Genomic DNA, 144,179 nt, shown 5'->3' with positions numbered 1-144,179 from the left:
TGATCTTATGAAGAACCCCCTGGCATCACTGGCGCTTCCAGAGCTGGAAGGAGAGTTTTGTAGGTAAGCAAGGGTTTGTCCTCACACGTACAGGCCCAGGTAATTTGGGGCAAAGACGACAGAACAGAAACTTGTGATGTAAACTGGTGTCCTTTATTCTTGGAATCAGATAAACTAGAATTTCTCCATGTACCCAATGGGTGTGATTGGGAACAAGTGATTTGCCTTTAAAAGTCTGTACAATGGAAATATAATCTTGACTTACACTGGGGTTGCATTCCAATAAACCCATTACAAGCTGAAAATAATAATAAGTCAAAAATCCATTTAATAGCTGAGCACCAGTGGCTCTTGCTTGTAAACCTAGCTACTCAGGAGGCTAAGATCGAAGGATTAAATTTCAAAGCCGCTCAAACAACAAAAAAAAGTTTATAAAACCTTTACCTCAAAAAAAACCAACCTAGCAAAAAACTGGAAGTGGAGCTGTGACTAGAGTGGTAGAGCACTAGTCTTGTACAAAAATGTTCAGGGATAGCACCCAGGACCTGCATTCAAGCCCCACAAATGGTACAAACATACACACACACACACACACACACACATACAGTGCATGGACCACCACTATTTCTAATAGTTTTTGTCCACAAGCTTTTGGGAAATATTTTAATTTGATAAAACTAGATATAAGTAAGTTATTAAGTCAAGTAGTACAGGGCAGATACCTGGCCATACAGATTCTGTTACTTTTCCTCATTAAGAGGTTTTAACCGAGGAATGTTCAACTCTCATTTGAGTTTGGAAAGATTACCCTGGCCACTCGATTGAAGATTCATTCAAGATGATAAGGAGTGGACTGTAGCCAAAAATGATGGCACACACCTGTAATCTCAGCTACTAGTGAGGCTGAGGTTGGGAGAATTATGGTAAAAACTTTCAAGAATCCATCTTGATCAATTTAAAAAAATCTAAGTACTGTGGTGCATTTGTGTCATCCTAGCTACATAATGAATAAATATAGGAGGATAGAGGCCCAAGTTGGCCCTCACAAAAAGCAAGACCTTATTCAAAATATAACATAACCAAAATAGGCTGGGGGCATTGTTTGAGTGGTAAAACACCTGCCTAGCAAGCACAAAGTCCTAAATTCACACTGAGGACTGGGGAAAAAAGAGAGACAGAGAGAGAAAGAGAAAGAACTAATTCTGCAAAGACTACTACATAGAATAGTGTACAATGCAAACTCCCCAAAATTGAGAGTATAGTAGACTTTTAACAGCCTTAGAGGACAGGGTGAAGGGACATGATATTGACATGGGCAGCTTTGGCTCCCCTGACCCCCCAGCCCAAGGACTAGAACCTCCTAGGAGATGAGGGTTTATAGAATGAATGTGTCTCGAAGACTCTTAAGACACCAAGACCATGAGGACAGTAAGTGGGTCTGAAGTACATATCCACTGTTGCCTGCCAACAACTAGAATTTAGCCCCAGGATAGCTCAAGTTCTTTGTAAAATGAAGCCAGAATTCAAGTGGAACAGAAAGATGAATGCTATGTGGTGTCACTGGTTATTTTAGAATATAAAGAAGTGAAACCCATGGGAGCCAAGAGGACAGCGCTTGGCAGAGACTGGAGAAGATGGGAGGGGAGATGCTGCTCAGTGGGTGCAAACTGTGTATAAGACAGACAAGGGCAGGGCTCTGGTATGCAGCCTGGTTTAAAATGAATGTGTTCATTCATTTGTTTACAGTAATCATCACGAGGCTTATATGTGCATGTTGTTGGGAGCGTTGGGAGAAGGTACAGCACTGTGATTTGAACAGAAGTTCTCATACTTTCACTCCACTTGCTTATAGTTGGCACTCTACCAGTTGAACCAGGCCTCCAGTCTGGCATTCTGCTAGTTAATTGTAGATGAAGTCTCCCAAACCTTTCTATCCAGGCTGGCTTTGAATCACAATCCTCAGATCTTAGCCTCCTGAGTAGCTAGAATTACCTTGAATATACTTAATCTTCAACAGTTAAATATTTTCTTGAAAGATTACAATCTGAAAAACAGTAAGGAAGGTAGCTTTTCCACTTATAAAACATCACATCCATTCAAATCAGACCTACAAACATGTTCTGACTAATCATTCTTAGTTTATTTAAGGTCTAGCTTATTTAATTACTGTGTTTACTTCTGGGTACTGTGATTTCTTCATTTAATTAATTAGACGGATTGAGGGAGGGAAGCAATTTCCTTACGCAGGCTAAAAAGGGTAAGATTCTGTTTTAAGAATCTGGCAACTAGCATCCTGCCCTCTCTTCATCTCCCTCTCCCTTCAAAACTCAGGTGCCCTTGCCACTAAGTGAATTTATGCTCAGACCAGAGACCATGTGTGAGAGTTTAAAAACAAAACAACACAAAACAGTGATTTGCAAAGAAAAGACTCAAGAGGTTCAATCCCTAGCACTGCCACAGAGAGAGGGGAGGAGGAAGAAAGGGAGAGAGAGGGGAGAGGAGGGGAAGGGAAGGAAGTGGCTTGTGAAATGAGACTTCTCCCGCAGCCTCTTCCCTTACATTCAGACTTGAACACCCTGGGTTTTAGATTTCATTTTCTCAGTAAGGCCAGGCAGCAAGTCCTCAGGACCGGAGAGGATTGTCTGTTGAATTATATTCTGTTCAATGATAGTGATTTTATTTTCATTTTGATAAGATATAAATGAAATCAAGAGATTTATCAGCTGCTTCTGAACTGAAAACATTTCAATGGATACTGAACTGAAAACATTTCAATGGATAGTCAACAAATGCTAGGTAGGCTTGATGACTAAGAAAGAAGAACCTGAAAGTATCTTTTCTCTCTTCTAAAAAAGGCTTTCCATCAAGGTCTGCTGACACTGTCATGGCTGAAGGTGTCCCTGTCCTGACAGGTAGCAGGCTGCTTTTCAGAGTGTGTGTGTGTGTGTGTGTGTGTGTGTGTGTGTGTGTGTGTGTGTGTGTGCGCGCGTGCACGCGTGCGCCAGTCCCAGTCCTGGGACTTAAACTCAGGGCCTGGGCACCGTTCCTTAGCTTTTATGCTCAAGGCCAGTGTTCTACTATTTGATCCACACCTCAGCTTTTTGGTAGTTACTTAGAGATAAGAGTCTCACCGACTTTCCTGCTTCAAACCATGATTCTCCAATGTCACTCTCTTGAGTAGCTAGGATTACAGGCATGAGCCTGTAATGACACCGGGCTTTAGAGCTTTTTTAATAGAGCTAAATATGATTTAGCATCAGAGGAGATGCTAAATTCCAGGTTTTGCAACAGGATCTCAGTTTCTGAGGATGAGGTACCAGACAATGAATGGACTGAGGCCAGGGCTGCATGAGACAAGAACTGGAAGCCTCAGCATGCCTTTCCAGGAGGGGTGCAAAATTAAGCATTGCAGAAGTAACTTGACTGAAGGACTCTCACAAGAAGGTGCTGGAACACGCTGCTCTGAGGTCATCCTCAATCCTGGAAGCAGCCTCACTTGTTATTAGCATACCAGCAGGAGAAGCATTTGGTGGGACAGAAGTGGGGGTTATTTGCCTTCATGAAGTGGGTTCAGGATAAACTTTTAGCAAGTCTTTCTGTATAGGACAATGACCTCACCTACCTCCCCCCATTGTAAGGGTTTCTTATAAGAATAAAATATGGAATATTAGATGTAAACCTCAGCCCCACCTGATAGCAAGAATAGGTTCCCCTAGAAACCAAGCAATCCATACACTCATCACTGTCCAGCTCAGCTTCAAGCAAGTGCTAAGTGAGCGTGCACTTGCCACAGTTCCCTGTTTGGCAGCCAAGGTGAATCTGTGTCTGGAATCTGTACTCACCTGAGCTGTGATATGTATGTCAAAGCCCAGGCCTGGACCTAATCAGATACAGGAACTAAATCCAATTTCTCTTCACTGGTTCATGTTCATTCCCCTTTGAAAGCAATACATGTCTTCTAAATAATTTACCCTCTGTGCAAATTTGTGCTACCTCTCCTTCTCCTTTGCTGGACAGTTCCTATATTCCTGATAGATTTTCCCAGTATCCCCAGTAGATTTTTATAAGAGTTGCCAAAATCTGGGTGTCAATAGTTTATGTCTGTCATGCTAGCTACATGGGAGGCTGAGATTGTTGGGATTGTAGTTCACAGGCAGGCAGAAAACAAGAGCAATGAGGCTGGCCTGTGAACTAGGAAGCTAACAGAGGTAGACTGTGCCTAGATGCAAACACAGGCAGGAAGCAAAACCACATGTCAAAAATAATGGAGGCCAGGTGCCAGGCAGTTCATACCTATAATTCTAGGTATTCAGTAGGCTGAGATATGAGAATCAAGATTTGAAGCCAGCTCAAGCAGGAAAGTCTGTGAGACTTTTATTTCTAGAAAGCCAGAACTGGAGCTGTGGCTCAACTGGTAGAGTGCCAGCCCTGAGCAAAAAAAACTCTAGGACAACATCCAGTTCCTAAATTCAAGCCCCAAGATCAACACACACAAAAACCGGGCAAATTTCAGTACTGGAAGGGTGGCTCAGCAGTAGAAGTGCCTGTTTACCAAACACAAGGCCCTGAGTTCAAAAGATTGCAGTACCATGAAATAAAAAAACCAAAAGAGGGGCTGGGAAGGTGGCTCAGGGGTAGAGTGCTTGCCTTGTATGCATGAGGCCCTGGGTTCAATTTCTCAACACCACATAAGGAGAAAAAGCCGGAAGTGGCACTGTGGCTCAAGTGATAGAACACTAGCCTTGAGCTGAAGAGCCCAGGGACAGTGCCCAGGCCCAGAGTTCAGGCCCCATGGCCGACAATAAATAAATAAATAACCAAAAGAACTGTTAGAGAGGCCTGCAAAGGGAAGCTGGTGCCTTGTGTCTTCTGCTCATTTCTGTGGTGGTATCTCATTGCAATTTACAGCCTGATATTATTTCTCTCCCTAATATTATTTCATCCCATGAATGTTGGTCCCCATGATTCCTCTCTAGTTTATAAGCTCACTCATGATTGCAGTTCCTTGGTTCTGATACTGCCCTTTCCCACCGTCTGCTAACCACCTTATCCATTTAGTTCACAAGCTTTAGGCTTGACAACATCTTCAGCAGAAATAATGACAATAGTTGTTAAGGATGTAACCCCTGCAAATATATGCCCTCCACAAAGCGTTTAGCACTGTTAAGATTGGTGTAAGGGTTTTTTTTGTTGGTTGGTTGAGTTTTTTGGGGGGGTTAATTGTAAAAATACTATACAGAGGGGTTACAGTCACATGAGTAAGGTAATGAGTACATTTCCTATTGAGCATTATTACCTCCTCCTTTGTTTTTCCCCTACCATCCCTTCCCTCCCCACCTCCCTCCCTCTTTCAATACTGTACATCTCATAGTCACAATGGGTCAACCTGCATCCCCATTTAAGCATTTTGTTATATTCCTTCTCCTCCTTTGGGGGGCTTTTTGGTCAGTCATAAAGCTTGAAGTCGGGGCTTGGGTGCTGTCCCTGAGCTCTTTTGCTAGCACTAGCGCTCTACCATTTTGAGCTCCACTTCCAATTTTCTGGTGGTTAATTGGAGTTAAGAGTCTCACAGGGACTTTTCTGCCCAGGCTGGCTTCAGACTGTGAACCTTAGATCTCAGCCTCCTGAGTATCTAGGATTACAGGCCTAAGCCAGTGGCATCCAGCTGTTTTTGTTTCTTTGTTTGTTTGTTTAACAGGTCCACCAGCTCCTGGCAAGCATTAATCAACTCTCTGTCCTTGTAGAGTTGCCTATTCTGCACATCATAGAAATGGAATTATCTAATATGTGACATTTTGTGGCTGGTGTCTTTCACTTAGCATCATGTTTTCAGGATTCATTGTGTTGTAGCATGTATCAATAACTCTTTTTGGTGGCCAAATAATATTCCATCTTATAACTATAGTATATTTTACTTATCCAATCATCCCTTGGTTTGTTGATGAGCATTTATTTCCACTGTGGATATCATGAATGATACTGCTGTGACCATTATGTCAAAATTTTGTGCAGACAAATAAACTGAAATTCTGGAATTTCACCTAGAATTTATGGGTCAAACAGTGACCCTTTGCTTAACTTTTTGAGAATGTTTTCATATTCCTGCCATCAATGTATAAGTGTTCTGCTTTCCCTATGTTTTCACCAATACGTATTATTGTCTCTCATTTTTTTGCTGTGCTATTCTAGAGTGAACAAACTGATACCCAATTATGGCTTTGACTTGCACTTTGCTGGTGGTAAATAGTACTTAGCATCCTTCTGAGGAGAAGACAGGCATAACTCTTTACCCATTTCTAAACTGGGTTATCTTTTTGTTGTTTAGTTCTATATATCTAATAATTCTGAGGCTTCTTTATTCCCCATAGGACCCTTTTCAGATAGACAATTTGAAAAATATTATCCTCATGTTTACTGAAATTTCTCATGTTTGGACATTGGGAAAAACAAAAATGCTAAAGATTCAGTACTGACACTTGAATTGTATATGTTCTTGGTCAGTGCCATTATTATGGTTGTTGTTGTTATTGTATTGGGAATCAAACCCAGAGTCTTATATATTTGAGACAAGTACTCTACCACTGAGCCACATCTCTAGCCCTAAAAACTTGTTTTTTATTTTTGAGACAGGGTCTTGATCATTTGCTCAGATGGCCTCAAACTTGCAATCATCTTGCCTTAGCAGCAGAGCTTATAGGCATGTACCACTATACTTGATACTCTCATAGGTTGAGCCTTCTTCATCAAGCAAAAAAATAATGAAAGAAACATTCCTGAGATACTTCAAAGGAGTACTTCACTTAGCTTATGTGTAGAAATTTTCTGGGTCTTTCTTTAATTATTTTCTTTCTTTCTTTCTTTCTTTCTTTCTTTCTTTCTTTCTTTCTTTCTTTCTTTCTTTCTTTCTTCTTCCTTCCTTCCTTTCTTTCTCTTACACAAGGCTCATCATGAAAATAGGTTTAGCTGGGATGCATAGTCCCTGTGTTCAATCTCCATCATGAAAAAAAGAGGGAGGGAGAGAGGAAGGAAGGAAGGAAGGTAGGAAGGAAGGAAAGAAGGAAGAAAGGAAGGAAGGAAGGAAGGAAGGAAGGAAGGAAGGAAGGTCTGTTTTTAAGTAACAGAATCACAAATGAATTTGGGAGATAAAATATTATTCCAATTATGTAAAAAACAAGGTGGGTAATAAAAATCAGTTGAACATTAATTGAATTTATTCACTTAATCATTAATTAAACACACATACAAAGCAACATAGTGAATATTATTATTGAAGTAGGGCTTTTTCCCTTCAAAGTGTATTTATTGAGTATTTAATATATGGTGGGTATTCATGGATAAGACTGAAAGACACACATTCTCCCTCTGCTTGTTTGTTGCCAGATACTTGAATCAAGCTAGCAAGATCTGCCACATAGGCATGAATATGAAATCTCTTAAGAGTTAAAACTTCCTCTCCAATAGTTGGAGTTGTTGGAGTTTAGAAAAATGATATTTCAAAGTATGGCAGTTTGACCTACTGAGTACTTAAAAGTAAAATAAGTAATTTCAGAGACAGGGCCTCAGTGGTAGAGTGCTTGCCTAGCTGGCATGAGGCTCCAGTCTTGGTCCCAGCAAAGAACACCTGAGAGTTCTTTTGGTCTAGGTGTGTTTATATAGAGTTACTATGACAATTCTGGGTCTGGGGGAACCATCCCTGGTCTAAAAAGCATAGTTGGTCAGGGCTTAGTGGTAAACCATGAACAAGTGCTGGCAGTGATGGCAGAATGGAAGAGGGATCTAGAAGAAATGTCAAAGAAATATAGGTCCCATGGTTTGCCTCATTTGCAATACTTAGTATATGTCTGGGATAACCTTATCAGATGAGCAGAAAAGCTCAAAAGCTATGTGCATATGACCATATAAGATGATGTTAAGTGAAGTGAACCCCAAGATATGGACACAAGAAGTCCTCTATGTTGTTGTTGCTGTTAATGTACTATGTGATTTTTTTTGGTTCCTTTGTATGTTCTTCCCCCTATGGTATATCCCCTGTTGTCCCTGTACTTGATTTTGGCACCCTGCATTTTGTATATACATTTGTCTAATTTGAGGAGGGAAAGGGGAATAACAAAATGCTGAAACAGGGACACAGGATGATGACCCATTGCAACAATGATACCCACAAGACGGTACATTGGAAATGAGCTTTGGGAGGGGTGAAGAGTAAGGGAGGTGGAGGAGGGAAGTGATATAGTGGGAAAACAACAAGGGAGGGAGTAACAATGCTTGACAAGAAATGTACTCATTGCCTTACTCATGTAACTGTAAACCCCTCTGTACAGCATCTTTACAATAAAATAAAATTTTAAAAAAGACAAAGAAATCGCAGGAGTGATCTCAGGGAAGCATCGATCAGGAGTCAGCACGGCAGCTAGACCCTCAGGTAGGTAGGACCATACATGGGAATCACAAACCTCCTGATCCTGGAGAAGAGGAGTCAATATGACCCTTGAAGTGACCCTAAAGACCCATGGCTCACCTAACTACCCTATCTGCAAAGCCTGGCCATAGGAACGGGAGTGAGGCTGTCATCCGTTAGCTGGCTGTGTTCCTTTTGCTCTGCCTGGATAGAAACCGGGAATGGATGAGGAGAAGCTCTGCCATTGCTGGCTTTCCTACTCCCTTGTGTGCCCACGACTGAGGGTTTGGATTGACAGAACCAGAGGCTTAAGCTTCAAAGCCTGGGGGCTAGGGGCCTTCTAAAGTTTCCAGGCTTTAGAAGTCAGGGATTTATTGCTCTAGGCCTTCAGGTTGGAGGGTTATTGCTCTGGGCTTTAACCACCAGTGGCTCAGCTCTAGGCAGCTATTGTAGCAGCTGCTAGCCACAGTGAGTAGCCACAGCAGACCGCAGGTACCTGCTGATGCTACAGCTCCTGAGTATGCCTCAAGTGTTAAGACCCCTCAGCTTCCACAACAGCTAGTGTTACAGCCCTTGGGACCTTAGGACCCTGTGTCCTAACAGAGGCCAGTGCCACAGCTCTCAAACCTGGGGTGTCGGGGACTCTTAGCCCTTAGGCCTTGGCAGTTCTCTGGAACTCTTCCAATTACTGAGACTGGCAGTTTCTTAGGCAATTCAAAGCCTCCATTCTGTAGTCTTTGCTTACTACTCTGTTGCCTACACCACTGCTGCCACTATGTAACCACTTCTACAAACTTCTCTTTGTGTTACTAGCTCAGCCTATTCTGCTAATCATATGATAGGAGATAAGGAGGGAAAAAAGTAGGCAAGGTAAGATCACGCAATAGTTTCCTAACTTGAAAAAGTGAGCTTAATAGCCTGTTTGTATACCATAAGGAGCTGTGGCTAGCGTCTGCACCAATCACATCAGTCCTTTCTTCATGTAAATAAATGGTTGTGTTTGCACCAATCACGGGCCTTCTGCTACACCACCAGGGGAAGTTGCTCACCCTCTCCTCATGAAAATGGCTGCCAATCATTAGAAAGACACACAGACTTGTCTCAGAGTACTGTTTTCTAAGGCTAGTGCTAGCTTTGTGCAGTAGTCATGATTAGTGCATGTCTACATCTGTGATTGTAGTGGTATTCCACAGCTGCTCGAGTATCCTTTTCAGAATTGCAAAATGTCCAAAAATAGCCACTCTTCTCAAAAGGGCAGTCTAGCTAGCTATCAGTAAAAGGTCTTCTCCCTTTACTGATAAAGCTCCCCTGCTCAAGGCTGCCATCCATGAAGAAGGGCCTGCTCTTGATAGTTTTAGTCATTCACAGAAAGTATTAAAAGGGTGCTGATAATAAAGACACAGAATAACATTTAGTAGCATTTAATCGTACTTACTAGTACTTAATGCTTAACAGTGCCTAACTCCTGCCTTACTACTCTGGGAAGATGTGTGCCTCTCTGATCTGTCTCAAGACCAGCCTGGCCCCAACAAGTGTGCTTCCGGGGGTAGCACATAAACTGAGGTATGCAACCTGAGACCAGTAGAGCTATCCGTTAAATGTTTTTTTCTGATTTCAAACGTCTCTGAAGACAGGAGGTTAGCCAGGGAACTCTTGGTGCACATTTAAATTTGAGAATGGCTACAGTAAGGTCAAAAGTCCTCTCATTGGTAGTTCATTGACCTGAATGCTCAAGCCCCCCATTAATGTGTACTTTCCTTTGAGGACTCATTTAGCTTGTGTGATTCTCAGTTTCCTTGGTCCTAACACAGGAGGAATGGTATCCATAATTTTGCTTTCGAGATGAAATAACTTGGTGTGTGCTCATTATTTAGCACGTGTGCAGTACTAACAAACGTTGGGATGAGAATGGCAGACACTGGAAAAGGAGATGAACATCAATAGTACCCGACTAACTCTGCATACCTCTTTAGTATAAGAGATGTATTTATGATGTAATATACATTATACTTCTGTGACAGCTAAGCAACTGACATAAATAACTCCTCATAGAATCCTCCTGAGAGTCTCCTGAGAACACTACCATCATTAGATCCATCTTAACAGATAAGGAAGCTGAGGCTCACAGCCTGAAGGACTTGCACAAGAACTCACAAATCAAATTCTGATGGGGCTGCGATTCCATCCCAGATGACTGCCTCCCTCTACAACCCCCTCTTATATAGCTACACACTAGAAACAGTGACAGGCCTCAGCCACAGTTCAGGAAGAGCTGGTTCTGATGCTATAGAATCTACGCAAACACAGTGGGATTTCATTGATTTGCATGCAATTTCCACAGGAACTTGCTTCAGACACCTGCATACAGATATATGCAGACAGCCGATCCCAAAAGCATTCACTTCATCAACTATCTACTGAGCATGTACTGTGTTATGAACTATGCTAAGCACTGTTGAGATAAAGATGAAGAAAGACAGTATCTTCCTTTGGGGGAAGAGAAAAGTATACAGCACACATAGAGATACTTAGCATTCATTAAACCTTCTCTAAAGACATTATTCTAGAGATGGTTAGTGGGGAGAGAGAAGTTCCCATGAACCAGCCTTGTCTCACTCTACATGTTTGTCTGTTCTCTCTGCCTACCACCAAATACACCTATAGGTGGCAGGGACTCCTGAATTAATATTCCCATGATTCTCATGAATGACCTCTCACCTAAGCTCCAGACCTCAAATCCCACTTCTTCAATCCTCTCCTTGTTCCCCAGTGGGATCTTCTGCTCGGGCTCCCCATGCACCTGGTCACTCAGAGCAGACCCTCCATTGCCCTAGCTTTGTTCTCCCTCTCATAGCCCACAATAGTCAGCAAAGTTTACTTAGTCTCCCTCTCCTCGGCTCCACACTTCTCTCCACCTCTGCCCCAAGTTTCCACTGTCACTCACTATCCTCTGTTGATGTTCCCAGTTGGATCCCAGTTCTTGGATCCTAACTGACCCCTTTCCCATCCATTCCCCATCCTAAAATCAGAGGAATAGTTACAAATCACCCATCTCATTATTCTACCATTCTGCTTTAAATCCCTCAATGCTTTCTCGCTTAGAATTTTTTCCTTAAAAGTTTCATCTTGCTGTGGGATGAAATGTCCCAGAGTGTGCTCACTTTGCACCACACGTGCAGGACTAACAAATGCTCCTGTTGTCACAGCCAGCTCCACTGGATTGGATGAAAATTGGTAGAGCCTTCAAGGCCTTGAGTGATCTACCTCTGCACAGGTTTAACCTGTCTGACATCCCTCTCCTTCCTGTCTTTGACCTAGTCTAAATGACTGTGTCTTTGGCCCATTCCAGCTGCTATAACAAAATGACAGAGTCTGAGTAGCTTATAAGCAACTGGTATTTGTTTCTCATAGTTTCATGAGAAATCAAAACACAATCAGAATCTGGTTCATAGAAGGCAACTTCTTGCTGTGTCTTCTAGTGGTAGAAGGGGTGAGGGTCTCTGCCAGGACTCTTTTAGAAGAGCAAAGATCCCATTCATGAGGATAGGAAGCACTAATGTCTGAGTGCCTTTCATGTCCCCTCATTTTTCAGAGTTAAGCCTTTTCCTGGGCCCTCAGGACATAACAGCAAGTGAATAAATAAATCAGAATCTATATAGCAAGCTCCCAGCATCTGCTGTAGTACAAACTCTGTGAGGACCAAGATTCTGTCTTTCTAGCTCTTCATAGCCCCCAGCAACTGGTGCAGAGCCTTGAGCATAGCATGGGACCGAATATTTACTGACTGAAATATGGCATATTTGAGATGGACCTTGGGGGTTGGTACATTCTTTTTCAGTTGCTGCTATAATGAACTTGCATAGCTTTTTTAGCTTAGAATAACATTGGTTATTCTTACACAGTTCTAGAGACCAGAAGTCCAAAGTGAGTTTTACAAAGCTTAAATAGATCCGTGTGACGCAGCTACCAGTGGCTTATACCTATCCTGGTTACTCTGAGGGCTGAAGATCAAGATTGGAAGTCAGCCTAGTCAGAAGAATTCATGAGACTTTTATCTTCAATTAACTAGCCAAAACCTAGATCAGAAGTATGGCCCAAGTGCTAGATCACCAGCCATGTGCAAATAAGCTTGGTGAGAATGCAAGGCCCTGAGTTCAAGCTCCAGCACTGGCACAAAACAAAACAAAAACAAAATATATGAATGTTTGTCTGACCTGCTTTTCTCTGAAAGCTCTAAAGGAGAATTCATTTCTTTGCCTCTTTCATCATCTAGAGGTCATTTTCATACCTTGGTTCAGGGTCCCATGAGGTCCAACCTCTTGTTTCTATTGCCCTAAATCCTTTAGTCTATATAAGAATGCCCTATAAGAATCCTTCCAATATCATTTTCCCTATGGAATCATCCAGAATATTCCTCCCTTCTCAAGACCCTTAACAGCAACACACCTGCCATGTAAGGTATTACATGAGACCCAATGGTTGGGACATGGGCCTCTTTGGGGAAGCTATGGTTCAACCAACCACAAATGAATGTGCCAGTTTAAATGTACTTGCAAATGAAGATCACGACATGATAATTTATACTAATGTATGCTGTGGTATTTCAGGGGAGTCACGATTGCATTTATTTATAATATAAATGTTTTAAAATACAGAAGTTAAAATGGCTCAACTACATGCAATGTGATCTTCAGCTGGTCAGGATAAATTTTTATATATTCCAAGCTTATCTGTAAGCATTATGCCCACCTTTGGTCCTCAGCTCCACCCAGAGTTCCTGCCATACAGCTGGCCACTCCCTCTTTCTACCCAGACCCAACTGAGCACCCACCTACCTCACTTCTTGCCCCCAGACCCTCCTGCTACTTGGATATGGACAGATGCTTCTTCCCTGGGAAATATGGCCCCTCTAATAAACCTTTTAATAATCTTTCTCCTCTACCTTCCTGCCTCCACATGGTCCCTGGGATGGATGTGAAGGATTCTTTTCCATATCAAAGTGAGAGAAATGATTAACTCAAGAGAAAAGGTTCATACATGGAAGCATATAGAGGTGTCATGTTGGACCTGGCATAGCTTAAGTGGTAGAGAGCCTGCCTTCCTAACAAGTAATGGTAGAGAGCCTGCCTTCCTAGCAAGTAATAGGCACCGAGGTCAACTCCAATGACACTAGGAAAAAAGAAAAAAGAAGCCTTGTTTTAGATAGTGACAACTCTCAGCAAGGACTCTTCATAGCATTTCTCCCATTCTAGAAGTGACTCTCCTTCCCCATTTTTCTGTCCTGTCCTATTGTAGGAGGCCAACTAGTGTCTGCTAAATAAGATTTGACATGGAGTAAAAGATCCTAGCTCAAGATGAGCAATGAATGTAATGTAGCAATCTATTCTTTAAATCTGTATGCCCCAGGCTTGTGAATGATGCTGATTTCATTCTGAGAAATTCTGGGAATTTATGGATAAAAAACATTGAGCTGAAACATAGAAATGGCCTCAAATGGGCCGTCAAAATATGTCATCAAAATGACAAGTGTTGTTCTGAATTGCAAAAATCAGAGGCTAGGAAGGTCTGAGGAATGACACAAATGACTTATGTAGTGATTCTGGAACAGATATTAAAAAGATGGTTTCAACGTCCCATGAGAAGAAAGTAATCGGCTATAGACAATATCATTTGCAGAGGATGGATGTCATCTTGAAAGGCCATCCATTCCTTTGATAATTTCTGTACAATTGATCAGTTAGGAAACTATTGTTGATTTCTGTGTCATCTTCCTGACCCTATAATAAAAAATACTTGAAATAACCAACTTACCAAGGAAAAATGGTTCATTTTTTGTTTATGGACTGGAGGTCTCAGTCTATGATCCTAGATTTCTCAGCCTGTGGCAAAGAATCACAAGAGATAGTGTGTCCCAGAGGAAAACCACTCACCTCCTTGCCCGGCAGCAAAACATAGAATGAGGAAGGATTGGAGTCCCCAAATTAGTCCAAGGGCATATCCTCAATAATCTGAGGATTTACTACTAGGCTCCATCTGAGGATCTACTACTAGGCTCCACCCCTCAAAGGTTCTAGCACAGCCCCATAATGAAATAGGATGAGGACCTCGCCTTTAACATGCAGGCCTTTAGGGGACATTCTGTATCCAAACAAAGTCTTCTCTCTAAGGATAGCCTCCATAACGGAAATTCGCATGAGAACATTCCTATGTACCAAATGAACTAAGATGAACTAGAAGATAATAACAGAGATAGATTTATATTTGTTTGTTTTATACCTAATTTCGCAAAGAATGTGAGCGATGGTTTTAATTGAATGGCCTAAAGAGGTCTGTTATAAGGCTGGCTTGAACCTGAATTCTAAATAGAGTGCTTGTGTTTCTTTAAGCATTTATAGGTCTCCTAAAATATGGTGGCCACATAAAACCAAAGGAAGGATTCTGGGGTTGAACTGAGTTGGGAGCTTGGTACTATGAATCGTATTTGAGAGAACGAAAATTGGTCAAGAGAAGCTGATATGGTTGGAATATTTTTGCCATCTAAAACTCATGTTAAACTTTAATTCCTACTATAAGAGATTAAGAGGTAGGGTCAAGGTAGAACCTTTAAAAGATAATTGAGGATTTCCCCCTTTTTAAAGAATAGATGAGTTAATCTGTGTGATTAATAGATTCATTGATTAATGGGTATTATTAACAGATTCATTGATTAATGGGTTATTTCAAGAGTGTGTCTGTTACAAAATCCAGTCTCTAGGGCAGGTCTCTAGGGTACTCCTTGTCTCCGGCTATGTGGTCCCTAGGGAGAAGGTCATCACCAGATGTGGCCTCTCAACCTTGGGGCCATAAGACAAAAATAACCCTTTTTCTTTATAACTCACCCAATCCATGGTATTGTGTTACTATCAACAGCCAATGGACTATGACAAATGCCAAGGTCAAAACCAAGAAAATGGCATCAAGAAGGTAACAAAACTGGACAAAAACTAATGAGTACTAGATGAGACACTACATGTACATGCTACAATTTTTTTTAATTCTATGACAAGTGAAATAGAATAAAATACATGTGTTTTGTAGCTACTTCCATAGAAGGATGGAGCAGCAGATATGGAAGTGATTCACTGTTTCTTTTTCCATGCCTTCTGCTACCATGTTGAGGTCAATTCTGGATATTATAGTTTAACAGGAACATCACAACTGAGGATATGTAAGTAGCCAGCCTTAGTAAAGACAGTCTTAGAACCATGTGTTCTTTCTATAGATATCTGCAAGGTTAGCAAAACAAAGGGAAGTCATATGTATTCAAGTTACCTTGAAGGACAGAAGCAAAACTGGAGCGTGGAAACTCGCAAGGGCCAGTTTTCTTCTCTGCTGCCACCTTATTTTTACCTTCAGCTCCATTCTATAGCCTAGTTCCCACTACCCACTCCCACAACCACTCTCTAGATTTGCTAGAAAATACACCACAGCCAGAATCTTTATCCTTAGCCTCTGTCCCATATCCGTGCTTGGAAAATCCTCTGAAGCATGCTTGGACTACAGGGTGCCCACCAATCCTTTGCTTCCATCACAGTCTCCTGCCTGGCAGCACCTGCTAACTCCCCTCCCCCTTTGCCCAGGTCACATTCTGTGGTCCATCTCAAGACCTCCTCTGGTCTGCCCTCTTCTCTCCGTAGTTGCTCCAGGGCCACACCTAATCCCCTTAAACCCTGTTCCTAGCTGTTCAGTTCTTAAGCTGAGACAGCTCAACTTTGCCCAGGGCAAAGTACATGCTGTTTCTTCTCCCCGGTTAACCCAAAAAACAAAATCCTCCCAAGTGATCTCAGTAGTACTCAGTGGGACTAGAAAAACCTCACTCCATTTCCCAAGCAGGATTCTTACCTCCCTCCCTCACTCTCACACCTTCTCCTTTTCTTGAGAACAAACCTTATTGTTCCCTTCCTTTTTCTCTTAGTAATAGATCACCAACATATTTTTTCTGTTTTTTTTTTTGTTTTGGGTTTTTTGTTTGTTTGTTTGTTTTGCTATTTCTGAAGCCATACAAGTGACAGCTCACTCCTTCCCTTCACTCAGTCTCTAACTGATCTGCATCTACACCAGGGAATTCAAACCTGAGGCTGGCACATCTCTCCCTGGGGACATTTGACAATATCTAAAAACCACTTTACTTTTGTGACTTGAGGAGGGGGATGCTACTGGCATCTCAATGGGAAGCTGCTAATTATTCTCCAATATTCAGGATAGCCCCCATCAAGCAAATTATCTGGCCCCAAATGTCAATACAGTAGTGTCAAAGTAAAGAAATTTTAATTTCCAGAAATTAAAAAAAGAATAAAAAATAACAAAAGAAACAATCTTCACTGTTCTTCATTTCTTTTGTTGTTGTTGCTGCTGCTGCTGCTGATGATGATGATGATGATAGTTATGGGGCTTGAACTCTGGGCCTGGGTGCTCTCTGAGCTTTTTTGCTCAAGGCTAGCCCTCTACTACTTGACCCACAGCTCTACTTCCATCTTTTTATTAGCTTTAATTAGAGACAAGAGTCTCCCAGACTTTCTTGTCCTGGTTAGCTTTTCATCCTGATCCTCAGATCTTAGCTTCTTGAGCAGCTAGGATTATAGGTGTGAGCCACTGGTGCCAGAATGAATGGATAGATTTATTACCTGGATGGATGCATGCAGGCATGCAGGCATCAGGTAAAGACAAAGCCTGCATGCTTGTCTCACCTATGAGATAGTTCAGGTTATCTCCTGCATTGCACATGGACCCCTCTCCCAACCCAGTCTCAGTAACAGTAAAAAAAAAAAAAAACTCTCCCTAGATTTCCAGTTGCCTTTCATGAAGAAGAAATCTCTCATGATGGAAAGCTCTTATATGATGATGATGATTTTACCAGTCACAAGATTGCACAGTTCAGTCTATGGAAATCTCTGTCTCTCAGGGATTCAATAAAGCAAATCAGTTTTTTCTCTTTCAAAGAATCTAAATAAAATTAAAGTAATTTTTTTTTTTTTTTTGGTTTGGTCGTGGGCCTGAACTCTGGGCCTGGGTGCTGTCCCTCAGCTCTTCAGCTCAAGGCTCGCGCTCTACCACTAGAGCCACAGTGCCACTTCCAGCTTTTTTCTTTTTGCTCATGTGGTGCTGAGGAATCGAACCCAGGGCCTCATGCATGCAAGGTAAGCGCTCTACCACTAAGCCACCTTCCCAGCCCCTGTAGCAGGCTTTTACCAGAAGGTATAACTAGGTTTGTCTAGGTACCCTCAATTTCAGATTAAACTTTTTTTAGTATAAGTATGTTCCAAATATTTGGATAGGGCATACTTATATTGAAAAAACAAATGTTGCTTCTCTAAAATTCAGATTTAACTAGGCATCTTGTATTTGTATTTACTGTAACACAGGGCAGATATCACACCACATCCCTTCCTGCTCCCTTTCCTGGCTGTCCCTCAGAACTGAAAGGCACATCTCTTCTTACCTTGTGTCTCCACTATGTACTAGGAGAGGGGAGGGGAGGTCTGGGGAGGGAAAGAGAAAGGGGCAGGGAAAGAGAAAGGGGAAGGGAGAGGGATTTTAATATGAGCAGGTCAATCTCCCACAGACATTGTAGCTTTAAATTAGAGTTTTTACTCAGTGTGATATAATTATCTTTACCTTCTTGGTTCCAAAGTGATTCAAGTCCAACCAAAAGCAAATAATGCAGTGTTTTACATGATATCAAGAGCTGTGAAAGATCTACAACTTTTACCCTATTTGCAAACATTGCCTGACACAGTTCATAGAGTCTCACAGAAGACATGCTTATTCCTGGGCTAAGGATAAAGGATTCTTACTCATAACATTACTAGCTGCATATCATGGCACTATTTTTCTGAGCTCTAATACCAATAGGATGATATGAAGAGGGCCAGATGACATTTGCATACATCTGTGCTTTTTAACAGAGACCATCTGTGATTTTTAACAGTTGAGGAAAAGGTATCTACTGTGTGCCTCTGCTCTCAAGACATCCAGAAACATAAGAACCATGATGAAATCTGACTCCAAACCCATGGCCTGTATAATCCTACCTCAGGGAAATGTTTGACTTTGTGAATATTATTAAATGGTGCTTGTCTTTGCTTTGCATGGTAGGCTATTGTAGAAATGCATACATAGGGATTATTTGCTTGAAACAGTTCCATGATAAATATAAAATATGATCTGGGATCGACTAGCTCATGACTGTCATTCTAGCTACATAGGAGGCTGATATCAGGCAGATTGTAGTTCCAGGCCCGCCCAGCAAAAAAAAACTCTACAAGACTCCATCTCAATGCACATCCTTCCAGCCACAGTAGGAAGCATAAAATAGCAAGTTTCTATTCTACTGAGTACCATGCCTATGTTTGTTCATCCTCCCTCCCTCCATTTTTGCACCTCCCCCTCATGCCCTCCCTAAGACAGAAAAAAAGAACAAGCAAAACTAAAATAAAAGCAAAAATCAACAACAACCACACCACCAAAAAAAAAAAACCTAAAACCCATGTTCCATTTCTTGGAATTCATTCAGATAAATTGTATTTTAAATGTTCAGAGGTTGGGGCTGGGAAGGTGGCTCAGTGGTAGAGCGCTTGCCTTGCATGCATGAGGCCCTGGGTTTGATTCCTCAGCACCACATAAGCAAAAAGAAAAAAGCCGGAGGTGGCACTGTGGCTCAAGTGGTAGAGCGCTAGTCTTGAGCTGAAGAGCTGAGGGACAGCGCCCAGGCCCAGAGTTCAGGCTCCACGACCGGACTCCCCCCCGAAAAATGGTCAGAGGTTATGCCTTTTGGAAGAAACAGGAGTATCTTCCTGTAGTTTCACTGTTTGTGCCTAGAATCCTGTATAATTGAACATGCCCTGGTGTATATTAGAGTTAGCTTCTGCATATGAGAGAAAACATGTACCTTTTGTCTGAGCTTGGCTTTTCTCACTTAACATGATTTGTTCTAGGTCCATCCATTTCCCTGCAAATGACATAATCTTATTCTTTCTAATGAATGAGTAAAATTCCATTGTGTATATAAGTACCATATATATTTTTTTTTGGGGGGGGTCCAGTCATGGGGCCTGAACTCTGGGCCTAGGCGCTGTCCCTCAGTTCTTCAGCTCAAGCTAGCATTCTACCACTTGAGCCACAGCTCCACTTCCGGCTTTTTTTTTCTGCTTATGTGGTGCTGAGGAATCGAACCCAGGGCCTCATGCATGCAAGGCAAGCGCTCTACCACTGAGCCACCTTCCCAGCCCAAGTACCATATTTTTTGATCCACCCATCTATTGTAGAGCCTCTGAAGATCCCTTTCTCTTGACTTTTCCAGCTTCTCGAGGCTACCTACATTCCTTGGTTCATGCCCCCTTCCCTACTCTCATATCACATCCCTTCCACACTGTTTTTTGCCCTCCTCTTGTGTGTGTGTGTGTGTGTGTGTGTGTGTGTGTGTGTGTGTGTGTGTGTGTGTGTGTGTGTGCTGTTCTGGGGTTTGAACTCAGGGCTTGGGTACTGTTCCTGAGCTTCTCTTGCTCAATCTAGCATTCTTATCATTTGAGCCACAGCTCCATTTCTAGCATTTTAGTGGTTTATTGGAAATAAGAACCTTACAGACTTTCCTGCCTGAGATGGCTTTGAACTGCAGTCCTCAGATCTCAGCCACCTGAGTAGCTAGGATTACAGGCATGAGCCACCAGAGCCTGGCTTTACTGTTCTACTTTTAAAGACCCGATTCCATTGGGTCTGACCAGATAATTCAGGGTAATCTCCCTATTCAAATTCAAATCGCTGCCAATCTTATTTCCCTCTTCCATATAAGATAACATATTTGCATATTCCAGAGATTCACTCATGGACATTTTTAGGGGATTATTAGCTAGCCTGTCACAGTAGTGACACCAAATTAACTGGATTTCCTACGTTGTAAATGGAAAGTACAGTATTTGCATTTTTTAAAATTTTGTTGGTCGTGGGACTTGAACTCAGGGCCTGGGCACTGTTCCCTGACTTTTTTACTCAAGGGTAATACTCTACCCTTTGAGCCACAGCACCACTTCTGATTTTCTGATGGTTAATTAGAGATAAGAGTCTCATGATCTTTCCTGCCCAGGCTGGTTTCCAGCCTCAATCCTTAGATCTCAGTCTCCTGAGTAGCTAGGATTATAGTAGTGAGCCACCAGGGCCTGGCTTGCATTTTTAAATCTATAATATCCTTTCTATTCCGAATAACCAGCAGCAGTGGGAATCAAATACACCCCCTACTGAAATGTATGGTTATTCTTTCATGACTGAGTTGAGTGCCAGTTTCATTGCAGAGTAACTTTGTTGACGTATTTACTTGCCATCATGAACCCATGATTATCTTGACCATTATTTCAGATCTCTGTAAACTTGGTTCCTGTTTGCTGATTTCACATATTTTCTCTATGTACCTGTTTCTTTTTCCCAAAGTGCAGTGGGCTTCCATGTTTCTAGGTTGTGATGACATCCCCCCATTCTTTCATCACACTCACAACTCAGCAGCTATATTCTTGCAACACAGCTTATAAAACTTTCAAAGTTAACACAGTGTTCTTACGTGGAGCCATTTACCAGAATACGTGGGCATGGCCACTCTTACCCTCTCTTGCTAGGACTCACAGGGGTGTGTAATAAAGGAAAACTTCTAGACAGGTGAAAACAAGTTCCTTAATTAAAAGGCAAACATGTGCTTCGCTTGACGATGTAACTTGCTCAAGACTTCAATGTGAAGTAATAGACATGAGGAGTTTTTGTGAGGTGTTGGAAATGTCTCGGGATGTTGGGGTGTCCCATAGGAATAAGAATACCAACTCAGGAACTCCGCAAGGCAGAAAGGTGTGCTACTGACAGAAAGCCAAGTAAGCAAGTGCACTGGGTGGACAGTATATCCTTGTTTTAATCCTAACTGCCTTTCATTCCAATTGGTCAGAACTTAGGTACACAATCTTACACAATTGGTTAGATTGAAAGGGGTTAAAAGGTTAAGCTATCAACCAAAACCAGACTACCTGGCCAAAGCAAGAACTTGTTAAAGCAAAAAAAAAAAAAAAAATTCTAACTCCTACTTAAGTCACATCTCAAGACATCTGAAGCATCTCTTTCTCCAGCAGGCTGGGACAAAGTCTTCTACAACATCTTGCAAGCATGGGCTTGCCATCTAGCACTTTGTCCATTTTGCATTGACTAGATGGGAGAACCAATTCAAAGAGGATTCCATAGGTGTACCAAGGCGAGGACGGAAGGGGCCAGCTCCAAATCATGTGACCCAGGCTGATGAAAATAATAAACCATAAAGAAATGTACATATCACCTGATGTGGAAGAAATAGTTGTATTGTCAAAGCTCATAGAATTCACAAACTTTATAGACTATGATCATGACAATTTACCTTGTGGAGGTTAAAATGTGTTTGGGACTTTAAGTATCACTATTCAACTGTGAAATTTGTGAAATGTATGTAATCACTTAATCTCAATAAGAAATCATTTAATAAAAAAGAAAATAATAAACCATCACTGAAATTAGAAAACAAGAAGCTCAAGTGAAAATGATATGAGAAATTGATAGTCCTAAATACTTATGCTTGAAACAAAATACTATAAATTAACAAGGTAAGTATCCAAATCAAAGACCCATTCACCTTGCTATCAGATCAAGAAAAAAAATAGGAAATTAGCTGGGCACCAGTAACTCATACTTGTAATCTTAGCTATTCAGGAGGCTGAGATCTAGGGATCATGGTTTGAAGCCAGCCCAGGCAGGAAAGTCCATGAGACTCTATCTCCAAGCAACCACAAAAAAGCTGGAAGTAGAGCTGTGGTTCAAATGGTAGAGGGCTAGCTTTGATCACAGAAGCTCGGGATAGTGCCCAGGCCCAGAGTCCCAGCCTTAGGGTTGGAGAGAGAGAGGAGGGGGGAGAAATAAAGAGATGGGGAGGAAGAGGGAGAGGGAGAAGGAGAGGAAGAAGGAGAGGGAAGGAGAGAGAGAGAGAGAAATACTGTAACATTTTTAAGCCTACTCTGTGTGTGTGTGTGTGTGTGTGTGTGTGTGTGTGTGTGTGTGTGCACAAGTGCAGTCACTGTAGTTAGAACTCAGGACCTCTTGCTTGATTTTTTCTCTACTCGAGGCTGGTGCTCTACCACTTGAGCTACATCTCTACTTCTGGTTTTTACTGGTTGAGATGAGTCTCTTGGATTTATCTGCCTGAGCCAGCTTAGAACCATGATCCTCAGATTCAGCCTCTTCAGTAGCTAGTAGCCATCAGTGCCCATCAGCCTTGTGTATTTTATTTGCTAAAATCTATTCCCAAAGGATGATTTTTTAAAACTTTATTTATGATATCTTTTGTTTTTAAGAAAGGAAACAATAAAATTACGGTCAATAATGGCTTTTAATCTAGAATAGAGACAAGCAGCATAGCTCACATAGCTTGAAAACTTCTGGCAAAATTGGTGAAACAAGAAAGAGAAGGAGCAAATAAGGAATAAAAAGAGGAACATCAAACCTAAGCACAGACTTAGAAGAATGTTATAAATAACTGAAGGTATGGTGGCTTGAACCCAGTGCCTCTTGCTCTTGTTTGATTCTTTTGTTGGCACTCTCCCACTCAAGCCACACCTCTACCCTGGCTTTTTGCTAGTTATTTTGGGAATGGAACCTCGGAGAGTTTTCTGCCTGGAAATCTTGATCTTCCAGATCTTAGCCTCTTGAGTAGCTAGGATTACAGGTATGAACCATGGGTAGCTGGCTGTAAGTGATTTTATATAAATAAAGTTGAGCATTCAGATGAAATAGATTTAAAAAAAAGAACTTACCAAAGGACAGAAATCTTTGAACTATACCATTTAAAATAATTGAATCATTTCCTTTATGGCCAGGGATATTGAGCATTTCTTCATGTATTTATTGGCCATTTTTACTTCTGAGAATTGTCTGTTTAGTTCTTTGTCCATTTGTTAATTGGGTTATCGACTCTTTGTGTGTGGGGGGGTAGTTTTTTAGCTCCTCATATTAGATCCTTAATTAGATCCTCTGGCAAAGAAAGATCTTCTCCTATTCTGTAGGTTGTATTTTTATTTGTTTGTTTGGTGCTAGAGATTGAACCCAGGGCTTTACATATGCTAAGCATATGCTCTACCACTGAGCTACAATCTCATCTCCTAATGCTGACTGTCTTTTTAGCTTAACACTATATCCTGCCTGGTGCTAGTGGCTCATGCCTGTAATCCTAGCTTCTCAGGAGGCTGAGAACTGAGGACTGAGGTTCAAAGCTAGCCCAAGCAGAAAAGTTCATGAAACTTTTATCTACACTTAACCACCAAAAAGCCAGAAGTGAAGCTGTGGCTGAAAGTGGTAGAGCACTTGAGCAGAAAAAAAAAACAAGAGACAGTGTGCAGGACTGTGTTCAAGCCTCAGGACTGACACACACACACACACACACACACACACACACACACACACACACACACACACACACACACACGCCCCACAACTATATCTTTCATTGTGCAGAAACTTTTCAACTTGATACAATCCCACCTGGCAATATGATAGTAACACTCACTGTACATATGTGAAAATGAAACTAGGAAACTTCAGGAAGCAGGTGGATTTGGGATAAATAGAGGAGAATAATGAAAGGATGACACTGACCAAGATTATTTTTACATGGACATGCTTTGTACAGATATTTGACGATAATGAAATAATTAAGTCACTTTTTAAAAAAGTACTCACAAAATTACTATCAGGCTCAGGTGAGCTTATATATTCATTTTCTACATGTTACATAGATAACAACTCCTAATCTTATATACAAAGTTGTAGAGGTTAGAAGTAGGAAGCGCTTCCTTCATTTTCAGGACCAGTATAAGCTTAATGCCAACTATCAAGAATAGTAAGAGAAGGGAAATTACCCATCAAAATAGTTCATAAACACAGATGCAGAAGTCCCAAATAAATTGATAGCAAGCTGAACCTATTATTATGAATGAAGAAGAAAACACATTCATACAGCTACTATATCAGTAAAAAAAATTGTAGGAAATTACAGAAATCATCTTTTTAGAGCAGTTGAAACTTGCCCATTGTGTATTTTTATTTCCCAAATCTGGTAACCTTATACCCAAAGGATATTTTTTTAATTAGAATATTTTGTTAGGGAAAAGGGTTGTACTTTACTTAGTCAAACCATCTATCTTTAGGGTTTATTCATGTTGTGTCTTGTTTAAGAAATTTCTTCTAACCCTCAAGTCATTAGCATATTTTTCTATACTTTTATCTTAAATGTGTTGGAGTTTGCTCTGTATTTATAGATTATTGATTTCATTTAAAATTAGCTTGTGATAGGATATAGTTATCTATTTTAAAGTATTTTCCATATAGCCACTTTCCAGCACTATTTATTGAGTAATAAACTTTACTTGCCAAATTCTACTTCTATCCTGATGATCTATCAAGAGTTCTTTCTGCATGGACCTTAGGTTTCTATGACTTCTCATCTACTTCTCCCTTGGCCCATTTTTGCTCAGTGCCTTATTGAATATTGAATATTTTGTTAAGGAAAGCCTTCTCACCTTGCTGCCCTTCTTTACAGTGATTTTGACTACTGAGTTTTGTTATTCCATTTAAAGTTTAAATATAGCATCCAGTGCTAACTGATACATGCCTGGTGTGTGGGGACATAAGGATTTAAAAGTAGATTGTGGTGATGGTTACATAAATCTATAGATTAAAAAATCGATGTATATGGTTCTAAAGTTTGAATTTTAGCCAGGCACCAGTGGCTCATGCTTGTAATCCTAGCTACTCAGATGGCTGGGATCTAAAGATCATGGTTCAAAGCCATCCCAAACAGGAAAGTCCATGAGACTCTTATCTCTAATTGAGCACCAAAAAAGCTGGAAGCAGAATTGTGGTTTGAGTGATAGAGTGCTAGCCTTGAGCACAAAAGCTCAAGGACAGTGCCAAAGTGCTAAGTTCAAGTCCCAGGACTGGCAAAATAAAAACAACATATGAATGTGATTATTTGAATATGAAGTGGCTTCACAGGTTCTTATGTGAAGGCCTTCCCAGTCTTCTGGGGGTGATAGACACCATCAGAGGTGAAGCCTAATTGGAAGAAGTAGATCCCTAGAGACATACCCTGGAAAGATATGCTTTGCCACTCACCTCCTTCTTGCCAGGAAATGAGTAGCTCTGTTCCACCACAATCTCCGGCTGTGATGTTCTGCCTGGCCTTGGGCCCACAGCAATAGGAATAATCAACCATGGACTGAAGCCTCCGAACCTGAAAGCCAAAATAAATCCTTTCTTCTTAAGTTTGTTTGCTCAGAACAGCAACAACCACAACAAATATACTACTTCACTAACACAGTATTTATTTGAGTGTCAGATAAACAACAAATGTTTTAATCCTATGAGGATGGCCCAGGTTATATTTTGTCCCGCAATCCTAATTAGGAATTTATTATATATTAAATAGATTTAGACTTTAGATTTAAATATTTGGGCAAGAAGTGATATGTTAAGTACAAGTGTATGATTACAGATCAACAAGAAAAAGGCAAATCATCTGGGCACTGGTGGCTCACATCTATCATCCTAGCTACTTGTGAGGCTAAAGTGTCGAAGATCTCAGTTTGAGGCCCAACTAGGCAAACACAATACTCCTCAACCAGGTATGTGAGAGGCTGAAATCAAGTGGATCATGGTTTCAGCCCAGCTCTAGCAGAAAAGTTTGAATCAGTACTTGAACAGAAAAAACTGAATGTAGTAACTTATGCCTTTCATCCAAGCTATAGATGGAAGAACAAAAAAAAAAAAAAGAGGTTCACTCTCCAGGCACATACTTGGACAAGAAGCAAAATTCTCAAAATCTAGTGAGTGCATAAACAATCTGAAGGCATGGCTCAGTTGTAGAGCACCTGCTTAACAAGCATTATGTGGTTCTGAGCTCAAACTCCAGCACTGGGAAAGAAGGAAGGAAGGGAGAGAGGGAGGGAGGGAGGGATGGAGAGAGGAAGGGAAAATAACCCAACAGAGAAATACAAAGAAAAAGAAAAGCCAACAAATAAGCATGTAAACATGTTTAACTTTGTATACCATGAGGGAATTACAAACTAAAACAATACTGAAATCTTCAATTGAAGAAATTTTAACTCTTCAACAAATGGTACTGGTAAAATTGGATATTCACTTGCAGAAAACTGAACTAGATCCCCACATATCACCTTCTACCAGCATCAATTCAAAATGGTTCAATGTAAGACCAGCAAAACTTTTAATTGGTGTAAGAGCAAATGTTAGAGAGAATGTGGAACCACAGGGTCGTGACTGCTCAGATTACAAATGACAAAACCACTCTTGCAACTTTCAGATATGTGCCTAGGGAGTTAGGTACAAGGGTGATTATTGTAGAATTGTTTGTAACCAAATTAAATTGAAAATGGAAGAACTAAAGAAGAGTGAATAAATTCAGTAAACATTTTTACCACAGCATACTGAACTGAAGACAAAAATAACTGAGTTCATGTTGACAACATCTGTAATCCTAGCTACTCAGAAAGCTGAGATCTAAGGTTTGAAAGTAGCCTGGGCAGAAAAGCCCATGAGATGCTATCTCCAAATAATGAAGAAAAATACTGAACTGGGGGTGTCTTAAGTGGTAGAGCACCAGCCATGAAAAAGTTGAGAGCAATAAAGTTCTGAATTCAAGTCCTGGTACCAGCACAATAACTAAATGAATAAATAGAAAAACATTAAATCACTGAAAGTTATGTTTGATGTGTACACATTAAATGTTAAATGTACAAAAGACAAAATGTTGCTTGTGGATGCATACAAAAACAGATATAAGCATAAAAGCATTAAAAAAAGAAACCATTAAGACTTGACATTAAGACTTGAGTTGATGGGTATTGATAAAATGAACCTTTGAGATTTGCTGACAATACTGTCAGACATAATGTTGAGAACTGAACCTGTCAGAGGGAATAATTTTCTAGACTCTAACACTGCCTTTCAAGGTTTGAGAAATACTGGATATTTTAGTGGACTTACACCACCCTGATTGATGCACATGTGCAACCACTGGGCTTGGTAGCAGCCCGAGCCTTTCTTTCTGCAGAATGCTGGTCCAGTCTTGCTAAGCTTGTGTCTCCTGATTTGTAAATCTGTTCTGCACCCAAATAAAATGATCTTTGTACCAAGCACTGGCTCATTTCTATAATTCTTCCTATTCAGGACACTGAAATGTGGAGGATCAAGGTTGGAGGCTAGCTTGCAAAAGGAAAGCACAACAAACTTATTTACTTGTAGTTTCTGTGACATGGAAGACTCAAGACCCAGGGCAAACTACCCATTGTTATATGTACGTTGGTGAAGCAGGGAAAGCCAAGTGGAATTGGGATTGGACAAAAAGGTCCAATAGAACCTTGTGGAACAGAGCCTGGCCAGGCTGGCAGCTCAGGACCCTCCAGGCCTTCTGGGCAGCACCCTTCTGAACTAGAATCTACTTGTAAAGTGGCTCCAAGGATTTCTTTAATTAAATTGATGGTGATGATGACGATGGAGTTGTACAATTCCAGAATTCATGTTGTGAATATAAAGCTTCTTGGGCAATGTCACCCCTTTCTCGATTTTTCCCTATTTTATCCCTCCCATAGTTCATCTTTCACATAGTGCATATTGAATACAATGACTTCATTTGTTCACCCTTCTTCCCTCCATTCCTGGGACCCACTTCCCACCTTCACCCTCCCCCCCAAAAAAAAACCCATGTTTCCATTTCCTGGAATTCATTCTGATAAACAATACTTTTGTTGTTCAGAGGAGTTAGGCCTTTGGATTCCTCCTCTATGTTTACCTTCATTTCTTCAATTTGTATGTAAATACATAGAGCCCTGTAATGTTATCATGTCTACTTGTTTTCTAAATTAGGCTTCCACATATGAGAGAAAATATGTACCATTTGTCTCTCTGAGACTGGTCTACATAACATTATTTGTTCTAGGTCCATCCATTTCCCTGAAAATGACATAATATTACTTTTTTCTAATAGATGAATAAAATTCTATTGTGTATATGCATCACATTTTCTTGATCCATTCATCCTTTGTAGGGCATCTGGGCTATTTTCATAACAGTTATTATTAATAGTGCATCAATGAACATGGATGTGCAAGTGTCCTTCCTATATCCTAACTTGTAATATTCTGGGTAGAAACTCAGGAGTGTCATGGCTGGATCATAGGTAGCTCTATTTTTAATTTTTTTGAGGAATCTTCAAACCATCCTCTAGAGCGGTTATACCAGTTTACATTCTCATCAACCATGCAATAATGTTCCTTTTTCCCCACATCCCCATCAGCATTTGTTATTGTTCAAATTTTCTTTTCTTTTTTTCTTTTTGTTGGTTGTGGGGCCTGAACTCTGGGCTTTGGTCCTGTCCCTCAGCTCTTCAGCTCAAGGCTAGCGCTCTACCACTTGAGCCACAGCACTACTTCTGGCTTTTTCTGCTTATGTGGTGCCGAGGAATCAAACCCAGGGCCTCATGCATGCAAGGCAAGCGCTATAGCACTGAACCACCTTCCCAGCCCCTGTTCAAATTTTCAGTCTTACTAGAATGAGATGGAATCCCGATGTTGTTTTGATTTGCATTTCTGTTATGGACAGAGATGTTGAACATTTCCTCATGTGTTTGTTGGCCATTCTTCTTCTGAGACATCTCTTTAGCTCCTTTGCCCATTTAGTGATTGGTTTGTTCATTGGGGGTGTGGGATGGTTCTTGAGCTCCTTGTGTATTTTGGATAAAAGGCCCTTGTCAGATGCATTGCTGGTAAATATCTTCTTCTCCAGTGTGTTGGCTGTCTTTCTAGTTTAGAAACTATTTTCTTTGCTGTGCAGAAATTTTATTTTTATGTAATCCCATTTGTCAAGTCTCTCTCCTGTTTACTATGACCCTGGGACTGTCTTCAAAAAGTTCCTGCCATTCCAATAAGTTCTAACATTTCTCCTACTCTATCTTGTAGTAGTTTCAAAGTTTCAGGCCTGATGTTGAGATCTTGGATCCATTTTGAATTGATATTGGTACAAGGTGACAAACAGGGATCCACTTTTAGTTTCTACATGTGGTGTCCAGTTTTCCCAACATCAATTATTGAAGAGGTTGTCATTTTTCCCAACATATATATGTATACACACACACACACACACACACACACACACACACACACACACACATGCTTGACAAATATCAGATGACTATAAGTATATGGGTTTATTTCTGGGCCTTCTAGTCTATTCCATTGGTCTTCAGGCCTACTTTTATGTCAGTACCAAGCTGTTCGTTAATATCTCTCTGTAGTAAAGTTTAAAGTCTGGAATTGTGCCTTTGCTTGGTGTCTACTCTTTTTTTGTGGGGGGAGGGAAGAGGGTCTGGTCATGGGGCCTGAACTCTGGGCCTGAGCGCTGTCCCTCAGCTCTTCAGGTCAAGGCTAGCACTCTACCACTTGAGCCACAGTGCCACTTCTGGCTTTTTTTTTTCTGCTTATGTGGTACTGAGGAATTGAACCCAGGGCCTCAAGTATGCAAGGCAAGAGCTCTACCACTGAGCCACCTTCCCAGCCCAGGTGTCTATGCTTGAGCTGGATTTCCCAACTACAGCCTTGTATTTCTGATTGAACACACAGATATTGCCCAGTCTCTAATTTGCCATCTTCTTTCTCCTCTGATGCTGAGACCTTTTAAAGTAGTTATAGACAATGTCAAAATCTGAATGACATAAGCAATAATTTGACTCCTTGGTGGTTTTTTGTTGTTGTTGTGTTTTTGTTGTTGTTTTTGTCAGTCCTGGGGCTGGAACTCAGGGCCTGGGCATTGTCCCTGAGCTTCTTTTGCTCAAGGCTAGCACTCTACCACTTGAGCCACAGCTCCACTTCCAGCTTTTTCTGTTTGTGTATACTGAGGAATAGAACCCAGAGCTTTAAGCTTGTTAGGCAAGCACTCTACCACTAAGCCATATTTCCAGCCCCATGACTCCTTTTTTCAAATTTTCACTAGATCCTTGGTGTTTTGGGCTGATGTCCTATCATTGTTTCACCACATGAAAAATGTCTTCTCATGCAGGAAAAACATCGTGGACCCAGAAGATCCCCGGTGTGCCCGCTTAACACTCACAGGACAGATGACCACTGTATCTCCAGCAGAAGTAGAATTTGCCAAGCACGCCATGTTTTCAAGGTGTGAAGATGTTTTCAAATTGAGATGCCAAAAAATATGCAATAAGAAGAACGAGTCCAGGTCAACTCTGTGCTATTTGGTGCCTGTGAAGTAATGGCCACAATGGGCCTGAGCTGCCCCGTGGTAGCAATGTGGTAAATGACGTGCTGGGGGCGTAAGGTACTATGCAGGCAGGTGGCTTCAGTGAGCTGACACCACCCTTGGGGAAGCATCCCCACCTTGAGATGCTGCAGGTGTAAATGCCTTTGGCACAGTTCCTGTGTATTCCAAGCTTAGCAAAGCCCTGCCTTGCACTGAAAATAACTGAACCTTCCTAGTCCAGTCAGTGTCACAAACATTCTCAAATGTCCTCCCTAAGGACTTATTATTGTATTTGTTACAGATATCATATTTGTGACAAATACTTTTCCATTTTGGACTTGGTGTCTGAATGTTGCTTATGCCAATTTCAAATATTAAAGCAATTTTGAAAATCTGGTATCAGGTACTGAACTTCGGGCTTCTCAATTGCTTGGCTGTTTTGCTCATGTCTGGTACTCTACCACTTGAGCCATACCTCTAGTCTACTTTTTGCCAGTTCATTGGAGATGGAATCTCTCAACAGGCTATTCTGCCTGGGCTGGCTTTAAACTGTGATCTTCTGGATTTCATTTTCTTGAGTAGCTAAGTACAGGTGTACTTGGCCACCAGTACCCAGCAGGCCATTTTGATTTTGATAAAGTTTAAAAAGATGGGTGCTGATGGCGCACGCCTCTGATCCTTCCTACGCAGACAGCTGAGATCTGAAGATCACAGTTTGAAGCCAGTCCAGGTAGAAAAAAAAACCTCTGAGATTCTTACCAGATGTAGAAGTGTGGCTCAAGTGAGACAAATAAAGAAAAAGCTGAAGGAGAACAACCAGTCCCTGAGTCTAAGCCCCAGTTCTCACACATACAAAACAACATTATTAGCCGGGCGCTGGTGGCTCACGCCTGTAATCCTAGCTACTCAGGAGGCTGAGATCTGAGGATCACGGTTCAAAGCCAGCCCGGGCAGGAGAGACCGTGAGACTCCTATCTCCAGAAAACCGGAAGTGGCGCTGTAGCTCAAGTGGTAGAGTGCTCGCCTTGAGCTGCAGAACTGAGGGACAGCGCCCAGGCCCAGAGTTCAAGCCCCACGACCGACAAAAAAAAAAAAAAAAAAAAAAAACAAAAAAAAACCATTATTAAATAAATAAAGTTTAAAAAATAGGTATACCACAGCCCTCGTCCTCAAATATACTATAATCTATGTCATGGTCATCTGTAGTGGAGGACAAATCTGTCAGTAGCAGAAGGTAGATGTGACCCTGTCCACCCTAGCTGGCTCTCGGGCTGGATCAACAGTGGAATCTTGCTGCAGGAGTGGAGTCTGTCCCTAAACAGAGGTGTCCCATGCGCTCACTATTTTGGTACCCTTTCCTGTAGCGATCATGTGTCCTTAACTGATGCCTCCAACATCCAGCACTCCACTGTGCCCTTATTGGTTGACTCCCCACACTGGCCCATAACCAAAGCAACATCAGCATGGCCAGGTGACAGGTGGGCCTGCGAGCATCAACAAGCCCAGAAGGCCTCATGGCTCATCAGCCACTGAACTGGTATTCAAACCAAGGGAGCATGGTCCACTCAGGGTAGGGACTCCAGCTTCCTGCCTCTTTAAGGCTATCCCCAGGACCTGACGCACGGCAACTTGGTTTGTGCCTTTGGCTGGGTGGAGCAGCTGTGAGCTCAAATCAAGCCAGGAGTCTAGAGCTATCATGCCCAGACAGACATGTGCCCTTGAGAAGAGCAGCTTCACTGTGGACTTCCTTTGTCCCTGCAGGCACCCAGGCATGCGCAAGTGGCCTCGCCAGTATGAATGGTTCTTCATGAAGATGAGGATAAAACATGTCTGGCTTCAGAAATGGTATGGAGGTGTATCCGACATTTCAAGGGAGGAATATTTCAAAGCCACGCCTAGAAAGGCCTGATAGTGTAAGAAGAATGTCCTCGGTGTTGGCATTAAGGAGAAGTTATTTTTAAGGGCTGCAGCCAGAGACAGCTCTCCAATGCTGTCTATTTCCTGAAGGGCTCCTAGCTGCCCTGCCATCCTCCAGCAGAATGAGCGATGCTTACAGGGTCCCTTGTGTTGGGGCAACTTCACATCAACGATCTTTGTTTATGTTGCATTCTTTTCACCTATTTGGAAGTCATTGTTGGTTGTCAAAATGGCCCTGTGAGACCACTGATTGCTCTTCCATTCTTTTAAGGAAAAAAAAAAAAAAGGCTGTATGTACAATGTGATTGCTTTGTATTGTGAGAATATTTCTGTTGCCTGCTGTGCCAAAAGCAGTATCCTGGATCTTAAGCTCACAATGGCCAAAAAGGAGCTGAATGCGCATGACACAACACACATTGTGCTCAGGATGCAGATAGGGGACTGGAGGTGGCTACTCATCCTGCCACCAGATTGCAAATGCATTGTTGAATTGCAATTGCTAGAATGTATTGACCACTCATGGAACAACTGTCTCCCGCTGGAACATGACAGCGTTAGAACCAGGCAGAGTTTTGTATGCAAGCTGAGTCTATGTGAGTAGGCTATTGGTGAAATGTTAAAGAGAATGGGGCTGGGCAGCATTATTTTTACATATAAAGTCTCACATCTGTAGTCTTAGCTACTCAAGAGGCTGAGGTCTGAGGATCATAGTTTGAAGCCAACCTGGGCAGGAAAGTTTGTGAGACTCTTATCTCCAATTAACCAGAAAAAAAAAAATCTGGAAGTGGAGCTGTAGCTCAAGGGGTAGCTATCCAGCCTTGAGTGAAAAGTGACCAGGCCCTGAGATCAAACCCTAGTCTGCCACAAAAAGAGAGAGAGAATGGTCTATCTTTGGCACCAAGCTTCCCAAATCCCAGATGCTCCCATTTTCGGATAGCCCTGTTCTTTCATGCATTACTTGTGACAGCCAAAATAAGAAACATCCCCTTCCATCATTTGTAGAGAAGAGTGGAAAGCAAAGGCAATATGCAGGACATGGAAGGGAAGCATGAGCCACTGAGGGCCTCTTCCCTGCCCAGCCCTGGGCTAGGCCCTTAATGATACAATCAGTTAAGACACATGCATTATCATCCCTTACATGCAATGAAACTGAGGCTTAGAAAGAGCAAGCCACCACCTCACTGTTAGACTCTTGACCTTGGAGCAGCATCCCCAAGCTCTCAAGTTTTCAGAACAAGAATTTCTGAAATGTGCAGGTGTCATTGAACCAGGCACTGCAGTGATGGGATGGCAAACATGGACTTGTCACTGCCTTAAAGTCAACTCTGAAACTTGGTTCTTAACTACAGAGTTCAAAATTTTCTACAAGTGATACACAGGAATTCTTAGTGTTTGCAAGATATTAGATCATACTGGTACACACCTGTAAGACCTATATGGACCTAAGTATATGACTAAGCCCTCTTCTCATTTCAGTCTATAAAGGCTATAGTAGTATCTGAGTTTGCTATCTTCCCATAGGAATTTAAAGCCTGCTGGGTTAGATATATTACACAAAAACACATCACCATTTAGAGAAAATACACATTCTTCAAATAGATATAGAGGATTATATTAATAGTTATATTTTTATTTTAAAAAGTAAGACAGAGTTTGAGGTGTCAGCACACATTTTAAGTGCCTATTAATAAAACTAGTAGGATGTGCAATCTTCTTTCATTTGTTCTTAGCCATCTCACAGAAGAGCTCCAGGCAGTGGCAATTTCTAAATGTAAGATAAGTTGGCCTAGGAATGTGGCTTAGTGATAGAATACTTGCCTAGCATGCATGAAGACCTGGGTTCAATTCCTCAATACCACATCAACAGAAAAATCTGGAAGTGGTGCTGTGGCTCTAGTGGTAGAGTACTTGCCTTGACCAAAAGCTCAGGGACAGCACCCAGGCCCAGAGTTCAAGCCCCAGGATTTGCACACACAAAAAGAATATGTAAGGTAGCTTCTGAAGATATTTCATGTTTTCTAATTTAAAACAATTGCTATGCCAACTTAGAAGAAAGAGGGGAAACTGGAAGTACAACCGCATGTCAGAAGTATCCCATAGGTCAACCTCAAACTTTATTCCTTTTCTTTTAAATAACTCCAAACAAACAGTTATCCCTACCATGTTTCAGTGGACCAGTAATACAGGTGTGGTTGAGCTGGGTCCTCTGCTTCCTGAAATTTACATTTTATAAACTTTACTTTTGAAAACATCTCTGCCTCCTGCTCCTATCATATAGATAAAATGTCCCTATGCCAAGTTGACTTATTGCCAGGTTCCATTTAGCTCATTTCAGGTCCCCGGTGCTTCAAAGGGCTTGGAAGCCTGGATTTCATTTATTATTGATGAGTGCTGTCAACTGTTAGTCAAAATTGCAAGAAATGGAATCTGAGCACGTCAGACAGTAAGAATAGTGTTTACAACTCATGAGGTTGAGTATGATGTGCCTTACTCAGGCAGGAATGGTTCAGAAAAAGCTCTAGAAACTCATACTAATTAAAAGTTTTAAGACTGTACCAGAAGTTCTAGCCATTGTAATAAGGCAAGAAAAAGAAAAGTGCGTATGAATTGGAAAGAAATAAAAGTAACCTTGTTTACATAGGACATGATTGCCCACAAAGACAATTCCAAATAATGTGCTTTTTGTTTCTTTGTCTTTCTAACTGTATTTTTCATCTTTTCTTTTTTTATACCGGGGATCTAACCTAGGACATTGCACTTGCTAGGCAAGCACTTTGCCACTGAGCTACATCCCAGCCCCCAAATAATGTGCTTTTTGAACATAAAAAGAGCCTGCAGTACTGAATGCAGCAAGGTCCTCAGGATGCAAGGTCAGCACAAAAATTTAACCATTACATTAACAAAGAACATGAGGAAGCCATGTTTATTGTGTTTTTAGTAAAAATCACAATACCACTTAAAATCATTACAAAGAAAATTACATAGTTTGGGACATAAATTTAACAAAACATATAGAGGCTTTATGTGCTGGAAAAAATATTCTGATGAAAGAAATTAAAGGCTTCAATAAATGAAAAACAGTACTGCATTCATGGATTTTCATTATGTTTAGTAAACATACACAAACTTATTCTAAGTTATATCCCAGCATAGGGGTGTGGCTCACTAGCACAGCATTTGTCTACCATACACAAAGCCTTAGGTTAGCACTGCAAAAGAAAAAATTTTATCTCAAGGTTTAAAAGGTTTAAAATAGCTAAAACAATCAAAAGAAAAATTAAATTGGGTAAATCATTTATTTTCACTTCTTGAGTTATTGGCAGAGGCACAGATATAAACCAATGGAACAGAACAGAATCTAGAAATAGATACATGCTCTGCTTTAGTGATTTCTTTTGAAGATACGACGTAATGCAACACAGAAAAGATAATGTTTTTAATAAATTTGCCAGAGCAAGTGGGTATCTATAGGGAAAGAAAATGACTCTTGGACTAAACTTAATACTTTACCCAAAAAATTAACTCAGAAGAGGTCTTCTGTAAACATATAATGTAACTATAAAAACATAGAAAATCTTTAGGACCAAGGGCTAGCAATGTGTTCTTAGACTTGATGCCAAAATCACAGTCTGTGAGAAGAAAATGTGATAACTTAAGTCTCATAAAAAAAATTTAAAAACTTGTTTTGCAAAGGACCAGGGTAAAAAGGAGGATGAAAAGACAGGCTGATAGAGACAGAAAGTATCTGCACGCCACACACCTGATAAAAGGCTACCATCTAGATACAGATAAAGAATTATCAGTGCTGAACAGTTATTGAAATTCCAACAGAAACCTAAGACACAAAAAGCCATCTCATTTCAGAAAATGTGTGAACAACAAGTACAGACACAAAGAACTATCCAACATAATTGTTTATTGGGGAACTTACCTCCCAAAACTGCTAAAGTAAAACAGTGGTGATAACGTCAAAGATTGATAAGGATGAAGAGGGCCTGGGTGGGTCATATATTGCAGCTGGGAATATAAAACAGAATAGCCACACTGGAAAACCACTCAACAGGTTTCCCCAAAATCAAAACATACAACTCCCATACTAAGCAACAATTACATACCTGGGCATTGATCTCAGAGAAATGAAAAGTTACATTTTCAAAAAAAAATTTGTACATGAATTATATATGATACTCAAAATATGTCAGGAACACAGTGACCTTCAATCTGATGGCTAGCAAAACAAATTGTAGTAAATCCACATCCTGGAATACTGTTCCCAAGAAAACAAAGAATGAATGACTCAAATAGGCACCAAGTTGAATGCCACTCAAGAGAAGTCAGATGAACAAGAAAACTTGACTCTAAAAGTTTACCCACTATGTGACCCCATTTCTATCACATTTTGAAATATGAAATTACAAAAATGAAAGATAGAATAGGGGTTACCAGAAAGGCAGGTGGAGAATAAGAGAGGTAGCTATGACTATGAAAGGTTAACACAAAAGTCCTTGTTGGTGTGGAAATATTCTGAATGAATATGAGAAACTTAGTCATTAAATTATACTAAGTTTTAGTAAGATGTTACTGGATATAAGGTATGCAGGATTCACTTATATGATTTGTTAAAACTGCATGTGAATCTATAATTACATACAACTATTCAGAATCTACAATTCTCTCTAAAGGGCAAGTTTAATATGAACAATCCTTATCTTCATTAAAATAAGGCATTTATGCTATCTTTCTTGATGACTCCTAGCAAAAGAAGAAATTGTGCCTAAACCCAGCAGAAAAAAGACAACATTCTTTTTGAACTATTAATACATGCATTTGCAAATGAAATGTAATACTTCTTTACAGAGTTTCTAAATGTATTATGTAATACTGAATACAAATTCGAAGAGTTGATCCAGAGCTGGAGGTATAGTTTCATGGAAGTCATCTGACCAGCATGCACAAGTTAGATTTGAATCCAACAGCATCAAAAAGAATTCTACATGTCTGCTGTACAGATTGATTGAAGGCCATTTTAGAGGGGAGGATGTCATCAAGTTTCTGACATAAACGTGTTGAGTCAGGTTACAGGTATATGGTTTAGGCATCCAAAGTACATACAATGCTTCTGTACTGCTATTTATGCAAAGAACTCCATTTCCAGTCATCTTCCTCTAAAGGTCCTGAGAAATCATTCTTTGGTTACTGTGACTAAGCTATCCAAGCCAAGCACTAGTGGCTCAGCCTGTCATCCAAGCTAATCAGGAAAATTAGATCTGAGAATCATGGTTAGAAGCCAGCCAAGGCAGGAAAAGTCTGTGAGATTCTCCAAAAGGCCAGAAGTAGGGGTGTTGTTCAAGTAGTAAAATACCAGCCTGGCACAAAAAAAAAAAAACAAGAATGAGAGGCCCTGAGTTCAAGCCCCAGTGCTGGTGAAAAATAAATAAATAAATAAAAGTAAGCAAAGCATATCCAGACCCCATGGTTTAATTAACAGTGACTGTACCATTCTTGGAAGCTAGTAATTGACATAATCCTGCTTGTCCCACTGTGCCTTGTATATGTTGGCTCTTTGTAACAACTGTTTTGAGATTCATATGTATTTCAGAAAGATTTCCAAAGGGCTATATCTCAATTTTAGGCATTTTACTGTCAAATACTGGTTTAAGAATCAAATTTTGCCAGGCATGATGGAGCATGTCTGTAATCCCAGCACTCAGGAGGCTGTGGCAGGAAGATCACAAGTTCAAGGACTGCCTAGAGTATACTGACAGACTCTGTCTTTATAAAAGGAAAGAAAGAAAAGAAAGGAAGGAGGAAGAGAGGGCAAGAGAAATAAAGAAGGAGAAAAGAAAGAGGGAAAAACCTTAGGATAATCTACCTGTTGATGCATGCTTGATAACAGGTAATAAGTTATGAAAATATTGAATTGTAATGAATTTATGACTTATATGTACCATGTAATGCATGTAGACTATAAAATCTGTACTCAAAAATGGATATGTCTTTCACCAGACTGTTTTATTCCTGACATGGTCTCTGTGCTTAATTAAATGAAGTTATGATATTCATACATTGTCCTTTTCCATAAGACTACAAATTAATGTTATCAGATTTTGATGCTACTTCAGTGAATCAGCTGATAAATTTTCAGTGGAGCCAAGCACCGATAGCTCATATCTGTAATCCTAGCTATTCAAGAGGCTGAGGTTTGAAGATCAAAGTTCAAAGCCAGCCCAGGTAGGGCTTATCTCGAATTAATCACCAAAAAAGCCAGAAATAGAAGTTTGAGTGGCTCAAGTGGTAGAGTGCCAGCCTTAAGTGAAAAAGCTAAGGAACAGTGCTTAGGCCCTGAGTTCAAGCCCTAGCACTGACACACACACACACACACACACACACACACACACACACACACACACATCAATAGAAAATTTTCCATGGCTCTTACACTGAAGTATCTTGGATGCATTGCTTCTCATTCTTACAAATTTGGGGAATTAGTGATTTCCCTGTATCTCATTTTCTTTTTGTATAAAATTGGATCATTATCATTTAGTGCCTGGCACACCACAAAGTTAAAAAAAAATGACTTGTTAGACAAGTGCCAGTAACTCATGCTTATAATTCTAGCTACTCAAGAATCTGAGACTGAGAGGATCCTGGTTTGAAGACAGTCCAGGTAGAAAACCTTGCAAGACCCCTTCATAAACCACAGCTGGGCCCACTGGTACATGCCTGTCATCCTAAGATACCCAGGAGGCTGAGATTCAGAGGATCACATCTCCAGGACACAAACCCACAAGACTTCATCTCCACAGAGGAGAGCTGGATGTATGGTACACGCCTCTGATCCCAGCAACTATGTACAGTTTAAAGCTGGTAGACTTGCAATGTGGGTGAGTACCTAAGCAGTAAGCTAGATCCTTGTTTTAAACACAGCCAGCAAAAACAAAAAATGTGTTGGAGACATGGCGAGGCACTAGACAGCAGCCTGGCAAGGTGAGACCAGGCCCTGAATTCAAAACCCCAGCATAAAAGAAAAGAAAAAACGAAAGAAAGAAAATAGAGAAAGGGAAAAAAGGGGGGGAAGGGAGGGAAGGAAAGGCTGTGTTCTATGGATTCTTGTTTTCTCACTATAGTAAAGTCATCTGCCCTGAAGTCATTCTCCTTGGCAAGAAAGGGAGCTATTTGAAGTGGCTGATTTCACTTCCTTCTGCTTTGACTCTACTCCCTTGTCTTTGTTTGTTTGTTTTTGGACAGGCTATCAGTGTGTAGCCCAGACCGATCTTCAATTGGAGATCCCCCACCTTGGAATTAGGGTATGCACCAACACGCCTGTTTGTTTGTTTGTTTGTTTGGGCCTGGGCACTGTCCCTCAGCTCTTCAGCTCAAGGCTAGAACTCTACCACTTGAGCCACAGCTGGCTTTTTCTGCTTATGTGGTGCTAAGGAATCAAACCCAGGGCTTCATGCATGCAAGGCAAGCGCTCTACCACTGAGCCACCTTCCCAGTCCCACCCCTATTTATTCTTGCCTTCTTGACCCTTCACCACGGTGCTCCTGATCATTTCCATACAAACTACTGAACCTCAAGAGAGATTGTGAGAAACTTCTAAGTTTCCAAACATGGAGATCTTACAGCACAGCAGAGGCAGGGAATCGCTGCGCCATCTGGTGGCTCCTCCTGGAACTTCATGTTCTCAAGAACCCAGACTCCAGCAGAGAAACCTTGAGCCCACTTTCAGTGAAATACGTTGGTAGGCACACACACAACAAGCTCTTCTCTTTGCAAATACATAGAAATAAATATCTTCCTGCTTGTTACATGAAGACTCACAAATAATGATGTTTGATCGTGGTATTTTTCAATTCTTTATAGCAGTTACTGTGAGTAAATTTCTCCTAGGAGTTTACATACACTACTTCACTCTGTTGTTTACATCATCCTGTGAGGACAGAAACACTTTGATGTGAAAACCTGAGGTTCAACAGACTCACAGACTACGCTCCTGGGGTCTCATATATGAGGCCCAGCAGATATTAAATCCATGTGTGACTAGGACACTATTTCCCCCGCCTTTAGAGTTTTGGAGGTTTCAGAAAGAGCCTATATTCCCCCGTTTGTGTTTCTTTCACTTTCTGCTGTTCTCAGCAGATTCCTCAGACCCCCCACCAGGACCGTCAGTGGCTGTCCCAGGATCTGGTCTCTGCCAAGACCCAGTTATAGCTTTGTAGACTGTACTGGGTCTCTCCAAGATGGCAGATCTCTTACTACCTCATTCTGACGGCTGCGTGGGAAGACCTACCTCAAGTCAAAACAGCCGCGAATAATGCCAGTGAATAAAGCCCAGGTGAATTCAAATTGCCACGTCTCCCCTCTGGATTCCTACCCAACATAACAGCCAGGCTTAGGGTTGAATTCTTCCATGTCCCATCGGGATTTCAATTTTACTTTTTTGTCGAAGCACGACTGTTAGAACCAAGTGTACACTTAGGTAGGCTCCAGCCTGCACAGCCCGCCCTCTTTCCTCCTTCTCTCCAGCCCTTCCAATCTCTTTATAACTAATTCCTAGCATTAAACCCTTCTTTACTTGAAATAAGTCTTATTTCATGGTTTTGCATGTATGTATATGCCACTACAGGGACTTCACTCACTCTTGCTTCGCTTTTTCACTCAAGGTTAGAGCTCTACCACTTGAGTCACAGCTCATTTCTGGCTTTTTCCTGGTTGTTGAAGACAAGTTTCTCTTAAATGTATCTGCCTGGGCTAGTTTCAAACCAGGATCCTCAGATCTCAGACTCCTGAGTAACTAGGATGAGCTGCCAACACCTGATATAACTCCATTTTTGTCAGGCACTTACATCTAACTTAACATAAATTTTCATAGCATTGGTTTCTTCTCTTGGGGGAGCACTTATTTGATAGGGTTGACCTGAAACCTCGTAAATGCTTGATTAAGGGTGTATCACTAAGCCACATCCCTAGCTTGACATTTATTTCTTAGCTCCTCATTGAATGAAGATGTTCATTCTCTTTCTGTCATTTCTGTGTCTCATTCTTTCTGTGCCATCACACAATACTTTATGTCGTTCAACAAAAATTATGGGACATCATAGCTCTTTACATATATATATATATATATACATATATATATACATTTTTATTGTGAAAATACTGTACAGAGGAGTTACAATTACATGGCCAAGGTAATGAGTACATTTCTTATCAAGCATTGCTGCCTCCTCCTTTTTTTCCCCCTTCCCATCCCTCCCTTCCCATCTCTCCCTTCCCCTCAGTGAAAACAGGGGTTATGCTGCAGGGGAGGGACACACAAAGCAACAAAGAAATCATCTTATAAATATGTTAGAAACAATTGCAAGAAAGAAAAAACATTTGAATCCTTATCTTGGGGTTCATTTCGCCTAACATCAACTTATCTGACCATTTCTCTTTTCTTGTAAAGATGCTGTGCAGAGGAGTTACAGTTACATGAGTAAGGTAATGAATACATTTCTTGTCGAGCATTATTATCCCCTCCTTTGTTTTTCTCCTACTATCCCTTCCCTCCCTTTTTGCACAATGTTACCCCCTCATTTTCTCCCACTTCCCTTCCAGCCTTCTCCCTTCCCCCCAATTGTAAAGTTCGTTTCCAACCTAGTGTCTAATGACTATCACTGTTGCATTGGTTCACCCTTTGTCCCAACAAATCGATAAACTGATATACAAAACAAAGGGTACAGAAAAAAAGGAAAAATCAGGGAGAGTGCGCAGGCCCTGATTTCAAGCCCCCAGGATGGGCATACATACACACACACACACACACACACACACACACACACACACTTCTCTTTCCAACTACTTTACTAAGAGAATAAAATCAACTCAGAATGAGGAAGGAAAAACATGCCCTGCCATGAGTCAGCTGAGCACAGAGACCACAGACAGCACAGTTACAAAAGTAACCAGAAACAGTATTGCTGCCCAGGTTGAAGCAATCTGGACACCCTCCCAGCAATCCTACATAGAGTGACTTCTGCTTTCTTGACTGTGGGAAACTTCCTTCTAAAATCTCAGAGGGTGGAAAACTTTGCTGTTGGAGGTCAAATCATTAGGAATGAAATACTGTACCCTTGCCTGGTATGTTTAAGTCTTTGACATTGGAGACACAGCCCTGATTTCCACACAGGTGTGGAAGGGCTTCAAATGAGGATTCCTCAACACTCAACTTCCTCCTTTCCAAGTCACACGGCTGGGTTTCTTGTGCAGTCCAGACTTTAGCAGACAGCCAGTGCACTTGGAGGCTAGAAAGCATAACTTTAACTTTTATCTAATGCCTCGCTTTGCCGCATCACACAGATGAACTCCAGGTTTTGGTACCAGTTTATAAAGTAAATCCTTACTATCAGTCAGAAGGGAACTTGAAGTATTTATTGATAGTCTTTTTCTCATGTGACAACTTCAGCCTGTCCAAATTATGTCACACATTTTGTTTGCATTGTTGCAATATAGCTTAACAGCCTCGTGGCAAGGGGTAGGGAAGTGCTGACATTTTCCTTCCCCCTGGTGGGTCTTCTGTTAGTGCTTTATTGGACTGATCTAACCTCATAAACACAATCACCTAAATGGAAGTTGTGAATGTGCCACTTTTTGCTTGGTTATTTCAACCATGCTGCTATATATAATCAGGGGTAGCACGGCTCAGTTTGGTTCTGAGGGTGGGCAGCTCTAGAGTCATTTTCACTGTGCTGTTAAACAGAGCCTGGTCTGCTCGCTGTTACCTACGTTTTACAGGCATCATAATAAAAGCTAGACTATTTCTCTGGGGAGGGCTGGGAAGGTGGCTCAGTGGTAGAGCGCTTGCCTTGCATGCCTGAGGCCCTGGGTTCGATTCCTCAGCACGACATAAGCAAAAAGAAAAAAGCCGGAAGTGCCGCTGTGGCTCAAGTGGTAGAGTGCTAGCCTTGAGCTGAAGAGCTGAGGGACAGCGCCCAGGCCCAGAGTTCAGGCCCCACGACTGGACACAAAAAAAAAAAAAAACAAAAAAAAACAAAGACTATTTCTCTGGGGAAAAAGAGACTTATTTAATGTAATCTAAAGACTTTTCCAATAGAAAATGAAAACTATTGAAAAGATCTATTTTTTAGCTTTCGGCAATTGTGATGGTGCTTTGTAGTGGTGTCTGCTGGAAGTCTACTGCCATTGTAGGGATTCTTATTAACCTCACCAAGAAAGAACCTTGCTTGTCAGCTGCTCTAGATCGCTAAACAATGTTAGTGGTGGTGAATTCTGTAGGAGGGTTTATTCTGAGCCATTCACTTCCTGTAAGGGGAAAATGGGTGGGTTACCAAAATACCATTGAAGTAGGTAGAGGGCTGGGAATTTGTCTTGAGAAATAAAAACTACGAAACACTTTTGTACAAACTGATTTTTAAAAAAATAAACACATTTTTAAAGATAAAAAAAAGAACGAGGCCTGAGCTCCTTGTTCCTGGAATTTCTTTACTGAGATGGCAGGTTCCTCATCTCCAACAACCAGTAATCCTGACTTGCTCTGGCTTCATATTTGTCCCCATGACCTTTGATTAGGCCAGGATCTGTTCCTAGCAAGAACTGCTCAATTTGATTGTGGCTGAAATCACATGACTTGTGAGCAAAGAAAAATTATATTCCTATTAGTGGTGGGGGAAAGAACTGTAGAAAACATCAGAATCCGGGCTGGGAATGTGGCTCAGTGGTAGAGCGCTTGCCTTGCATGCATGAGGCCCTGGGTTCGATTCCTCAGCACCACATAAGCAAAAAGAAAAAAGCTGGAAGTGGCGCTGTGGCTCAAGTGGTAGAGTGCTAGCCTTGAGCTGAAAAGCTGAGGGATAGCGCCCAGGCCCAGAGTTCAGGCCCCACGACCGGACCCAAAAAAAAAAGAAAAGAAAACATCAGAATCAAAATAGAATCACAGCTGAGTGTCAGTGACTCTTGACTGTAATCCTAGCTATTCAGGAGACAGTCCGAGGATTGTGACTGGAAACCAGCTCAGGCAGGAAAGTCTGTGAGACTCTTATCTCCAATTAACCACCAAAAAGCTAGACGTGGAGTGGTGGCTCAATGATCGAGCACCAGCCTTGGGCAAAAAAATACTCTGGGACAGCACCAGACCCTGAGTTCAAGTCCCTATGCAAGGCTCTGCTGTCCACAAATAAGAAATATTATGCTTTAGCCAATCTCTGCCTGATTGGTTTACCTAGCAACAGAATCCATTCATTCATTCATCCAGGATTCTGAAGTAACCTTTACTGGAATGCTCTGTAAATATGGACTACTCCTTTTTTACCCATGAGATTTGCTTAATTAGAACTACAAAACACAGGACTAATTAATTCCAGCTAGTCAGGAGGCAGGGATAGGATTGTGGTTCAACACCAACAGAGGGCATTTCTTTTATGGCTAGGGAGGTTGAGCATTTCTTCATGTGTCTATTGGCCATCCTTCTTTCTTCTTCAGAGAAGCTTCTCTTTAAGTCTTTAGCCCACTTATTTATTGGGCAGTTATTTCTTGGAAGATTTGTTGTTGGGGGATTTAATTTTTTGAGTTCCAAGTATATTTTAGATATGAGACCCTTGTCCGTTGTATGGCTAGTGAAGATCTTCTCCCAATCTGTGGGCTTTCTATTGATCTTGCTAGCTATGTCCTTTGCCATGCAGAAGCTCTGCAATTTTATGCAATCCCATTTGTCCAACCTTTCTTAGATTTGTTGTGTTTTTGGGTCTCTATTAAGAAAATTTCGACCTGTGCCAAGGAGACCTAGGGTTTCTCCCATTCCATCCTGTAATGTTTTCAGAGTGTCTGCTTTGACTCCGAGGTCTTTGATCCATTTGGAGTTGATTCTGGTGCAGGGTGATATATAAGGATCTAGCTTTAGTTTTCTACAAGTAGTTAACCAACTTTGCCAGCACCATTTACTGAAGAGTCAAAGAAACATAGGTCCCATGGTTTCCCTTATTTGTAATAACTAGTATATGTCTAAGTCAAGCAGAAAAGGTCAGATAAATTGATGTTAGGGAAATGAACCCAAGATATGTATTCAAATTTTTTTTCTTTCATGCGATTGTTTCTAACATATTTATAAGATTATTTCTTTGTTGCTTTGTATATCCCTCCCCGATGGTATAACCCCTGCTTTCACTGTAGTTGATGTTAGTATAATTTGTGGAGGGAAAGGGAAAAAGCAAATCATGTAAATAGGGATACAGGTGGACCCATTGCAACAATGAGATGTGCAAGTCGTTATGTCAAAAAACGAACTTTACAACTTTGGTCGGGGGGTGGGGGGAGGGTTGGGGGGCGGGAGGGGGATGGGAAAGGATGGGAAGGGGAAACAAAGGAGGAGGCTACAATGCTTCATAAGAAATGTACTCATTATCTTGCCCATGTAATTGTAACCCCTCTGTACAGTATTTTCACAATAAAAAAAAAAAAAAGAATTATCAAGAAAAAAAAAAGACCAACAGAGGGGAAAAAGTTTACAAGACCTTGTCATAACAAAAGAGCTGATCAGTGTGGTTCTTGTATAATTCCAGCTACAAGGGAGACATAGAGTAGCAGGATTATGGTCTCAGGCTGATCTGAAAAAGATCAAAGTAAAAAAGGACTGGAGGAATGTCTCAACTGGTAACGCCCCTTCATAGCAAGCATGAGGCCTGAATTCAGTCACTAGTTCTTTGCAAGAAAAAAGAAGAAATACAAAATTCAGTAGTACAGTGTTGTACTTACTATATATGAAGACAGGTTTGAAGCTCAGCACTGGAGAGAGAGAGAGAAAGAGAGAGAGAGAGAGAGAGAGAGAGAGAGAGAGAGAAGGGGTCCTGACTGAGTTCAGGGCAGTAGCCTGGACTCTGTGTACTGCCCACCATTTACTAGCATGTGACCATGAGCAACTCAGCCTCTATGACTCTTCTTTTTCCTCTTAGCAAACTGGGAATGATAGCACACATATAGCCATGGAGTGACTGCAACTATTAAATGAGGTTTATAAATTTAAATAACTAAATGCAAATATATCCGTTTAGCACAATATCTGGCAAATCAAAATCACTGTCGAGATAGCTGTTCTAATTATTGTGTTAATTGTCACATAAAATGATAATGTAGCTTCAAACATACAGTAAAGTTGTATATGTTTTCTGGCCAGTTTAGAAAATAAAACTTCTATTGTTTTGATGATTTCATTGATTAATTCTTGTTTTTCCATGCTAGGGACCAGACATAGACATTGTTCACATTAAGCAAACCCTTTGCTATTAAGCCCAAAACATCTCAAAAGAATAACTAAATGTAAGGAAAAGGATGATTTCTTGATGATTTCTATTTCTTTTCCTTTCAGCTTTCTTAGTTTGATAAGCTCTTGCCATCTTTTATTTTGTTGTCTTTCTGAATTTTGTTTTAGATATGTTTCTTATTTATACCATGTAGTTGGGTCTTGTTTTATGGCTCAAAATGAAAAGTTTATTATTTTAAATAGATGAGATAATTATGTGACTTCGTTACTTACATGACTGACATATTTGGTTGATCATAATGCTTTATACCAATATGTACTTTTCTATTCAATACACAGTATATTTTAGCTTTATTTATTTACTTTTATGATGTTAAGGTTAGAACCAAGGGCCTCACATATTCTAGGCAGGATTTGTGCCCTTTTTTACATTGTTTACTTTTTTATTTAAGTTGATAATTTTTGCCCATAAGGGGCTTTCAGATTTTATGTTTTTCTTTAAAATCCAACAGTTTTCTTAGTTTGTGTCTCAGCGCTGGTATTTCTAGGTTCATTTCCTCAATATCTGATGAATATCTTCAATAGATAGGTCTCTTTGCATTTCTTCCTATCAAGTAAATGCATAATTCCTACAAATAGCCAGACAGCTGCTTTCCTGAATCAGAAAAGACTGATCCTTTAAACTAAATTAATTTGAATGCAAAAGTATATAGTTCTAACTCTTAATCTAAATGTTGTGTGAGGCTAACTATAATAAACATCATGGAAATAAAACAAATTTTTACTCCCTTCCCAGTATGCTTTGCAATTGTTAAGGAAAACTCTTCTCAATAATTATGTCAAATGAATTTTACCTCAACATTGTTTGAGGGGTTACTGGATATTATCTTGATTTTTTAATTATTTTTTTAGGGGGGGGTCCGGTCCTGTGGCCTGAACTCTGGGCCTGGGTGCTGTCCCTCAGCTCTTCAGCTCAAGGCTAGCACTCTACCACTTGAGCCACAGTGCCACTTCTGGCTTTTTTTCTTTTTGCTTATGTGGTGCTGAGGAATCAAACCCAGGGCCTCCTGCATGCAAGGCAAGCACTCTACCACTGAGCCACCTTCCCAGCCCCTTGATTTTTTAATTATGAAGCATATCAATACATAATAGAATGGACATTCGCTCATTTAAATACCACCCAAATTGAAAAGATTGCTAACATTTTGCTTCAGATCCCTTTTTCTTCCCTTTTCTTTTCTTTCTGCTATTTGAGCTCCATCCCAGTCCTTTTAAATTTAGCTATTTTTCAGATAAGGTCTTACATTTTATCCAAAGCTATCTCTCAAACAGTGATCCTCCTATTCCTTTTTTCCATGTACATGGGATGACAGGTGTGCAATATCATGATTAGCTTATTGACTAAAATGGAGTCTAACATTTTGCCCCCACTGGCCTTGAACCATGATCCTCTCAATCTCTGCCTCCTGAGTAGCTAGGATTACAGTTGTGTGACACCATACCTAGCCAACATTATAATTTTTGTGACTTGTCCATGTTAGTATATGAGGCAGACAAAATAATGAGCTCCCAAAGATGTCCACATCCTACTCCTCAGGAGCTATGAATCAGTTACCTCTTGTATCAAAAGAGAATTTGCAAATGTGAGAAGGTTAAAAATCTTGAGATTGTAAAATTACTGTAGATTATGGGGAAGAGGTAGGACCAAAGTAATCACAAATATCCTTATCAGTGAAAGAGGGAGACATCTAAAAGACAGAATGTCAGGAGTGGATCAGCCATTAGTGTCCTTAAAGATAGGAGAGAGTCATGGGCCAAAGAACATAGAAGCTTCTAAAAGCTGGGAAAGGCAAGAAGAGGGCTTCTGCTCTTCCCAAAGGAAACTCATTGAGAACTATTGTAGAATTTGGTCTCTAAGACAGTAAGTTTATGTAGCTGCAATGATTTGTTACAGCACTAAAAGGAAATTAGTACAGTATAGACTGATGATGAAATCGTTTGCATGAGAGATAAGTAAAAGCTAAAGATCAGTGTTGGTTATTGGATCTTCAACGTCTCCCAAAAGTTCCTGTGTTGAAGGCTTGGTCCCATCTGATGGTAGTTTGGGGAGCTGGTAGCACCTTTAGGAGGTAGTGTCTAGTTGGAGGAGGTAGTTCATCGGAGGCATGCATGTGGAGGGTGTGTTAAGACCCTAGCTCTTTTTGGCCACTATGAGGAAAGCAGCTCTGCTTCACTACACACTCACCATATTCTGCCTTACCAGAGGCCCAGAAACAAAGGAACCAAGTGACAGTGGACTGAAACCTGCTAAACAAAGAGCCAGAAGAAATCTTTCCTCTTTCAAGCTGTTTGTCACAGGTATTTTGTTTATAGTGATGGAAAACTGCCTATCACTATTAGGATCCAATTTAAAATAAAACTAAGTTTTCATGAACAAAGCAGATGGTGTTTAATTCAGTGAGATGAGGTAACCCTGGAAGAGTTTTAAAAAATAATAATGATAATAGAATAATGCATGGTATTCTTTATGTCAGTGACCCAAGTAGTAAAAATGTGGGTAGGGAGGATGAGATAAAATTGAGGTAGTCCCCCTCACCCACATACGATAAAAAGAGCTTTATTAAATTGACATGACTATTCGAGAAACAAGACTTTTAGTGAAAAGAAGAAAAAGGGATTCGATACTCTGAAATGTGAAATCTAGCCTAAAGGTACAATATAATAAACCAAGGATATATTCCACCAATTCATAAATGTCACTTTAAGTTTTCAAATAAACTTAAAATGGTTGTGTTCATAATTAGACACTATAGATCTCCAATAGCATATGAAGAAGAATGACATTTTGTTTAGCATTATTTTCCTCTTACTGTATTTTAGGAAAAGAACAATGTGGTATATCTAGATGCAAGATTTATTTTTAAAAATTGAACACGTTGGGCTGGGAAGGTAGCTCAGTGGTAGAGTGCTTGCCTTGCATGCCTGAGACCCTGGGTTCGATTCCTCAGCACCACATAAGCAGAAAAAAAAAAAAGCTGGAAGTGGTGCTATGGCTCAAGTGGTAGCGTGCTAGCCTTGAGCTGAAGAGCTGAGGGACAGCGCTCAGGCCCAGAGTTCAGGCTCCACGACCAGACCCCCCCAAAAAAAAAATTTGAACATGTTTTAAAACTATTTGCATTCATGTCATAATAATTTATCATAATCACCTTAGCAAATCTCTGCAGAATTTAATTTTTTCCAAGCTCCTTTTTTTTTTCTTTTGAGACTCCTGTGCACTTTACACAGTTGATTGTTTTCATCCTTTTGAAATAGCTCAGTCACTGGTACAAGTGACCCTTCATATCTTGATTCGTCTGTTACATGATTAAAGATCAGGAACCTCACTGAACATAAAAACTTCCTGAGATCTAAGGTCTATCAAAAGGCTCTCAGCATAAAGATAAGGCAAAGCAGACAGTGAGAAATCTTTCAAATATTCTTGCATCTAGGTAAAATTACAGCCAAATAAATTTTTCAATGAGAAAAAAGACACTTTAAATAATCTGTTTTGAGCCAGGCCCTGGTGGTTCATGCCTGTAATCCTATCTACTCAAGAGGTTGAGATCTGAGAATTAGTTCAAAACCAGCCTGGGCAGGAAAAGTCTGTGAGACTCTTATCTTCAATTAACCACCAGAAAACTGTAAGTAGAGCTGTGGCTGAAAATGGTAAAGCACTAGCCTTAGGAGAAAGAGCACAGAGATAGCACCCAGGTCCTGAGTTCAAACCCCCACAACTAGCAAAAAAGAAAAAAGGAAAAAAAAAACGGTTTTTGTTGAAATAAAATTCCCATAACAGAGATTTAATCATTTTTAAACGTGCAACTCAGAAGTATGTATTACTTCAGTACACCCACAATACTTGGCAGCCAGCAAGATTATTTTTAATTTTTATTTTCACAAATCTTTTAAGTAGTCATTCACCAAATATTAATAATACATGAATCGATAAAGACTCCAATTGTTTCAACTAACAGAGCCCAAACATCAAATAGCAATCAAACAGCCACAACTCCGTCTTTTCTGATGCCAAAACGACTTCCAAATCTTTTTAGTGGAAGTCAACAGAGATAAAAGGGCCCTTCATGTTACCTCTGAGAAGAATGATGCTCTCCTGGTACATTTAAATAAAACAGGAATGCTCATTCACCTATAAGGTGAATACAGTCTTTCTGGCTTTCCAAGAAAGAAGAGTGAGAATCTCCTGGGTAAATTGGATGGAGATACCAACACCTATCCTTAGTCATGATGATGACGTGTCACTCCATGGTTTTTTTAGTACTATGTAATTTGGTTTTGTTATTCTTCAATGAGCAATTTCAAAATATAAGACTCAAACATCTGGAAATGCTAGTTAAGTGGTTTATTTTAGTTCATGTGATTATAGACACTTCTTTGACTATGAGACATAATTTCACCAATTAGAGAGGTATAGTTTCTCCCTCTTCAACCTCTGGCTCTCTCTCTCTCTCTCCTTTGTCTCCTATTGGCAGCGAAGATAACAAGAGAGTATGGGATTTCCAAATATATTCCAAGAGAATTTGCAGATTCTCAGCTTACCATTACAGAGCCAAGTAGAAAAGAATCATTGCGGCTGTAAGACCATACTACACATCTATAGCCTGCAATACACATCTGAACATCCATTCAACAACAAGTCTCATGTTTCTGCCTTAAAATGTAATACACTTTACACAGATAAAGATTCAGAGTATCAGGAAGTCCCATCAGCCACTGTCTCTGACTCTGGATGATATTAATTCTTACCTGGGTTTTCAAAGACCACATTGTAAAGGAAGTCATCACACTCTTCCTAAAAACAATAGGTAAAAGGAAGAGGGAAATTGTTAGGCAATAGAAATAAATAAATGAGCAACAACAAGAAAGAAAACACAGTAAGCAGTAGAGCCTATGTGAGCGAGCTTGCCACAAAGCCATAGTTGCTATTCCTAACTTTCTTCTATGATCCCTTTCATGTCCCTGTTCATTTTAGTTAGAAGCTCCGATGAGGATCATTATCTAGAGGAAAAGGTCTTGTTGCTCAGCAGTCTCACTTTTTATTGGTTCCTGTAGTCTTTCATTGTATTTTACAATCCTCCCCCTCTTTGGGTTGCTAGAGTCCTTTTCCCCTTCAGAGTCAGGCTAAGTCACCTCAGCCTTTCAGTTCAAGGCCATGAACAGCTTTCATGGTCAAAGGACAGAGCAAACCAGATGGTTGGTCCTTCCAGGACTAGCTCCACTTGGAGACTAAGCACTGACCTCTTATGCAAGGATGTATAGGTTAAGTACAGCATGACCACATCCTCAACTCCACTGGGAAAAGCCAGAGGACCCTGGCAAAAGAGGTTGACACCTACAGAATAGGCATTTTCTTCCTCTCTGCAGAAGTTAGTCTTTGGCAAACATTTATGGGACACAAATATTCCCACAATTTCTGCCCTTTTACAACATATACACCACATATTCCTTCCCAGACTTCCTTGTCATTAATCATTCATTGTTCACATCCCTTACTACCCTGCCAACATTTATTGCCCATGAATCAGCAGAGGCCATCTCCTTGGCCATCTCTCCACCAGGAAGTTCAACCCAGAACATTCCCTTCCTGTTATCTTTCAGTAATATTCTGAATCATTGTCCTCCAAGTGATGCCAGTGGATCACACCAAGCCCAAGTTTGCTTGTTTTCCCCAGTGAGTTGGTCAGAGAAACTCCCCATTGTGGGCTGTAATATAAGACTCTCCTAAATCCTGGTTCAAAACCAATACTCGGTTTTCATCTAAGTGCTCTTACATAGTTGTACTTGAAAGAAGAAAGAGAAAAGCAAAGAAGACTCAGAAATCGTATCTTTCTATCAGATGAAGAAGAAAAGAACTAATTCATTAAAACACATACAGACCATTTGAGAAATAATGAGAAGCCAAATGAGCTTCCAGAAGCCCAGAAGACCATTGAATTAGGCTGGGAAACTGTTGGACTCTTGTTCCCATTCCCACTCTTCTCTTAGTACTTTTTCCTTTTTTATAATTTGTCAATTATTCTAATATTTACCAATCATTTACTATGTGCCAAGCACAGAGTAGATACAACAATGAACAAATAAACAAAATCCATGTCCTCACAGGGACTTTGTCACAAAGAAAAATATGTGACAATGTATCAGCAGACCTGCCACTCATTGTCCTTGTGATCTTGAACAAACGGGTCAGATCTTATGAGCCTTCAGTTTCCTCGTCTGTAAAACAAATCAACACAGTATGTACTTTATCGGATTACTGCAAGGACCCCATGAGTTAATATACAGTGCTAAGTGTAGGGCCTGGGGCATGTTTCACAGAGGAAATGTTTATCTTATGTTCTATTTTCTATCATTTCTGATAAAAAGAGAAATTTTAAAGAGGGAAGGAATAGTTGTTAGAAAATAGGCAGTCCAGTGTCTTCATGTGACAGATATAGAATTGGAGACCCTAAAGAGTCCCTGTCCCCATGTCTCTTGAAGGCTAAGTCATAAGTTGAGATCAAGGTGAGTCTTCTGGGGAGAGTCTGAGTGATTCCCACATGGCATCGCTGAACCAGATAGACAAGATGCTATGTGTCAACCCCATCACTTCCTAATTATATAGCCTTAGGCAAACTGTTTATTGTGAGGAGGAAGCAGGTGATGCCCATGAGCTTGATAATGGTGACCACAGAAGTGGTCACTCCACACTCAGTGGAGACACTGAATGTGCTTTCAAAGAGGAAGGGGCAGTGGAGAATACACTCCAGTGACTCTTGGCTGTCCCTTTCTGGCTTGGTCTTCAGGGACTTTCTTGAAAGATGGAACATAATCCAACTAGAGAAAACACTTCGGTCATGGAACATAATCCAACTAGAGAAAACACTTCGGTCAACTGAACCTAAAGAACATGTTGAAAAGTTCCACAAAATGGCCACAGATGAAAAAAGAAATAAAGAAAGAGAAAGAGAGAGAGAGAAAGTAAGTGTGGGGGAGAGAGAGGGAGGTAGGAAGGAGGGGGAGGGAGGGAGGGAAAGAAAGATGGGGGAAGGAGGGAGGGAGGGAGAGAGCGAGAGAAAGAAAGAAAGAAAGAGAAAAAAGAAAGGAAGGAAGGAAAGAAGGAAGGAAGGAAGGAAAGAAGGAAGGAAGAAAGAAAGAAAGAAAAAAAGAAAGGAAAAGAAAGAAGGAAAGAGAAGGAGAGAAGGAGAGAGGGAGAGAGGGAGGAAGAGAGAAGCCTTTAGATCCTAAAGGGCAGACACAGAAGAGCACAGAAGTTGGAGGAGGTCCTTTCACAGTCCTGTCCCCTGGAGGGATTCTTCTTGGAGCACTCTTGAGTTTTGTGCTGCTTCCATTCTGCGATGGAAAGAACCCTGTTTTTGACTAAGCTGACCAACTCCTGACCAAAGAGAGAGAAACAGCTTGAGTGACATGAATCAAGAGCCTATCCAGTCTCCCAGGCAATTTGTACAAACCAAAATGATGTTGCTCCTACTAGAAGAACAAGAACCAGACCCTTGCCAGACACACCCAAGAGACTCTCCAACACACAGTGATCTGATGACAGGAAGTCACTTCCCAGGCAAGCCTTAATTCACAGAGACCACCCCTGTGTCTCTTCGTCTTTTACATAGTAAGGAAGAGACTGTCGTAGCCCATCGCTACACATCTGCCAGATGTCAGTTACTAAAACAGTGAGATGTAGCACTGGTTTGGTCCAGGAGTGGTTTGTGAAGGCTACTGTGTGCTGATTCAGGCTTCTGTTGGCTTTGCCCAGCCTGCCTGTTCTCTTACTTCACTCCTGGAGTGATCTTGCTGAGCTTTTACAGATGGGTTGAACCATGACTATGGGTTTGGAGGAGGTTTGGATGGTGTGTGTGTGTGTCTGTGTGTCTGTGTGTGTGTCTGTGTGTGTGTCTGTGTGTGTGCCAGCACTGGGTCTTGAACTCAGGGTGTTGAGCTCTATTTCACTCACAGCTGGGGTCCTATCACTTGAGTCATCCTTCCACTTCTGGTTTTTTGCTGGTTAATTGGATGTGAGAGTCTCACAGACTTCCTGCTCAAGATGGCTTCAGCTGTGATCCGCAGATCTCAGCATTCTGGGTGGCCAGAATTACAATCATGAGCCACTATCCCCCAGCTAGTATTTTTTTTTTTTTTTTTGGCAGTACTAAAATTTGAACTCAGGGATTCACACCTGCTACACAATCACCCTATTGTTTGATCCATGCCCCCATTTCTCTAACTTTTTATTGGTTGAGATGGGGGTGGAGTCTCAAAATTTTCCTCCAGGCTTGGCTTTGAACTGTAATCTTCATGGTCTTTGCCTATCAAGCAAGTAGGGTTGCAAGTGTGACCCACAGTATCCGTCCCAGGGTTTTTAAATTTTTTGTTTGGTTGTTTGTTTCATCAGCAACTTTGTTGGTTGGTTAATTGGTTGTTTGGTCCCAAAAAGGTCTTTCTTCACTTCGGGTCAGACTTGCATGCAGTCTAATGTTGCTCTCAACCTTTTCCAGCTTTTTCCCTTTTTATATTGCTGACATAGAAGGCACTTGAGCCACTCTTCCTGTCTTAGAGTCTGCATCTAGGAAGACCTGGTCTGACATATACAACCTTACATTAGATCCCAGAAGCTAAGTGAGAGTCTGCATCTAGGAAGACCTGGTCTGACATATACAACCTTACATTAGATCCCAGAAGCTAAGTGAGAGTCTGCATCTAGGAAGACCTGGTCTGACATATACAACCTTACATTAGATCCCAGAAGCTAAGTGAGAGTCTGCATCTAGGAAGACCTGGTCTGACATATACAACCTTACATTAGATCCCAGAAGCTAAGTGAGAGTCTGCATCTAGGAAGACCTGGTCTGACATATACAACTTTACATTAGATCCCAGAAGCTAAGTGGCTACAGACAAGTAAGAGACACCCTGGATTATTCTAGTAACTGCATAGAATATGTTTGGAAATCAGCAAAACATCATGAACAAACAAGGAAATATGTGTCTGCGTCCTTTCTCTCTTCTTTCTCTCTGAGAAATGGCTACTTCTAGAACAGTCGGCCTGAGAACAGATATAATAGATACAAGTTAACCAAAAAAGAGCTGCTCTGCCATCTCCAGAGCCTTCCTCCCAAGAACATACCCTGAGAGAGGATGACAAGGCTAGAAAGCAGTCATTGTAGCCAATGGTGGTAGTATCTGCCTATAATCCCAGCACTGAGAAAACTGAAACAGAGGAATTTTGAGTTTGAGGTCAGCCCTGGCTACAAAGCAAGATGTTGTCTTAACTACCTAACTCAAGGCCTTAACTGCCTATCTAGCCTCCACCTTAAGCAAGAAAAACATAAGCAAGAGCAGAAGGCCCTAAGTTCAAGCCCCAGGACTGGCACACACACACACACACACACACACACACACACACACACACACACACACACACACACACACACACACACACAAATTACATCTGTCAACTCTAAAAATTCATATAATACCTACATGATTATCAATTTTGTGGGGTTTGCTTAAATTCTGTATTTCTTGACTTCAGGCTTAGCAATGTTGGAAGGGAGTTTCTGGAAGATGTATAACTACAGTAAATTGCCTCTGTTCTGTATCCTGACAACCAGGTTCACAGCATCAGAGTTTGTTTTACTGACTCAACCCTGGGTTAATATGTTTCCCATGAACTGAATTTATGAGAATTTATAATACCTATTTATAAGCCATCAGGCCAAGGTATTCATGTTAAAAGAAAATAAAAATCACTTTAGTAAACCATGATGGTGCCTTGATACCGGACTTGTTGGACCTCAGAAAGCCAAATTAAGAATTCAGATTGCAAGGTAAGCATAAAGACAAAGGAAAGGAGTGTGGAGGCTTTTATGAGTCTTCTCCATGGCAGGCCAGGGGAGGGGGCAGCAGGTTCTGATGCCTTCTCTCTAGCAAGTATAGTGCTGCTCTAGCAAGTATAGTACTGACTCAGCCTTAGTAACACACTGCTTCTCTCCTATTATCTCCTGATGGCTGGCAGCAGTTAAAGAGAACTTTGACCTGCATGTACATTCCATTCGTCTGTTCATCCATTCCCTAAATGTGTGTTATGAGTATGGTAATTGTACTAGCTACTGGGATACAATAATGCATAAAATAGGAACCTGCTCTTACTTTCAGTGATTTCCTAGATTACATCTCAAGGATGTCCCATTATCTATTTGCTCAGGGTAATCTGACAACTGGTTTTACTGTATATTCTTTGATTTAGACTCAGGATCTTGGTGGCCTTCAGCAGTCTCTCTCTTTCATTTCTAGCAAGTCTTTTCATCCTTTCCCTTATTCTCTCAAATCCCAACACCCACTTCATACTAGTTATTTTTTTCTTTTTTCTTTTTGGGGTTTTTTTGTTCCTCTCCCCCCATCCCCCATTACTGGGGCTTGAACTCAGAACCTGGACAGCTTTTTCACTCAAGGCTGGTGCCCTACCACTTGAACCACATTTCCACTTCTAGATTTTTGCTGGTTAATTGAAATTGAGAACCTCCCAGACTTTCCTTCCCAGGCTGGCTTCAAACCAAGATCCTCACATCTCAGCCTCCCGAGTCACTAGGATTATGGGTATGAGCACACCTGTGCCCAGTTTTCAACCTAGTTTTTTATTATCTCATCTTCTATTCTCTCAAGAAGGGTGAGGTCAGCTGCCAAAACATTTGAGGTTCTCAGCCTCGATGTGCACAATTACCTTTTCATCCATTCCTGTGGCAAGGAAAAAAATATATCGCCTTCCTCCTAGGGTCACTTCATTTGCCCCAACCCCACCTTTCTAGCTCATTCTGCAAATTTGTTCCCTTAACTGTTCCCTTCTCGGATTTGTTGCCCCTTCTTCCTTGTCCTCCAACTACACAAGGTTCCCATTCTCAGAAGGAACATGCTGTCTCAATCCTACTTCCTGGAATTACCCATCATGCATCTTCTCAAGAAACTTAGAGGCTTACGCTCACTGTCCATTACATTATAGACTGTTCTAAATCTCTACAGTACATGACAGTGTTCATCACAATATTATGAACCAGTCCTGTTCTAATGACACCGAGCTATAGTCTTGTGCTCTTCATCCCCAGATGTTTATCTGCCTCTTCCTTTCTTTTTTCCTTTCTTTCTTCTTTGCTTTTCTTCCTTCTTTCCTTCCTCCTTTCCTTTCTTTGTTCCTTCCACGTGAGTATGTGAGTGTGAACATGAACACACACATGGGTGTGTCTGGACTTTGAACTCAGGGCCTGAGAGCTGTCCCATAGCTTGTGTGTGTGTGTGTGTGTGTGTGTGTGTGTGTGTGTGTGTGTGTGTGTGTGTGTGTGTGTGTGTGTGCGCGCATGCGCGCACGCGAGCACCAGTCCTGGAATTTGAACTCAGGTCTGGACCCTGTCCCTGACCTATTATGTTTAAGGCTAGTGTTCTACCACTTGAACCACAGCTCCACTTCCAGCTTTTTGGCATTTCATTGGAGATAAGAGTTTCACAGACTTTCCTGCTGGGTCGGCTTTGAGCCACAGTTCTCATATCTCAGCCTGCTGAGTAGCTAGGATTACAGGCATGAGCTACAAGTACCCAGCTGTCTCAGCTTTTTTGCTCTTCTCCATTTTCTGGCACTTCCAAGCCACCACTTCATCCCTCACCATCATACCACCAAGGCTCTCTAGTGGCTAAAAACCTCTGCTCTCTTCTAGAAGTTTTGCTTGCCAAGCCAAGTGTCATAGTCTTTATGACTCCCTAACCATCTTTACACTGTTACCTCTCAAATTGGAATGGTGACAGCTTCCCTCCCTCTCAAGTTACTGACCTACATTGTCTGCACATTTCTACTTGGATGTCTTGCCAAGTACCTCAAGCTGGATCCAAGCCAAAATCATCTTCTCACCAAACCAGTTCTTGCTACTGCCCACCCCCACCTTGCTTTTGCAAGATCATCCATTCAGGCACCCTTTCTTTCTCCTGCAGTTCATATTTGAGCATTCTCCAAGTCCTGTAAGTCTTACATCCATCATATATCTTCATACAACACCATGCCTTTCAGATCCTATTGGCTCCCAAAGGCATGGAGAAGAGATAGAGAGATGGTTCAATGCCAGCATAGGTTTACTGGGGGAAAAATAACAGCGGAGGGGAACTTCCAGCCAAAGCTAGAGACTCATTCCTGCTTATAGGCTGGGATATTTGTAGTGGGTCCAAGAGGATGCTAGAGTCATCTTGTGGGGGGGTTGGTATGAAAGTAACTAGTAATGGGACATAGATAATGCACATAAAAGGATGCAGCTGAAGAAAGGGCAGAATTGAAGTGGGATGTCTGTTCAGAGTCCTGGTCTGTTGCCAGCCAAATGGGATACAGTCAGTCAAGGAGAGTGGCTAAGGCAAGAGTATTCATAAATCAAGGCACTGGACAGGGACCTCAAGATAAGGTCATCTGGCTCTTCAGACCTAACAGATCCCATTGTCACTTCCTATTCCTATATCCCCTTCCCCTACCCCCACTTACCACCCCGCCTTTAACCCCTTTCTACTGAGCTATTAGCCATCACTTCATTTCCTTCAAATTCACTGCTTCCAGAAAACACTGCCTTCTAGAAAATCTTCCCAACAAAGGGAAGTTCTCCCTTGTTCGAAGCTTCTTATGGTACTTACTCCAATTTACCTAGTAACAAGACACACAAACACGAACATCATATCCCTGCTACTCTACTGTAATCAGCCCGTGTAAGATTTCTTTTTGTATCTCCTCCAATAATGTCTTAGACATTCAAAGCCCACAAGATTCACATACTGTCCTATTCAGCTGAATTTTTTTCTTTTTATAGAAAAACTTTTTGTCAGTCATGGGGCTAGAACTCAGGGCCTGGGTGTTGTCCCTGAACTCTTTTGCTCAAGGCTAGCACTCTATCATTTTGAGCTTTGGCTTCACTTCTGGCTTTCTGGTGGTTAATTGGAGTCTCATGGACTTTCCTACCCCGGCTGGCTTTGAATCACAATCCTCAGATCTCAGCCTCTTGAGTAGCTAGGATTACAGGCATGAGGCACTGACAGCCCAGCCAACTTTGCAATCAATTTTTATGACTTCATTTCTAGAGTAGTTTTAGTGTCACAGTTTTAGGTACAGAGGGTTCTCATACCCCATTACCAATGTCCCCCACTAGGCTGGCACATTGTTACAATTGCTGAACTTACATGGACATATTCTTGTTACCCTGCATCCATATATCATATTAGGGCTCATTTTTGCTGAATAAACCCTCAGATTAAAGTATATAAAGTATGTTCATTGATACAATGAATTAAATTAGAAATCCATGGGGAGAAAGTAGTTTGGAAAGCTCACAAATTAAACAAACCATTCTTAAGGAATCAATGCATCAGTTTTGTGAGTGTGCCAATCCTAGAGTTTGAACTCAGGGCCTAGGGACTGTCCTTGAGCTTTGTTGTTCAAGGCTGATGCTCTATCATTTGTGCCACAACTTACCTCTGGCTTTTTGCTGGTTAATTGGAGGTAATAATCTCATGAACTTTCTTGCCCAAGCTGAATTCAAACCGTGATCATCAGATCTCAGCCTCCTGAGTAGCTAGGATTATAGGCGTGAGCCACCAGCACCTGGTTATTACATAGTATTTTCTAATTTTTCTTTTTTTAAAATAATTTAAGCTGGCTGCCAGTGGCCCATGCCTGTAATCCTAGATCTGAGGATTGTGGTTCAAAGCCAGCCCAGGCAGGAAAGTCGGCCAGACTCTTATGACTAATAAACCACCAGAAAACCAGAAATGGCTCTGTGGCTCAAGTGGTAGAGTGCTAGCTAGCCTTGAGCTGAAGAGCTGAAGGACAGCTCTCAGGTCCAGAGTTCAAGCTCCATGACAAAAAAAAAGAAAGAAAGAAAGAGAAAGAAAGATGGACGGAGGGAGGGAGGAAGGAAGGAAGGAAGAAAGAAAGAAGGAAAGTACTTTGCAATGAATGAAAATGAAAAATATATTGAAACATGGGATAAAATTAAAGCAGTACTGAAAGAGAAGTTCCTAGCTGCTAATGCCTTTATTTAAAAGATCTCTAATCAATTACCTAAACTTTAACTTTTAAAAGCCAAGAAGAGAAAACCTTAAGGCAAAAGGAAGGACCTATCAAAGACTCAACAGAAATAATTTAGAGAACAAAGAAAAACAATTAAGAAGAATCTATTAAAATAAAAAATGATGTAACTTAACAGATCTTTAGCTAGACTAACCAAAAGAAGATTGAAATGATTAAATCAACTATGAAAAAGAGGGTACCACTACCGAGTTATATACCAACAAATTAGGTAATATAGATGAAGCATCCAAGTTCTTAGAAATACAACCAAAATATAATTATCTACACAAAGGAGCTATATTTTTGTCCACTCTGAAATACATTATTTCCAAAAACGAACTGAAAATTGAGGAAGACGATGACTGTATTTGAATACTGGCAGGTGAATCTGACAGTCCTTCTTTTGTTTCTCACTTTGATCTTGCTTAGCATCTGCTCTGAAACTGCAACTTATGATCTAAGTAGTATAAATGAAATAGTTTCCTTTTCTTTCAAACATCCTCAAGAAGGGCTCATTTAGTGAGTATAAATGAATTGTGTATAACTTGTCCCCAGAGAAGCACTGCAATTCACAAACCTGAAGATATCGAAAAACCTTTTTCTCTACAATGGGCTATTCTATTGCATGAGGTTCTGCTAAGAAAATGTATCACTGGATGACCTAGAGCGAGGGATATCCTAAAGAGCTTACAAATCATAGCCCTTGTTTATGAGCTTTTAGCAACCACTTATAACCCTGTGCATTTATGGAATGTATAGGATGCCATAACATGCTGGTTTCAAAAGGATAACACAGCTTTAATACAAGGGTTTTGGTAAACATCCAACCTCATAATTTTTCATCTGCTGTAAGTGTAAAGCATACTGACTTTCAAACACAAGAAAATTGTACATGAGCTCATTTCTAAAATACTGCCTTCATGTTGATATTTTGGGTTATTAAGTGGAATAAAATGCATTATTAAAATTAATTGCACCTATTTCTTTTTACTTTCTTCATGTAGATACTAAAAAGTTTTCAATTACAAATGTGACTCACATTGTCTTTCTTTTGGATTGCAATGCTGTAGTCTCTTAGACAGCCTGATACATCCAAGCGAAAGATGATATCATCAGCACCCTAAACATGCCTGGGCTCCCCAGAATGACTACAGAAATTTTTTCCTGAAAATTCATCATGGAGAACTTGTGGACAATAAGACTTGGGGTACTTCATTTTTTATTTTTTTTTAAATTTTCTTCCTCATTTCTTAATATGAGCAGTGTTCAGACAACTAAAAGAAAGTGTAGGTTTTACATCTTGTATACACACTCCTCTAATTCGGGGAAGAGAAGGGAAAAAACAAAATGCTTAAATAGGGATACAGGTTGACCCATTGTAACAATGAAATATACAAAACACTATGTTGAAAATGAACTTTACATCTTCGCTGGGTGGGGGGCAGGGGTAGGTGTGGAGGTGGAAGGGAAAGGATGGTAGGGTGAAAACAAAGGAGGCGAAAACAACACTCAAAAGGAAATGTACTCATTACCTTACTCATGTGACTGTAACCCCTTTGTACAGCAGTTTTACAATAAAAAACATACAAAAAAAAAAAAAAAAGAAAGTGTAGGTTTGAAAAAAAATAGGTTACTGTGAAAATGGTTGCTCAGATTTGGACCTAATTATAGTTTGATTCCACCTCTCAACAGGAAGCTTGATGATGTCCCTGTTTATGGCCTAGTGACCAGCATCGTCAAATTACCCCTTTCTGTACTCTGGTGCCATGTTTATGGGCTCTTTTAAATAGAGATTGAGAAGTTGGGGGCCTCTAGTTACCCATAACAGGAACTAGTGCACTCTGCAGGCACTGTGGGGATGGATTCTAGACTGAAGTGAGCCCAAATAGAATCCTTCTTTTAGTGAGTCATGCTACATTCTCCAATTTGTATATAAAACACAGTAAAAGTTCACCATAGGGTGTCTGTTTAGGTTGTCTCTCCCCATTGGGGGAGGCCAGATACCAGACAATAACCTAGAAAAGTTGTATCTTTTGTAGCTCCAGGATCCTGTGTGCTCTATTCTTTCCCCAACACACACCTACACAGCTTGAAGAAGAGCCTCAGAAGCCAAGAAGAACCTCAGACCTATCAACCCAGGTTTACTTAAGGTTATGTTATTAGCAAATGAAACATACAAAGGCACTAAAATGTGCAAAATAGAAGAGTAAACTTTTTAAATTTATATGAAATAAAACTAAATTCAGAAAACATTTTATTTGCTTAGTATAGTACCAAAACTAAAAACAGTGACTATTAACAAATGTACGATTCGTGTCTGTTTTTACATATACTCAGTTGTCTGAAAGTGAGTTTGTTTTCCTATTTTAACAAGTGTTCATTTGTTCAATCATTTACTCATTTATTCATCACTATGCTTCTTAGAGTACAAAAATCTAAAAATCACCATACTTTGACATCATGAACCTGCCCAGGACAATGAGTTTTAAGTCAACCTTAAGATCCTTCTCCCCACAACCCATTAAAAAAAAAAAAAACTTGACAAAGTTACAAGAAGTACATTGTCTGCGTAGAAATGAGATCAGTGATGTTCCATCAGAAGAACTTAATTCTATAGTTCCAAATTAGTAATTTTGTTGGTGGTGGTGGTTGGTTGTGGGGCTTGAACTCTGCGCCTGGGCGCTGTCCCTCAGCTCTTCAGCTCAAGGCCAGTGCTCTACCACTTGAGCCACAGCGCCCTTTCTGGTTTTCTGGTGGTTTTATTGGAGATATGAGTCTCATGGACTTTTCTGCCCAGGCTGGCTTTGAACTGTAATCCTCAGATCTCATCCTCCTGAGTAGCTAGGATTACAGGTGTGAGCCACCGGCACCCAGCCCAAATTAGTAAATTTTCCTTGGAAATACAGATTTGTTTGTTCTCCCTGTGCCTATACCCAGTTCAATCAGGGCTCAGGGGTGGAGATTGTGGATCAGGAAGTTTTGCACAGTGGACAGCAGAAGCTGTTCTAAGGCTCTTCCGCCCTTTGAAAACACAGCCACAGCTAAGGAAAGCTGATCCTCACAGAAGCCTCAAAGGCTTTAGAAATGTGAGTTCATAGTCCTGCCCACTCTAACTCCTACCTCAGGAAGTAGTCTCAGAGGGGAAGACCCTCTTAGGTAATGGATGCATACATTAAAATATGAAGACCGCTGGGCTTCGAAGAGGATTCCAGAGGTCCATAGGTAAGTAGGACACTTTTGAGGAGAAGGAGGAAGAGAGGAACAGAACATGCTGTACACATATGAGGCTCTGGGCTATACTTGAGAAGGTGCTGAGGTCTGTGGTGAGGACTCTAGGATTCCCAGCCCAGCAAAGCCTCCTCCTGCAATGTTCCCACACCACTTAATGGTGTGTCATGGGCTGCTAAGCCAAAGTTCCTCCCAGGCCTGGATTCTGTACTTCATCACAACCTACAATCTTTGGATGGACTCCATTGTCCAATTTGTTTTTTATTTAAAAAGAGGAGGAGGGGGAGGGGGAGGAGGAGGAGGAGGGGGAGGGGGAGGAGGAGGGGGAGGGGGAGGGGGAGGGGGAGGGGGAGGAGGAGGAGGAGTCCTCATTGTCTAGATGCTCATGGCTCATGCCTGTAATCCTAGCTACTCAGGAGCCTGAGATCTAAGGATTGTGGTTCAAAGCCAGCCTGGGCAGGAAAGTCCATGAGCCTCTTATCTTCAATTAACCACCAGAAAACTGGAAGTGGCACTGTGGCTCAAGTGGTAGAGTGCTCACTCTGAGCTGAAGAGCTCAGGGACAGCACTCAGGCCGGGAGTTCTAGACCCACAATGGAAAAACAACAACAACAACAACAAACAGAAATGGATCTGTGGCTTAAGTGGTAGAGCCCTAACCTTGAGAAAAAAAATCTCAGAGACAGTGCCCAGGCCCTGAGTTCAAACCCCAGAACTGGCACAAAAATAGAAAAAGAAACAAAGAACAAGATGTGGCTCAAGTGGTAGAACACCCACCTAGCAAGCACAAACCCTAAGTTTAAACTCCAGTATTACATATGAAACAAAATAAATCATCACCCAAAAAGAAGAAAGAATTGGAGAATTCTTGCCCATCTGAGAGTCTTCCCCCTACCACATGTATTATAAAGTCAACAAATAAGACAACAAACCATTTTGATGAATGCATAATTCTTCAGTCTATCTCAGCCTCACTCTCTAAAGCATTTCTTTCACAGCAGATCAACCTAAAATCAGAGAGAGATTCTGCCTGATGAATCTATTTAGGAATAGTACTACATTGAGAAGACATAGCCAAGTGTGAGTATACTTAAGGAAGTTAAGGCAAAAGGAAGTTTTAAAGACAAACCTAAGAAGGTTACATAAGTTGTTTTGAAACAATCATTCTTGGCTCCACGGATCAATAACCCAGGTCACCTGGGTCCAAGGTTGGACAGGCAGTTACCAGGCAGATGTCATTGCAGGAGTATATTGTAAGTTGGGCTGCAGTGGCCTTTGTGTGGTTCTGGCAGAGTCTTTGTGATAGTTCTCCTTGCCAGGCAAGCATGTACAAGATCCTCTCCTCTACCAGCTTTAGATGCTTTTTTCCTTGGAGTCTGGCATAAGGAACTACGTTTTTGTTGTTGTTGTTGTTGTTTTTTGGTCCGGTCGTGAGGCCTGAACTCTGGGTCTGGGCGCTGTCCCTCAGCTCTTCAGCTCAAGGCTAGCGCTCTACCACTTGAGCCACAGTGCCACTTCCGGCTTTTTTCTTTTTTGCTTATGTGGTGCTTATGTGGTGCTGAGGAATTGAACCCAGGGCCTCAGGCATGCAAGGCAAGCGCTCTACCACTGAGCCACCCTTCCAGCCCAGGAACTACGTTTTGATCCTAACAACTTTCACACACAGGCAAAAGCAAAAAGAAAAAGATAAATGTTCTATTAGTAGTACAAATAGTTTTTTTGTGAATAAAGTAAAATTTGGTATGTCACACATTTGTATTAGTGTTTATGTGGCTTGGGGTGTAAGTCAAAGGAAAGGCACTTGCCCATCATGGCCTGTGGAGCCCAATACTGGGGCAGGGACGGGGGGTTAGGGGGGTGAGAAAAAGAAAAAAGGAAAGAAAAGCACTTCTAACTGCAACTTTCAAAGTTGGAATTCCATTATGAATAATAATAAATTACATACGGGATTTCTATGTTATACTTTATTATTCTGTTTATTTGTGGGTTTTTGTTTGTTTGTTTTGGTATGTGTGCCTGTACTGGGCTTGAATGAAGGGCCTCTATGCTGTCCCTTAGGCTGGTACTCTATCACCTGAACCAGACCTCCACTTCTAGCTTTTTGGTGATTAATTAGAAAGAAGAGTCTAATGGACTTTCCTGTCTGGGCTGACTTTGAATTGTGACCCTCAGATATCAGCCCCCTAAATAGCTAAGAATACTAGTGTGAGCCATAAATGTCAAGCTTTATCATTGTTTTTAAGTATCCGGGTCAAATGCAGTCATCAAGAGGGCCTGTCTTAAAAGATCATGTTTCTGGCTGTCTAATGTGGGCATGCACCAGATCACCCTGAGGATCTGTTAAACTCCAGACTAAGGTGACCTCAGTTTGCACCACCTGCCTGGTTTCTGAGTCAGGACGTCTGGGGTAGAATCCAGAACTGTGCATATCTGACACATTCACAGATGATGTGAATGATATTGACCCATGAAGCATCATGAAGCTTTGGGAGCCACTAATACAGATCATAAGACTACCCCTAGTAACCTGCCTTGATCAGACATGCTTGCAAGGAAGATTTAGGAGTGCCCCCTTCAAAGGTGCTCTGGTCCAACCAGGTTTGGAATGAACAATAGGTCATCACTGTCCATCTGCTTTCATTATGGGACAGACTGAATACTGGAATCATTGGGACCTTTTGTATACTGCCAAGCCCAGGACCACCTACCAGAGAATATTAAATGTGTACATTTTCATTAATAAATACTATAAATCTATTATAAACTACTAATGAATTTTTACTATGTATTTAGTGATTATCATTCATTTTCTATTAAAAATACATTGAAAGTTCTTTTTTCTCTTTTTCTTTTTTGGCTAGCAATGGGGCTTAATTGAAGATAGAGTTTCTTGAACTTCTCTGCTGTCCCTGAGCTCTTTGGCTCAAAGGTAGCACTCTACCACTTTGAGTCACAGTGCCACTTCCGGTTTTCTGGGGTTAATTGGAGACAAGATCTCATGGGCTTTCCTGCCCGGGCTGGCTTTGAACCGTGATCCTCAGATCTCACCTTCCTGAATAGCTAGGATTACAGGCATGAGCCATCAGCACATGCTCCTCTTTGGAGGAGCAAAGAAGGGCTCAAGTGTGCAGAGAAGGCCGTAGGCAATCCTGGGCTGTATGGGATGGTGGTGGAGTAGTCTATTGTGGATGCCTCTGAAAGCTAGTGTTTCATTTACAGTGTGTGTGTGTGTGTGTGTGTGTGTGTGTACATGTGTATACTGGGACTTGAACTCTGGGCCTTGTGCTTTTGTTTTGGCTCTTTTGCCCACAGCTGGTGCTATATCACTTTTTTTTTTATTTTGTTTTCTTTTGGGTGTGGGACTTGAACTCAATACCTGGGCATGGTCCCCAAGTTATTTTTCTCAAGGCTAGTGCTCAACCACTGGAGCCATAGCTCTACTTCCCATTTTTAGGTGGCTAATTGGAGATAAGAGTGTCACAGACTTTCCTGCTTGGGCTGGCTTTGAATTTGGATCCTCAGAACTCAGCCTCTTGAGTATCTAGGATTACAGGTGTGAACCACCAATGCTCAGCTGGTTGTCTTGTTGTTTGTTTGTTTTACTATCTTTTGAAATTGCATAACAATTTTTTATGAATAAACTGATATCATGTCTGGGGTTTCCTTCAAAGTAATCCAATGAAGGACAGATGTCATGGCTGTGAGTAAACTACTCAAATTAGCATAACTTGAATCCAAGTTCTGCATATATAGAGCTTCATAGTATTTGAAATTTTCTGTAATAAAATGATTAAAAGAAAAGATAATAAGCCAGGTGCAGGTGGGATCACCCTGTAAAATCCTAGCTACTCAGGATCTGAGGCTGAGATCTGAGGATTGCAGAATGTTTGTGAGATTTACATCTTCAGTTACCCACCCCAAAGCCAGAAGTAGGAGTGTGGTTCAAGTAGTAGAACACTAGCCTTGAGCTAAAAAGTTAGGACACAGCACTCAGGCCCTGAGTTTTAATACCTAGTACCAGCACAAAAAGAAAAAAAAAGGGAAGGAAGGAAGAAGAGAAAGAAAGAGAGAAAGCAAAAAAGCAAAAGAAAGAGAGGAAGAAAGGAAGGAAGGAAGGAAGGAAGGAAAAGATGTGATGACATTTTCCCCTTAGCCCTTCAACAAAGAAGAAAACAAAACAAAACAAAAAGGCTGGGGGCAAGGCCTGTTAACTCTTGTGGGGACATAGGAAGTAGGTAGCTAGTATACAAGAGGGTCCTGGAGGCTTAAGTCAGTGGTGACAGCTTTGCATCCATCAAAAACAGCTTCAGCTTAGAGCTAGTAATGAAATCATAAAGACCTAGAGGTTGGACTGGCCTAAGAACTCAGTAGCTACAAAGATTGTTCTTCTTAGCCTGTTGGACTTCTGTGAGTAGGAATTCTGTATCCAACCACAAGTCCTTAAACCTGGAACAGTTTTTTTAAAAAAGTGATTTTACATACAACACTGGGCTAATAAATGTAGGCTCATGAAATGAGTAACCAAGCAATTCTGGTCCTTAGAAAGCTTATAGTGTTACATAAGAAGGTTAAAAGCATTAACTGGAAATCAGTATTACCAGTCAAACATGTATACACATACACATGTAACATGGAAACTAGAGGAGCACCTGTTTGCCAGGTGAAGAAATAGTTCCCGATTTAAAACACAGATTTGCCAGGACAAGAGCCAAGAGTAAGAGGATATTTCAGGAAGAAGGAAATGAATTAGTAAGATACAGCGTGAAATCACAATGCTATGTTCTGGGAATGACAAGTATTTGATTTGCTGGAATATAGTGTCGGGGGCTCTAGGATTTGTTCCTCAGTCTGCATAGACCACTATATTTTTACCTCCTTATTCGAAGTTTAGGACAAGGAGAGGGCTATCAGCCCTTTGATTTATTATCTCTTCAAACTTAGTTTCCTAAAGCCAGGCACTGGTGGGTCATACCTGTAATCCTAACTACTCGAGAGGCTGAGATCTGAGGACTGCAGTTTGAAAGGCAGGAAAGTCTGTGAAACTCTCATCTCCAATTAACCACCATTTTTTTTGGGGGGGGGGTTTTTCCGGTCGTGGGGCCTGAACTCTGGGCCTGGGCGCTGTCCCTCAGCTCTTCAGCTCAAGGCTAGCGCTCTACCATGTGAGCCACAGCGTCACTTCCAGCTTTTTTCTTTTTGCTTATGTGGTGCTGAGGAATGGAACCCAGGGCCTCATGCATGCAAGGCAAGCGCTCTACCACCGAGCCATCTTCCCAGCCCCAACCACCATTTTTTTTAAAGCTGGAAGTATAGCTGTGGCTCAAGGGGTAGAAAGCTAGCCTTGAGCAAAAAAAAACGGAGGGACAGTATCCAGACCCTGAGTTCAAGCCCCAGTACAGGAAGGAAGGAAGGAAGGAAGGAAGGAAGGAAGGAAGGAAGGAAGGAAGGAAGGAAGGAAGGAAGGAAGGAAGGAAGGAAGGAAGGGAAAAGATTTAATGTCCAACATAAAACATAGTGTAAGCAGCAATAACCTTCTCCCAGTAATTATAGACCCTTGCACAAAGAAGAAAGATGAGTCAGTCAGAAAGGAAAGCTCTAAACTTCTTTTCCTATAAGTGTTTTGTATGGTGAAAATACATAAAGATGTTCAAAGTATAAGCTCATGAATCACACAGCTTACTGCCATACAAAGCCAATTTTTCCCCCTTAGGTTCACAATGCTTAAAGAGAGGGACAATAAGGTGAACAGATCCCACAGGAAACACATTTGATGGAGACGGCTCATTAATACATGGTGAGTGAGTTCCCACATTATTAGTCCAGTTGTTCAATTAGGATGGAAGCAGGCCTCAGTGGAAAGTAAAGTCTAATTAAAGATTAAGGCATGACTTTATACAGTGGTACTCTGGAGAAACTGGTTTGACCAATCAATATAGTAGCAGAGTTAGTGACAGTAGAGGTCCCTTCAAGCTGGAGGGCAATTCCAGAGTGGGAGGAGAGGCAGATTTGAGAGATTAGCTAGAAGGTGGCCACAGCAGATATTGGGAGAGGGGAAACACCTCAGAAATCTTGGTCAAGTAGCAGGTCTCAAACCTGAATAGCCTGGGTTGGGAATGTGGTTTAGTGATAAGAGTGTGTTTGAAGCCCTGGGTTCAATTCCTCAGTACTACATAAACAGAAAAAGCCAGAAGTGGTGCTGTGGCTCAAGTGGTAGAGTGCTAGCCTTGAGCACAGAGGGACTCAGGGACAGAGCCCAGGCCCTGAGTTCAAGCCCCATGACTGGCAAAACAAAATAAAACAAAAAACTGTGTAGCGTACCATGACCTAAGCCAAGTGTCCCCATCAAACTCTTCAGTTTATATGTATTTTGGTGTTTGGTAGCTTACATATATATGGATTTAATAAGGTCTGATGTCACATCTTGGGAGGAGGAAATTGACTCCAATTTCTCACCTATGGGGATTTGGTAAGATTCCACACTCTTCAAGGGGAGGTGGAGATATGGCAAAAGTGGAAGAGGACAGTCTTAAAAAAGCTAAGAACACAAGGCCCTGAGTTCAAGTCCCAGTACTGGCACAAACAAAACAAAACTATGCTCTTCAAGGAGGATGTCAAAATGCATTTTGTGTTCTTTTATTTATTTTTACTTTTATGTTTTGGCAGTACAGGGGATGGAATCTGAGCCTCAGATATTCTACCCTTGAGCTGCACCTCCAGCTCCACACTCCAAGTTCTTATTAGAGCAAAGCACATCATCATTTGTGCAGCAAATTATGGAATTGTTGGAAATCATTCCAATGCTACCTGAGAAGTAGGCTTTGTACTCACTGAGATTTTATCCAACTTTATTGGTATTTCTGAACAAAATCTTTTCTCCTTTTTCTTTTCATTGATTGATGTGCTAAGTATTTGTCTAAATGGCACATTTATACATAAAATGAGCAGAGGAAGTGGGCAGTACACATTTATAAATAAAATATAGTAACAAAAACAATAGTTTTTAAGAGAATAATTTTTAAGAGAAGAGATAAAAAAAACAAATGCCTTGCAAAATTGATGACCAAAGATATCTGGCTAATATATGCTGATTTTTTGTAGCTGTACTGAGGTTTGAGCTCACAGCCTTGTGCTTGCTAGGCAAGTGCTCAGCGACTTGAACCATGCTTCCAACCCTGGAAACTTTGTGTGGGTTGTATGTGTGTATTTGCAGGTACTAGGGCTTGAATGCAAAGCTTTTTCACCCCAAATTGGCACTCTATCACTTTGGTCACAATTCTACTTACAGCTTTTCGGTGGTTAACTGGAGATGTGTCTTACAGACTTTCCTGCCCAGGCTGGCTCCGAACCTGTGATCCTCAGGTCTCAGCCTCCTGAGCAGCTGGGATTTGCAAGAGTAATCAAGAGCATCCCTAGGCACTTTCAAAAACACAATCTTCATTGCTTTAGACAGGCCAGAGCTTCACCATGCGCCTTGCAATCAACTCTAATCAAATGCCCGCTCTGCGATTTTACACAACTGGATGGCAGGCCTGACAGTTTCCCACTGAGCCCCGAGACTCCGGGGCGCTCGGCGTCTTGTTGCACAAGTTTGGCTCCCGCCTGGGAGGCTCGGGGTATCCATCCCCACGCAACGCCGCGCCTTACACCAGGATCAGCAAGTTCCCGGGATCTGGGAGTCCTCCCACCCACAGCCAGTCTGTCCCCCCCGACTCCGCCCCTCCAGCAGAGAACACCTTGCGCTTGCGTGAGCCGCTTGGCCCCCGCAGGGGGGCGGTGCCAACATAGTCTCCGCCCCATACGTCGTCCCGCCCCGCCAGGTGCGCGTGCGCCGCGGCTCCGCCCCCCTCCCCCCCCCCCCCCCCCCCCGGCGGCAGTCTTTGGGTCAGCGGGGGACCGGCGCGTAGTCCTCAGCCGAGCCGAGCGGCCTAGCAGACGCGCGCGCTGCCTGTCTCCGACGCCTCGGCTTCTCTTCAGCCGATCGGTGCGGCCATGGCCTGGCAGCGGCGGCCCGAGGCCGACATTCGAGCCCGAGGCGCGCTGGCGCTGCTGGCCCTGGCCTTGTGCTCGCCCGGGGCTGGGAGCCAGGCGCTCGAGTGGTACTCCGCCGTGGTGGGCCTCGAGTATGTGGACCCGCAGACGAACCAGACCGTGTGGAGCGTGTCGGAGAGCGGCCGCTTCGGCGATAATTCGCCCAAGGAGGCCGCGCAGGGCCTGGTGGGCGCTCCGGCCGGAGACCCCGAGGGCTGCGCGCCCGACGCGCGCTTCTTCGTGCCGGGCGGCCGGGGAGCGGCCCCGTGGGTCGCCCTGGTGGCGCGCGGGGGCTGCACCTTCAAGGACAAGGTGCTGGTGGCGGCGCGGAGGAACGCCTCGGCGGTAGTGGTGTACAACGAGGAGACCTACGGGAACGTCACGGCGCCCATGTCCCACGCGGGTGAGCCGCCCCGGCGCGGGAGGCCGCGCGCCCCGGGCCTGCCTCCCAGGCCCAGAAATGGCCCCTGGGCGCCGCTTTGGTGGTGTTTTGATGTGGGTCTTTTGTTTGTTGGTTTGTTTTTTGAGGTCTGAGGCCAGCCTTAGGGGTTGAGCCCTGCGTCCACACTCGAGATGAGATCTTTGAACTGAAGAGATGAAGGTGCCCAGCAGGCAGATTGTGGCTCCGCCCATGGGTCTCTTTGTATGCGGCTTCCCAAACAAGGGTTGGAGGTTAAGAAGTGAAGCTCCTGGCAGAGGTGGGGGGGGGGTAAGTGGATGGGTGGGTGGTGTGTGCACTGGGACTTCTTGAACTCAGGACCCAGGCACTAATCCCTTTAGTTTTTTTTCCGCTCAAGGCTAACACTTGAGCTACAGCTCCACTTCCAGCTTTTTGGTGATTAATCGGAGGTAAGAATCTCTCGGAGTTTCCAGCCCAGGCTGGCTTTGAACCAAAGTCCTCAAATCTGAGCTTCTTGAGTAATTAGGATTGCAGACCTGAGCCACCTGGTTGCTCCCCAGCCTTCCCTCCTTCCCCTCCCGTCACCTTCCCCCCCCTCCCCTGCTATGAAGTTATCCTGAGTTTTCCAAACTTTTGACTCAGGAAACCTGGCCTTTAATTCTGGAAATTTTCTCTCTTGCTAAAATATAGATTTGTAACACTGACTCCACTTTGGGGTTACATGAAATTTGAAACTTAACTGTGTGTGTGTTGATGGAAGAAAAGGGCCTATTTCTTTGCCTAGAGCCCCATCCTACATGAACTAGTCCCAGGGAGAAATAGCAGGTTACATCTTAATGCAGTAAATGAGGGTTGAAGTATGACCAATCTTGGAACTGAGTTGGAACTCAGTTTTAAGATCACATTAGCACTACGCACTAAACTTCAGGTGATTAAAATTATTTTCTAAGTTTCTGCTGTTACTAAGCAGTACAACCCTTTTCCTATACTGTACTTCTGTTTTTTAGTGTGTTTAGGTCACTTGACTGAGTTCGGAACTTAGCTGTAGAATGAGGTTTTGCAGAAAAGTTTTATCGAGTTTGGCTAATTTAATAGTGTGGGGAATGGTAGCCAGGTGGGAGGTGGGGAAGGGGGGGCTTCCCTATAGGCTAACAGGGGGCCTAAACTGCAGGAGCAAGGGAAAGGGATGGGTAGGAGATGGTAAGGAGTACTTGAAGTTGGATGGGAGTGATCTGCTAGGACCCCAAAATGAGGGAGAAAAAAAAAAGTGGAGAAATAGGTCTATGAGAAATCAAGAAAGCCAGTCCTGAGTAATTGTTGAAGGTTAAAAATAAAATATATAAAATTGTTGAAGATTGACTTTGGAAGATGGGCAAGTGGGGATGAGTGCAAATGTCTCTGTAGTGGTATTGGGCTGGGCATGCTAGTTTATTAGTCCAGTGATTACAAATTGACCCCATTGTCATTGTGCTTAAGCCATGTTTCCACAGAACCCACCATATAAAGATCCTGGAATTTCAGGTACATTCTAACCACAGAGTTCACAAGTTGAATAGTTGTATCAGTGAAGAGGTCAGTGAGCCATGATGCCAGATCCTTAACACAGTCTCTTTCTTTTAAATAGTAGATTCCTCAGCCTGTAGTTTTCTTAATCTACCTATTTCAGTTTTTGATCATGACATTAACATCCTTTCAAGTGAACATAATTTGTTCTAACCATGGTTCATTCAACAACCTTTCTTGCTGATATTAGCATGTAACTTATTCAAATGCCTCCCCACAATAATTTCTTTGATATTCATGTGGAAATCCTTTTTTTCCAGTCTTCTGGACTCGGCAGCCTCCTGTCTAGTCCTCAGAACATGAGAAAAAGTCAGTTTGAGATGCTCTTTTTCCCCACAAAAAAGAAACCTTAAAAAGAATAGTTGGTTTGGTTTGGTGTGAATGTATCTATTGTGTAGACACTGTGGTGACTGTTTTGTGAATTATAGGATATTTGACTGCATTCTTGCTTCCTATCGCCCACCAAGTTCCATTAACCCTCTCACAATTTTTCTTTTTAGTTTCTCTATTTTATTTCTAGCATATACATACAAGTCTATTGATGATGCACAAATTACATCACTGCAAAGGATAGAAAAAAAGCTTATGAGTTGGTTCACTGTCACTTACGCAGAGGAAATAGTAAAAGTATGTCAATCTAGACAAAAAGATAAAAAGCAACAAACTGTTTTCAGAACAAGTAGTGATATTCATTCACCCAGCTTAAACCTGAAGACCAACGATGATGATATAATATGGTACTTATTACTCAAAATTGGCAGCTGAAAGAATTCCCTTTCTATGTAAGGAGGTGGAGAAAAGGAATAGTTGACACTGTGTTACTTCTAAACAACAAAGTCAATAATTTTGAGTACAAAAATGTCTTTACGTGTTGCAAAATGCTCTGGAAGTGAGATGGACAAAATTATACAATACTTTGAGCCACTGACCTTAGAAGGGCCAGTACCATGGTGGTGCAGCAAAAATGGAAAGGTTCTTGTAGAACTTGTTCCAGTCAGATACAAGATACAAGGCCAGGTGCTGGTGGCTCATGCCTGTAATCCTAGGTACTCAGGAGGCTGAAATCTGAGGATCTTGGTTCAAAGCCACCCGGAGACTTTAATTTCCTACAAAAAAACTGGAAGTGGGGCTATGGCTGAAAGTGATAGAGCACTAGCCTTAAGCAGAAGAGCTCAGGGACAGCTCCTAGGCCACAAGCCCCACAACCACTACCAACAAAAAAATAACAGATACAAGGTACAGCTGTGGGTTTGAGAATAGAATTAAGGTGAGAGGAACCACCTTTGACATGCTGTATTTGAATTTGAGATGAATATTCTTATAGAACCTCAGGCTGTTAAAGCTTATGTTTCCTATATTTAGTCAGAATGTTGCTAGAGCCTGGAAAACCTACTGATTCAGTGGTCTCAGTGTTCCTATGTAACACTGGATTTCTACAAAGTAATTAAAGCTGATATATTTGTTAAGTAAAATATTAAGTCTTAGAATTCTCTAGCTTTTATTGGAAATCTACTGCTTAACTTACTGTTACTAGATCAATTCCGAATTTAAGCCAATATTTTATTGTAGCTTTTAAAAAAGTCATGACTTAGCCTAGTGTAGTGGTACATATCTGTAATCCCAGCTTTGCAGGAGGCAGAGATGGAAGGATCATGTTTGAAGATCGAGTTTGAAGCCAAAAGTTGGTGAGATCCTGATCCTATCTCATACAGTGGCATATCTGTAGTCCTAGCTATGTTTGTGGATTAATAAAGAGGATACTTCTTTAGCTGAACCTTGGTGAGCTCTTTCAAGAAGGACACTTGAGCAGTTGTTTACTGAGTGCCAGGTAACTAACAAGGCTTATATTTGTAGGAAGGGTTAGAGTCCTGATAGGGCATAGGCGGTTTCCAAGGTGTTTAAGATTTTTGAAAGGTCACATTTTAAGAGAGATTCATTGTGATTTGGCAGATCATGGAATATAGTCTTTTATAAGTGAACAAATGATCAAAAACACTTAGAATTGAATTTAAGATATATGCCTCACAGAGGGTGGGTTTTTTTATGGAAGCTTCTAGAAAGATCTAGTTTTGCAGGACAAGTTATAGTTGATAAAAAGAAAATGTGTAGCATTCATTTATAAGAGTAAGTAGGACTGGCTGGGAAGGTGACTCAGTGGTAGAGCGCATGCCTTGCATGCCTGAGGCCCTGGGTTCGATTCCTCAGCACCACATAAGCAAAAAGAAAAAAGCCGGAAGTGGTGGCTGTGGCTCATGGTAGAGTGCTAGCCTTGAGCTGAAGAGCTGAGAGACAGCGCCCAGGCCCAGAGTTCAGGCCCCACAACCGGACCCAAAAATAAAAAAATAAAAAAAATAAAAAGAGTAAGTAGGACTTCTCAGTCACAGGAATAGCAATGAAAAAGGCTAAAGGTCTGAAATGAAGTAATGCATCTGGGAAAGTTGCAGAAGTGTTTCCAGTAAAATTGTTGAGTAGTCAATACTTCTGAAATTGTTGTTTTGTTTTACTTTTGAGACAAGGTCTCACCTTATAAAAAGAAAAGAATATGTGGTTTCCTTCTAACTCACTGTAGCCAATCCTGAAAGTCTGTATAATGGCTTGAAATTTGCAAGACATTTACATTCTGTACTGTTTCTCCAGCTATAATTATCCTTAGTAGGTCATCTCAATGATAGCCCTGGAAAATAAGCCAGCTTTTCAGATTAATTCATTCATGCAGGAACTCTACTGTGAGCCATCACTTCTTGTTGGGGCTGTAAAACCTAATTCAAAAAAAAAGAAAAAGAACAGATAGTACTAGATAGGAGAGAGACCTAGAAAGAGATTTTGATGTGTGTAAAAAGGAGTATCCATGATAATTCTGACTCCAAGAAAGTTGCAAAGCCTGAAGTTGAAGTTGCCCTAAATATTCAAGATTTGACTGGACAATCTCCAGGCTGGGAGTAAGTAGGAGTGGCCAGAGTTTGGCAGCTAAGTTACTAGAAAAAACAAAAAAAAAAAAACCTGAAAGTTCAGGGGATTCTGTTCCTCTAACTTTCTAATGTGATTTCTTGATTACTTGAGTTAGTTTGCTAGATCAGAAATCAAGTCCTCTACTTTAAATATTTGAGTAGTTCTCATCTTCTTCAAGACAATGTTGAAATCTTCTTTAAATCTTTTCTTCACCATGAGAAGTAGTATGTTAGGCTCCATTGTGTCACTGCTGAATTTTGAAACTGTTAGTCAAATCTGAATTTGTGTTTGTTTGTTTTGACAAGGTGATAAGGGGAGCACAGAAAGTGGAAAAGGAAGTGAACACCATTTTATATTTGGCACAGGAAAATTTGAAATTATGTTACCAGTAATTTTGCTTGCTAAAAATACTGTATTTGGTATCTGTTACTCAACAAGTAGGATTACAGTCGTATACTGTGGGCAGTGACATTGTGTAGACGTAAGACAAAAATAAAACAGAAACTGCCCTCGAGTCCTTCTGCCTAGTAGGGAGGTGTATGAGTTCCTTTGTGGGAGAGGGATTGTGCAAGATGACCTTTTATAGTCCAGCAAGGTTGGGAGAAACACTTAGGCCTGGGGAAGAAAAAGTATTCTAAGGATTTTATCTCTTTTCCTTCAAATCTTTGAGGTTTTGTACCTTTCGTGAAGAAATTTTTTTTAAATTCATCACATTAGCTTAGAAATAAGCTGATATTTGCTCTCATGTGCCAATTAAATTTGAGTTGTATAAAATAAAAAAAAACTTGAGCTAGGTTAGCTGTGTAGGATTGGCCAAAAAGGCAGTAATTAATGCATCAAGAGGGAAGGGAAGGGCCTTTGGAGCCAGTGTGATTTTACTCAAGTCCTTGCTTCTAGTTCACACCATTCCCTTTCAATTTTTGGCTCTCCCCCCCCCCCCCCCCAACCACATTCGTGGAGCCTGGGTACTGTCCCTGAGCTCTTCAGCTCAAGGCTAGTGTTCTACCACTTGAGCCACATAGCCACTTCCAGCTTTTTCTGCGTATATGGTGCTGAGGAATCGAATCCAGGGCCTCATGCATGAGAGGCAAGCACTGTACCACTGAGCCACCTACCCAGCCCTTTTTGGAACTTTTTTGGGACAAAGTTTTGATATATTTGTTGCCCAAGCTGTCCTTGGACACAGACTCTACTTGCCTAAACCTCCCAAGTAGCTAGGATTACAGGCATGTGCTACCATGCTAAGACTTTTGGCTGGATCCATGACTCAAAAATGTAGAATGCTTACCTAACAGGTACAAGGCCCTGAATCCAAATTTCTGGACCACATGAAAACACTTCTTTAACTTACAGGGTATCACAGTTGTAGGTGGTTTATAACTATCAATTGTTGCTGTACATGTACTGAATATTTGTTTTCCTATAGATGGAAAATACTTATCTTCTGTTGTTTTTCTCAGTGCTGGATAGCAAGGTAGTTTGCACAAATGTTAAGGAAACTATAGTTCTAGCTGTAGTCAGTAGTAGTCACCTTAGAAGAATGGCCTTCTGGCATTTCAGTAACTAAATCCCAATGGCAGAGATCCACCGTGGATGTGCTACAGATTAAATTTCTTTCCACAATATAATAGTATAATACTCTGGTGTCCATGTAATTTCACAGAACAATGTGCATTTTAAAGTTCTTGTTTGATTAGGTAATATGTGCAGATGGTATGGAATTCCTCCTACGTGAAGGAACACTCCACCTCATCCTGTAGCCACCGGCTCATCTCCCTGGAGATGGTCATGGTCCCAGACTCTTCTGTAGACTCCCAGAGATCATCTGTGTTGATCAAGAGTAGCTCCTTGGAGATTTATAATAATAAGGTGGTGTCCACACAACTTTACCTGTTGGTTTTCTTCTTGTTTTTTGAACTATTTTGAGTACTATCAGTACTTATAGCTACATCCTGCATACATGAACTATAATATATATAGCTATCCCTCTCTCATGGGCATTTAGATTGTGATAGCAAAAACAGAAGGAAAAAATATTAGCAGATGAAAGAAAAGTATGAGGGATGAACTCTGTCAGGGATGCTTTGCTAATTTGCAGCAGCAATTCCTTGGTGTAATATCTGTCTCTCAGAATAGTTGTCACAGCATTTCACTGGGATGGCAGGCACTCAGCTGCAAAATCTATGTAAGAAAAGCACATGGATCTCAGTCCTTCAGTACTTCAAGATAAATACCTGCCCTTGGGCCTTGTAGTCCTATAGGCAAGGTGTCCTATACATACAAGATAGCCCATGGGTTTTATCATCTCAGGCCTTCAGCTGTGATGATGTCATTGGAGACCCTATGCCTGAGACAACTCTGTCAGATACGAGGATCATCTCCTGGAGGCTAGTGATCTCCCCTTATCATAAGGTACAAGGAGAGGCCAGTATCTTTCCCTGACAGACAAAACAGATCATTAGGACTATAAACATTATTTATTCCACTTTATTGTATTTAGATTATGTAACTTCAATTTTGTTAAAAATTCAGTCTACCTACTTAGTACTGATAAATTGATAAGTATTAGACTTTTTTTTTGCGGGGGGGGGGGGGGGTCCCGTCATGGGGCCTGAACTCTGGGCCTGGGCGCTGTCCCTCAGCTCTTCAGCTCAAGGCTAGCACTCTACCACTTGAGCCACAGCACCACTTCCGGCTTTTTTTTTTCTGCTTATGTGCTGAGGAATCGAACCCAGGGCCTCATGCATGCAAGGCAAGTGCTCTACCACTGAGCCACCTTCCCAGCCCATAGACTTTTTAAGTGTCAAAAATCCAATATAGTTGGCAGGTGCTCTACCCTTAAGCACTTTTCCTGAGCCACACTCCTAGCCTTTTAAAAAGTTTTTTAAAACTTTTATAAAGTTTAAAGATGGTTGATACAATTATAGTTTTGAGAGTGATGTGAAATGAACATACCTTTAACTTGTTTTCCTTGTTCAAATTATGGCCTGAAACCTTTGGAGGAGAAAGTAAAACATTGAAATTTTTCTACATGAAATATTTTTTCACAAAAGAAGCCTCCCACATTTATACAATACACGCTGTACTGAGGAAAGGAACTAGCAGACTGCCTTTGTACTTCTATTGTGGACATAGGTCTAGTCAGTCTTAACTGTTGCAAATATGTCCTCTTGTCATATTTACATAAGAACTGATTTCATGGACAGGTTCTGGAGTCTAAAATTATCAGGACAGTTTCTTTATGTCTTCTATTAGGATATCTTGTTTTGACAATGAGAATCCTTCACTGCATTCAAAAAAATAGATAGCTTGGTTGATAGGTTGAGAGGATGGGTGGGGGCAGAGGCTGGAGACACGACTTAGAAGTAGAGTACCTACCTAACAAGAGTGGAGTCCTTGGCTGGGTTATAACTTAGTGGGAAAGCACTTGCCTAGCAAGTACAACGTTCTGGGTTTGATCCTCAGTACCAAAAAAGAAAAGAAAAGAAAAAAAAAGAGTAGAGCCTTGAGTTAGTTCACCAAAAAAAGAAAGAAAGGGAGGGAAGCAAGCAGGCAGAAACCAACAATAGTGTCTCTTTAGAGACATTACGTTTTGCTCATGTGTAAGTGTAACTGTATCTTAGATATAGAATTGTTAGGTTGAAGAGACACGCATTTAAAATTTTGGATAGCCTTAATCTCCCCCACCCCCGACCCCCATGCAAAAGGAATCATTTACTCCTGTAGCAGTATGTAAGAGTGCCAACTTGTATGTAATTTGCCCATAAGCTGCTTTTAAAAAAGCAGCTTATATGGGCTGGGTACAATGATTCAAGCCTATAATACTACCTGCTTAGGAGGCAGAGATTGGGGAGTCCATGGTTCTTGTCCACTTGGAGCATAAAAGCTTATGAGACTATCCCAATCAATAGCTGAGCTTAGTGGCACACATCTGTTATTCTAGTATAGAGGAAGCACAGTGACTAGTGTAGTGTCATACACCTGTCAACCCCAGCAACAAAAGGAAGCACAAGAGAAATCCATGTTGTCTTCAACATAAAGTGAGACCATATCCCAAAAATAACTAAAGCAAAAAGAGGCTAGAGGTGTGGCTCCCCCCAATTTTTTGTGTATTTTCTTTTTTTTGGTCAGTCGTGGGCCTTGAACTCTGGGCCTGAGTGCTGTCCCTCAGCTCTTCAGCTCAAGGCTGAAGGCACCCTACCACTTGAGCTACAGTGCCACTTCCGGTTTTCTGGTGGTTTATTGGAGATAAGAGTTTCATGAGCTTTCCTGCCTGGGCTGGCTTTGAACTGCAATCCTCAGATCTCAGCCTCCTGAGTAGCTAGGATTATAGGCGTGAGCCACCGGCACCCAACTTGTGTGTTTTCTTTAAACTAATTTTTCCCAAGTGTCCATTTCTTATTTTTATCTTGATTTTACTCCTTTGGCCTTAGAGAAAGTTTTCATTTTTCTAGTCATTCTTTTTTAAAGTATCTCCGAAGTTTTTCATGCTTGGAAAAGATTTTTTTGATATTACTTATTTTTAAACCTTTGTTGCTTCTGATCCTTACATGTTTCTCCATATATATATATATATATATATATATATATATATATATATATATATATTTAGCTTAAGCTGTGAGAAAGGCATGCAGTTTTGTTTTAGATGATGCCACCCCCCCCCCCATGGTTTTATTTATTAGTCATTAACTTTGTCGTTGATTTGGGATTCTGCTGTATTATATATTAATTTACATATTTGGGCTTACTACAGGACTTTTCATTTGGTCCCATCCCAGGACAGGGTTACACACCACTATAATGATGTTTAAAGTACCTTACCTATAAGGACTAGTCCAGGTTTCACTTTTTTGAAAAACTTTACTGATTACTTCTGCTTAAACAGTGTTTTTAGTTGTTTTATCCTATTGTTATTTTATGATTATTGTATTAATATATAGCTAGGGTCATTTAAAACTTGATTATTTTGCTCCTTATATTGCTTTCCTATTTTAGTAGGCATGTTTCATACATCCATTGTTAATATTCATAAGTGAAAACCTTTTGATTCTTTATTACTGTTTATGTTGTGTGTGGGAGTGTTATCTTAGAAATAATTTTAAGACATCCTTATTTTTTTCTTTTAACAAGCTGAAGAATAGTTGTGCTTTTTATTTGTCTGTTTGTTGGTTTTTTTGTACAGGTTCTGGGGCTTGAACTCAGGGCCTGGGTGCTGTCCTTGAGCTTCTTTGCTCAATGCTAGCATTCTATCACTACTCTACTTCGAGCTTTTTGGTGGTTAATTGGAAATAACCACTTTTCCCAGGCTAGCTTTAAACCGTGATCCTCAAATTTCAGCCTCTTGTGTAGCTAGGATTACAGGCATGAGTCACCAGCACCTGGTGTGTGCTTTCTGTTTTGTTTTTATTTTCTTGTAGTGCTGGGGATGTAACCCAAGGATGCTAGGCCAGTGCTTATTCCACTGAGCTACATCCCAGCCCCTGTGGAACAACTGAAATGTTGTTAGTATTAGTCCTTAAAGGTGTGAATTCAAAGGTAGAATTCACTTTTCAAGTTGCATCATGTTCTTACTATTTGGAAGAGCCTACTTAGTGATTTATTCTATTTTTCCTACTGTAATCAGTCTGTTTTCTCTTTTAAAACCTGTTTTGGTAATTGCTATTTTCCTTGAAAATAAGCCATTTTATTGGCTTATTTTAAATGTGTGTAATAGTGAACATAACTTTCTCTTTATTTTGTATTCTTTATTATGTTGGTTTCTTTCATTTTTTTTCTGCAGGAACAGGAAACATAGTGGTCATTATGATTAGCTACCCAAAAGGACGAGAAATTTTGGATTTGGTGCAAAAAGGAATTGCAGTAAAAATGACCATAGGGATTGGCACCCGGCACATGCAGGAGTTTATCAGCGGTCAGTCTGTGGTGTTTGTGGCCATTGCCTTCATCACGATGATGATTATCTCATTAGCCTGGTTAATATTTTACTATATACAACGTTTCCTATATACGGGGTCACAGTTTGGAAGTCAGGTAATTATGGATAACTGTTAGTTTTGCATTTAAAAAAGGTAGTTCATGTATTCAATTTTATATTGGACCACATTACTTTCATTTTTAATTAGGATATTGAAGTATTTTATGACTTTTCGTGTGTATGTGCCAGTATGGGGTCTTGAACTCAGGGCCTTGCGCTCAAGCTTGGCTTTTTCTATTCAAAGTTGGCATTCTACCACTTGGGCTACACACCTCCAGTCTTTCTCTTTGCTGGTTGTTTTGAGGATAGAGGCTATGAACTTTTCTATCCAGGCTAAACCATGGTCGTCCAGATCTTAGCCTCCTGGGTAGCTAGAACTACAGACATAAGCCATTAGTACCTGACTTAAAATACTTTCAATAAAAAGGACCTTAAGTGATATGAATGTTGTATATATTAACACTTAAAATAAGCTGGATATGATAGCATATACCTGTAATCCTAACTGGTGAGGCTTAGGCAAAAGGATTATGAATTTGAGGCCAACCTAAGCTGCAGTCAGATCCTGCCTGAAAAAAAGAACTTAAAATGCTTATTCGAGGGTGTGTGTTTGCTTAAGTTATTTTTAGAGTGGTCATTTGCTTTTCTTAAAAATTTTAGTCCATATGTTTGTTTACATTATGTCTGACTTTTAAAAAATAATTATTTAAAATTTTCAATAATACCTTCCTTCCCCAGGGCCATAGGAAGGAAACTAAAAAAGTTATTGGCCAGCTTCCACTTCATACAGTAAAACATGGAGAAAAGGTAATATTTTCATGATGCTTTGTTGTGTTTTGTTTTGCTTACAACTTAGACTAGACAGTATTTATTTTGAAAAATATTGTCCTTCTAGTACAGTAACGAGTATGTAGAGCTTTGGTGAATTTAAGTTAGTATTAACTTCCATGAATGTGCTTATTTTAAAGGATTGGCAGAAATGCCATGGGTAAAGAGCCTTCAAGAAGAGTAACACCTACAGCTGTCCACTATGACAGCCACAGGTCACATATGGGGAGGGGTTGGAGCTGGAGCTCAGTGGTAGAGCATGTGCTTGGCATAAACAAGGTCTTGCATCTAACTACTGTCACTCCCACCCTCAAAAAAAAAAAAAAGTAAAATGAATGATGGAAATGTGTAGTAGTCGTTCTTGTATTGTCTTTTGTGCTGTGAAATGTGGCTGTACTGCCTTGCAGAGGCTTCATTTAGTTCTTTTCATTTTATCTCATTTAGCCTCACTTAGCCCAGCTTTTGACTTAGAGACTCCAGTCTCTATTCCTCCTCAAGAAAAAGAAACTTGCATTTATGCCATAGCTCTTCCTTTGCTATACTTGAAGTATTAAACTAACAGTGACACACTGAATTACAGACCTTTACATTTGAAAAAATTGGAATCTGATATTAATGGCTCATGGCTTAATATTCCTACTCCTGGGATTGTGTTGGTGGCTATCATTCCTAATAACTGCCACATTGTAGTACAATGGAATTTTAATACTTTGTGCAAGATACCAATTTCTTACGATGCATTTATTAAACAGAAAAAAATAAAAGTAAAAGGTCACTTTTACTTTTAAAATGGGCATCTGGGCTGGGAAGGTGGCTCAGTGGTAGAGCGCTTGCCTTGCATGCCTGAGGCCCTGGGTTCGATTCCTCAGCACCACATAAGCAAAAAGAAAAAAGCTGGAAGTGGCGCTGTGGCTCAAGTGGTAGAGTGCTAGCCTTGAGCTGAAGAGCTGAGGGACAGTGCCCAGGCCCAGAGTTCAGGCCCCACGACCGGACCCAAAAAAAATAAAATAAAATGGGCATCTGGTTTACAAATCATCTGGGGATGAGTGTCTTGTTAATGCCTGTGGCAAATTCTGTATACATCTGCGTAGCTAGTCGCTTGATATGCACCTGGTTTTATATTCCTTTTGCAACATGCTGTTGCTCCTCAGCAATTTCAGTCCCTACTCAAGAGAAGACACAAATGCAGATGTGTAATTTACCAATTCAAGTCTTTAAGAATAGAAGTAAATTGAGGCTATCTTCTTTCCAGATAGAACACTTTTGAAAATATGCTACCAGGGACTATTTTTTTAAGTTGTTAAAATAGTAGTTTAGTCCATAAGTGGTCCAAAAAAGTATGTACAAGGATATTCTAGTTTACATTTTAAGCTTGTACAAAAAAAAGCGTTTTCCCTAGTCTACCTTAGCTCTGGAAACTGGTGTTTTGTTTTTTAATTTGTCTTGTCTTTGACTTCACTCATAGTAATATGAAATCTTACAGGTAATTAGGGACTTTGATAATGCTTTCATCATTTTTTTTTTTTTTTTTGGGGTCCGGTCATGGGGCCTGAACTCTGGGCCTGGACGCTGTCCCTCAGCAATTCAGCTCAAGGCTAGCGCTCTACCACTTGAGCCACAGCACCACTTCCGGCTTTTTTCTTTTTGCTTATGTGGTGCTGAGGAATCGAACCCAGGGCCTCAGGCATGCAAGGCAAGCGCTCTACCACTGAGCCACCTTCCCAGCCCCGCTTTCATCATTCTTGCATGGCATGATAAATGAGTGACAGTATTTTTGTTGTATCATGTAATTTAAAATACTGCTCTAAATGTAATTTAATGCAGTCTTTGATAATTATCTCCAGATATGAAACTAAGCTTTTACTGCTTCCTTATTAATAAGTGGTACATATGGCTAAGTATGTTTTTAAATAATTACACTTAAATAATTATATTTAAATAATGTCTGTGTGTCATTAATGACTTGCAAATGTTTCAGGCATACAGGCACACCTTGATTGAGTTTCTGAACCTCTAGGGGTCTCAGAACCCAGCCTGACTTGGGCCAGATGACCACTGTGACCCAGGCTGCTTTTGTTGATAGAACAGGACCCAAGTGGTTAGATCCAGAGGCTGCCAAGAGAAATGAGGAGGGCTGCGCCCACTGAAAAGATCTATGACCTATATATAGATGCTTCAAAGTAGAAATTTTGCCAGGAGCAGATGGCTCACACCAATGATTCTAGTACTCAGGAGGCTGAGATCTGAGGATCATGGTTTAAAGCCAGTGTGGGCAGGGAAATCTGTGAGACGTTTCTTATCTCCAATTATCCGTTAAAAAGCCAGAAGTAGGGCTGGGAAGGTGGCTCAGTGGTAGAGCGTTTGCCTTGCATGCATGAGGCCCTGGGTTCGATTCCTCAGCACCACATAAGCAGAAAAAAAAAAAAAAAGCCGGAAGTGCGCTGTGGCTCAAGTGGTAGAGTGCTAGCCTTGAGCTGAAGAGCTGAGGGACAGCGCCCAGGCACAGAGTTCAGGCCCCACGACCGGATCCAAAAAAAAAAAAAAAAGCCAGAAATGGAGCTGTTGCCTAAGTGGTTGAGCAGTAGCCTTAAGCAAAGCTCAGAGACAGCATCTAGGTGCTAAGTTCAAGCTCCAAAACTGGCACCAAAAAAGTAGAAATTTTGTCAGTAAGGATTGAAGTCAGAACCTCTCAGTTGCTAGGAAGGTACTCTACCACTTGAACCATTCCTTCAACTTCTTTAAGGGGGAGAGTAGTACTACAGTTTGAACTCGAGTCCTTATATTTGCTAGGCAAGTAATCTACCACTTCAGTTCTACCAGCCCTAAATTATTATTTGTTGTTGTTGTTTTGCCAGTCCTAAGGGTCTGGGCACAGTCAGTGAGCTTCTTTGGCTCAAGGCTAGCACTCTACCACTTGAACCACAGCACCACTTCCTGCTTTTTCTGTTTATGTGGAACTGAGGAATCAAACCAAGGGCTTCATGCATGATAGGCAAGCACACTAAGCACATTCCCAGCCTTATATTTGTTTTTAAAAAAGAACCCTGGGGCTGGGAAGGTGGCTCAGTGGTAGAGTGCTTGCCTTACATACATGAGGCCCTGGATTCGATTCCTCGGCACCACATAAGAAAAAAAAAGCCAGAAGTGGCGCTGTGGCTCAGGTTGTAGACTGCTAGCCTTGGGTTGAAGAGCTGAGGGACAGTGCCCAGGCCAGAGTTCAGGCCCCACAACCAAGAAAAATAAAAAATAACCCATAACACTTAATATTTAATACTTAAGAATTGTTAATGCCTGATTAGGCAGATGTTGGATGTTTTTCCTTTCATTTAGATTTCTTAGATAATTCCTTGGTAGCAATAAGAAAAAATACAAAGTGTAATTACCTCTGTTGGCGTTTTAGGTTGTTCAGCCAGTAAAGTATAGAATTCATCGTTGTTCTAGTCACAATGTAGTACATTTATCAAGAATATTCTGTATATTAATCTCTTTCCTCCTCTTACAGGGAATTGATATTGATGCAGAGAATTGTGCAGTGTGCATTGAAAATTTTAAAGTAAAGGATGTTATCAGAATCCTGCCATGCAAGTATGTTCTTTTTGCCCACTGAGATATACAAAATAGCTTGACAGGTATCAGAATTCTGAGTACAAATTCCATATCTTTTCTCATATAAAGTTCTTGCTATCTTTGATCATATCATCTTTCAGAAAAGAGACTTTGGTTTTTATATGGTTTTCAATAAAGGCTTTTTAAAATTGCTTTGATTAGATCTTAGGTACCCATTAAGACCCATTATACATCTTGGTCATAAACTTGGCTTCTAGCCAACAGCAAGGCTTCACTGAAATCCTAGAAACCCATTATACACTTAGCAATACAGAAAATACTGTGATAGAAGCAAAGAAGCAGAAGCCAGACCATTGAGAAATCAGAGGAAAGGCCTGGAATGAGAGCCAGAAGCCAATCAGGAATGGCTTACTGTTACTTGCACCCTGGGTTTGTGTTTCTTTTAAGGCTGTATAAAACAAATATTATTCCTTGTACTTAAGTTATAGTAATTCAGGTTCAGTTTCTGGCAACAGGAAGTTGCAACTTCCTTTTTTAATAACAGGCTACTTTAATAATAACTTTAAAAAAGAATTGCTATGTTAGCAGAAAGGTTTATTTTGGGTATAGAAATTAGATGTTTTAATTCTAGTCATTTTCAGTTACACTACACATTTTTGGAAGCAAAAAATTAATATAATGCTCTGGCTTTATTTGCAGAGTATTTTAGGATATGTATGTTCTTTATGGTAGAATAAGTTCTTGGTTACTCTGAAGGAAATAAAGCAACTGTATCAAAATAACCAAATAAAAGTTTCCTGAGTTTAATATGCTGCTTTTAAAACCTTTGGCATTTATACAGGGTTGGCACAGTGAATACTTAGTGAATTGGGGTTAGTATAAGTTGATCATTTCCTGTAGAATAAGTTGATCATTTCCTGTAGAAAATTGTGAAAGTAGAAAAAGAAAACTGTTCTCTAGGCTGAGTAGAGCAAGTCTTTAATTACAAATGATGCTCAGGATGCTGCACACTTGAGCAGCACTAGATATGTGCTGATGGCTAAGCTGGGATTTTTATGTGGCTTTCAAATGCCAGATGAGTTGCAGTGTACATTTCCTTGCCTACTTATTGGGGTTGTTACTCCTCCACATTCTTTCCTGAGCTTTATGGTGTAGCACATTCCCCAGTAGCGCCAGTATATTTAGTTGTTCATTTGTTTTTGTAAAATTGCTCTTTTTGGTCATTAAGTTTGGGTTTGAGAATGGAAAGGTCAAAAGACAGATTGGACTAGACTGTTAAGTGATTAAGAATTGGTATTTTTAGCTAGGCACTGGTGACTCTGTAATCCTAGCTACTCAGGAGGCTGAGATCTGAGGATCACAGTTTGAAGCCAACCTAGGCAGGAAAGTCCATGAGACTCTTAATGCCACTAAAGTGCCCAAAGAAAGCAAGAAGTGGAGCAGTGGCTCAAGTGATAAAGTGCTAGCCTTGAGTTCAGGCCCCAGGACCAGCACAAAAAAAGAAAAGAAAAAAAATTGGTATTTTTAATTGCACTGGTAGGCTTATTTTGCAGAAAACATTTTGAAAGGATACTAGTAACAATGAACACTTACTAGAGATGTTCTGTGCCTGGCATATATTGTGAACATAATGTGTGTCACTGAAAGCAGGTGGTGGTATAGATTCACAACCAGCTAAGGTTCCTGTGGTCATGGCAGTTCTGACACACAGCCAGTGTTTGAGTGCAACCAGCCTGGCTCCAAACCCCATATTTTAACAGCTTATCTCACATGGGAAGTAAAGTTAGGAAAGACAGATGGGAAAAAAAAAAATTAGATATGCCCTTATAAGAAAATTCTGATGAGCTAGGCATCTGTGGCTCACACCTATACTCCTTGCTACTCAGGAAGCTGAGATCTTAAGATGGTGGATCAAAATCAGCTTGGGCAGGAAAATCCATGAGACTCTTAATGGCGCCAGTAGCTGTAATCCTAGCTACTCAGGAGGCTGAGATCTGAAGGTCATGGTTCAAAGCCAGCCCAGGCAGGAAAGTCTGTGAGACTCTTATCTCCAATTAGCCACCAGAAAACTGGAAGTAGCGCTGTGGCTTATGTGATAGATCACTCGCTGAAGAGCTGAGGGACAGCACCCAGGCCCAGAAGAGTTCAAGCCCCACAACCGACAAAAAAAAATAAACTACCAAAAGGTAGAAGTGAAGATGTGGCGCAAGTGGTAGAGTCCTAGCCTTGAGCACAAAAGCTCAGAGACAGTATTTAAGCCCTGAGTTCAGTCCTGAGGACTGGCACCCAAAAAAAAAACAACAAAAAACAAAAACCTGATTATAGGTTGAATGACAACGGCTCATGCTGTAATCCTAGCTATTCGAGAGGCTGAGATCTAAGGATTGAGGTTCAAAGCCAGCCTGGGTTGGAAAAATTTACCACCAAGAAGATGTAAAATAGAGCTGTGGCACAAGTGGTAGAGTGCCAGCCTTGAGCAAAAAATAGCTCTGGGGCAGCGCGCATCCAGGCCCTGAGTTCAAGCCCCAGGACTGGCGCCAAAAAACAAATCCTGATGATAGGTATTCATTACAGAAAAAGGGTATATAAAAATGTGTAAGGGAGAAAACAAATGTTTTTTAAGTCTGTCTCTAAAGATGATTGTTAATATCTTACTGTATTTCTATTTGAATTGTTTTATGGACTTAAAAAGATACTACTAATTTAGTATTAATTACTGTTGTCTCATTATGCCACATTTATTTTCAAAAGGCTTATAAGTAATTTATTAAGGAATATAAAAATGTATACCTGGCATGTAGTAGAAATAAGGCATGCCATTTTTATGTAGAGAAAATTTCACTGAAATCCTGAATTCCACTTAATTGGGAAATAGATAATAAGTTACTAGACTGAAGTGTTGTTTTGACATTGGCTAACTGATATTGAAGAATTAAGTTGGTAGAATGTCTTATTTCCTTTGTAAGATATACAAACATTTATTTTAAAACATTAACACATACTTAATTTTTTTAGGCATAGTTTTCATAGAATATGCATTGACCCTTGGCTTTTGGATCACCGAACATGTCCAATGTGTAAACTTGATGTCATCAAAGCCCTGGGATATTGGGTTTGTTACATTTTTGTTTATATTCAATCTCTGCCCGTTTTTCCCGTGTTTCAAGTAGTAGTGTCAGGCTTGAGTGAAAAAGTCAAGCAAGAGCATGAGTCCATGAGTTCAATCCCCAGTACTAGCACCATAAAAACAAAAAAGAATTCTTAAAGTAGTCCAGAGAATTAGGGAACTTAAATTTATGATAGACTAATATAATTCTTGATATTAGTTCTCCCTGCCCATAATTTCAGGATTCAGCAATGCTGCTTTAATTTTAGCCCATTAGTTTGTAATGCTTTGATGATCAGGAACATTTCTCAGGAGATGCAGAAGAAAATGAAAGTGTTGCTCAGAGTAGCTAGCCCTGTGTGAAGGCCTTGAATGCTGTTTCCATTAGATCTGTATAACCTGGGTGTAAAATCACAGTTTCTAGGTTAGAAAATTAAGCTGAGAATTGTTGTGACTCATTGCAGGTCACACTAGTTTATAGGGAGCCAGCTTTCAAACACAAGTTTACTTAATTCTAGTGCCCAAGTTCTCTACTCAAAAAGGAGGGACACAGAGGAAAACCTGATTTTTCTAGGTTTTTAAAAATTACTATTTTAGTCTTCATGTATTATGGTAATATCTCAAAAGCTTGATATAATATTTCTTTTAACCTTTGGGAAAAAATAGCTTGAACATCAAATTTTTCTAAGTAAAATTGCTAGTCAATAGAATTCTCTGTAGAAACTGCAGAAAAAAAATTTTAAGATAATCATTTTATACATCTGAAATTCTTCCTAGCCATGTGAATTTCTATGATGATGCCACTGAAGCATTGGCCTATGAACATTACAAGACTATTACTTCCCGTGCTGCAGATCTGCAAAATACTTCTCACTTTCTAGCTTAGCCTGCCTTCAGAAAATACTGAGACCTTTCCTTATGGCTCCTGAAATGCTGTAAAGTGTCTTATAAGAGGCTGAACCTTGAAATCTAGCATTTCAAATGACAACACAACAAATGAAGTTGTCATTTCAAATGACAACTTCACAGATCTTTTTCTTGGCTAAATCTCAGAACTCTCTTCCTTTCTTAGGTACTCTGAAGCGCATGCTGTTTTCTTGTTTGTCAGTAATAAGAAAACAACTTTGCTTTTTATTTCTAAACATTAGTATAAAAGGAAATTTTTCACTGACCTTAGTTTGGAAACTTCATTTTCATGTGGTTTTATTTTAGGAAATACAACTTTACTACCTTTTTGTTTTCCATCTGGTGATACTAGCCTTTGAACTCAACCTCACACATACTACTAAACTGAAGCTCTATCACTTGAGCCACATGCTGGTTCCATATATATTTTATCTATTAAAAATTAAGTCTTCTTTTTAGGTAAGACCAAGTTGTTTTTTTTTTTTAAGTTATTTTCTGAAAGCTAGAATATGTTGTCACCTGAATGCATGATTTTTTTTTTGAGGGACCAAAATCTATAGAAACTTCAAAGCTAAGGGATTTGTCTTTTAAGTATTTTAATCTTTAGATGATATGCCATTTTTCTTAGACATTCCCTCCCCTTTGGATATTTTCAACAGCTATAACTTGCTCTCTTGTAGTGACTAATTCTCATACAACTGTGGGAGAATCAGCAGCAGCTGCCATGCACATCAACTCTAAAAGCAGTCAGTCCTTTGCTTTGCACCTGTACCAGTTCACCACTTAATCACTGTTTGCATCCAGTTGACAAGCGCTGATGAAAGGAAAGCCATCTAAGGTGTTAGATCTAAACTTGGCTCTGGTGACAGAAAGATGGCTGAGACAGTGAGACACTGCTCTTCTGCTCTAGGACCTGGGGGTTTATTTTCAGGACTAATGTTGTCAGGACATGACTATAGACATAGCATGGCAAAAGAGGTAGGTCAGATGCCAAGAGCCAAGAGGAGCTCATGCTGTGTGACGGAAGTGGGAAGAGTGAGGAAACATATGCTAGAGGGGCAGCTGAGTTAGATTGCCGGTTGATGGTGATCACCTGTGGGGTGAGAAGCTGGCAGAGAACTATGCTTGGCAGATAATAGATAAACAGATTGGGTCCGGCTGAGCAGGAGATAGGACATTATGACACAATAGTCACAGGATTTGTTGCTTGTTTCATCAAGTTGTGCTTGGTGTGGGGGGGAGGGGGGGTGTTACCGTTGAGAAAGCAGGAGGAGGTTGTGGAACACAAGTAAAGGAGGCCAATAGTACCTTGGAGCCAAGAAGAGGGAAATGAGATGCCATGTGCTCGCAGCCCATTTTATCATTTTCCCATATACAACTTTGTCTTTGACATTAATTAAAAAGCATTTGTGGATGTCCCCTGAATGTTAAGGCTTTTGTGTAGTGATGCTGATCCTCCTTTTTGTTATTTTTTTAAGCAGGAAAATGAAGAGGGAGAGTCAAACTATGGCTTCTATAAGGAGAATACAGCACTGACTTAATAACAAATACCATCTAATGCCTTATGTTGTTCAGCAGCCTTGTTGCTCTATAAGCCCCAGTTTTGTGCTGTAAAACAGCACAAAGCAGTGATTAGGGCTCCTGCTGCTTCCAAAAGCAAGTAGAAGGCTGCCTCATATACTCTGTGCAAGACCACAGGACACTGAGAAAGCTGCACTTTCTGTCAGTAAATAGTTTAAAAGGTGATGATGTTTGTATCAAGGAAGGAATATTGGCTTCTGGAGAACAAAAGATGACATAGATCTTAGAAATCTGATGATTGAGACGTAACTCTTTTCTAGTGGTGCTGGATAAAGGAAGCACTGGCACACTGCACTACTAACCAGATTGAGTGTAGAGAGGTAATGATATCTCAATGGATTTCAAGCAAGATGACCAGGATAAAGTGATCGTGTTGCTTAGGAAGATGTCTTCTCTCCTATTCTCAAGGGAGAATCTGAGGATGGACAGGAACTGCCCTCTCCAGAATCTGCCCCTGTCAGCATCTCTGCTGGGAATTTGAGTGTGACCTTCCAGGATGAGGACAGGAGCAGCGTGAGCAGCCCACTGTCATCTGCCACTAGTGAATCCACACCACCGTGCCCTGCCAGTTTGAAAGAAGATGTAGGAGAAGACACAGCATTACTAGGTAGGTAGCAGTCATCAGTAGTTGGATGAAATCTATAAAATGCAGAAAAGCATTCAGTAATCAAGTGAAAACCATAGTCCGTCCCACAGCTAGAGGTACCATGTCAACATTTTGATAAATCCTTTCCTAGGTATTTTTCTCTGCTCAATGATGAGGGAATATATCACTATTCACTGTTGGGTAGCCCTCTTTGTTTAAATGGACATTATCAGTAACCTCTTGAAATAATCATGTTGGACATATTTACCACTTATCTCACTGTTATTCTGATAGGTAAAGTGTATGTTTTGTTAGATAAGGTACCTCTTTATATTTGTTGGTCAATTCTTATGAATTGTTCATTTATCCCTCACTGCTTTTCTGTTGTTGGAGGTTGGGTTTTTATATATTTATTAATCTTTTTAGTTCTTACCTTATTTTTCTGAAGTGATAATTAATTTTTTTGTTGTTTTTTTTTTGGTCCGGTCGTGGGGCCTGAACTCTGTGCCTGGGCGCTGTCCCTCAGCTCTTCAGCTCAAGGCTAGCACTCTACCACTTAAGCCACAGCGCCACTTCTGGCTTTTTGCTTATGTGGTGCTGAGGAATCGAACCCAGGGCCTCATGCATGCAAGGCAAGCGCTCTACCACTGAGCCACCTTCCCAGCCCCACTAATTTTTTTTTACACAAGGTTATACTATGTAGTCAAGGTTAACCTGAAACTCCCTCTCAGATAATTTCTTTATACTGATTCTTGGATATCTTTAGATATTGAAAGTAATACATCTTTCTCAAGTATTTTGTACATTTTCCCCAATTTCTTTCACATTGGTGATGGGAATGGACGTAGGGCCTGTGTGTTCTAGGCACACATTCTGCTACCGAACTTTGCTCCTGGTTTTCCCAGTTTCTGTATCCTTTGACTTCTTACTGTATTTGACAAGATAGAAATTTGTCATTTTTGTGTCTTCTGGCTTCTTGTTCTTTCTCAACTTTGCCTTTATTGAAAGATGATTTAGGAAAGTATGTCTCAAGATTGTGAAACTACTGACCTATATTTTGCTAGTATTTATTTTTTCTTTTTTGAGTCAGGGTTTTGCTATAATAGCCTACACTGGCCTCAAATCATGATCCTCCTCCTTCAGCCTCCTAATTGCTGAGATAACAGGCTTGTCTCTCCATGCCTGACTACATTTAAATTTGAATTCACATAGTTGGAGGTTGGCCCTAGAGCCTTGCTAATAAGCAAGCACTAATAGTGCAGTCCAACCCAGCAAAAATATGTTTTGATATTTGTAAGGCAGGGAAAGTCCTCTCATCTGTGTTCATCTTTTACAATTTCTGGGCTACTCTGCATTCTTTTTTTTCTTTTTTGTCTTTTCCTACTCCTGGGGCTTGAACTCAGGTCCTGGGCACTGACCCTGAGCCTCTCTGTGCTCAAGGCTAGCACTGTACCACTTGAGCCACAGATCCACTTCTAGCCTTTTCTCTTTATGTGATACTAAAGAATTGAACCCAGGGCTTCATGCATAGTAGGCAAGCACTCTACCACTAAGCCACATTCCCAGTCTCTACTCTGCATTCTTTAAAGAATACTTGTAAGATCATTTTGCCAAATAAAAGAAAATGCAGTCATTTTTGTTTAGAATTACATTAGCTTGCAAAGATTATTGTAACAGTGATTGATGCTTTCTATTTTTAATTTTGCCCTTCTGAAAGAGGGAAGCATATTTTTCCAAAGAGGGCATGTGAGACAGATAGAAATTTAAGGTAGAAATTTAAGTTTTAAATCAGTACCAGAAGGAAAAACAGTTCATTGTAAAAGAAGAAGGAAGAATGGGTTTCATAGAATGCTAAAGTTGAGTGTTGTTTTCTCTTCTCCATCTGAGACTGGACCACCTCACAAGGCAGCATAAAACATTTTTGATTTTAGGAATCCTGTTGCATTGATCCAGAATGCATTCCAATGTGAATTTTGCAATTGCCATCCAGAAAAAAAGCTAAATTATTTTCTAGAACATGAGCACACTGAGGATTTAAAGACAGAGACTCAAGCCAGACTATAGGTGGCTCATGCCTATAATCCTAGCTAATCAAGAGACTGAAATCTGAGGATTGCAGTTCAAGGCCAATCTGGGCAGGAAAGTCCTCTCAGAGTAGTGGAAAACAATAAAAATAACTATTAAAGACAAACAGATTGTGAGACATTTGGTGAAGGAATTGGATTCTCCCACTTGCCCATCTCAATCTCTGGGGCTCCCTTTTTTTTTTCCTCTTTTTTTCCTCAATTGTTCTCCTGTAAATTGACAGGTAATTTTGCCTTTAGAAAATTGGGTTAGTTTAAGCCAGTCTGAGTATTTGGCTAATATTCTCACTTAGAGCTGGGAAAACATTGCCAGCTGCTTAGGAACAATTAGAAAAGCAGTGTGTTGTCTTGAATGGTGGGCCCTGAGGAGAGTGTGTAGGCCTATTGTGTGCTTCTCCAAAGTCTAGGTGACTACCTATTTCATTCTTTAAGGAGCTGAAAGTATTTGATTCTGTATAATACTAATAAAACCATACAGAATTTAAGTGAGGAGAAAACCCGAGAGATCCTACGATAAAACAAGGTGGCTATATGGGCATTATATACTTGAAAATTACCAAATTTAAACTTTTAATTGTTCTCACAACAAATGAATAAGTATATGAGATGATGTTATGTTAATACCTTCTTTTTTTTTTTTTTTTTTTTGCTTGTCATGGGACTTGAACTCAGGGCCTGGGCACTATCTCTGAGCTTCTTTTGCTCAAAGCTAGCACTCTTACCATTTTAACCACAGCACCTCTTCAGGCTTTTTCCTGTTTATGTGGTACTGAGGAATTGAATCCGGGGCATCAGGCATGCTAAACAAGCACTCTACCACTGAGCCACATTCCCAAACTTTATGTTAATATCTTGATTCAGTCATTCCATAATGTATACCTATTCAAAACAGTATATCATATTATATGCCAATTTAAAAAGTAAAGAAAAAAGCTGGGCGCCAGTAGCTCATGCCTGTAGTCCTAGCTACTCAAGAGGCTGAGATCTGAGGATCATGGTTCAAAGCCACCCTGGGCAAGAAATTCTTTTTTTTTTTTTTTTTTTTTGTCGGTTGTGGGGCTTGAACTCTGGGCTTGGGCACTGTCCCTGCGCTCTTCAGCTCAAGGCAAGTGCTCTACCGCTTGAGCCACGGCGCAGCTTCATGGAAATTATTTTGGGGGGGGGGAGGGGGGGTATGGTCATGGCCTGAACTCTGGGCCTGGGCGCTGTCCCTCAGCTTTTCAACTAAAGGCTAGTGCTCTACCACTTGAGCCACACCGCCACTTCCAGCTTTTTTCTTTTAGTTTATGTGGTGCTGAGGAATTGAGCCCAGGGCCTTAGGCATGCAAGGCAAGCACTCTACCACTGAGCCACCTTTCCAGCCCCTGGGCAGGAAATTCTCTGAGACTCTTATCTCCAATAAACCACCGAAAATCAGAAGTGGCACTATGTCTCAAGTGATAGAGTGTTAGCCTTGACTTGAAGAGTTGAGGGGCATTGCCTAGGCCCAGAGTTCAAGCCCCAGCACGGACCAAAAATAAAAGGAAAAAAAAAAATTTAAGCTGGGAAAACAAGTTTAACCATAGGGACTGAGACACTCAGTGGCAATTTTAAGTTGACAGAATAAAGAGTACTTGCTTCTGTGCTGTTTATCAGGAAGTACTAGTCATGAGAAGTCGTTTTTGCAAAAGTAATTGTCTTTTTCTGTTGGTCATGGGGCTTGAACTCTCTGGGCCTAGGCACTGTCCCTGAGCTTGTCAGCTTAAGACAAGCACTATACCACTTGAGCCACAATACCACTTCCAGTTTTCTGAGGGTTAATGGGCATCAGAGTCTCATGGACTTTCCTGCCTGGGCTGGCTTTAAATCTCGATCCTCAGATCTCAGCCTCCTGAGTAGCTAGGATTACAGGTGTGAGCCACCGGTGCCCAGCGGCAGAAGTAATTTTGCACTACTGATTTTTACTCTCTAACTTCCCCATTTCCTGCCATCAGTAAAATGAAATAATAACCTATTAGTCCCTCCCTTATATGGGGACAGTGAATGCTAATTGGAGCTATTATTGGTGGCAGCATAGTCATAGTTTCTTGGTTTTTGAAGAATCCTAGTATCATGAGCCCAAACTGCATCTTTTTCCATGGTGCCATGCTGATCAGATAAATTTGGTTCAGCTGGTGCTAGAAATCTGTTATCCTGTGTATAAGGTAGATGTTTCCTTATTTTTCTTGTCAACTATCTCAACAATAGGTTGCCATTTTTGCATGTAAGTTTTACTTAAATGTTTGTGTCCAAATGAGTGAGTGTGTTTGTATAACTGAAGTCTGGAAAATGCTGACCAACCTGCTGATCTAGGGTGGCTTTGGTACTTTTTTGTAGAAGCTGGCCGGAGCGACCTTCAGTGTGGAGGACCAGCCTGCTAGCACCCATCTTCACTGATGGCATCACCAACACAGCCTTGGCTTGAACTAAAGGACATTTTATTTTTTTACTTTAGTGTATAGTTTGTATGCTTGAAAATAATGTACATTATTTTACCTTTCAGGTTGATAAACAAAGGGCTAAGATAGTTTATTGTTAAAAAGACCTTTTGATTAGTCTTTATATATTTATCTATTAAAATACTGTGTTTACAATAAACTTGTTTTAGACTGTCACAAAAGACAACACCTAGGGAAGATATTTTAATGTGGAGAACAGGTGTTATTTCTAAATTCTAGACTAGCTACTGTGGTACTGTAACAAGATTAATTCTATTTCTCAAGCTTTTTAAACAAAATAGACCTATTTTTACACTATTGAAGTAGAATTATGTGATTATAGTAATTGATCAGATGGGCTTTCCCTGGAGGAAAGACTATTTTAGAACTTTAAACTTCTGAGTTGAGCAATCTTTCTAAATATAGTGGAGTAGTCCTGTAATCCCAGTTTTGGGAGGCTGAGGCAGGATGGTCCAGAATTTGAGCAAAAAGAAGACACTGTCTCAAAATGAAACATTGATGGGGGCAAATCTCAACTTGCTTGCACATATCTGTTTTGTACGTAGAAACTTTAAAACCTGAGGACATGTTTCCATTGTTTGGAGCTGTGGGAAAAGCACTAGCTGACATAGGATTTACATTTTTCCCTTTATTACTTCATTGGAGACCTTGATGGGAAGGGAAATTTGTCCACTTTTTCCTGCAAACCCAAGATTCTTGTATTGCACATTAAGAACATTAAAATCTTCATTAAGAAAACAAGTATAAATTTGTGATTTTTCTTAACAAAGAATATGCTTTACTGGTTCTCTTAATCTTAAAAGGGTAATAGTTGAATAGTTCTGATGTTGTTGGAGTAAAGGAACAGTTTTCTTGACTCGTTTTTAAGCAAACTCAATACCATGACCTTGTCTAATCATTTATCCTTTTCTACTCATTTGCTGTTCTTATTTGTAGGTCAGAGGTACAGCCTTCGGAGATGGTTGCCTAAGCTCTGCCCTTTCCTTACTTCCTGGAGGTTAAAGTCAAGGACTATTGACTTTAAGACACTTTATATATTTATTTTATTTTTTGTTGGTACTAGAGCCATTAGTTTTTGCTGTTGTTCAAAGCTAGCACTCTACCACTTGAACCATACCTCTACCTGCAGCTTTTTGATGGTTAATAAAAGTCTGTCAGGTTAGTTTGCTTGGGCTGGCTTTGAACCTCAAGCCTCAGATCTCAGCCTACTCAGTAGCTAGGATTATAAGCATGAGCCACCAGCACTCAGTGAGTCACCTTTTTTAAAAACAAAAACAAACAAAAAACCTCTGGGATTGTAGTTAGTCTTTTTTTTTTTTTTTGGGGGGGGGGGGGATGGGGGGAGTTGCTTGTAGGGCTTGAACTCTGGGCCTAGGTGCTGTTCCTGAGCTCTTCAACTCAAGGCTAGCACTCTACCACTTGAGGTACAGTGCCACTTCTAGTTTTCTGGTAGTTTATTGGAGATAAGAGTTTCACAGACTTTACTGCCCAGGCTGGCTTTTGAATCATGATCCTCAGATCTCAGCCTCTTGAGTAGCTAGGATTACAGGCATGAGCCACTGGTGCCCCACTATAGTTAATCTTTTGTGGTTTCTAAGTAATTACTATGTATATATTTTGTAGTCAAAAATAAATATTTACTGAGGAAAATACAATTTTAGAAACTGAAGAATTGATCGTTATAGCCATAGTTAGGATATAATGCTTAAAGTTTATTTTATCTAGCTACTTATTGATTCTAGCTACTCAGTAAAATGTGAACAGTTTTACTGAGAGAAATCATTAAACTCTTAGACATGAGTTGGCATAAAAATATATGGCTTTCAGTCCTTGTTTGACAGCCTCAGACCTGGTGATAACAACTATTGTATTAGAAATTGATCTGTTGTAGTCAGTGAAGACAGTTAATTCTGTATTAACTACATTGTTTGCTCTTTGTCATTTAAAAGCCATACTAGGAAAAAATGTTTTAGTCATTTTTCATTTGCTAGTTAACATATTGTGGCTGACTAAAATAAACTTATTTTAGTCGTTACAGAGTAATTTGTTTTTTTGAGACAGGGTCTCCCTATGCCCCCTCACAGTCCATCCTGCTTTTGCCTCTTAAGACTAATTACAATTAGCTTCCATGCTTGTCCAGAAGTGCTTTTTTAGTATCAGTTATCAATGTAGTTTTCCTTACTCATTATCAGAACTTTTGCTAGAACTTGAAAAATGATAAGATGCTGGGAGTTTTGTGGATCTAAGTGAAGAGTATAGTAAATCAGAGATTATTTATGTTGGTGATCATTTTTTTAAGTTCATAGTTTGTTTTATATTAAGCTCTTATAATTGTCTCCATTTCAAAGACTATTTATTTATTTATTTATTTATGGTGCCAGTCCTGGGCTTGAACTCTGGGTCTGGATGCTAGTGCTCTACCATTTGAACTACAGCTCCACTTCCAGCTTTTTATAGTTAATTGGAAGTAAGAGTCTCACAGACTTTCCTGTCTGGGCTGGCTTTGAACTAAGATCCTCAGATCTCAGCCTCATGAATAGCTTGGAATACATGTATAAGCCACCAGCATGCAGCTAGGAGGTGGTTTTTGAGACAGCACCTTCCTATGTAGCTCATTCTGGACTTGAGATCTTCCTGTGTCATCCTCCCAAGGTCAGTGTGTCAAATGTTCTGATTATAGGCATGGGCTACTACACAAGGCTTGGAGTAGTGTTTTTTTTTTTTTTGTTTCTTTGTTTTTTTTTTAATTTTGAAAATTATAGGCAAAGATGTGAAAAGAGGCAGTGTCTTTGATGCAGAGCTCACCCACTGTTCCCTGCTGCTTGGCTTGCTCACCGCCCAGTGTTGCAGTTAATGTTCCAAGTTTCTGAACAGAAAAAAACAAAACAAAACAAAATACCAGAGACCTGTGAAGACATCACATCATTAGGAAGGTAATAGTTTCTCACATTCTGTTTTTTTAGGGCTCTTAAATCATATAGCCTTTCCCAAAAGATTGCTCCCTCTGGTTACTGAGGAATGATGACAATAAAAGGCCGAATTGCAGTGTCTCCATCAGCAGTTTGCTCTCTTGGGATACACGATGACAAAATCTCCTGAAGCGAACCACTGGTCTGACCTCAGTAACAGCATAATGGAATTCTAGCTGTTTTCTAAGTAAAAAGTGATCAAGCTTGTTTATGAAGGATGAGATTAAATCAGTATGTGTTACTACAATTTGAGAACGTTGTGCTTTAGTTGGGAGTAGTTTGTACAGGCTTTAGTATAAGCCAGCACAAGATGTTGACCTAAAGCAGAGCTAGCTTTCTGGTATAACATGTGTAGTGCATCTCTGATGCAACAACCAATTAAAATGCCACCTGCGCCTTTCCCAGCTTTAGTTTAGGATTTTTCTTTTTCCTTTTCTCATTTCATTTTTTTTTCTGCTATTCCTGGGACTTGAACTCAGGGCCTGGGCACACTGTCCCTGAGCTCAATAGAGTGCTTACTTAAGACTAGTTCTCTACCACATGAGCCATAGCACTACTTCCAGCTTTTTCTGTTCATGTGATACTAAGGAATCGAACCCAGAGCTTTGTGCATGCTAGGCAAGCACTCTACCACTAAGCCACATTCAAGTCTTAAAATTGTTAGCGTCTCATTTTCAAAGTACTACTCATAAATATTGCATATCATAATTGCTGTGAAGCCACTTACTCTCTTCCTACAGCAAAGTATACAATTGGGAAGTGTTAGAAAAAAGTCAATTCATTTTTGATAAATTCTAGGTTTGTATCCAGGGCTGATGAAAAGCCTGGAAACAGATCCTCCTTGGGCTGATTGAAGATGTCATATCCCAGGATTGCTTTAAGGGTATTTTTTAATGTATCTTAGGGATTTTCCTAACATGGATAGTAATGATTGCTTTTCTTTGTTTTTTTAGGATATAACATGAAATCAACAAGTAATTTAGCAAATAGCTGTTGCTAGGATTTTAATGACTATAAAAAGTTCTTCCTATTCATTAAATTCTCAGATAGCCATTATCTGAAAGTAGTATCAATTCAAAATACTGCTTCAGGGCTGGGATGTAGCTCAGTGGCAAAACGCTTGCCTAGCAAGTGCAGCATCCTGGGTTTGATCCCCAGTACCAAAAAAGAAAAGACAAAAAAATACAGTTTAAAAAAATCCAAAATACTGCTTAAAATTGGTCAGATCCATCATCCTCATGAGACTGTGACTGAAAATGTATTAAAACTGCTACTTAAAATGAGATGTAAATAATTATGTTATTCAATAAGAAAATTGATAGTACTTAAAATTGGTTTTCAGTTTCGTTTGTAAAGTTGTTTTTCATATTTTTTTTCTTTTTTGGTCCATTGTGGGGCTTGAATGCTGGGCCTGGGCACTGTCCCTCAACTTTTCAGCTCAAGGCTAGCGCTCTACCACTTGAGTCACAGTGCCACTTCCAGCTTTTTCTGTTTATGTGGTGTTGAGGAATCGAACCCAGGGCCTCATGCATGCGAGGCAAGCACTGTACCACTGAACCACATTCCCAGCCCTGTAAAGTTGATGAAGTGCTAATAATGAGAATTATTTGTAGTGGCTGTATTTTAGGATTTCAAATGACTTATTTTGAAATAACTTCCCTTTCTACTGTTACTTATTGCTGTATTCTTTTTTGACAGGTGCTTTGAAGTTGGAAATCGAAACTGAAAAATTATGAGAATTGAAGGTATTTTGTGTAACCTGAGTTAAATTCAACTCATTTAATTCCCCTTAAGGTTGGTTGCGGAGTATAGTTTTTAGATTTTATTATTTTGTTTATTTTTATGTATTGGGGGTCTTACTACATTGCACAGGTTGGCCTCTTAACTCCTAGATTCAAATGATCCTCTGCCTCAGCTGTTTAAGTGGGAGTACAGATGTCCTGCCACATTCAGCCTGTTTTCTAAACTTATTTAATGAAGAGACTTTTGGTCTCTTGTAAATTTTACTTTAAAAAAAAAAATAAGTATGCTGGGAGCTTACACCTATAATCCTAGCTTCTCAGGAGGCTGAGAACTGAGGATCGAAGTTTGAAACCAGGCAGTTAGGACCATGAGACTCTTATCTCCAATTAACAAGTCTCAAAGTGGTGGCTCAGATGGAAAAGCCTTGAGGTGGTGCCTTGAGCCCAAAACTCAGGGACAGCATTTGAACCCTGAATTCAAATATCAGAATGGCAAAAATTTCAAGCTGCTTCATACAGGTTCTTTTTGGGAAATCCTTATTCATATATTAATTGTACAAGAGGGCTTTCATTGTGACACTTCTATACTTGCATACACTACACCCTTCAACAGGTACCACTGTTCTACTTTTATGTGCCATAAAGTACTTCAAACATATTCACCTTCATTCACCATCTCCATTCATCTACTCCACAACAGAGCCTGTTTCTCTTTTACTTTTTTTTTTAAGCATATATTAATTGTACATAGGGGGTTTTACCATGGTATTTTGAGCATCCATGTATTAGATTTTAATCAGGATAACCTCTAATGTTCTCTCCTATCCCCATTCCCCTACTGTCAACGGCTTTCAGTGGTTTTTCCTTATGTCATCTTCATATATAGAAACAATCTGTTATGATATTTTATTCAACACCATTATTATCTTTCCCTTCTTCACTTCCCCCATGCCCCCGAATAGTCCCATAGTTAAAAATTATTTGTATATACAATATATATGCACATGCATGTCTTTACAGTCTAGATTATGCAAATGAGTGGAATGTATTAGACTTTATGAGCTAGGATCATCCTGATCAACATGATGTCTCCAGCTACACCAACATTTCTACAAATGACAATTTCATTTTTCTTCATGTATGAGTAATATTCCATAGCATATAGGTACCATGTTTTATCAGTTCATTGGTTGTTGAACACCTCATGACTCCATTTGGCTGATGTGAACAAATCTGTAATAAACATTGGTAATAAAAGTGTCTCTTGTGTATTGATTTCCATTCCTTTAGATGTATTTCCAGTTTTGTGGGGTTATAAGGTATGTCTGTTTTTACTAAAGTTTTTTGAGGAACTTTGGCACTAATTTCCATAGAGGAAGCTCTAGTTTACATCCCCAAAGGGTATAAAGCTTTTTTTCTTTTGGTGGGTTGGAGGGTTTGCCTGGGCACTGTCCCTGAACTCTCTTTCGCTCAAGGCTAGTGCTCTACCACTTTGAGCCACAGCACTACTTCAGGTTTCCTGGTGGTTAATTGAAGATAAAGAGTCTCACAGACTTTTTTTGCATAGACTGACTTTGAACCCTCATCTCAGCCTCCTGAGTAACTAGAATTAAAGGTGTAAGCCACCGTTGGCCAGCTGGTATAATGCTGCTTCTCCTGCATATCTTCTCTAGCATTTGATGTTTCTTTTTTTTTTTTATGATGGTCATTTTGACCGGGATGAGATGGAACTTCCTGTAGGTTTTATCTGTATTTCTTTTATGGCTTAAAAGATTTTGGAACATTCCTTCCTGTATTTCTTCTTACAGTAACTGTTCATTTACCCACTTATTAGTTGGGTTATTCTTTTACCATTTAATTTTTTTTAACTCTTTGTATATCCATTTACCATTTAATTTTTTTTAACTCTTTGTATATCCTTTATCATTGAATAGCTGATGAAGGTTTTTTTTTTCATTTCATGGCTTGTCCCTTGGTTCTAGTAATTGTTTGTCACTTTTTAATTTGATTCAGTCCCATTTATCTGTTTTTGATCTTTTTTTGGGGGGGTGGGGTGGGGTCTGGTTGTGGGGCCTGAACTCTGGGCCTGGGTGCTGTCCTCAGCTCTTCAGCTCAAAGCTAGTAGTGCTCTACCACTTGAGCCACAGCACCACTTCCGGCTTTTTTCTTTTTTGCTTATGTGGTGCTGAGGAATCGAACCCAGGGCCTCATGCATGCAAGGCAAGCGCTCTACCACTGAGCCACCTTCCCAGCCGGTTTTTTATCTTTTTTGCTGGGCAATTGGAAATACTATTTAGAAAATACCTGTATCATATTCTTCAGCATAGTGGGGAGAATAAATAGACATCCTCCTCTGTTTAGTGTGATATTGTCTGTAAGTTTTTAATGTCTCTAGTGTTTGTTCAGGGCTTTTATCATAAAAAAGATTCGGAGTTTTGACGAAGGTTTTTTTTTTTTCCTACATGTGATTTTTTTTTTTTTTTACTTGATTCTGTTTACATGCCGTTTACTGATTTACATATGGTGAGCCATATGGAATGAAACCAGCTTATTTGTGGTATATGATTTTGTTAATGTTTTACAGGATTTGGTTTACAAATATTTTATTGAGAATTTTTATTTGCATGTTTATTCACCAAAGAGATTGGCTATAATTCTGTCCTTTGTGTTATTAAAACCTTTAGTTCGGAAATGAGTGTTATTGGCTACCTAGAATGCAATTGGTGACATTACTTCCCCTACTATTATGGAAACGTTTGAGTAGTATTGGTGTCACGTCTTTGGTCTCATAGAATTTGGTTATCAATCTATCCAATTCTAGTCTTTCAGGAGACTGTTATTCTTCAGTCTCAATGCTTGTTATAAACCTAGTTATATGGTTTATTTCCTCTTGATTCAGTTTTGGTAGGTCAAAAGAATCTAGAAATTTATCCATTCTAGGGGCTGGGAACATGGCGCAGTGGTAGAGCGCTTGCCTTGCATGCCTGAAGCCCTGGGTTCGATTCCTCAGCACTACATAAGCAAAAAGAAAAAAGCCGGAAATGGCGCTAGCCTTGAGCTGAAGAGCTGAGGGACAGCGCCCAGGCCCAGAGTTCAGGCCCCATGACCGGACCCAAAAAAAAAAATTTATCCATTCTAGTTATGCTTATATTATTAATTCTCTCTTGCTACTTTACCCATCTAGTGGGATTTCTTTTCTGTGCTTTATCTGTTTTATCTTCCTTTTTGTATGTAGTATTGCTTTAAGCATCTTCTATAGTGCTGGCTTTGTGGTCACAGATTCCTTTAGGTTTTTATTTATCCTGAAAGTTTATTTTTTTCCACAATTATGAAAGGTAGCTTCACTGGGTATTAATAACTAGGGTAACAATTATTTTCTTTCAGGACTTGGATCATTTCCTATATGCCCTTACCGCATTTAGAGGTTAAGAAATCTGCATTTCTAGTGGGCTTGCTGTTACATATAACTTGTCTCATTTGCAGCTCCTTTAATAATCTTCGTTGTGTGTGCTTAGAGTTTTAATACATTCAGAGATGTTTCTTCTCTGATCTTGCTATTCTGTAAGCCTCCACTGCCTGGATGACCTTCCCTTTCTCAAGTTTGAAGAAGTTTCCTGCTATTTTATTAAACTAAGGTTATCTATGCCTATACTTGTATCTCTTTAGTTTTTCTTATGGAGGTGGGGTTGTGGTGGTGGTATTTTTTATTGTGTTTATGTCATTTCCAGGGCTTGAACTCAGGCATTTGAGCTTTTGGCTTTTTGCCCACAACTAGATTTTTCTACCATTGGAGTCATGCCTCCAGTCTGGCACTTTGATGGTTAATTTAAGAAGTTTTTCAGACTCTTTTGCCTAGGCTAGCTTCAAAACTTGATCCTCAAGGTTAGGCCTCCTGAGTAGCTAGGATTACAACAGGCCTGAGCCCCTAGTAATTAGGTTCTTTTTTTTCTTTTTTGGGGGGGAGGGGGATCTGGTCGTGGGGCCTGAACTCTGGGCCTGGGTACTGTCCCTCAGCTCTTCACCTCAAGGCTAGCGCTCTGCCACTTGAGCCACTTCCGGCTTTTTTGCTTATGTGGTGCTGAGGAATCAAACCCAGGGCCGCAGGCATGCAAGGCAAGAGCTTTACCACTGAGCCACCTTCCCAGACCCAGCTTTTTTCTTATCTCGACCCATGATCCAGTGTTTGGTCTTTTGGTGTCCCAAAGGTCTTATAAATTCCATTCCTGTTTTTTGCTTTCTCATTCCTATATCTAATTCTTCTGCTTTATCTTTGATTCCTTATACCCTATATTCAATTTGTTCTGTTAGCTAGGCTATAGATTGAATTTTTTATTGGAGCTATTGAACGCTTTCAATATTTTGATCTAATTTTGTCAAGACTTTTGTATCTTTATTGAACTCCTTTCATATCCTGCATTTTCTTTCATTTGGCTATTTAAATTCAGAGTTCACTTGTTGGTGTGTATTATTTGAATTCATTCAGTTTTACATCTTCATCTCATTGATCATTGCCATTTTTCCACATCACTATCACCTTTGTTTTTAGGTTGCGGGGCTTGAACTCCAGGCATGGGCACTATCCCTGAGCTCTTTTGCTCAAGGCTAGTGCTCTACCACTTGTTTTGTTTTTTTTGTTTTTGTCCGTGTGGGGAATTCTGGGCCTGAGCGTCGTCCCTAGCTCTTCAGCTCAAGGCTAGCACCTACCACTTGAGCCACAGTGCCACTTCTGGCTTTCTTCTTCTTATGTGGTGCTGAGGATTCGAACCCAGGGCCTCATGCATGTGAGGCAAGCACTCTATCACTGAGCCACCTTCCCCAGCCCTGCTCTACCACTTTGATCCACAGCTCCACTTGTATTTTTTGAGTGGTTAATGAGAGATAAGAATTTCACAGGGATTTTTCTGCTCATGCTGACTTCAAACCATGCTCCTCAGATCTCATCCTCCAGATTAGCTAGGATTACAGGTGTGAACCACTGGCGCTTGACTACTGAAAATTTTTTCCAGGGGGTGGGGGGGGTTGGTCATGGGACTTGAACTCTGGGCCTGGGTGCTGTCCCTCAGCACTTCAGCTCAAGGCGAGCCTCTACCACTTGAGCCACGGAGCCACTTCTGGTTTTCTGGTGCTTTACTGGAGATGAATCTCATGGACTTTTCCTGCCCAGGCTGGCTTTGAATCACGATCCTCAGATCTCAGGCTCCTGAGTAGCTATGATTAGTCATGAGCCACTAGGGCCAAGCCTGAAATATTTTTACTGTGAAGTTTTACTTTTGAAGGAGACATATTGTCATTTTTATTCTTAAGTGTAGTGATTTTGTACTGGGATTTACACACTTGAGGCCTAGTTTTTAGGTATAAGTTTAATCTCCTATGATTAAACTGATGTTTTCTCAAAGATTATGTATATAGCTGGGTTGTAGTATATAATGTTAACAGATTAGGCAGCAGTCAACACAAGGACACAGGCCCTGGTGACTGAGTTCTTAACAGGCCTCGGGCTCAAAGTTTTGTTGTTGCCTTAGCCTCTGATTGATACTGGTGTCACTCCTGGTCAGAAAGTGTGTGTTCTAGACAGATCCAACACCCAAGCCTTCAACCTTCCAACTGCCTCTGGTGGGCTGTTGGGCTATAGCTGAAGTCTTCCTGAGGTAACAACGCAATTGTCACATCCATGCCTCTGCTCAAGCTCAACAGGGAGATGAAAGGTTCTGTCTCTATTGACTATCTCAAACAGCAGCCTCTGGCATCAGAGCTACCAGTGTAGTACCCCACTGTTTAAACTTGTCTGCAGGGTCCTGCTGGACATTCTACCTCTCCTCAATCAACTCTGACCAACTCAAACCCAAATTCTACAGCAAAGTGTCCTGAAGCTCTTAAAGTCATGACTGTTCCTTATTTTCAGGCCTCCACAGCATCTCTGTTTCCAACAATAAACATTCTCTTAAAATGGTATTTAAGCCGGGCACAGGTGGCTCATGCCTGTAATCCTAGCTACACAAGAAGCTGAGATCTGAGGATCAAGGTTCAAAGCCAGCCTGGGCAGGAAAGTCCATGAGACTCTTATCTCCAGTAAAACCACTAGAAAACCAGCAGTGGCGCTGTGACTCAAGTGGTAGAGCACTCGCCTTGAGCTGAAGAGCGCAGGGACAGGGCCCAAGCCAAGTTCAAGCCCAAGACTGACACCGCCCCCCCTCCAAAAAAAAATGGTATTTAAGTATTGCCCTCCAAGATAAGAGGAGCAATGAAGCAACAATGTTTTCTACAAGGATGAGCTTCCATATTGGATTATCACTAACTCACAAATCTCTGTACCGGGATTAAGGCTTGTGGGATGTGTGGCTTTTCCCACAGCTAGAATTGACTATTTGCTCTATAATGGACTCTTCACTTCCTCTCCCCCTTCCTGGGAATGTGGAGACTGCTTGGAACTCCTCACTGCTCTTCTTCCATTGGCTTGGTTATCTCTGGTTTCCTCTTCCTTCCATCTCTTTCATTGTTATTGGTTCTCTTCTCATTCAGAATCTAATCTTTCTGTGTTTCCAAAACCTTCATGGAGTAGACTGGTAAATTATTCTAACCTGCCATCTTGCCTCCAAGAGGGGGTAGGGGCTGACACAGGTTTTTAACTGAGGTTTAATGGGGCCAACAGCTTCATATTAAAACTTTTAGGCTGCAAGCAAGTAGTCTTTTCTTACTTGGCCTATTTAATACAATGGTTTTCTAACTTTGGAACAATTATTGGCAACTTCACTGCTTTAAATGGCCCAAGCAGCGAAGTGCTGCGCTCCCTGTAAACATAGAGGCTATGGTAAGCCTTATGGACAAAGTACTAACTCATCTAACAAGATAAGCTTCAGGTCAAATGCAGTAAGACTGCAACTTGAACTCTTTTGCTAAGTGCTAGAGTAGAATAATTACTGTTGAACAGATTATTTCCCTGTAAATCTGCTTTGAAAGTGCTACTGTAAAAGGAACATGATTTCTTCAAGTAAAAATCAGGGGACAAAAGTTGATTTAAAAAAGAACTTTAATGAAAGGCACTGTTGTCCAAAGTGCTACACCTTGCTTGCTTTCCTATGTGTCAAAGGCCTCCATCCCACCAGACAGCATTTCTGGGGTAATATTACTTCCCAAAGCCCTGACTCAATTTTTTCCTTAAAACAAAAAATCAGCCATCTCTGACTAATAACCAAGAATCATCTCAAGGGAAAAAAGAAAAAAAGAGAACAATGCCTACTACTATAAACTAGAAAAAGGAGGTTCCTAAAAGTTCCCATGTTTGTTAAAGGCCCGAGGAACTCACATGTTCTGTTGTCATGGTTGCAGACTATCTTTAATGTTACGTGAAAAGCTCCTCTCAACTAATCTCACCATAGGAACAACAATCAAATTCTTAAGTGTCTTCACTTATTGAATACTTTTAACATTGGAACCTTAGGATTTCTGGTTTTCTCAGAAGCTTGTGGCTTGTCTTTTAAGCAACAGCAGGCACTTGGCTCTTCAGTGCTTAAAAAAAGTTTTAAACAGCTTACCACTTTCTTACAGTAACTTTGGGGTTAAATTTTCCTGCTATGGATGGTTGTTGGCAAGACAATTAAAAACCATTTTTCACAAATGTTTACCAAAAATTCATCTTTAGGGAGAAGTCATCCAGAAAAAGCAAAACTCTGCTTTAAGTAAATAAAGTGTTGTTTATGTGCATTAAACCAAACAATCCATTTGGTTTTAAAAACTAATCACAATACAGTTGAGCAATGAATGGGTGGTTCTGGTGAGGTATTATTTTGACATTTTAGTTTCTGAAGGCGTTTCCCCAGTATCCAGGGTCTTCAACAACCGGAAAAGACCTGCAGCTTCTCGTATCCTACTGAATTCAATACAGAAGGCTTGCACTTCTATAAACAAGTCCTGTACATTAATAATTTTGTTACGGATCAAGGACTGGAGAAAGACACACACAAGACGCACCAAACGATTCTGGGAGAGAAAAAAACAAATTTAGCATGCCTGTTTTACTAATAAGTATTAATAAAATTTATCAAAATTCCTGTTACTCACCTGCATATATTTATCCTTAATTTGTTCACAAGTAGAGATGCAATTTGATATATAAAGGTGAATGAATTCAGGAGGTAGATCAACAGCTGTAGTTAGCCTATTTTATAAAATTATAATTATATATATTTTTAATTGTCATCTAGTGAAAACTTATGATCTAATTCCCTAGTTTTTCATCATCTTTGACAAACCTGAGCCACAGCCACTTATCCTAACTGCTTTTAAGTGTACACTTACCATTGCACACTACAATTATTCAGCATTATGTCCCAGAGTGTTTGTGGTTGAATCACAAATCTTACAAGCTTTAATCCTCAGCAGTTATTGTGACCCACTTTATACTTGGGAAAGCCTTATTACACAAAGTGCTAGGAAGAGCAAGTTCAGACTAGATAGGAATTCAGCATAACATATAGCCAGCCAAAGGCTAGAATAAGGGATTTAGAAGAAAAAAAGTTCTTAAAAGGGGGAGTTAAACTGACGCCTAAGTAGATAGGCCTTCCTAAAAACAGTGTAAGTAGCAAAAAAAAACTTTGAACCAGCACAAGAATTCTGAAGGGAAGACCTGGCTGCAGTGTAGTAAGAAACATGTCACAGAGACCCAAAGCCCAGGTATAGATTCTTGAAGGTCGAGACCAATCAGTAAAAGCAAAGTGCTCAGCTCAGCCTCTGGAACCAGTCAGGTGAGACAAGCTTTGTCACTGAAAGCCTTACTAAGCTGGTCACCGATGTCTTGCACTTGTAATCCTAGCTACTCAGGAGGCTGAGATCTAAGAATTGAGCTTCAACGCTAGCCAAGCAGGAAAGTCCGTCAGACTCTTATCTCCAACTAGTCACTTGCAAACCAGAAGTGGCACTGTGGCTCAAGCAGTAGAGCACTTGCATTGAGCTTAAGAGCGCAGGGACAGCGCCCAAGCCCAAAGTTCAAACCCCACAACCAACCAAAAAAAATTGTGTGAAGGGGAAAAAAAAAATCCTGTGAAGGAGAAACAGTGAATCCTGCTAGAAAAGACTGCAAAGAGACACTTCCCCTGGTCACAAGGGGTGGCCAGCCACGAGGGGGGGGGGGGGGGCAATAAACTGTTCTGTGAATAGTAAAAAAAAAAAAAAAAAGACTGCAAAGAGAGGCAGAAATCACAATGTTATACAGGACACAAGCTGAAAATCAATTTGGAAGCCTTCTGTTTCCTTAGAGAATTTCACATACTGAGGGCTGCCAGGCAAGCTTTTGGCCATCAGGTGATTAACCTGACACTCGGTTCAATTTCAACTAAGCTTTTTTTAATCTTCAACTTAAAAAACAAATGTTACTTGTCACTCAAAGTGGATTTCCTTGCACATTAGATCCATTTAATTTGTCACACAAACTAGGCCAATATGTGAAAAGCAGCTCAGAATGAGAAGCCTGAATGAAGACTACTTTAGGCAAGTGTGGGCCTAAGGCACCCTCTATATAGATAATAAAATAGCCCCCAAGCTAACCTCTCAAGCCAATTTAACTTGCAATTTAAGAGGAAAAGGGTAATATAAAATATGAAAAGAGAAGAACACATCAAGCAGACCATGCATGGGCTGGGAAGGTGGCTCAGTGGTAGAGCGCTTGCCTTGCATGCCTGAGGCCCTGGGTTCGATTCCTCAGCACCACATAAGCAAAAAGAAAAAAGCCGGAAGTGGTGCTGTGGCTCAAGTGGTAGAGTGCTAGCCTTGAGCTGAAAAGCTGAGGGACAGTGCCCAGGCCCAGAGTTCAGGCCCCACAACCGACCCCAAAAAAAAAAGAAGACCATGCATTGTTTCCCTAATGGTCAGCAATGGCAGGGTAAGACTCCTGGCAGTCAAGGAGGAGATGGGAGAGGAGTATAGGGACTCTGTGACTGCATGCCTAGAAGCTTCTACACTTTCCAAGCCACAGCTGTTAGGTAAAGGAGCTAGAGTTTTATATAGGGAAGTAAATTTCATCCACTTTCATTTGTGCTCCAACTAACTGTAAAAACTGTACTGCAGGTTTTTACCAGTGGATGCTAAATTCACATATAGTGAACACTTAAGACTCAGAGGCTAACCATATCAGAAGAAAAATATGCTACATCTTTTTCCCCTAGCTAATTTAATCAAGATCTGTATATCCTTACATATTAGAGGAACATGAGAACTTACCGGTTTACAACTTCCATTGAATGTAAAGACATATCCATGTTGACCAGGACAGAGAAATACTCAGTGATCTGGCTTGACTGCATTAATTTCAGCAACATTTCTATAGCAACTAGAGGATTGTTTTCCACTAGGTCTGGAAGTTTGGCTGGAGTGAGACCAATGTGATAAACAAGCTTGGGGTCTTTTTCCAACTCACCAAGAAGCTAAAGAAAGCAAAAATTTTAAAGAGGTTCTTGAGTTTCATTGGAAAATTTTTTCTTATTGTCCAAATGTATTTTATACAAAGCTATAAAAATTACCATCACTGAGTCAATTTCTTGAATTTCTTCCCTTAAAGCTATGAGGATATCAAAATAAAAAAATTGAAAACAATTTGTGAATCAACTATTCTTCCTCCTAGATGAGAAACTTGATTAGATACAGTATATCTGTCTAACAGCATCTTTAAGTCTTTTGTAATTTTTTTTTTCTGCTGTTACATCCAAAAATAATTACCAGCTAGTTCTCCCCAAAAGCACAAACCAAGCTGGATGATGTGATGGTACATACCTATAATCCAAACATTCTCAAGGTACCTAGGCTACATAGTAAGTTTTAGAACAGCCTGAGCTATATATAGTGATACCTTGTCTTAAATAAAAAGGTACAAAAACACAGAGAATTAGAAACAGTAGGGGAAAAAAAAAAACAACAACTGCTGAGCCCTGTCTGATGCAGGTAGAGAACAGCAGAAAAGTAAGTGCTGTGAGCCTCTGCTATTCTCAATTCAAAATACACTGCATTTGGCAATTCCAGTTAGTCAAGTGCTATTTGGCTTCAAAAACATTTTTCTTGGCCAAATAGCACTTTTTTTTTTCCTTCCTTTTTTTTTTTTTTTTTTTGCAGGTCATGGGGCTTGACCTCTGCTTGAGCACTCTACTATAGCTTTTTGCTGACAGCTAACCTTTATCACTTTAAGCCATAGTTCCACTTCTACTTTTCTGGTGGTTAACTGGAGATATGAGTCTCATAGACTTTCCTGCCTAAGCTGGCTTTGAACCATGATCCTCAGATTTCAGCCTCCTGAGTAGCTAGGATTACAGGCTTGAGACACCAACAGCTAGCTCACACTTTTAAACTTTCTATATTCTTTGTATTTTCCAGACTGCACTGCATTTCAGGATGCTCTAATAAGCAACATGAACTACAAACAGCTGTAGGCTGACTTGACTTAGATGATAAACTGGTTGGACAATCTTCCTTACAGTTCTAACTTGAGACTGCAAACTAAGTAAAATTCACCAACCAGAAACTGCCATAAATGCCGCTACCTTGTCCACCAATGGTAGCTACCTGGTCTAACCCACAGGTAGCCAGAATTTTTTTTTTCTTTTCCGTCATGAGGCTTGAACTGGGGGCCTGGGCCCTGTCCCTAAGCTCTTTTGCTCAAGGCAATGTTCTACCACTTTGATGAGCCACAACACCACTTCTGGTATTCTGGTGGCTAATTGGTGATAGCTTCATGGACTTTTCTTGTCTAGGCTGGCTTTGAACTGTGATCCTGAGATCTCAGCCTTCTGAGTAGGTACAGGTGTGAGCCTAGCCAGAAATACTCCCTCCCACTCCCATAGTAGGGCCTTGAACTATAGGCCTGGCTCTGTCCCTGAGCTCTTTGGCTCAAGGCAAGCGCTCTACCACTTGAGCTACTGCGCCAGTTTTCTGATGGTTAATTGGAGATAAGAGTCTCATGGACATTCCTGCCCAGGCTGGCTTTGAACCTTGATCCTCAGATCTCAGCCTCCTGAGGAGCTAGGATTACAAGCATGAGCCACTGGTGCCCAGCCCCTGAAATACTTTTAATGTTAAGTTCACCTCCAACCTGGACTTCCTTTTTCTCCTCTACAAAACTGTTAGTTGGGCACTGGTGGGTCATACCTTGAGCAGAAAGACCTCAGAGATACTGCCCAAGCCAAGTTCAAGCCCCACAGCTGACAAAAATAAAAATTCTACCTACTCTCAGAAGAGTTACTGTCCAGCTAAAATGCAACAATGTCTACAAAGTACCTAGAGAGGGAACACAATGACCAAAAATAAGACCCTTCCTATCTCACGTCTCCAGAAATAAAACTATCACAAACAAGTCAGGAAATTTTTAGTGGTCAGACTTCTTCCCCTATCAGAACCAAATTAACAGAAGTTGAAAGATAACAAAGCTTTTGGATACCAAAAAATCAGGATGATCCCCAAAAGGGAGCTTGTAAGCTGTCACACAGAAGGGGGAGCTCCTTGGCTACAAGGGTTATCATAGCAACCAAGCAGTTCTTCAAGGATACTATGACCTGTATCACAATCAACAATTCTTATCTGTTTTTGCAGGGGGAAAGGGATTTAATCTCAGAAACATTTTAATTTTGATATTTCTTCAAAAATTATTTATATGATTAAGAAGCAAAAAAAAAAAAAAATTCAGAATGAAAGCCCTGTCAGGCAAAATGAAGTCCTGAAAACTGTTTTGAGTAGACCTCACTGACCCATCTTACCCACCCAGACCCACTGTCTAAGGGTTAGGGGTTACTAGATGACATGACCAAATGTATTTGCCTACCCTAGGGAAGCATAAAAGCTTCAGATAGAACCACCATTTTGAGTTTGAATTCTTACTTCCTATGTGGGAAGCATGAAGTATTTCTCTTCTTAATTTCTCCTTTTTAACTTTATCATACTAAAATAATTCTTTGCCAAATTAAAAGAACTCAGAATTCCTAGTTTTTTTTAAAGAAAATTAAATTCATGATGGATTGAAGGTTAAAAAAAAATGTTTTTAATGCATACATACCTGTGTCTGCTGGGGAGATGATAAAGGGCTTTTAAAAGCTTTGGCCATGATTCTCTTGATCTCCACACCAGTGCTATTCTTAACACACATGGATTTATCCCACTGAATCACATGGTCAGGCTCTGTGGGATTTAGCCAAGCCAGTTCATCCTCACAAATGTGGAGAGGGGGTGGTGGACGGATAAACTCTGGCCGGAAATGGCCTAAATGGGAATAGAGATAAATGACTGCTTCTATCATAGCTAACATCTGTACTTACCTGCATTTCACTTAATACCTCCTTTAGTGAGGATGTTATAAAATCCATATTTGAAAATCAGAAGGAAGAATGATACAGAAAGTCAAGGTTTCACTCAGAATATAAACAAGAACGTATACATACATGGGCAAAAACTAATGAAACAGTATATGACAAAACCTGTTAGTTTTTTAGAGAAGAGAAGAAAAACATGGCCATGACCTGCCAACTTTTAATCCAAGCAGACCCTCATGAGCAAAAAAGACATTCTATTCTTAGTCACCACTAAGATTCTGTCTTAGAGACCACCATGAATGTTAGTTTTTTTAGAGAAGAGAAGAAAAACATGGCCATGAGTCATCTGCCAACTTTTAATCCAAGCAGACCCTCATGAGCAATAGGAAATTCTATTCTTAGTCACCACTAAGATTCTGTCTTAGAGACCACCATGATTTGTGCTAGGTTTACTTTTCCATCTTCTAATTTTAAAGTAACAAATTATGTGGAAATGAAATGACAGAAGAGGGACTGGAAAGGCGGCTCAGTGGTAGAGTGTTTGCCTTGCAAGCATGAGGCCCTGGGTTTGATTCCTCAGCACCACATAAGCAGAAAAAAGCCAGAAGTAGGGCTGAGGGCTCAAGTGGTAGAGTGCTAGCCTTCAGCTGAAGAGCTGAGGGACAGCGCCCAGGCCCAGAGTTCAGGCCCCACGACTGACAAAAAAAAAAAAAAGAAAGAAATGACAGAAGAAAAATATGTACTTCTTTCTTGTCTGTATTAGAGTTTCAACTCAGGTCCCCACATTTGCTCTGCCTGCTTGCTCTACTTCTTGAGTCACACCTCCAGCCTGCCCTTTTCTGGTTATTTTGGAGATGGAATTTTGTAAACTTTTCTGTCCAGGGTGGCCTCAAACCATGATCTTTGGGATCCAGTCTCCTGAATAGCCAGGATTTCAGGTGTGAGCCAACAGCACCTGGTTGACATGTACTTTTACTTTTCCATATGCATTTGGAGGCTTTCATAAATCCCCAAATTCACAAATACCAGATCCACTCTCAGAAAGCAAAAATATGACAAGAAAGTAAAGTGAATCAACTATTTTGTTTTGTTTTGTTTTTGGGTCCGTTCGTGGGGCCTGAACTCTGAGCTTGGGCGCTGTCCCTCAGCTCTTCAGCTCAAGGCTAGCGCTCTACCACTTGAGCCACAAGGCCACTTCCAGCTTTTTTTTTTCTTTTTGCTTATGTGGTGCTGAGGAATTGAACCCAGGGCCTCATGCATGCAAGGCAAGCGCTCTACCACTAAGCCACCTTCCCAACCCTGAATCAACTATTTCATAAAAAGGTTTTGGGTTTTTTTTTTCCTATGGGTTTATGTGTATGTGTGTTACTGAGGAATTGAACCAGAGCCTCATATATGCATGCAAGCACTCTATCATTGGGCTACATCCCCAGCCCAATGCTGATCATAAATTATAAACTTAGATAAACTCACTCTGGCAAGGACTTCTGTTGCACCATTGTTACACTTCAGTTTGGTTTTCAAAAAGGGCATAAAATGGTTTATTCCTATCAGAACTCATCCCTGCTAAGTTTGAGATGACACTCTAGTATATTGAAAATGTCATTTCCTAGGTAAGAACCACCACTAACATCTCCATGTCCTTCACTGGCATCCCAGAATGAGCATCTGAATCTCTTCTTTGACTACTTATGAAAACAACTGTTCAGCACTTCATGAGAACTACTGTTATGTGATGACAATGATGGTGGGTGGTCAGAGATATTTATTGTAAGTATGCTCTCCACATGTCTTCCTGGTGGTCCATGCAACTCAAAGTTATAACTGAACAAATACTAAACAGAAGCCAATTAGGTGCTTTGAACCTTTTGGCACACTTACAACTAGCTGAAACTTCAAATCCTTAAGCCAGAGAGCTGCTGTGAATCAAATAGTTTAAGAAGTTGCAGGGTAAATTTCAAAGTCATGGGAACACAATAATCTGGACAACAGGTCTTATCCCTATGTAGGGAGCCTTTATCATTCAAACCACATGGAAACCTGTAAAACCAAACAGTGCAACTACATTATTGAAAACTCAATGTTTCTGACGAAGTAAATTAAGAGTTGTAGATTCAGTAAGACTTTAAAGTAGAGAAGGTAATAACAGTGTTAAAATAGCCTATAGTAATCCTTATTGAGTCATAAACTATAATAGACTTTAGTAAAATTATAGGAGAAATTTTTAGCTTCAGGTATATGTATGATAAACATGTTATAAAGAATTTGGTGAGTGATTTTTTTTTTTCAAGGAAGAAACTAATTTTTACTGAGCATCTCCACTAAATAATCGACACTATAAGAAGTTTCACATTGGGCGGGGAAGGTGGCTTGGTGATAAAGTGCTTGCCTTGCATGCAGGAAGCCCTGGGTTTGATTCCTCAGCACCACATAAGCAGAAAAAGCCAGAAGTGGCACTGTGGCTCAAGTGGTAAAGTGCTAGCCTTGAGCTGAAGAGCTCAGGGACAGCACCCAGGCCCAGAGTTCAGGCCCCACGACCGACCAAAAAAAAAAAATTTCACATTAAGCAGGGTGCTGGTGGCTCACGCCTGTAATCCTAGCTTCTCAGGAGGCTGAGATCTGAGGATCACAGTTCAAAGCCAACCTGGGCAGGAAAATCCATGTGATTCTTATCTCCAATAAACCACCAGAAAACAGGAAATGGCATTGTGGCTCAAGTGGTAGAGCGCTAGCCTTGAGCTATAGAGCTCAGGGATAGCACCCAGGCCTAGAGTTCAGGCCCCACGACTGACAAAAAAAAAATTCACATTAAATTCAAGCTTAAGTAACAATAAAAACAACAATCTCAAAAACTTGAAAAGTTCCAGGGAATACTGATACAAAGAAAATCAAATTAACTTATATATACCTACTTTCAATAGGTGGTTTTGGTCCACTGACTAAAGATTCTGTAATCCGAGAGGCAACCGAGCTGTCAAACCCAGAATTAGAAGAATCTGGGTCTGGGTCACTGAGAATGCTAGGAAAGCTGGCTTTACTCTGGGTTGGCAATTCAGACTGGCGTTCTGAAAGAGGTTAAAATAAGAGGCATTTTTAAATTGAGGACACCATGAAGAGAGTGAAGGGACAAGCTACTAATTAGGAAAAGCTTTCTATCTGCAACACACTAAAAGAAAAAGTGGCAGGTTATCTGTGTGCACACAAAATACATATATTTTAACTCCTACAAATCGATAAAAATGAGAACACAAATGAGCCAGGTGTTGATGGCTCACCTCTGGCTCACTCCTGTAATCCTAGCTACTCAGGGGGCTGAGATCTGAGGACTGTGGTTCAAAGCCAACCTGGGCAGGAAACTTCATGAGACTCTTATCTCCAATAAACCACTCAGAAAACTGGAAGTGGTGTTGTGGCTCAAGTGGTAGAGCGCTTGGTCACCTTGAGCTAAAGAGCTAAGGGATAAGCGCTCAGGCCCAGTAAGCCCCACAACAATAAGACAAAAACAAAACAAAACAACAACAACAAAAAACAAAGTGGAACTGTGCTGTGCCTCAAAGTGGTAGAGCACTAGCCTTGAGCAAAAGAGCTCAGGGATAGCGCCTAGGCCCTGAATTCAAGCCCCAAAACTGATTAAAAATAGGCTGGGAATGTGGCTTAGTAGTAGAATGCTTGCCTAGCATGCATGAAGCCCTGGGTTTGATTCCTCAGTACCATATATATTGAAAAAGCCGGAAGTGGCACTGTGGCTCAAGTGGTAGAGTGCTAGTCTTGAACAAAAGTTCAGAGACAGTGTCTAGGCCCTGAGTTCAAGCCCCAGGAGCAGCAAAAAAAAAAAAAAAGGAGGGAGGGGGCTAGACATGTGGTGCTCAAATCTGTAATCCTAGCTACTTGGGAAGTAAAGGTTGGGGGAGTACAGTTTAAGGCCATCTTGAGTATACAAGTTTGCCCTCAATGGCACACACCTGTTAGCGGAAAACATGGCTGTGACCCGTGCCATACACCTGTTAGCTCAGTGACACTGGGAAGCACAAGTAGAAAGATTGCAGCCTAGCAAGGGCATAAAGCATGACCCTATCTCAAGAATAACCAATGCAAAAAGGGGCTGGAGGAATGGCTCAAGTGGTACAGTGTCTGTATACCAAGCTCAAGGTATACATACGTATACACTAAAGTAAATTCCTGATTTGGTATTTCAAAGCCAGGTGGTAGTGGCTCCTGCCATAGAAAAATCAAGAGTCTGAAATCTGAGGATTGCAGATGAAAGCCAGCCCACACAAAAATATCCATGAGACTGTGGTTTAAAGTCAGCCTGGGCAGAAAAGTTAATGAGAATCTTTTTTTTTTTTTTTTTTTGCGGTCATGGGCCTGAACTCTGGGCCTGGGTACTGTCCCTCAGCTCTTCAGCTCAAGGCTAGCACTCTACCACTTGAGCCACAGTGCCACTTCTGGCTTTTTTTGCTTATGTGGTGCTGAGGAATCGAACCCAGGGACTGATGCATGCAAGACAAACATCCTACCACTGAGCCACCTTCCAGGCCCTCCATGAGACTATTATCTCCAATAAACTACTCTGAAAAAAGCCAGAGTGGCCCCGTGGTTCAAATGGTAGAGTACTAGCCTTGAGCAAGAAGCTCAGGGCCATTACCCAGGCCCTGAGTTCAGGCTCCATGACCAACAAAATCAGAAGTGGCCCTGTGGCTCACTGAATGCTAGTCTTGACTGAAAAAGCACAGGGACAGCACCCAGGCCCCAGAACCAGGAAAAAAAAAAAATTCCAATAAAAAGTTCAAAAAAATTCAAAAAAGAAACGATGAAAGATCTGGGTTTTTTGTTTGTTTTTAGTCAGTCATGGGTCTTGAACTCTGAGCATGGGCTCTGTCCCTGAGCTCTTCAACTCAAGGCTAGAACTCTATTACTTGAACCACACTGCCACTTCTGGTTTTCTGGTGGTTAATTGGAGATAAAGAGTTTCACAAATGTTCCTGCCAGGGATGGCTTTGAACCAGAATCCTCAGATCTCAGCCTCCTGAGTGGCTAGAATTACAGATAGGTGTGAGCCAGCACCTGGCCCAAAAGATCTGTTTTGAAAGTACTTATATTAGGTCTTCAAAAAGAAGCTTAGCCCAAACATGGTGAATGTATAAAATTGATCTTTTACTTGAAGTAAATCTATGTTCAATACCTTAAAAAAATCAATAGAAGACCATCAATCCAATGGGAAATAGCCAGAAACATATGAAAAGATGTATTACATTCCATGTGATGTTCAACCTGGTTCGGTTAATAGGGAAAATACTGGCCAAATAAAAAGAAGTAAAAAGAAAGCTAAATAACATACTGTTGGCCAAGATGTAGGGAAAAAAAATTAAACTAGCAAATTGTGAAATACACTAGTAAATAGTATTTGTCAGAAAATAGTTAAATTTCTAGAATGAACATTGTGATTGTTAACAGGGTAAATATCTCCCCCTTATCATAAGTTTAACTTGTCTGCTATGTTTTCTAAAGTTAGAGAAACACAAATATAACTTTGGTCCAAAGACCCTACAATAAAGCATCTTGTTTCAGGCCTCAGCGGCAAGCTCCAGAGAAGCAAGGAGCAAGGTGTGCTTACTTTGGGGGCAGGAAGAGGAAACTGTTGTGAAAAAGAAGGGGTTGGACATCTTCAATCTGGGTGGAGGAGAGGAAGAGCAAACTTTGCCACTCAGCCACTTTCCCACTCTAATTCAAGACACTGTTCTTTCTAAACTTGTCACCAGTGGCTCATGCCTATAATCCTAGCTACTTCAGGAGGCTGAGATGTGAGGATAGTAGTTCAAAGTTTCTTTTTTGTTGTTGTTGGTGGTGGTCATGGGGCCTGAACTCTGGGCCTGGGTGCTGTTCCTCCACTCTTCAGCTCAAGGCTAGCACTCTACCACTTGAGCCACAGCAGCAGCACTTCCGGTTTTTTCTGCTTACATGGTGCTAAGGAATAGAACCCAGAGCCTCATGTATGCAAGGCAAGCACTCTACCACCAAGCCTCCTTCCCAGCACCAAGTCTGTGAAATTCTTAACTCCAATTTAACCAACAAAAGCCAGAAGTGGAGGTATGGCTAGAGTGCTAGCCTTGGAACAGCACTTAAGCCCTGAGTTCAAGCCCCAGTATTCAGCTCAAAAAAAGATTTCCTGGGCTGACTGAAGTCATCAAAAATTAAAAGGCAGGACAAATTTGACTCTCACTTGATTAAATATAAGGTTAAAACCCTCAAATATACACCTCTAAAGGAAAGGCGAGTGAGATTGCCTATGACTTTGGTCTCTAGAGTACAACCACCTTTCATTTAGCAAAACAATTTTAATCTGTTATTAGCCTTAATCTGCATGGTAACTTACTTTTTGTATAGTTTCTACCTCAGAAATCTTAAAAGATTTTTTACTGTTAATGTAATAGTTGAAAAGTGAGATTTAGAGTGTTCCAAAGGAAAACAGTGCATGGACCAGGCTAGCTCAGGGGGAAGAGCCTGCTCAAGAGGTACAGGCCCTACCTTCCATCTGAGCACCACAATAAATAAAATGAAACAAAACCCTAATACAAAGCTACAGCATCCACAACAGTTTAAGTACTGTCCTAAACACAATTTAGAGAGTAGACAGCAGGACAGAATAGAGTGCCCAGAAATAACACTCACATATATGGACAACTGGCCTTCAAAATGGATAGCACAACAACACCTGAGATGGACATTTTTATTTCTGAAAAAAAGTGGGATTGAAGAATCTTACTCAACTTGAACACTATTTTGGGTAGTAATGACACTCTAACAATACCATTAACCAACATGAACATTTAAAACAAACACACACCTTTATCTGGCATTGTTTAAAACTGAAAAGGCAAACAAAATGACAAAAATGGACTTCCATTTAGAAAGTACTGAAATTACTTGTTTAAGTAAGAAATACTACCTAACCACAACAATGAATCTATCATAAGAGACAAGAACCTTACCAGCCAAGGCCAGCTGAAGCCCACTAATATCCACAGACTGGCTCATGTTTCCAACATCCATCAATGCAATCTGGCGAGGCGTCTTTTTGAAGAGTTCCCTTGGAGGTGCCAGCATGAGCTGGGAAAGAAAAAACTTTTCTGGTGGAGTTATAGGAGGTAAAAATCCTGTGAAGAAAAACAGAAAGTGTCTCCAACAGTTGCTTTAAAATTTTAACTTGAATGTAATTAAAAAAAAAAAAAAAGCTGTAGCCGGACACCAGTTGCTCACACCTGTAACCCTAGCTACTCAGGAGACTAAGATCTGATGATCAAGGCTCAAAGCCAGCCCGGGCAGGAAAGACTGTGAGACTTATCTCTGATGAACCACAATTAACTGGAAGTGGCACTGTGGCTCAAGTGGTAGAGCACTAGCCTTGAACTGAAGAGCTCAGGGACAACGCCCAGCCTGAGTTCAAGCCCCACGACTAACCAAAAAACAAAACAAAAAACATCTGCTGCTTGCCACTTTAATCAACATACTTTTTTTTTTTTTTGTCGGTCGTGGGGCTTGAACTCTGGGCCTAGGCGTTGTCCCTCAGCTCTTCAGCTCAAGGCGAGCGCTTTACCACTTGAGCTACCGCGCCACTTCCTAATCAACATACTTTTACAAACTAAATCATAATGGAGCCCAGGCATCGATGGCCCACAATCCTAACTACTCAATAGGCTGAGGACTGGAGGATCACAATTTCAAGCTAGCCTGGGCAGAAAAGTCTGAGATACTATCTCTGAAATTAACCAGCAAAAAGCCAAGCTGGGGTTGTGGGTAAAGTGGGAAAATGCCAGCCTACCAAAAATAAGGCCCCAGTTCAAACTCTGGCACTAAATATTCAACTAATCTAATACATACATGTGTATATTCTGCAATTAAATGTCATTTGAAATGTAGTGTTCTTGTGGCACTCTCAATGAAAGAGATAAAAAAAATGGTAGCATTTAGAAATGCTTTTTTGTCTGAAACTGAGATGCATTGAAGCTAAAAGCAAAAAGACAGAAGGGCTGGGAATGTGATTTAGTAGTGGAATGCTTGCCTAGCATACATGAAGCCCTGGGTTCAATTCCTTAGTACCATATACACAGAAAAAGCCAGAAGTGGCACTGTGGCTCAAGTGGTAGAGTGCTAAGAGGCTTAGGGAGAGTGCTCAGGCCCTGAATTCAAACCTCAGGACTGACCAAAAAAAAAAAAAAAAATCCATGGGTTCCTTCCCTGACAACTACTTCCTTGCCTCCTCCTCCCTACAATCTTGTTCACAGTTCAGCACATTGAGGAGGTACATACAGGTTTATAGTACTACATTTGAGAATGTTATTATATCATTGTCTAACCAGACCTACAGAATTCACTGGGCCTCTGACCTAAAATCCCACATTGTCCCCCACTCCTAAGGCACTTTTGGGTAGCCTTATGTATATTACACTCACTTTCAGGGAAGCAACAAACTGTACCAAAAGCCAGTTAAGTACACTGTCATTGGAGCAATGTTCCACTGGTACACATTCCATATAAATGTTCCCACAGGCCAAATTCCAGACCACCTTCTACCCTGGCCCCTACCATTAGTTTTCACTTTCTTTTGGTTTCTGTGTACAAACCCGAGTTGGAACTCAGTGCCTCAGGCATTCTACCACTTGAGCCATACACCCAGTCCTATTAACTTTAATTTTCAAATAAGTTTTTTTTTTTTTTCTTGTCAGTTGTGGGGCATGAACTCAGGGCCTGAGCAGTATCCCTGAGCTTTTTCACTCAAGGCTAGTACTCTACCACTTTCAGCCACAGCTCCACTTCCAATTTTCTGGTGGTTAACTGGAGACAAGTATCTCAAGACATTTCTACCCCAGCTGGCTTTGAACCGTGATCTCCTCAGATCTCAGCCTCTGAGTAGCTAGGATTACAGACGTGAACCACCAGCACTTGACTAAGTTCTCTCTTTTATGCAAAGAAGGCCCAGACTGCAGTCCTCCTATTACCACTTTGTGCTTAAGCTGGGATGAAAGAAAGGTGCGACCCTACACCACACTGTGGTGGTTAAGATAGCATCCTGCTCCAGGAAATGGAAACAAGAGATTCTTTTTTCTTTTTTGCTGTTTTTCTTTTTTTTTTTTGGGGGGGGGGAGGTCTGGTCGTGGGGCCTGACCTCTGGGCCTGGGCGCTGTCCCTTAGCTCTTCAGCTCAAGGCTAGCACTCTACCACTTGAGCCACAGCGCCACTTCCGGCTTTTTTCTTATGTGGTGCTGAGGAATCGAACCCAGGGCCTCGAACATGCAAGGCAAGTGCTCTACCACTGAGCCACCTTCCCAGCCCTCTTTTTTGCTGTTTTTCTTTTCTTTTTGTTCATTTATATATGTCTTTGGGAGTGTAAGAGGGAGCGCAGAAATGGAAGGACAAAGGGTGAACAAATGCAGCAATGGTGCTCACTGGACACTATGTTGAACATGAACTTTACAACTTGTGAGTGGGGAACAGGAGGGAAAAACTAGGAAAGGGGGGGGGGGGGGAATGGGTGACATTGTCGAAAAAGAAATGTACTCTTTACCTGACTTTCCTAACTATAACCTCTCTGTACATCACCTTTACAATAACAATAAAAAAAATTAAAGAGAGGGTGTTGCCCAAAGGAAGATACTCTTAGGAGTGGAACCCAAGGCCTCTGTGCCTCTCAGCATCTAAGATTTATCGAAATGAATCAAGGAAAAGGGGGGCTGGAGGGAGGGGAGGAAGAGGGTCTTTTACCCCCCCCCCCGCCCCCGGCCTGGCCTAGAAGTGCTATTACCCGGTTCTCAGCCACCCGAACAGGTGGAATCACAGGTGTGAGCCACCAATGCCTAGCATCTCGTTACTGTTGTTGTTTTTAACACTGGACTTCTATTGGCTCCTCAGAGACTTAAAAAACGGGGTCGGGGCCGCGTGTGTCATCCGTTCTGCACCTCGTGGGCATCCTGGAGACCACTCTCAACACGCCGAGCCCTCCAGCGAGCTGTCCGATCCGACGGCCTACGGGACGGGACGACTCTCGGCACCGCAGGTACTCGCTTCCCCACTGCAGTCTGGGCGCTGGGAGGGGAGGGCCTCGCCGGCGAGAGCCTGGGGCTTCCCTCGCGCGGGGCGGGGCGGGGCGGGGCGGGGAGGGAGGCTGCTCAGGCGGGGCGCGTCCCCGCCCCGGCCGCGCGGGGTGGGCTACCTGAGAGCGGCGGGCGGTCGGGCTCCTGGCCGCCGCGGGCGGGCGGAGCGGGGTTGAGCAGGTGCGCGAAGCTGGCGGCGAAGGGGTTGGCGGCGAGCGGCTCGGTGCGGTACATCTCCCAGAGCAGGTAGAGCGCGGTGAGGCGCTGCGCCGCGCTGGGCAGCAGGTCGGGCTGCTGCAGCAGCATCACCAGCACCGAGCCCAGGCGGAAGTGGTCGGCCTTGCTGAAGTAGTGGTGGAAGGCGGTGGACAGGCCCTCGAACGTGCTGCCGCCGCCCGCCTCCTCCGAGATGATGCTCAGCAGGCTCGACAGCTCCTTCGGGCTCAGGCTCATCCTGCCCGCGGGGCCTCCGCCGCCCGAGCCCCCCGGGCCGTTGCGGAACGCCGCTGTCGCTTCCCGGGACCCCTTCTGCTCCGCGCTGAGGAGAAGCCGGCCTGACGTGGCGCTGGCCCCGCCACCGGGCATCCACTTGGCCTGCCGGCCCTGCTTCCCGGCCCGAGCGGCCCTGGCGCCCGCTCGCTCCGTCGCCCCGGCCGTAAAGCGCGCTGTAATTGCGACAGCGTCGCAAACAAAACACGCCGCGGAAGGCCGAGGGTAGCGCAGGAAGAGGGGACGGCGCCCCTGGTTGGAGCCAGGCCGAGCCCGGGAATCCTCAGACGCGAGGTGGGCGGGGAGACGTGCCCGGAAATGGGCGGGGGGAGGGCGTGGCCAGGGTGTGACGGCTGGGTCTGGACTTTGGATACCCGGAATTGGCTACCGGAGGCGCCGGGTCGTAGGCCTGGGGAAGCGAGGTGGGTGCCTTCAGGGTCCTAAGAGTCGGGCCTGGCACGACACTGTATGGAAGATGTGTCTTCGTGTTCTTAACATCCATGACTGCTCATAGTAAAGTATTGTAAATGCAAAGAACTAAAGACACCACGCGTTCCTCAGAGCCAAAGTTAATTTCTAGGGAGTCTTAACATTTGTTTTCTCAGGAGTGGGATCTTTGCACATGGTTTGGAGTTGTTAGGGCGGAAATTGCACGGGCTATGCCATTCCTCCAGCCCATGTCGCCTTGGTGGGTTCCAGGTGAGCTTTTTCCCTGTCACTCAACAGCTGGAGCTGTGTTTCACTGGGCCAGAGAGGGCTTCAGGACAGAGCCCCCGGCCCCAGCTCCGATCCAGAGTGGCCCAGGCTGGGAGGATCTCGGGTTGAGTATTGAGGCTGATCACTGAGGCTGGGAGTCCTCTCCTTGAGCGTTTGTGGCTGTGGGGGAACTCTGGGGGGGTGACTGGCTCTGGGAGTTGGGTTGGCTGGCACACTCAGGTGTACATGCCACAGGTGCACATAGGATTTTTGTACATGATTGTCGTTAACAGAGTTCCAAGAGAGTATTCCCAATAATTAGTCAAAAACCGGGCATTGGGCTGGGAATGTGGCTCAGTGGTAGAGTGCTTGCCTCACATGCATAAAGCCCTGGGTTCAATTCCTTTATACCACATAAACCGAAAAAAAAAAAAAAAAAGCTGGAAGTGGCACAAGAGTGCTAGCCTTGAGCAAAAGAAGCTCAGAGACAGTGACCAGGCCCTGAGTTCAAGCCTTATGACTGGACCAAAAAAAAAAAAAGAAAGAAAGAAAGAGCATTGTGTTCAAGCTTGGAATCCTAGTATTCTGGTTGGGGAGGTGAAGCAGGATGTTCTCCAGTTCCTAGCCAGCCTGAGCTTATTTAGTGTGACTCCATCTCAAAAAAAGAAAGAAAGAAATGAAAGAAGAGAGAGGAAGGGAGGGAATTCACAAAACTTTTTAGCTTCCACTGGGATGCTTGTATGTTGCGCCCAAGTTCCCCCTCCCCGCTCCTGGTCATGGGGCTTGAACTCAGGGTCTGGGCACTATCCCTGAGCTCTTTTTCTCAAGGCTAGTACTCTACCACTTTGAGCCACAGCTCCCTTTTCAGTTGATATTTTTATTATTATAAGTGAGATATATTTTATTTGAATCATTTTGCCTTGTGGGACCTATTTGGGACAGCAACTATTCTACAATACTGATTCATACTAATTATTAATTATAGAATAAATTGTTAATACAAATATTAAAAACTGATCTTTTTGAAGATGATTAAATGTATTTGAACATTCCTTTCTTTTGGGGGTAAAAGAAAACTAGTATTTTTCTTTCTATGGAAACACTTCCAAGATTAACATGTTATCCACACTTTCTTCTGTGGACCAGAAACCAGCTACTGTAACATAGCTGACAAACTGGGTAAATTCACCTAACAGAAATTGGTTCTCTCACAAGTTGCAAAGACTATAAATCTGAAATCAAGTGGCCAAACAGCCAGCCCACTTTGAAGTCTCTAGGGAAGAACTTCCCTGTCTCTTCCTTAAAAAAAAAAAAAAAAAAAAAGTACGTTAATTGCAGCATAGAGACCCTGGCCTGGCCCGAAGTACCCATAGGCAAAGATTAAAAAAAAAAAACATTATTTCCAAACATCCTGCCTATGCCCCTCCCCTGATACTTCTAGTTCCTCAAATTCCAACTTTTTGATTACCCAGAGGCATTTGCAAATAACCTGATTAGGAATTAACGACGAATTAGAATGTGTCCTGATCCAACCAACAAAAAGTTACCTTACAAAACACCTAATCAACAGGGTATGGTGGACTATAATCCTAGCTATTTTGGAGGCTGAGATCTGAGAGTCATAGTATAAAGCCAGATTGGCTACAAAGTCCATGAGATTCTCTCTCCAGATAACCAGCAAAAAATCAGAACTGGAGTTGTTCAAGTGATATTACACTAACTTTGATCAAAAAAGGTCAGGTACAGAATCTAGGCCCTGAGTACCAGGACTGGCACAAACAACAACAACCACAAAACTATTCTAGGGACAATCAACCAGAACACAGTTCAGGGTATTAAAAAATTCCTAGACTCGGGCTGGGAATGTGGCTTAGTTGCAGGAGTGCCTACCTAGCATGCATGGATTCGATTCCTCAGTACCACTTAAACAGAAAAAGCCAGAAGTGGCACTGTGACTCAAGAGCTAGAATGCTAGCCTTGAACAAAAGAACCTCAGGACGTTGCCCAGGCCCCAAGTTCACTCCCCAGGATTGGCAAAAAACAAAACAAAACAATAACAACAAAAACCTTAGACTTAACTACCTGGAGAGAGAGCTGCATCAACCCTTCACTGATTTATTTATTTTCTAAATAAAGTTCTTCACATTCATTCATCATTGTCAGCAGGGGGCAGTATCGCTGAAACACTAGTAAACATCTGCTACAGGGAAGCAACCCTAGTGGTCCCAGCTATAGAGTTAAAAGGACTGTGATAACAACCCATTCTGCCCATCTTGAAGAAACTCACTAGGTCCAAGTGTTTGCCATCAGTCCTGAAGTTGGCTTTATTTATTATTTATTTATTTTCTGTTGTGGGACCTGAACTCTGGGCCTGGGCACTGTCCCTGAGCTCTTCAGCTCAAGGCTAGCACTCTATCACTTGAACTATAGTGCCACTTTGGCTTTTTCTGCTTATGTGATGCTGAGAAATTGAACCTAAGGCAAGCACTCTATCACTGAGCCATCTTCCCAGCCCCTGAAGTCAGCTTTTTAACTGCAGTATTCAATTCCCTGCCTCTTTCTAACTTGGCCTACTTGTTTGTAACTCCTGTATGAGCCTGTGTGTGTGTGTGTGTGTGTGTGTGTGTGTGTGTGTGTGTGTGTGTAACTCCTGTATGAGCCTGTGTGTGTGTGTGTGTGTGTGTGTGTGTGTGTGTGTGTGTGTGTGTGTGTGTAAGCCAGTGATGATAGCCTTCTGATTAGAATAGGGAAGAATCTCAACTTGGAGCTTAAGCTCCAGGCCTGGTCTCTATCCCTGATCTCTTTTGCTCAAGGCTAGATAGAGTTCTGTCACTTTGAGCCACAGCTACACTTCTGGCTTTTTTTTGTTTGTTTTTTGCTTGTTTGTTTGTATGGTCTCCTCAGGTTTTCTGTTGATTTAGTGGAGATAAGAGTCTCACACACTGGTCTGCCCCTGAACTGCTTGTCTGGCTCTGAACTACGATCTTCAGATCTTAGATTCCTGAGTAGCTAGGATTACAAGTGTGAGCCACCGGCTCCTGGCTCCACTTCTGTTTTTTTGAGTAGTTAAATGGAAATAAGAGTCTTACAGGGACTTTTCTGCTGGGGCTAGCTAGCTTCTAACCATGATCCCGAGATCTCAGCCTCCTGAGTAACTAGGATTGCAGGCATGAGCCACTGGCACCTGGCTCAGGGCAGTTTTTGATTGGGTGAGGTTGGGGGTACACATGCACATGCACATATATATGTTTCTGGGGCTTGAACTCAGGGCCTGAATGTTGTCCCTAAGATTTTTTGCTCAAAACTAGAACTCTACCACTTGAGCCTCCGTTCTACTTTCTGCTTTTTTGGTAGTTAATTGAAGAGTCTCCTGGACTTCCCTGCCTGGGCAGGCTTCAAACCAAAATCCTCAGATCAAACCAAGTTCCCCCTTTGTAGCTAGGATTATAGGCATGAGCCACTGGTGCCAGGCTCGATGCAGATTTGACTAGCATTTCCCTGATCAACAAGACCATTCAACATTATTTCATGTATTTATTGGCCATTTATATTTCTTCAATTAAAAGACCTACATTCAGTTCATTTGCACATTTACTGACTGGGTTATTTGTTATTTTGTTGTTTACTTATTTTTCTTCAGTTCTTCATGTGTTCTTGATATTAATCACCTGCCTGATAATATCTGGCAAAGTGGGGGGGGAGGGGGGTATGATTGGGTGGGGGGGAGGGGGGAGGCAAAAAAAAAAAATATCTGGCAAAGATTTTCTCCCATTCTGCAGGCTGTCTTTATTTTGTTTATTGTTCTCTTTGCTGTACAGAAGCAAATTTCAGACATTCCCAGTTGTTAAATCCTGTCATTTCCTGAGCTATTAGAGTCCTATTCAGAAAGTCTGCTTATGACTTTCCTAGACGGGCTGGCTTTGAACTTCCATCCTCAGATCTCAGCTTTCTGAACAGGTAGGCTTACAGACAGACATGAGCTGCCAGTGCTCAGCTGTTCTCTTCCTTTTGTTGTCAGATTCTCCCAGGGATTTCTCTGAGCTGGAGGGAAGCCAGAACACCAGTAGTCTCCATAATGTCCTTTAGTTCTCTGAGCAACATTCGTCGATAGCTTTGGTCACCAGCCTGTATCTGGCTCCACGGGACCCCATATTGTCCACAGTGGTTCCTCTCATACCAGACCTTTTCCTGAGAACAGCAATTTGCTCCATTTTGATGTAAGTACTGAGCAGAGTGACTGCATTGTGTTTGTGCAATCATACAACTACCTTCTGTCCAGTGCAAACCAGTCTGTCAACTGATAAATTACACAACAAATGAAACGTCTCCATCTATGAAATTATCAACACATGACACATCACATGTGCTTTTCAAACTTACATTTTAAAAATCCCCAAACCCTTCATCTATTAGAAAGAATATGATGTCATTTGCAGGGAAATGGGTGGACCTAGGGGAAAAATTTTTTTTTGGTCAGTTGTGGGGCTTGAACTCTGGGCCTAGGCACTGTCCTTCAGCTTTTCAGCTCAAGGCTAGCACTCTGTCACTTGAGCCACAGTGCCACTTCTGGTTTTCTGAGTGGTTTATTGGAGCTAAGAGTCTCACAGCCTTTCCTGCCTGGCTGACCTTGAAAAGTGATCCTCAGATCTCAGCCTCCTGAGTAGCTAGAGCCACCAGCACCTGGCCGGACCTAGAAAAAAATTTAAGTGAAGTAAATCAGGCTCAGAATGAGCCTGAGTTAACTTATATGTGAAAATTAGAACTAAATTAGAAACATACATATAACATATACAGGGTTATATGTATACATACATAAATTTGACAAAAGGATTGTATAGTTAGGGAAGGAGTCCAATGGTATAATTCCTTTGAACAACTAGTGAACTTTTTTTTTGGGGGGGGGGTTTGGTTGTGGGGCCTGAACTCTGGGCCTGGACACTGTCCCTCAGCTCTTCAGCTCAAGGCTAGCTCTCTACCACTTGAGTCACAACGCCACTCTGGCTTTTTTTCTTTTTGCTTATGTGGTGCTGAGGAATCAAACCCAGGGCCTCATGCATGCAAGGCAAACGCTCTACCACTGAGCCACCTTCCCAGCCCCAGTGAACTATTTTTTTAAAAAAGAATATTGAAACATGTTTTAGAGGAACAACAAAAGAGGGATACGCAAATGGAGAGAGGAAGGCTGAGTATATAACATTCATTATATTTAATGTATACTATGTAAAAATTGAACTAAGTTGAGGGTGGATGGAATGGAAAAAGATGGGGGAAAATGATGGAAGGTGTGACATTGATAAAAATGCATTGTTAGGTGTGTGTGTGTGTGTGTGTGTGTGTGTGTGTGTGTGTGTGTGTGTGTCTGTCTGTCTGTCTGTCTGTCTGTCTGTGTGCCTGTGTGTATGCCAGTCCTGGGGCTTGAACTTGGGGCCTGGACACTATCCCTGAGCTTTTGTGCTTAAGGCTAGTGTTTTACTGTTTTGAGCCACAGTGCTATTTCCAGCTTTTGGGTAGTTAATTGGAAATAAGAGTCTCACGTCTCAACAGATGCTGGCAGAGATGTGTCCAACTACACTGTTGGTAGAAATATAAACTGGTTCAACCACTCTGGAAAGCAATATGGAGGTTCCTCAAAAGACTAACATAGAGCTCCCCTATGATCCAGCAATCCCACTCCTGGGCATTTACCCAATCACAAGGAAGGCCACACTAAAGCTACCAGCACAACCATGTTCATTGAAGATGAACATCATCTAAGATATGGAACCAACCGAGATGCCCCTCAGTAGATTAATAAATCAAGAAAATGTGGTAGATATACACAATGGAATTCTGTGCTTCTATCAGAAAGAATGACATCACCCATTTGTAAGGAAATGGAAAGACTTGAAAAAAAAATTAAGTGAAATAAGCCAGACCTAAAGACACATAGGCTCCATGGTTTCCGTCATTTATATTTGTTTGTTTGTTTTTTGGGGGGGTCCAGTCGTGGGCCTGAACTCTGGGCCTTGGTGCTGTCCCTCAGCTCTTCACCTCAAGGCTAGCACTCTACCACTTGAGCCACAGCTCCACTTCCAGCTTTTTTTTCCTGCTTACATGGTGCTAAGGAATGGAACCCAGGGCCTCATGCATGCAAGCGCTCTACCACTGAACCACCTTCCCAGCCCCTCCCTCATTTGTAATAATTAGCATATGTCTAGGATAGCCCTAACAGAGGATCACAATAGCTCAATAGCTATGTACATATGACTATATAAAATTATTCTAATCAAAATGAACTCTAAAATATGGAAATGAGGGTTTGTTTGTTTTTTTTAATGTACCATGTGAAGTAATTTCTTTTTTCTCTCATTTTTTCCCCTTTGGTTTATCCCTTTTTGTCACTGTTTTTTATTTTGGTACCCTATGTCTTGTTTATATGTTTATCTGATTTGGGAAAAGGAAGGGGAATCACAAAATGGTGAGACAAAAGGCAAAGGGTGAACCAAAGCAACAGTGATACTCACAAGACACTATGTTGGAAATGAACTTCACAACTTGGGGGAAAGGTAGTGGTTGGGGAGGAGGGAAAGTGGGAGAAAATGAGGGAGGGGGTAACAGTGTTGGACAAGAAATGTACTCATTACCTTACTTATGTAACTGTAACCCCTCTATACATCACCTTTACAACAAAAGTAAACTAAATTTAAAAAAGAAAAGAGTCTCACATCTCAACTCTCTCCTGCCTCCTGCCGCAGCTGGCTTTGAACTAGTCCTCGTGGCCCAGGCCCATACCGACCAGGCAAATCACAGGTATGTATGGACTTGTTTGATGTACTGGCAGAGCAATCCACCTAAGCCCAGCTGTAAACATCCCATTGTGGGCCCAATTGAAAAGCCCCCACCTTTCATTAACTTCTGCCTCCTTGCTCAGACCTCATATAAAAACCCAGCTCCTGTCCAAACTCTCAGGCACAATCTCCAAACCCGCAGGAAGGTCTGTGCCCCTCATGCCCCAGGCATCATACATGCTAGGCAAGCACTCTACCATTGAGCCACCTTCCCAGGCCCAAGCGCTTTTTCTTTTTTCCAGTCCTGGGGCTTAAACTCTGGGCCTGGGTGCTGTCCCCGAGCTACTTTTGCTCAAGGCTAGAAGCTCTACCACTTGAGCTATAGCACCACTAATGGTTTTTTCTGGGTAATGTGGTACTGAAAAATTGAACCCAGGGCTTTGTGCATGTTAGCAAGCACTCTACCACTAAGCTAACTTCCCAGCCCATATCAGCACTTTTTTATTTTGTCGGTCTTGGTGCTTGAACTCTGGGCCTGGGTGCTGTCCCCTGAGCTGCTTTTGCTCAAGGATAGGGTTCTACCACTTGAGCCATAGCACCATTTCCAGTTTTCTGGTGGTTTATTGGAGATAAGAGTTTCACGGCCTTTTCTGCCTGGGCTGGCTTTGAACCATGATCCTCAGATCTCAGTAGCTAGGATTAAAGGTGTGAGCCATCAGCTCCCAGCATATCAGCACTTTTTAAAAGTTTCCTTGGTGTGTTTCCAAGACCTAGTTCTAGGCTACTCCTAAGGAATATACTTATCACCACTAGATGGCGACAGAGTCCCCAACAAAAGCCTTAGCCCAACCCTTGGGATAAAAATCAATATTCCTCTTTATTTTGAATTTGAGTAAGAACAGCATATCAGCTGCAATTCATAGTCATATAACATTTGCAATATAAAAAACACCAACTCCAATATTATACTTCTCAGAGCTAATCTGATGTGACAGATACAAGATGCTTTAAAAAATAGATTTTTGGGTTGGGAAGGTGACTCAGTGGTAGAGTGCTTGCCTTGCATGCATGAGGCCCTGAGTTCAATTCCTCAGCACCACAAAAGCAGAAAAAACCGGAAATGGCGCTGTGGCTCAAGTGGTAGAGCGCTAGCCTTGAGCTGAAGAGCTGAGGAACAGCGCCCAGGTCCAGAGTTCAGGCCAAAAAAAAAAAAAGATTTTATAGCCAGGTATCAGTGGTTCACTCCTGTAATCCTAACTACTTAGGAAGCTGAGATCTGATTATTATGGTTCACAACCAGCCCAGGCAGGAAAGTCTGTGAGACTCTTATCTCCAATAGGAGATACCAAAAAGCCAGGGATGGTGCTGTCGCTCAAAGAGCTAGAGCACTAGTCTTTTTTTTTTTTTTTTTTTTTTTTTTTTTTTGGGGGGTCCGGTCGTGGGGCCTGAACTCTGGGCCTGGGCGCTGTCCCTCAGCTCTTCAGCTCAAGGCTAGCACTCTACCACTTGAGCCACAGTGCCACTTCCGGCTTTTTTCTTTTTTCTTATGTGGTGCTGCGGAATCGAACCCAGGGCCTCAGGCATGCAAGGCACGCACTCTACCACCTGGCCATCTTCCCAGCCCTAGAGCACTAGTCTTGAGCACAAAAGCTCAGGGACAGTTCCTAGGCCCTGAGTTCAAGCCCCAGGACTGGCACAAAAAAAAAAAAAAATTCTAGTTATTTCTAATCCTGTCTTTAAAAAATGACTTTAGGCATAAAAATTGTAAACATTGCTGTAACAAGCATCAGTATGCCCTTATTTCCCAAACTGAAAATATAGAATATATTCATAATCTTCTAGGTATGTTTCCCATCTCAAATTTCCTAGCCTGTCTTTTCTATTCTAAAATGTCTAAGTTTACATGTATGATCACATGTGTATAGGATCTATAACCAGGAGTTTTAAGCCATAGCCCAACAGGAGTTCCAGAATGTCAAGTCCAATCACTCCCCAGCACACCAAATAGCAATGCTGGGCACAGAAAGGAGCTTCATCACTCACTATAGAATGGCAAAATAAGCATGTCAGCTCATCTTGGGGGAACAGACTTAGGTGTAAAATGAGGAAGATTATAACACAGTCTCAGGTAAAGTATGGCCTGGCAGATCACTGTTCCGGAAGACTCTGCATCAGAGGTCCAGGGTTCAGGAGAAGTTGCTGTTGCTGTAACTTGAGAGAAGCAATCTGGTCATGATGACAAAGTCATTGGGAGACAGTGTGTACTTTTTCTTCTTCTTTTTATTAATGTTAAATAGTATGTTGATTTGAAAGTGAAAAGAAAGCCATTAAAAGAAGTATGACTCTACCTGGAGAGAAGCTTGAAAGAGGAGACCAAAGAACTCTCTGAGAGTGAGGTTTTTTTTGTTACTTTGGGTTTTTTTTGCCTGTCCTGGGTTTGAACTCAGGGCTCAAACACTGTCCCTGAGCCTCTTTGTGCTCAAAGCTAGTACTCTTCCACTTGAGCTACAGCTCTACTTATAGCTTTTTCTAAGTAGTTTATTGGAGACATGAGCTACCTGCTCCTGACTCAGAAAGTGGCTTTATAGCACATGATTCCTACTATATCAGTTGTACTCTTGTCATAAGACATTTATCAATATGTGTGTCCTTCCTGGATTCCAGAGTGATTGTAGAGGCTCAGAGTTCAGAAGACAGATATAAGTGCAGACAAGAATGCCAAGCTGTTAGACTTTGCTAACTGATGGAGGGGTTGGCTTCAATCGTGATACTTTGTATGTAAATGTCACCAAAAAAAAATCTCCCTTGAACAACTAATGTATGCTGATCTAAAAGAAAAAGTTCAGATAGCAGTGAATGTGTTGAGTCTGGTGAGTGGTATTCTGTATTGATTCTAGTTTCCCCTGGGAGGGCATCATCTCATCAAAAACTGTGATTGGGCCCAGTACTGGTAATTAATGCTTGTAATCCTAGCTACTCAAGAGGCTGAGATCTGAGGATTTCAGTTAGAAGCCAGCAGGGCATGAAAGTCCCCAGGAGACTCTTAGCTCCAATTAACCACCAGAAAACTGGAAGTAGGGCTGTGGCTCAAGTGGTAGAACACTAGGCTTGAGCAAAAAACCTTAGGGACAGCACCCAGGCCTGGCGTTCAAGTGCCATGACTGACCAAAACCAAACCAAACCAACAACTGTGATTAGGGCTGAAATTTTACCTGATAAGTTAGCCTATCAAGGTTTCATGGACCCTAGTGCAGAAAGAGTCTCCTGCACTATGAAAGATAATTACTATTCACCATCCATAATAGTGATCATCTTAGCAGCAACATTTGACCCTGTCCCAGAGACTCAGCACCCAGGGTAAAAGTGGGAAGTGATAGTTGTAACTCAATTGGTTTCCATTGCATGAAAGGATCTCAGAGTTTGAGGAACACACATCTCTTATACTAGGCAATAAGCATGTTAACAAAACAATAAACAAAAAACCCTGCAATTAGTACTTAAACTACTTTGGGTCCCACAAATTACCTAAAGGCAAGAGAAAATCATGGCATCCTTACCAGATGTTTTTCATCTGTTCTTTGCTCTGAATCCTTCACGTTGCAGCCACCTGTATCCAAAAAGGACAGAACCGATAACACCTTTACATGAAGGGATGGAGAAAATTGCCCCTAAGGAAAGGAGCAGGACACTCTCCACAGGACAGGACTCTGTCCAGGCAACAATGATTTGTTTATCCTGACCTGACTTCTGCTCAAGTAATGTCAATGACAACAACTCCTGAACCTATGCCAGAGCAAGGACTGAGATAATGACCAACCAGCCCACAATGTAACTGGGGCTGTTGAATGCATACCTGCCACTTCCTGCCCTAATTATTTTTCTATGTAAACCCAAGGCTTATGCCTCATCTCTGGCAGAAAAAGATGATGGGTAAAAGCAGATGGCAGAAGGGTGAGTGGGCTGAAGTCATTACTTTGTTTCTTCCTATGGTATGCTTGGGCTTTGTAATACCGATCTCCTTTATCTGCCTTTTACTACTACTCATCTCTTTAGTTGTGGTACTGGAGTCAGTGGCCAGTCCTGACTTAAGGAAACCCAGCATTTGGGGCCGGAGGCCTAAAACTATGGTTTCAAGCTGGCTTTGTTCCCACCTGCCCCACAGAACAGGCACCAAAGGGAGATGCGGTTTCTCCAAAATAATATCCCAAGTGATATGGTGGAGGAAGTAAGGATGGAATATAATATTTGACTTGGATCGTATAAAATGGATAATGAATGATTTTAAGATATAAATGTAACTGCTCTCTGTGGCTAAGACTTCCCTGGTAACTAGCTATTGTAGCTACTGTAACTCTGTTTCTGCTGCTTTCTGAACAATGCATGTCCCAACCCAGCTGAGCCCTCACCACCCTTTGTTCTATTCCCCAGCCGCCCACCAGCAAAACCTTGGAGGGAAATTTGAACTTAAGGTGTGAATTTCCTGAAACCATCATTGACTAAAACCACCAACTAACCTCCCCCTTTTCCCTGCAGTAGCCAAAAATGCTTAAAGGCCAACATGTACTGGTGCTCTGGGCCATTTCCTGGGATTCCCGACTTCAGTCCTGCCACGTCAGTACTTTTCGTTCAATAAAATCTTTTACATTTTCACTGCAGACTAAGTGGTCTCACTGCACCTCCCCACTGCACCAAGATCCTAAGAAAGATGTCTAGAAACAAAGGCAGCCAGAGCTCCTCTCCACAACACCAGAACTGGTTCTCAATATACTTTAGCCACTAATCATCCTCACTATCATGACTTTTGAATTATATGAGTTTTCAATTAAATAAAGCCTTGGTAAAATGTGTCTCCTGTCAAATCCAACTCTTTTTGTATTTCCTTACCTTTACATTTAGCCTCAAGGCAAGGTAAAAAGTAAAATTTACATTAGACCTACCCAAGATGTTTCTCTAAGCTGAGAACTTTGCAGTAAATTGCATTTTCCCAACCAAGGCAGAATATTTTACTTTTGCTTCTTTGCTACTGGAAAGAAGAAAAATTAAATCTGTGCAAAGGTGCATAACATAAAATTAAAGGCACATTTAGCTGATTGTGGTGGCACACAACTGTAATAATCCCAGCTAACTTGCCACAGTGAGGCAGTAGGATTGTAAATTGAAGTCAGACTGAGCTACATAGCAAGACTTTACAAAAAGGAAGGAAAGGAGGAAAGAAGGGAATAAAGGGAAGGGAAAGGGAGGGAAGAAGGGAAAGAACGAAGGAGGGAAGGAGCAACATAATTTATGTTTACCTTGTACCTAGAAAATATTACTTTTTGGATCAATTTCCATTTCCTGGGTTTAGTCAGAGTTGGAACCTTTGTTTTTCTGGGCAGGGTTGTGGATTGTAATGCAAATATGAGGGGTATGGAGAGGGCCTGGAGGAGAAACGAGTCAAGGGCTGGACCAAAGAGAATGAAAACCAAGAAAGCTGTATTTAGTGAGAGGTATAAACGCCACTCTTTGAGTTACAGATGCTTAGCTCCAGGAGAGCTAGGAGAGCTCTGCTTTAGAGAATATTCAGATGCCATGCTGTTTAGCCCCAGTGAAGTTTTGCTCCAGAGAATGCTTGTGACTGTTTCCTATCCTAAGCATGTGGTTTTTGTCTTTAAAATCTTGGTACAAGTTACATTCTGGGCTGCAGGTCTTTAAGACAGGAGTCTACCTGTAGTCACTGGCTTTCTAATAAAGACTCCCAGGTTGACCTCTCAAGATGTGGCTTCTCTGTTTTTCGTGAATGAATTCCCATATAACACAAGGATCAATGGAACTTTTTCCTTTTCTCACTGTGACACCTTATCATTATTCAGGGTGCTTCTCAGTGATTTAACTCTTTATGAACATAGAGATGTGCATGCTTGGTCTTGGCTGCAAACAGAGCTAGCCTGGGGCTATAATATTTCTTTTCAGCTCTGTAAGGAATCCTGCTGGCCCACCTGCACCTGGGAAATGAGGGGGAAACCATAGGGCTCTGAGCAGACACTTCAGAAAAGGCTTCTTAGCCTCTGGAATGGGGACAGTCATGTGTAGCATCCTGGTGAAGAGGTAGAGAGCCATGAGACTTGTCCTTACCCCTTATAAAGGTCACCGCCAACACCTATGTAACAAAAGACAGATAAATAAGAGAAAGCATAACAGATAGTCTTCAGAAATGAAGACCCTAAGAGGGGCAGTGGGAGACACTTTTTTATTCTTATGTTGCATGGGGAATGGGTAAGTGTGCAGAAATGGGGTTGGACAAAAGGGTCAGAAATAGACTGAGGGAAAACTTAGCAAGGCCTTGTTGTTCAGATCCTTCCAGGCCCTAGAGGCAACATTGCATGCTGGAAGAGGGGGAAACTTCCTTCAGAACTACTACTATGACCTATTACTATCAGATGAAGTAGGTCACAGGATTTATTTTTTGGTTTTTCTTTTTTTTTTGGTGTTTGTGGGGCTTGAACTCAGGACCTGAGTGCTGTCCCTGAGCTTTTTACTCAAGGCTAGGGCTCTACACTTTGAGCCACAGTGCCATTTCCGGTTTTCTGGTGTTTATTGGACATAAAAGTCTTAGGGACTTTCCTGCTTGGGCTGGCTTCGAACTATGATTCTCAGATTTCAGTCTCCTGAATAGCTAGGATTATAGGGGTGAGCCACCTGCACCTGACCACCGGATTTCTTTATGATCAGCTCATACACAGAAAGGCAGGGAAGATGAGAGTCAGCTTTCATAGCCAACGTTGAGGGAACAGAAGTTCTAATTTCCTTGGCCTACCTTGTAGGGAAGGAGAGGAAGAGAAAGTGAGGTAGATAATGCTTTTGGTTTCCTTCAGTTCAAAGTACTCAGTATGCCAAAGTAACAAACTCTGAAGTATCATTTTCGGAGGAGCCATTAGTAGGAGAAAAGAGAAGCATCTGGAAAGCTCACTTCTCTCCACACAGATGCCATCTTTGGAGAAAATGTGCCTTAATGACCAGGCTCCTCCCATATTTCCCAACCCCCTCCTTCTCCATCTTCCTTATACCACTGAGCCTGTGTCATTACCCAGCACCACCTCTTTGAAACCATCTCTTCTGCTAGCTAAGAGACCACTAGTTTAAAAACAGTAATGAACTAGCAATAGGTGGCATTTTGTATCTGTTTAGTTGTGACTGCCAATGTATTAAAACACTTCAAATGCATTACCTTGTTGGGTCTCCATAATAACTTAAATACCTACTATCAAAAGGCAAAGTTACAGCTCACACCTGTAATCCTAGCCACTCAGGAGGCTGAGATCTGAGGATCACAGTTCTAATCCAAGCCAGACAAAGAAAGTCTATGACACTCTTATCTCTAATTAACCACCAAAAAGCCACAAATAGAGCTTTTGCTCAACTGGTTTTCTGGTAGTTAATTGGAGGTAAGACTCTCACAGACTTTCCTGCCTTGGCTGGCTTAGAATCATGATCTTCATATATCAGCCTTCTGAATAGCTAGCATTACAGGTGTGAGCCACTAGAACCTGGATTACTGTACTTTTAAAGGTCTTTTTATTTTTATTTTTAAAATTTTCTGGCAGTGTGGGGGTTTGCACTCAGGCCTCATACTTCCTAAGTAGGCGCTCTTACCATTCTTTGAACCTTGATTTTTGCTGGTTATTTTTCAGGTAGGTTCTTACTTCCTCTTCAGGTGTAGGCCTGGGTCCTGGGATTCCTAGGAGGGAAGGAATTGAGAAAAGGCTTGCCAGGGGGTTGGCCTTCAACTTCAGTCCCAATAATCTCAACCTCCCAAGTAGCCAGGATTACAGGCCCATGCCACCAGCACTCAGCTTGTACTTTGGATCTTAAATGTTCCTAAAGGCCATGTATTAAAGGCTGGTTCTCCAGCCTATGGAGCTACTGGATATAAGAGACTCTTTAAGAAGTAGGACTCTCTCTCTCTCTCTCTCTCTCTCTATATATATATATATATATATACATATATATATATATATATATATATGGTAGATATATGGACGCAACAGAGGGAAGCCAGGAGGAGGAACAGAATAAGTGGGAACATCCCACGCTAAGCAAAAGGAAAGAAATGTAAACATCACCTGATGTGCAAAAAAAAACTTGTAATGTCAAAGCTCATAGAATTCACAAACTGTATAGACCATGGTAATGACAATTTGCCTTGTGAAAGTTAAAATGTGTTCATAACTATAACTAAATATCACTATTCCACAATACTGTGAATTATGTGAAATTTATGTAATCACCTAATCTCAATTAAAGAAAAAAAAGTGAGAGAAGGGATGGGTTAAGAGAGATGGGTGACAATGTTGTCAGACACTTTGTACTCATATACCGTTTTGTAGAATGGGAACTTCTTTGTACAACTACTTAAAGATTAAAAGAAAAGAAGAAGTAGGGCTATGGGTCTGTGGATAGAGCTCAGTGGTATAACATTTGCCTAGAAGTAGGGCTTGGTGGTAATCTTCCAGTATTTAGTGGTAGGAATTTGAGGGGTATTGTGGGACCATGGTCTTTCTTCCTTCTCTCTTTTCCTTGCCAGCCACAGGAAAGCAGTTTTCCTCTACAGCATCCCTGCCATGATGCTGCCTTGCCACAGGCCCAAAGTCAACAAAGCCAACAGATCCTTCCGAGCAAAGTGAATCCTGTTCTCTCTATTCATCTCAGATATGAAGGATAAATGCTGACCGAAAACACCCACCCCAGTGATGTACAGAAAAAAGAGTTTATTGCCAGCCAAGGCTGACAGCCCTCCATCCCATCCTTCCCTGCCAGGAGAGGGAGAAATGGTGCTTGTCTGTTTCCCAGGGGCAACCTTACCGGATGTCAGGACTTGAGGTGGGAGGTTCTCCGTGTGCACAGCTGGTCACTGAAGACAGTGCTTAGGGTGGGAGCTCCTGTGAGAGTTCTCTTTTCTTTGTGAAGGGGCAGGGTGGAGTTCAGGTCTGGGTTGAAGGCATTCTGCTGATGCAGCTAGGGGCTAGAGATACCTGCTGAGGGCCTCTCAAGCCCCAAATGGAAGAGGACATACTAACACTGACTGTCATAGGCCTTTATCAGAGCCAAGCCAAAGCCAGCACCGTGAACTTGAACCTCCAGAACTGTGAGCCAAATAACCCTCTTTATACACCCACTTCAGCTATTTCTTTATAGCAATGGATTGGGGCAGCCTCCATTCTATAAGAAAGTTAAAGCTCATGAGGGGCAACAGCAGAGAGTATGTTTTGTAAGGTAAAGATAAAGACAGGTAACCAGATAATGGGGCATGGAGAGGGAGGAGGAAGAGGATTGACTAATGTCTGATTACTACAGGTTATTTTATTTGATTATTTATTGAGTAATTTAGTTTGTATCAGTACTGGGGCTTAAACTCAGAGTGTTGTCCCTGGGCTCTATCACTTGACTCACATCTCTACTTCAGGCTTTTTGGTGGCTAACTAGAGGTAAGAGTCTCATGGATGTTTCTGCACCGGCTGGATTTGAACCATGATTCTCAGATCTCAGCCTCCTGAGTAGCTAGGATTGCAGGCATGAGCCACCAGTGCCTGGTTTATTTATTCATTTAGTTAATTGGTTAGTTAGTTAAACAGTAGATACTTCTTTATTAAGCTGCCTTAGGTAAATCGGGATCTCCTATTTTCAGTAAAAAACATATCTGTTTTGTAATCTATCTTCTTTCTTTGAAGTGTCAGTTTGACACTGTGGCATGTCTGGTCTGTTGGGACCTAGTGTAAGAGCTCATTCCAAAACAATGGCATCTCCTAACTTTTGTTTAAAAGCAGATAATTAAA

The 144,179-nt window shown here is 41.3% G+C and overlaps 3 protein-coding genes, 1 long non-coding RNA gene and 1 other non-coding gene across 6 annotated transcripts in view; 4 read left to right on the top strand and 1 right to left on the bottom strand.

The window, feature by feature from the left end:
* The window catches only part of Creg2 (cellular repressor of E1A stimulated genes 2), a 36,722-nt gene extending 3,600 nt beyond the window's left edge, over window positions 1–33,122 (top strand). The window contains exons 2-4 of the mRNA XM_042695506.1: window positions 1–63; window positions 30,554–30,667; window positions 32,510–33,122. The exon at window positions 1–63 is cut by the window's left edge and continues 107 nt beyond it. Coding sequence (XP_042551440.1) covers window positions 1–63; window positions 30,554–30,667; window positions 32,510–32,657 — 325 coding nt within the window. The 3' untranslated portion in view covers window positions 32,658–33,122. The remainder of the gene's footprint in view (window positions 64–30,553; window positions 30,668–32,509) is intronic.
* Window positions 33,123–72,174: 39,052 nt separating this feature from the next.
* Rnf149 (ring finger protein 149) lies at window positions 72,175–99,080 on the top strand. Of its 2 annotated transcripts, XM_042695499.1 has the most exons (7): window positions 72,175–72,718; window positions 83,010–83,260; window positions 83,943–84,011; window positions 87,535–87,617; window positions 90,615–90,711; window positions 93,601–93,799; window positions 98,218–99,080. In XM_042695499.1, exons 1-7 carry the CDS (start codon window positions 72,277–72,279, stop codon window positions 98,259–98,261), a joined length of 1,185 nt encoding a protein of 394 aa, XP_042551433.1. In that variant the 5' UTR covers window positions 72,175–72,276; the 3' UTR covers window positions 98,262–99,080. The 2 variants fall into 2 exon arrangements, with proteins under 2 accessions (XP_042551433.1, XP_042551434.1); XM_042695500.1 differs by lacking the exons at window positions 93,601–93,799; window positions 98,218–99,080 and adding an exon at window positions 93,090–93,592.
* A 2,269-nt stretch (window positions 99,081–101,349) lies between these two features.
* Window positions 101,350–101,463, top strand: LOC122121397. Its single transcript, XR_006149938.1, has one exon. It is a non-coding gene; the product is annotated as a small nucleolar RNA SNORD89 (small nucleolar RNA).
* An 8,596-nt stretch (window positions 101,464–110,059) lies between these two features.
* Window positions 110,060–127,126, bottom strand: Cnot11 (CCR4-NOT transcription complex subunit 11). Its single transcript, XM_042695482.1, has 7 exons — window positions 126,538–127,126; window positions 123,320–123,484; window positions 119,243–119,395; window positions 116,078–116,280; window positions 113,263–113,465; window positions 111,109–111,205; window positions 110,060–111,027 (listed from the first exon to the last, which is right to left on the bottom strand). The coding sequence occupies exons 1-7, from the start codon at window positions 127,001–127,003 to the stop codon at window positions 110,830–110,832; spliced, it is 1,485 nt and encodes a 494-aa protein (XP_042551416.1). The 5' UTR covers window positions 127,004–127,126; the 3' UTR covers window positions 110,060–110,829.
* A 121-nt stretch (window positions 127,127–127,247) lies between these two features.
* On the top strand, window positions 127,248–139,020 carry LOC122121319. The gene is made up of 4 exons (XR_006149921.1): window positions 127,248–127,329; window positions 131,622–131,820; window positions 134,338–134,392; window positions 137,974–139,020. It is a non-coding gene; the product is annotated as an uncharacterized LOC122121319 (long non-coding RNA).
* Window positions 139,021–144,179: the final 5,159 nt, after the last annotated feature.

Source organism: Dipodomys spectabilis, unplaced genomic scaffold (genome assembly GCF_019054845.1).
Source record: "Dipodomys spectabilis isolate Male_0828 unplaced genomic scaffold, ASM1905484v1 ptg000187l, whole genome shotgun sequence".
In the NCBI taxonomy this organism is placed as follows: Eukaryota; Metazoa; Chordata; class Mammalia; order Rodentia; family Heteromyidae; genus Dipodomys; species Dipodomys spectabilis.
This window is presented reverse-complemented; position numbering and strand designations above follow the sequence as displayed.

Bases quoted from the DNA above. Each gene is read 5' to 3' on its own strand.
- Rnf149 (XM_042695499.1), top strand. From the start codon at position 72,277: ATGGCCTGGCAGCGGCGGCCCGAGGCCGACATTCGAGCCCGAGGCGCG. The intron at 84,012-87,534 runs GTAATATTTTCA...CTCCTCTTACAG, and splicing joins CAGTAAAACATGGAGAAAAG to GGAATTGATATTGATGCAGA. The intron at 90,712-93,600 runs GTTTGTTACATT...CCTATTCTCAAG, and splicing joins TCAAAGCCCTGGGATATTGG to GGAGAATCTGAGGATGGACA.
- Cnot11 (XM_042695482.1), bottom strand. From the start codon at position 127,003: ATGCCCGGTGGCGGGGCCAGCGCCACGTCAGGCCGGCTTCTCCTCAGC. The intron at 119,396-123,319 runs GTAAGGTTCTTG...AACCTCTTTCAG, and splicing joins GCTTCAGCTGGCCTTGGCTG to AACGCCAGTCTGAATTGCCA. The intron at 113,466-116,077 runs GTATGTATGCAT...TGCTTTCTTTAG, and splicing joins CATCTCCCCAGCAGACACAG to CTTCTTGGTGAGTTGGAAAA.